We start from the raw sequence: 144,179 nt of genomic DNA, 5'->3' as shown, positions 1-144,179 counted from the left end.
TTATTTCATAATAATTATGTAACATATGATCATGAGATGGATGAATGCAGCACAGTAGACTATGAGTTGGGAGGTTGATTTTTTTTTCCTTTTCATTACTTTTATTATATATTTAAACTAGTAGGATGAAGCAAGTAAGCATTTAATGTATCAAGGAGCCAAGAGTTTTAGAGATTAACATTTAGAAATACAAAATTTAAAGAGTTAAGTAGAAACCCTATCATTTTTCTCTCATTAAAAAAATAAACTTTATATTGTAGAAAATTTCAAACTTAGAAAGTACAGAGCCTCAGGTATCCATTATCCTGCTCCAATGATGAACAGCTTATTGGCCAATCTTGTTTTACCTATATTCTAACTGCTCATCCCTTGCCTCATTTTGAGGCAAATTTCAGATATCAATAACACATGCATAAACATTTCAGTATTTATCTCCAAACAGTAAGGACTCTTTTTGGTAAAATAACTGTAATAGAACAATCACACATTAAAACATAATTTCTTGTTATCTGGTAACTGTCATATTGTTTAATAACTATTACTAAGAACTAAAAATCTGCAATTGTTACTTTAAACTGGAAATAATGATGTAAACTCAAAGTTTCTTTTTTTGTTTAGTTTTTATTAAAGCAAATTTTAATTTTAGAATATTTTTAGATTTGCATATAATTTGCAAAGAGATTTAGAGAGTTCCAGTATACCCCTCAGCCAAATTCCCTAGGGTTACACCTTAGGTTGCCATTGTCACAATAGGGTTAAACTCTGACTTGAAGTCCTCTCTTGGCTAAGGGGGTCCATGATTTTCTAGGCACCAACAATCATTGGTGTCTAACAATTCAATTCAACTTTCATTTTTTTTTAGTTTTTTTTATTTGTTCTTTTTAGATATACATGTGAGTAGAGTGTATTTTTACCTATTTTGCATACATGGACTATAACTCATTCTAATTAGCATCCCATTCTTGTGGCTGTACATGATGCAGACTTTTACTAGTTGTATATTCATATATGAACATAGAAAGTTATGTCCAATTCATTCTACTGTCTTTCCTATTCATAACCTCCTTCCCTTTCTTTTATTCCCCTTTGTCCAGTCCAATGAATTTCTATTCTTCCCTCCCTTCTTATTTTGTGTTAGCATCAACATATCAGAGAGAACATTTGGTCTTTGATGTTTGGGAATTGTTTTATTCCACTTAGCATGATAGTCTCCAGATCCATCCGTTTGCCAGCAAATTCAATAATTTCATTCTTTTTTGTGGCTAATATCCCATTATGTACATATACCACATTTTCTTTATCCATGCATTTGTTGAAGGGTATGTAGGTTTATTCTATAGCTTTGCTATTGTAAATTGAGCTTTTATGAACATTGGTATGGCTACTTCACTGTAGTATGCTGATTTTAAGTCCTTTGCATATATGCTGAGGAGTGGGATTACTGAGTCAAAGCGTGGTTACATTCTGAGGAATGAGGGCACCAACAATCATTGGTGTCTAACAATTTTTCTGAGGAATCTCCATACTGCTTAGTGGTTGTACCAATTTGCAGTCTCACCAACAATGTATGAGTGAACCTTTTTTCTCCACATGCCACCGACATTTCTTGTTCCTTGTATTCTTGATAAATTGCCATTCTGACTGGAGTAAGATGGGCTCTCAGTGTAGTTGTGAGGTTAATTCTTAAAGTGTTTGGGGTACAGTTGGTATGAACAGATCATGGCTACAATTTGGTGATTATCCATATGTATTAGACCTTTAGCAAAGATTTTTACATGCATTGTTTGATTTTATTTTCTAACATTCCTTCAAAGATAGGTGTCCTTATCTTCATTTGACCTATAATGACAATAAAATTAAAAGATTCTAATATGTCTAACATTAGTAGTTAGTAAATACATCGTGTTTGGGTTACACTGCAATTCATCTGACCTGAAATCTTGTTCTCTTGCTACTATGTAATTGTTTCTCTTTAAAACAGGTATAAATGGAGACATTTTTCTGTGGAGGGCCCCCTGCTTGCTGATACTGAGCTGTATCCCTAGCCTAAGACAGGTGTTCATAGATCAAGGGCCAACACTGTACTCTGAAATAAGGCTCCAGATCAAAATATCAACCTTTACTACCCGTGTGACTTCAAGATATTTACTTAGCCACTCCTCTATTCAGTTTTCTCATCTTTAAAATGCAGGGGATAAAAGTGCTTGCCTAGGAGGATGCTAGAGGGAAATAAATGACTTTCTTCTGAAGCCAAGCAAAGGCTAAGTAAATCTCACCAGTGTTAAGTACTATCATGTGTTTATTCACTTATTTTTAAATATGGCACATTAATTTTAGATACATAAGAATTATGTATATTTTACTAGAATAGTAAATGTTCATTAGGGCAGTCATTTTAAAATTGTGGTTTCCAGATCAACAGCAGCATCACCAACTAGAAATTTGTTAGAAACACAAATTATCAAGCCTTATCGCAGACCTAATGAATAAGAAACTCTAGAGATTGAGCCCCCACCCATCTGCATTTTTATAAAAACACCAGGTAATTCTCTTGCACACCAAAGTTTGAGAAACAGTCTTGAAGAAAAAAAAAAAGTCTCCTGGTTTTATCAAAGGCCAGCTTTGCCCAAAGGGTGCTTTTAGAACCAATCTTAGGATGCTGTGATTTTTTTTCTAAAATCAATTCTCATAGCTTCAAATGGATGTTGCAATCACTTTGTTCCTTTGAGCCCATCTAATCACTAAGATTCCTGATTAATAGTTAATCATTTTGTCTTTGCTGCATTTGAGATGATCAATTATTTTATAATGATTTCCTCTTGTGAGGAATGAGATGTAGCACTGTGATTATCACAGCTGTTATAAAACACCGTAGGAATTTCTTCAGAGTTGAAGCACACAGAGCATCTGAGCTGCTCCCCAAAGAAGGCCAGTCTCTACTTCTTTTTTAAAATAATATTGGATTGCATTTTTCTGTCTGTGGAATATTTGAATCCACTTTTAAAGAATTTCTTTACCCTAAGTTTCCATTGTTTATTAAGGTTTAGAAGCAGAAATTGACATAGTGGCAAACATTAGATTAAAGCTGTTTCCATTTGAGCTTCAGTAAATGAACACCATGCTCAAAAAGCAAAATTAAACTGAAATACCTATTACACAGTAGTATGAGAATAAGTTTTAAGGTGACATAGAATTGTGGTGAAACCCGAACTTTACAACGTATTGACTACCATGATCTACTAGTGTCAGACATGTCAGTATCCTCAAAAGAAATGAAGTAAAAATCATTTTGTCAATATTTAATAAATAAATGAGATTGCTTAAAAAACTTAAACATTTTAACTTGCTTTAATGTTTTACAGCCATGTTAACATCCCTGAGTCTCTTCCTTAAAGCCATAAAGCTTAGTAGTTGCTTCATTTGATTCCTTCTAACTTTAAAAATCAGAAAGATGCAGTGAATACATTGAAAATGACTGGAGGGCCTGGGGTTGTGGCTCAGTGGTAGAGCACTCACCTAGCACGTGCGAAGCCCTGGGTTCGATCCTCAGCACCATGTAAAAATAAATAAAATAAAGGTATTTTGTCCAACTACAACTAAAAAATAAATATTTTTTAAAAAGAAAAAAAAAGATTGTTTTCATTGGGGAATAGAATATATAAGGCTTTCAGGAGTCTTTCTGGAGTGGACTCACTTAACTAGGTAAAAATTTTAAGTAAGTTCTTTAATATTTCCACAAAAGCTATCATTTTGTAGGGGCTGAGAGGGGTAGGTCAGTAGTAGAGCACATGCTCCTTGAGTCCTAGCATACACACACATGCACACACATGCGCGCGCGCACACACACACGCACACACCACCACCAACACCACCAACACCAGCAGCTTGCAGACATCCTAATCATTCCTGGAACTGCTGTAGCCTAGTAGTTATGCAAAAAGCTCTTGATTGAAGCCACAGGAAAACCTCATTAGGTTGAAGGTGTTTATCTGTCTACCCATCTGACCCTAGTATCTTCATCTGGTTTATAGATATATTAATACTGCTTAACTTATAAAGTTTATGTAAGGATTGTGTAAGGTTATAAATGACAATAAATCTAATGCTTCACATGCATGCTATTAATATAGTGATTTACAAGTTTTGCCACATATTAGAACCACCTGGAAGGGGTACTTATGACAAATATAGATATTCTTAACTCTTATCCCAGAGATAAGGTACATTCTCAAATATGTTTTTAGCAAGCTCCCCATTTATTTAGAATACCACACATCCTATCTGTTATTTAGGGTTCTCCAAAAAGACAGCATCTAAAGGATCTCTCCCTTTCTCGTGTGTGTGTGTGTGTGTGTGTGTGTGTGTGTGTGTGTGTGTGTGTGTGTTGATGTGGAACACATAAGCACGTGTATGTGTAGATCTCCATTTTCTGGGTTACGGCTCTATTTCTGACTTTTCTCCCCTGTTTTCCCTCTATTGGTTACCTGCCTTCTGTAAAGGGAGGAAGAGTGGTCTTAGCTTTGAACATGCCAACTGAATTTCACCCTGGAACTGGCACAGTACTCCTTCAACATGTTATGTTACCTTAATTTTCAAGTGGAATATATGCATAGTTTGGGAATCTTCTTCCTCTTTATCTCCTATCAAAATATAGCACTTGATATAAATTCCTGTGACATTTTTCAGATGGTTATTTCCACTGTTCTTGTCAAACTGAAAAATATGAAATATTTTCTACATTCTCTGAGAATGAAGGTACTGCACAGAGACATAATTCATTTTATTCCCTCTACCTCCTCACTGCTATGTGCTATTTATTTGAGGTGGGAAAAATAATATTTGGCTATATGTTGTAAGAAGCTTAAGATCTTTTGGATGAAAAACGGAATTTCTTGTTATAAAATGAAATTGAAATTGCTCATATTCAGAGAATTTCTTTGTAATGTTGCATTCAACTTGTCCTCATTCATGGTAAAAAAAAAAGTGGGGGTGGGGTCAATGTTAGAGTTCCCATCTTTGGGGGACTATTAGAATCCATGAATAGCTATATTTCCCCACTTTGTACAGGACTAATCCACTGCTGACATAATTTCTTCACAGTGGAAAAACAAGAATTGTTTCCAGGAAACATGAAATTACTGACAGGAGGATTCAGTCTTTAGCATTTTGCACAAAAGGCAAATAGTCCATTCTGTTGATCAAGAAGATGCATTCTGGAAGATGCATGATGAGAAGCCTGGGACCCCCAAAGCCCAACAAGCTGTTTAAAAGCCCAGCAAACAGCCTGCCCCTGCAGTCAGTGCTGTGCTTTTCTTGCCTGGGAAAACTCCATACAAAGTCCCAATTACTAACAAATCCCAACGATCCTTTTTATTAGTCTGAATGTGAAGCAGAGATGTATATAGAGTATTGCCCCAACAAAAATAAATGTCTTCTTCACATTTATTTCCATTACCTATATTTTCACATCCTTGTAGAGCTTATTAAGAGAGATAAATTGGGCTTATCCCAGTGTTCAGTGGGGTTTTGGAATTGATTTAATCATCAGCAATGGAGGGGAAGGATGAGGTTGGAAAGGACATATCAGAAACTCCACTATAAAGATGACAGGGAGGTTTCTGTATTTAGAATAATAAGGGGGATGGAGACTTTTTTTTTTCATTTTAATTTGGATGACACTGATCAGGTCAAACCTCTTCATTTTACAAATGAGAAGATGAAGTTGCTTGCTCAAGTTCAGTGGTGATAAAGTTGAGATCATAACTTCTAAATGCTAAGTTCTCCTCTTCATTATGAAGGGAATTTTAAACAATTAGAAATTCTCTAACAATCTCCAAGCTCATAATATGATCTCTAACAAAGAACTCTTGACCCAGTTTGCTATGAATTTCTACAAGGGTACAAAATATATTCATTCTGTAAGTGAAATAAGTTCCAGGAACTCAGATGGCTCATTGTAATTTGGTATCTGAGGAAGCTACTCTTTGAAATTGTACACATTTCAATTTTCTGTCTATTCTCACACATGAAAGAACAAATTTCTTACATCTTTATGACTCTTAAGCACTTAGGTATAAAATTAAAGTAATATTTATTTAGAGAATGTGTTAAGATTCTTTAAGTAAATAGATAAATATGATTCTGATGCCTTTTCTTTTCCCCTGAAACTTAAAAATCAATGAAAATGATAAAATAAAGGCTTGACTAAGGCAGCCAAAACAAGAAAATGACTATACTTAAAAACAGAGAATAGAAAAAATCATTTTTCATACTGGCAGTGAAGCCAGAAACCCCTAAAAGATTCAATAGCAAAGTGGGAAATGAAGTAGGCATTCAAAAATGAGGGCTTCACATGGTAAAGAAATAATATGTATTTCTTGAAATGGCGTTCTTGAAAATAGAAAGGATGGAAGACATGTGAGAAGAGATAAAATGTTTAAGTATATCATGTTCATAAATTTGGTCTTTTTTCTCTAATCCATGCTATACTTTTGAAATTTTTAAGCAGGTAGATATATGACTCTATTTACATTTCTTTTCTCTCTCCTTCCCACCCCTCTAGGGGGGATTACACCCAGGGCCGGGCACATGCTAAGCATGTACTTTACTACTGAGCTATATCCCTTGTTCTTTTTTAAATTTTATTTTGAGACAGTGTCTGGCTAAACTGCCCAGGCTTGCCTGGAATTTACAATCCTACCTTGGCGTCCGGAGGCATTGGGATTACAGGTATGCACCACTGCACCCAGCTCCTATTTACATTTCTGAAAGAAAGATTAGTGAATAGACTTTACTTATCATCTCCATATGTGCTAATAGAACTTTGCCCTTACCACAGTGAATAGAATAGAATCTTTGGTTTTATAGAATTATTCACACACAAAAAAAATCATGACTGCTGAGACCATATTTTCTTCAGTTTTCTGATTGCTAACTACTTAAAATATAAAGTCTATTTTCTTTCTTTTTTTTTTTTTTTGGCTACAGGACACCATTTACATAACATTTTGAGTAATACAAAATAATAAGGATTATTGTTGTACACACATGAATAAATCTCAAAATAGCTATGATGAGTACAAAAAGTCAAAGATAAGTACATACTGTATGATTTCATAAATAAAAATTCTAGAAAATGAAAGCTAATTTATAGTAGCAGAAAAGACAGCAGTGAGTGCCTTGGAATATTTCAACTTATAATAGAAATAAAACAGAAAAGTCTATTTTCAACTTCTCCTCTATATCTATATGATAATGGAAAAATCTCAATTTTTCAGAAAGTTTGAAGTATTGATGAAAAAAATTATTTTTTATGTGTTTGAAAACTGATAGAAGTTGGGAGAGAATTGAAAGATAAAGTTTAAAAGAGTAGCTTATTCAGATGGCAATTTCAATTAACATCTGAGTTCACTTTATTATTTTCAAATACAAAAGAGATGTGGAAATTGGAGAAATCAAATATATTTCAGGGTTATAAAAGAAAAAAGAGCTTGAGAGAAAAAAAAACTATCAACAGTATAATCAAAGTCATTTTTCTTTCTAAACTTTAAGTCTTCGAAATTGTTAAGTGGAAAACAAGGAAATTGAAGATAAAAAAAGATACAAAAACAAAACTAGTTTTAGAAGTAAACTATTTACTATCTTGAAACTTTTGCTTTCCCCTAGAACTTTCACTGTAAGTTATTTTTTCTTCCTCAGATTATTCATTTTAAAACAAAAGTAGTGTCTTTGGACTTCTGAAAATGGAAGAGTTGCTCAGGATGACTTAAGGTTTTCTTTCCCATTTGAGTGGATGTCATGATTTAGCCTAAGTCCAGTTTTACCCCCAAAACTTCCTCAGTTTGCACAAAGTGGTGGTAAGCAGGAGTCAGAGACCATGACTTACCCTTGTGTTGCTGGAAGCACAACTTGGCACAACCCCAGATTGCAACCCTGGCCCAGGATCAAGAAAATGCTTAGTGTCTATCACATCTGAAACTCTTTTTTACACCCAGGGCTGAGTGTGTAGATTCTTTTGCATTCTGAACGAAATAGTAGTGGTGCCATATTTTCTCAGAATTTTTTGGCAAAGCTTTTACATCCTTACTTACTCTGCATCCTTATATGTGGCTTTGGTGAATAACATATGACTGAGTTCTTCTTTAAATTAGATCATTTAGTTCATTTATATTAAATGAACTTACTTTTATATTTGAGTTTAAACCTATTATCTTATGTGCTGTCATGCCAATTTTCTATTCCTTTCTTTCTCTTGTTTTGTATTGAATTGATTGCTTTAGATAATTCCAATTTTTCCCCTATACCAGTATTGAGGCAGTATGCTTTGTCTATTATTTTCATGATGATCCTTTAACTTATGAAAATATAATATAGATTGATATCTTTGTTTTCCTCCATATCAAGAACATAGAACACTATGATTTACCATTCCCTTTGATCATATTATACATGTATATTATATACAATATGTATACGATGAATTTTACTTTATGTTTTATATTTTAAGTTGATTGATAATATTGCATATATTTATCACTCACTGTATGACATTTTAAAATGTATACAAAACATAGAATGGTTAAACAAAGTTAATTCATATAAAAATTACATCTCATTACCTTTAGTGATGAGACCTGTTAAAATCTATGCTTATAGCATTTTCCAAGAATACAATGTATTGCTATTAAATATAATCACATGTTGTACAATAGGTCTCTTGAACTGATTGATTCTGTAGAAGTGAAATTTTATAAGCTTTGACCATCACCTCCCAATTCCTATCCCATCACATTCATGGCCCCTGGTAACTACAATTCTATGATACATCTATCAGCTCCACTTTTTTATATTCCATGTCTGAATAAAATTAAGTGGCATTTGCCTTTGTTCCTGACTTATTTCACATAATGCCCTTCACACATCCATGCTGTTGCAAATGGTGGGTTTCTTTCTTTTTCTAGCTGAATAATATTCCATTGTATCATGTATCACACTTATTTATCATTGTTCTGTTAATGGATGGTTAGGTTACATTTCTTGGTTATTGTGAATAATGTTTCAGTAAACATGAGTGTGCTTACCATACTCTCTCTAGTACCATACTCTCTCTATTTCTTTGGTTATATTCCCAGTAGTTAGATTGATGGATTATGTGGTGATTCTATTCTTAATTTTATGAGGAAACTCCATACTGTTCATCACAATGGTTGTACTAATCTACATTCCTACCACAGTGTATAATGGTTGTACATGTCTTTATTATTACTTATTTTAAAAAAATTTTTTTTTCTTTTTCTTTAGTTGTTGATGGACACAATATCTTTATTTATGTATTTTTATGTGGTGCTGAGGATCGATCCCAGTGCCTCACACATGCCAGGCAGGCACTCTACCACTGAGCTACAGCCCTAGCCCTACTATTACTTCTTAACTCTTATCTTTTTTGATAATAGCCATTCTAACAATTTCCTTTTTTTTTTTGGCCTGGGGTTATGAGGAGACTGATGAAGATAATGCAAAACTGTCCTTCCTGTCCTCTTCAATTTTTTTTCTTTCTTATTTCTATGTGATATCCATGTACTGTGATCTTTCTTCCACCTGGTTCCCTGAGCTCTTATTAAGATATTTTCATGCATGAATAGTTGTTCAAATTGATGTTTCTATTGATGAGACTATGAACAGAGACTCCTACTTAGCATCTTGTTCCATCCTTTTCCCTAATATCATGCATTTTAGTTATTTATGTGTAGGAGAAAGAATATATTAAGGATACATGTTTGGAGTATATAATATGTGTGCATATAGATATACATATTACATAAAATTATCATAACACTATACTCATTTTTATTTGTATGTATCTACCATTTCAATGTTTCTCTGATCTTTTTTATTGCTTATATTTCTGGGCTTCCTCCTATTACAGTTTTTCTACTGCTCAGCTATATATTAAGAAATTCTGTTAGATTAGTTCTACTGAAGATGAACTCCCTATGTTTTGTTAAGTTAAACTGTGTGTGTGTGTATATGTGTGTGTGTGTGTGTGTGCACATGCACCTTCATTATTAAAGGGTATGTGCATTAGGTATAAGTTTGTAGGTTAACATTTACTTCTTTTAAATATACTGAAGGCATTTTTACACTTCTTTTTCACGTTACATTTGAGAAGTCAGTGCTCAGTTTAAGTGATGCCCATTCAAAGGTGGTTTGTCTGATTGATGTAAAGAATTTTCTTTCTGTTCTTGGGTTTTCAAAATTTCACCAAGATATTCTCAATTATGTATTTCTTTTCTTTATTTTACTTTGGATCCTTTGGACTCTAGAACCTCTGAATTGAGATGGGGTTTGAGCTTGCTTGTTTGCTTATTAGTTTTAGAATATTCTCTGCCAATATCTGATCAAACATTGCCTCCATTTCATTGTTTCTCTTATGTTTTTCTGAGGCCTTACTAAAATGTATGTTGGATTTTATCACATATTTTCTATACATTTTTCTTCTTAACTGATACTTAATCATTCTGTTAACTATTTTTTAATTCATTAAATTTCTCTACATCTGATTCAATCTACTGAAAACTCATTCATTTATTAAATCCTAATTTAGCTTACTTTATATATACAAGTATATACACAAAACACATATTTATGTTCTACAATTCTACTTTATTCTTTTTAAAGAAAAACTCAAAGTTGCATTACTTTACTTTAAATAGTTTTGAAAGTTTTGCTAGTTTTAAAAATTACATTACTTGAGTAGTTTTTAAATCCCTGATAAAATTTCACAATTGGTTTTATCTTCTTGACCATGATGTTTTGCACACTAAGAGTGGCAATTATAATACTAGAAGTCCCTGTGGGCCTATTTCTATTGTCTATTGTTTCTGCTGACAGTTATGAAATTTTGTCTCCTTTTATATGTATCTCTTCAAATATGTACTGTATATTTATTTAGAAAAAATATAGGAATAATTTAACAGGTAGGATGTGTTTATCTTTCTCCATAGAAAGTTCAGATTTTCCTCTGCCATCTGCATTAGAAGCTAGAAGTCTAGAACCACCTTGAACAAAGCTGAAGATTTGAAATTTCCCAAACCATATATGTGACCATTACAAAGAGTAATTTATTTATTCTACACTCTTAGAGTCCCAGCTCTGAGGGTTTATTTTACCAGTATTCCAAACTTTAAAAGAACTATGACTTTAGATCTGCATGGCTACAAAAACACATCTATCTAGCTATCTCCACTGAATCTGCAAATAAATATGCAAAGAACAAATGTAGTTCTGTATCAGTCAGGAGGCAGTCAAGTTATAAACCTTACAAATTATTTTCACAGAGAAAATTTATTATAAAGAATTATTAACCAGGTGGAAATAACTAAAAAGGAAGAAACAGCATAAGTACACTGCTGTAGGTAATAAATAAATAGATTTTTGGTAAAGCAAATTACCCTTTACTATGTGGGTGGACCTCATCCCATCATATGAAAATTTTAAGAGAAAAAGACTGAGGTTCTCAAGGAAAAGAGATTCTGTCTGCAGACTGAGTGTGGACTTAAGCTGCAAAATTAATTCTTTCCTAGGTCTCCAGACTGCCTGCCTACTTTTCTGGTTTCAGATTAGCCTATTACTTGTGTAAACTAATCTCTTAAAGTGTGTGTATATCTTTCTTTTCCAATAACTGATACAATTCTAGAATGTAGAGAGAGTTCAATAAATATTTGTCAAATTAATGAATGATAGCTATCAAGATATCTGAGTATTTTATCACTTACACAAGGTGAAATAGATATTATCTTCCAACATGAAAATGATAAAGAGGACAAAGAAATTTTGAAAATGCCATTTCATGGATATTTATGTATGTTTCTAGGATTATATGTGTATTAATGTGTGTTTTGTATTCAAAAAAATAGTGTAAGAGAGATGGTGAAAAATAAGGATGAGAGGAAAGGAGGGGGAAAATGAAGAATTTTGAATGTTATTACGCAGGTTTTTCTACACTCCAGGTACATTGTTTTCCTGCACTACTGTTTGCCACCACCTAAGTTGAAAGTACTCAGAAAGTGAAAAGGGGGTTAATTACTACCCTCTAAATAAGAAAATATACTGCTTAGAAAATGAAGTCAAAATATTGGCATTAAATTTGAACATAGGCTTTTAAAATTCACCAAGGAAGCAGCAACATTAAAAGTAAAGGTTTTAATTGAAGACTGAGATGTTTGAGAGAAAAAGAACTTTTGTGAGTTCAAACTCAAAGCAGAAAGTTGAAATGAAAAGCATTAAAGTTGAGAAAAATCATGACAATTATAAGATTGGTTTTCTTTATGTGGGGTAAGAAGATAAAATCAAACCCAACATGTGCACAAGTGGATATGTGTTCTTCAAGTCGGTATGCAAAGTAACTGTCAGGATGGACAAAGGGCAAAGCTCCAGAAGGCAGAGCTTCCCCAGAGCAACAGTAGGACATGGCATAGAGCCCAAGAAGGCTACTGTCAGTTCTTAACCCTAGGTGAATTTTCTTTGCAGAATTTTGAACTTGCTTGGAACAAATGACTTTACTTCTATCTTCTCCCTTTCAGATGGTATTGTCTGTTAGAGGTCTGCGTCACCATTGTAATTTAGAAGCAGTATTTGTCCTCTAGTGTTTTAGTCAACTTTTTCACTGTTGTGACTAAAAGACCTGAGAAGAACAATTTTATGGAAGAAAAATTATTCAGAGGGCTCATGGTTTCAGAGGACTCAGTGCATTGCCTGCTCCATTCCTTGGGGCTCAAGGTGAGGCAGAACAATAGACTTGCAGAAGGAAGTGGTTCACATGATGATCAGAGAGGAGAGACTCCACTTGCCAGATACAAAATATGCACTCCACAGGCAAGACCCCAGTGACCCACCTCTTCCAGCCACACCCTACCAGCCTTCATTTAACTCTCAGTTAATCCCATCAGGAAATCACTACACTGATTGGTTTAAGGCTTTCATGACCCAATCATCTCTCCTCTAAACCTGCTTGCACTGTTTCACAGATGAGTTTTTAGGGGACACATCACATCCAAACCATAACATCTAGCTTCACAGGTATGGGGAACAGTAATTTTGTCTCATAGTGGACCATACCCAGAGTCTGATTTTGATGATTAGATGATTAAATCTGAAAACAAATTTAAATGATATTTAAATGAAATATAAGATTAATCCTGGAATGGGTCAATATTTTGGGAAATGTTGGAATGGTGGCAAATGTATCTTACATTTAGGATGGATATGAACTTGGGAAGCCAAGAGTGGGATGTACAGCTTCAAATTGTGCCCCATAATTTCAAATTTGCCTAGAACCTCAAAATGTGACTTTAGTTGGAAATGAAGTCTTTGCAGGTGTGACTAGTTAAAATTACATTATTTTTGGTTAAGATGAGCATAACTCTGATATGACTATTGTCCTTACAAAGGGAGAAGAGACAGAAACACAAACACAGGAAGTTGGCCACATAAAGAGGGAGGCAGAAACTGGAGTGATGCAGGTGAAAGTCAAGGAAGCCTGAACCTTGCTCACAACCGCCAGAAGTAAGAAAAGGGAGTGAAGGATTCTTCCCTGTAGCCTTCATTGGCCCTGGCAAAACCTCGATTTCAAACTCAGGACATCATTGTTTTAAATCACCAAACTTATGACGATTTATCACATAGTCCTAGGAATCTTATATAACTACTAAGTGCCTATAAGTTTTTATATGAATACGGTTTTCATTTTTCTTGGGTAAAAACTTAAGCCCAGGATTACTGCGTTGCATGTTTCACTTCATTAAACACTGACACTCTTTATCAAAACGATTATATTCTTTTACATTCCCACCAGCTTTTGAGTCTGTTTCTCTACTTCCTTTCCAACACTTATTATTTTAATTTTAGCCATTTAAAAGGATGTGTAGTGATATCCCATTGTGATTTTAATTTGCACTCTGTGATGACGAATGATGTTGAGAATCTTTCCATATGCTTATCTGATACTTGCATATCTTCCTTGAGGAAGTATTTAATCAAATATTTTCTTCATTAAAAAATTAGGTTGTCTTCTTAATGTAGATTTTCAAGTACTCTCTATGCTTTCAAAATACAAGTTCTTTGTCAGATAATTTTTTTTTTTTTGTCTGTGGCTTGTCTTAATTTTCTCACTATGTCTTTCAAAGAAACAGTTGTCAGTTTTGGTGAATTCCATTTATCTTTTCTCTTTTATTTCATGGGTCATGCTTTATTTGTCCTAAAATCTTGCTTACTCCAAAGTCACTGAGATTTTCTATTACATTTTCATCTAAAGTGTTATAAATTTAGACTTGAATATTAGATCAATAATTCTTTTTAAAATATTTTTGTTGTTGTTGATGGACACAATACCTTTATTTTGTTCATTTATTTTTATGTGGTGCTGATGATCGAACCCAGCACCTCACATGTGTGAGGCAAGCGCTCTACCACTGAGCCACAACCCCAGCCCAAGATCAATAATTCTTTTCTGAGTTAATTTTTGCATGGTGTAAGATGATTGACTTTCTTTTTTTTTTTCATTATTTATTGGTTAATTTGCTTAACCAAATGTTAATTTTTTTCCCTTCCACAGACCCCCAAACTTTGGCTCATTTCTAGCTTAAGCAGAGCACGAAGGCACTAAGAATCTTCCTCAAAGGCTCTTTCTGAGCATCAGATGATGACAGAGAAAAAGAAAACAGTATTGCTTATTATTTATCACAAATATGCCACACAGGTACCCACACACATGCTCCATTTTACACAAGGTTCCTGCTAGTGCTACTTCTCCCTCTCTGTTAGAAAAGACTGCTTCTGTCTTTTGTTGTTGTTACTGTGCATTGAGATAGTTATAACCATGCTTCAGAAGCTACAAGTGGGTGCTCCAGTTGACAGCTGAGCCGCGGTTACCAGTCATTCCAGCAGACAGATGCCAGACATAAGGAGAAGGCTATCATGGGGCCTCCAGACCTGAACATTTACTAGCAAAATACCAGTGAGTCATCGCCATTGATGCCATTGATGCCCCCACACACCATGAAAACACCCAGGCAAGCTTTGCCCAAATTCCTAGGCCAGAAAATGTTCAAATGCAATAAAATATATTTGTTTTAGGCCACTAAATTTTTAGGTAGTATGTTATACATAAACAGGTAGATATATGTACTATGTATATGGGACATTAAAGGGTTTTAAGAAGGGGAATAGCATCATGAAATTAGCGTCGTAGAAGCATTGCTAGAACTGTGGAATGAACAATGTATTGGAGTCACAGAAGCCAGGAAGAAAGAATTTTATTAAAAAGAGATCATGGTCTTTTGGGCAAGAGGGGTGGCATGAAATTTGTTATGTTCATCTTTCCTTTATACAATATTCATGAAAAGAATATCTGGTTAAAAAATGCAAACCTTTTAAAGCTTTTGTTAAGTATTGCCAAACTGTTTATCAAATAATATTAATTTGTTTTTTTTTTACTCTTCCTGGACAATCTTAATATTTTTTCATTAAGAGAACCTGAATTTCATCCAATTTCATAAGAAAAACCAAATTAAATTTGAATTAGCATTGCATTGATTACTGTTTTTACTCATTTGGGATCATTTGTTTAATATTTCTTATGCTGCTGTTTGTTCATATATTTTCCTTTCTGTTGGAGTGGCATGTTCTGGGCTACATTCCAGTTGATTTTATGTGTTCATAGTAAGCTTTTATCTTTCATTTTTTCAGCAAATATTTTATTAGTCTCTTACCTTTTATTTTTATTTCAAATTTTTAAATAACAGCTTTTATTGTTAACTAGTGAACTTTATTTCAGTTTTCTTTAAAGAAATCTTTCACTATTTTACTCTTCAAATTCTCTCCTATCCATCATCAAATTTTCACCCATATTCCTTCCATTTTTATAGTTTTATACTTTTATATCTGGTTGTTTGGTTTTGGTTTAGGAATTTTTTTTCTTTCTGTATTCAATTCTTCATTCCAATAGAATTGGAATTAGCTTTGTTCAGTAAACATCTAAATTTATTGTTTGCCTAGTGAACAACCAGTGCTCCCTCTTTCTCTCCCACTCTCCTTCCTTCATTCATTTTTCCTCTTTCCTTCCTTCCTCATTTCCATTGGGAAAGGGCTTATTAGATGGAATACAGAGCATGATGTTGACAGAAGTGTTGAGAGCAGATATCTAACAGTCTCTCTGACTATAGTAAGAAGGCACCTATTTCTTTATTAAATATATAGCAGTAGGTTTCTCATAAATGTCTTTTATTAGTTTGACATTCTTTCTGATTTGGTCCAATTAAGATTACAAAATAGGTGTTGGATTTTCCAAATGCTTTCCACATCTATTGAAAAAAATGCTGTGTTGAGGTTTATTTTATCTTAGTATCATGAATTATGTTAAATAATTTAAAAGAAACCAATCATGTATTCCTAAGGATTGATGTATAATAATCTTTATATGTTGCTGGATATTCACTTTTTTAAAAATATCTTTGTATAGTTTTGGTATTGAAGTACACTGGCATCCTAGATTGATTTGGGAAACATTCCTCCCACCTTTATTTTCTCACAGAGCTTCTAAATTATTTAAATTTTTTAATCTTTAAATATATAACAGATTTTACAAGAAAAGTCATCTAAGCCTGGGATTTTCTTTGTAAGAAAATTTTTAACTATTAATTCAGTTTCTTATTGATAATATCCTCAAATTTTCTATTCCTTCTTGAGTCAGTTTTGGTAATATATATCTTTCTAAGAATATTTCCACTTTATTTAGATTATCCATTTTGTTGGCTTAAAGTTAGTCATATTATTTCCTTATAGTCCTTTTAATTTCTGTAGGTTTAATAGTGATTTTCAACTTGTCTTATCTATTTTTTTGTTATTCTAACTTAAAGTTTTGTCAATTTTGATTTTATTAATTTTCTCTATTTTAAAAAATCCTCTAATTTATTTTTTACAAAACAAGTTTTTATTATTTACTCACTTTTGCCTTTTTTTGTTTAATTTGATATTTTTTTAAACTTCTTTAGGCATAAGACTATACATTATTGCTTAAGATATTTCTTTTTTTCTAATATTGATATTTAAAGCTATAAAGTTTCCTGTAACTGCTGCTTCAGCACAATCTATGAATTTTGACATTTGTGTTTTTGTTGTTTCAGTTCAAAATGTTTTCTAATTTCCCTTGTCATTTTCTTTTCTTTGACTCATGGGGATTTAGACATTGATTAATTTCTCAGATTTCTTATGTGTTAAGTATAATTTTAATCTGTTCCAACATTATATGTTTTCAGTCTTCTAAAATTTATCAAGGCTTATTTATGGCCTAGGATATAAGCTACTCTAAAGAATGTTCTCCTTGTACTTAAAAAGAATGCATATTCTGCTATTTTTTTAAATGAAGTGTTCATTGAATATCAATTATATGCAGTCAGTTGATAGTGTTTTCCAGTTCTTCTATGCCCTTGCTGATTTTATGCCTGGCTATTTTATTAATTATACAGATTAGGGTACTGATTACTACGACTATTGTTGCATTATCTATTTCTCCTCTCAATTCTGTCATTCCCATTTTTGGAATTTGGGGCTCCACAGTTAAGTCTCTTCCAATCATTTTGCATTCAACCTTTTGTCAGTCTTCTTCATATAATAATCCTTTCTCTTTATGATTAAACATTTGAATTTTCTGCTAGTCTAAGACCCTCTCCTCTCACATTATGTGTACTCTCTTCATAAGCAATTTAGTTCAAAATTTCAATTGCTGTTTTTGTAAAGAAGATTTTGAAATTTGTATCTTTATCACAGATCTCCCCTCTGATCTTGAGTACCAAATATTCACCCCAAACAGTATTTTTTTTCTTTTCTTTTTTTTTTTTTGCGAGAGAGAGAGAGAGAATTTTAATATTTATTTTTTAGTTCTCGGTGGACACAACATCTTTGTTTGTATGTGGTGCTGAGGATCGAACCCGGGCTGCACACATGCCAGGCGAGCACACTACTGCTTGAGCCACATTCCCAGCCCCCCAAAGAGTATTTTCAAAGCCACATTAATGACCTTCCCTGCAAAACATGGTCTTCTTGAAGAGTTCCCTGCTTTGGTGAATGGCATGAACTTCTTATGCAAGTCAGAGTTCTGCTTACCTTATTCCTTTAAGTCCTCTAAGTCCTCTAAGTTCATCCCCACTACCAGCCTCATTCTCCTCATCTATCACTGAACTACCCAAATCTGCTCTTATCTGATCCATTCAAAACTGTAGCCAAATTAATGTGATTAAAACAAAAATTCAGTCAATTCACTCCCTACCCTTCTTAAAAATCTTCATTTACCAGCCATTGCCCTAAGATAAAAACAAAACTCATTTACATGATGTATGATGAGACCTGGTAAGGTATGACCAATACCACCTGTGGCATCCTCTTCAAATTTTGATTCTGTTACACTCTCATCTTGAATAAATATCTATCTTATCTTTTCATTCTTACAATGTGGCATATATATACATGGAATTTTACTCAGCAATAAAAGAGAATAAAATCATGGCATTTGCAGGTAAATGGATGATGTTGGAGAAGATAATGCTAAGTGAAGTTAGCCAATCCTCAAAAAACAAATGCTGAATGTTTTCTCAGGAGGCTGACTCATAGTCGGGTAGGGAGGGGGGGAGCATGGGAGGAATACTCTAGATAAGGCAGAGGAGTGGGAGGGAAAGGGAGGGGGCAGGCAATTATCAAGAATAGCAGAATGGACATCATTATCCAAAGTACATGTATGAAGACTCGAATTGGAGTCAACATACTTTATATACAACCAGAGATATGAAAAATTGTGTGGAAATGTGTAATAAGAATTATAATGCATTCCACTGTTATTTTTTTAAAAAATCAATTAAAAAATAAAATAAAAATTTAAAAATGCTGAATTCTGCAAAAGGAGAACTGCAATGGCCCTCTGTTGGCCTTAGAGGCTGTTCCTTCTTCATTAGGTTAAGCCCTACATGTAAAGTCTTCTGTAATTTGATTTTTTTAATGCTCTATTTGACTCAATGATTACATAAATGTTTTGTTTTAAACCATCATATCACTATATACATATTTTATCATATCACCATGTATATATTTTTATACCATTTCTGTAGTTGTAAATTTATATTTGCATTATGATGATTAGTCCAATGTCTCTATTATTGAACAGTTAGACTCAGAAAGCTTTTATGTAAACTTTTTCTTCACTATAATGTCAGGTACTTAAACAATATTCAACAAGAATTTATGGAATTAGTTTGAGAGATTTGTATTTCATAATGTCAGCCAAATATAAATTTCAAGTTGGAAATTTCTGACATTATAGAAAAATGAAACCATTTATATATTCATTTCATAAATATTTCTAAATGCTAAAACAGGTATAATATGATATCTGTATGGTGTCTTGACTATTTCATAGTGTCAAGTACTTAGAATTACAAACTATAGATACCATTAATATTAATTAAAACAGTCCACCCTCACCTTCACAGCTACCTTCACTTGACCATTTTAATAGTACTTCGATAGAAAGATTAAAAACCCAAACATTTTCTCAATTGTTTTTCACAGAAACTCAATGCAATTAAAGTGACTTTCCTGACTCTTGATGTTATTTTCATTTGTTACACTAATGTATCTCCACTATAAGAATTCAACAAAGATGTATGGGAAGGCATAAGTACAATCAGAGGTGGAGAAAGAAGATATAAATTTATGTCACATGGCCTTGAATGACTTTGTGAACAGAGGAGAGGTACCAACTTTGAATATTACTTGCAAACAATCTTCATAGCAGTTTTATAGAGAAGATCAAATGTGGTAATGCATATGTCTTTATTAGCTATAATTTGCTATGTAAATGACAATAATTATGGTGCCTATACAGGGAAAGTTGAAGAAATGCTTAGAATGGGGTGATTTTCCCAAGGCCAGAAATCTCTTGATTATCCAAGATCTATACTGAACAACTACAGCTGGCTTGAAGTGTGATGGGTTTCAGGACACACTGCTCCAAAATATGACACTTTGGCACTTTAGAAAGCAGCAGAAGCAGGAAGATCACACTTACCTTCCCCTTGCTCCTTTCCCCAGATATCCAGGGGTTTTCTGACCTTCCCCATTAGTAGGTGATGACTCTCAGATATCTGAGATATTCCCTGCTTTTACCCGGGGAAAGAGGCAAAGACATAGAAAAGCCAGGAATAATATGAGCAAACAGTTCTTGCTAATGAACTCAGTTTATTACCACTATATCAAATCCCCTTTGTCCAATCATAACTTCTCCACTATTGTTTATTCTTCTGAAAGACCCTAGCCCAGTCAGCGTAGTTACCTAAGGCCAAGATATGAAACCAAGATACCAGACAGGCCATAAACAGGTTCAGGCGCCAGGCATGCTTTCCGGACAACCGGTTGAAGAACAGAGCACCCGCATCCTGAGGCATGAATGAATAAACCGGAACAGATAAGCAGGAACAGAAAGAATAGAATGCAGACCTGTGGTTTTTGGAATGCAGACCTGTACCCCCTAGGTGGCCCATATGCTAGATTTAAACAAACCAATAAGAAACCTGTTGCTTCCCGCGCCCGCGAAACCTGTCCCAAACCCTATAAAAATCTCTGTATCCCCAAGCCCGGTGTGCCAGTTCACCAAAGCTCCGGCTGAGGTTCTGCTGGGCACCCGCAGGCGCCTGTGTCCCAATAAACCAACCTCTTGCTTTTGCAGCCAGTGTTTCGTGTGACTCTCCTTGGACAGGGATACGGGGGTCTTTCATTGGACGGGGGTCTTTCATTGGAGGTCCCACCGAGATAGCCCCCCCCACCCCTTCCGGATCCCTGCCCTAGGACCACCGGCATCACTGGGAGGTAAGCTGGGCAGCCCATGTCATGTTTGTTGTGTTGTCTGGTGTCACTTCTATGTCTGTAATGTTTGTAACTCTTGGCTGATACTTTGTTTCTATGTGCTGCATCTGTACGATTACGCGTAGTTGCTCTGTATTCTGGGCAGCTTGAGAAGGAGTTGACGAACTCCAACTTCTCCCCTGCCACCCTGGGAGATGTCCCAGGGATTTTTGTAGGCAACGGTGGAGCTTGTGCTCCATCTAAGCCATCTGTATCTGTAGGCCACGGTGGAGCTTGTGCTCCATCTAAGCCATCTGTATCTGTAGGCGACGGTGGAGCTTCTGCTCCATCTAAGCCATCTGTATCTGTAGGCGACGGTGGAGCTTCTGCCCCATCTAAGCCATCTGTATCTGTAGGCGACGGTGGAGCTTCTGCCCCATCTAAGCCATCTGTATCTGTAGGCGGTGGTGGAGCTTCTGCCCCATCTAAGCCATCTGTATCTGTAGGCGGTGGTGGAGCTTCTGCCCCATCTAAGCCATCTGTATCTGTAGGCGGCGGTGGAGCTTTGGCTCCATCTAAGCCATCTGTATTTGTAGGCAATGGTGGGGCTTCTGCTCCACCTAAGCCATCTGATCTGAAGTTGGGCAGCGCTCTTTCTATTCGGTCTGATTGTAGTGTTATTGTGATTATTGTGTTATTGTTTCCATCTCTGTATTCTATCTCCTCATCTGTGCTCCACGATCTCCTTCCGAAGCCCCACCCCCACCCTATCAGCCCCAACCCCTACCGGCTCCTGATTCCATCCAGGTTTCCTCGGAGGAAGAAGAAGAACAAGTAGATCCAGCCACCAATAACCCTCCGGGTCCATCCCCCATGGTCGGGAGACGTCCCCAGCCCCTTTCTATGTTCTGAGTGTATTGCCTGTAGTATTCTGTGAAGTATTTGGTAAAGTATTTTGTAGCTGATGGATCCGCGATACGCCTGAGCCTTTAGTTTCTGGGTAGCAATCCACGACGCGCTGCGAATTCTGTGGCCGCGCTGCGAATTCTGTGTTTTATGTTTTTGTTTCTGTTGTCCTGTCTGTCTCCATCCCAACACCCTGGCAAGAGAACTAATCTCCCAATCTGGGGTTGTCAGACCCAATCGGAGGGGGATGCTCTCCCAATCTGTTTGTCTGAAGGGAAGGCCCCAGTCAGCTTGGGGCCAGCACCCATTTTCATTTTTTTGACAATCTGAAAAGGGAATCTATGTCTTTGTGTGTGTCTCTGTGTGTCTTTTTGTCTGTGTCTCTGTTAAGTGTAATGGTCAGCACTCTGGACTCTGAATCCAGCTGGGCACCCGCAGGCGCCTGTGTCCCAATAAACCAACCTCTTGCTTTTGCAGCCAGTGTTTCGTGTGATTCTCCTTGGACAGGGATACGGGGGTCTTTCATTGGACGGGGGTCTTTCACTTCATCAAATGTAAGCACAAAATAAACATGTTTATCTGTGCCTTCATTTCCTAAGGATCCTGTGTCATAAGAATTTATGTAAAGTAAATCTGCATGTTTTTTCTCTTGTTACTCTGTCTTTTGTTATATGTGTGTTAGTCATGAGTCTAGCAATGAGTGAGAGAAATAAATTTTTCCTCTCAACATGTGATTATGATTTTTAGTTTAAAAGACCATTTGTTTGTATCATCTCCAGCACAAACTATGGTAGTTGTCAAAAAGCTCTAGATCATCAAGTTTCTCCTTCCAATATCCTCTTTAGGACAGATATTGAGGAGGAAAAATATTAAATTAAAAGTTTATTATATTAATGTAATTACTTAAGTGAGAAACATATATGTTCATGGTTAGTGTAAAAATGTGAGCAAATAATATTACTTTCGCTGGGTGGGCATCTAAGTGCCACAGTCTGGCTGGCAACAAAATCACGAGCCACTGAAGCAGGAACAAACTTTATTTTTTGAAACTGCCGCCAATGCCCTGTATGCCCCCGCGGCATTGTCCTGGAACCCCAGAGCAAGTTCTTCCCCTGGAATTCCCTCCTACTGTACTTCCCCAACCAATGGGAATTCTCCAGGAGTCCTGTAGCAGGCCAAGGTGAACAGCAGGAGTCCAATATCCATATGAATGCAAATCTTAACATAATCATATCATCTCAATGGCTAGCTGGCTTCACCTTTCAACCAAAAATGCCATGCATCATATTAATTGGCTGTGGCTCTTAGCATCTAAGAACAGAAAGTGTTCATTAATTCTCAAAGGCATTTTTAAGATAAAGACAGAAAATATAGGGAACAGATAGTATCATACATTTAGTTTCATACTATTTGATCTAAGAAGTTATCAGTTTCCCAGTTTTGGTAGTTGAGAGAGGCAGATATGTAGGAAGAGGAATATACAGAAATTCTGGGAATCCAGCAAGTTCTGTGACAGCAGTGGTTTGATCATCTGGAATTCTCACATAGTTCCAACTCACAATAAATCCAAGGATCCCAGGGATCTATCTTATAGTTATTTACCCAGTCCCTCAATTATAGTTGACAGAAAGGCTGACAGAATCTTCTCTTTTATTCACTTACCTGTGGAGTTAAAAAAAAAATATTGTAGGATATGTTATGTTAAAGTCTTTGAAATGGTTCATCTGCCACAAATTATGATACAAAGTTAGAAACAATACCTTACCCAAGAAGAAATGGCAGGAACAGTATAAAAAGCTTAGAGGTAGTAGTCCCCATTTAATTAAGACGCATGGTCCCTGACAATCCAGGGGAATTTTGATTGATAATAGAGGGCTACTATAAATTTAAATCAGGGCAGCCCTAATCTTAGCTATTGAGACAAATGTGGTCCATGTACTGGTACATATCAGCATAGCCTCTGACACTTGATACACAGCTGTTCATCTGGCAAATCTGTTCTTGAATCACTATCATTAGGGAGAAGATTTACTTAGCTACTGCCACGACTGACACTAGGAAATGACAGACTTGTCAAGTGGAGGCCAAGGCTAAGTCTTCATTATGGAGAAAGTATTGAGGAGCGCAAACAGTCAAATGGGAGATTGAGTACATCACTGAAACCTAGTAAGTGACTTAATCTTAAGAGCATGGAGATTTCTGTATTTTCTTTTCTTGCCCATAATAACTCAGAATTATGATGAGGATTTTACCTGTCATCATGGTCAGCAAAGAAGGTGAGACAATAGGCATATGACCACAGCATCCATTCATTTTATCATGTAGAATAACCCATAAGCAGGCAGCCTAACAGAACAGTGAAAAGACCTGGTCAATTCTATTCAATTGTTAAAAAAGGTTGGAGATCATACTCTAGGACATAGCACGTATAGTAAACCTAAGGCCATGGTGTTGTCTCTAATGGCTAAGATGCATGTTTCCAGAAACCAAGAGGTAAAAGCAGTACTGACTTTGCTGATATTTCGAGGGATCCCTTGCAGAATTTTGTTTTCTGTCACCCAAATCTTAGGTTTACTACATTGGAGTCATATTTCCCAGTGGGTGAATGTTTCTAGTAAGGATTCCTCTGAACTTTACACTATAACCTCAAGTTGGACATTAGTCTTCTAATATCCATGAACCAGAAGGCAAAGAAAGTACTCATATTAAGAATAACAGGCACTAATTACTATAATGAGCTGGAGCTGCTGTCACAAAATGGAATGGGGTAGGACTGAGTATATCTGAAGTCCAGGGAGGTTACAAGGTGCCTATTTATTTTGTTTATCCAGTGATAAATGAGCAATTTTTTTGCAAACAAGTCCTGACAAAGACAGAGCAATTAAGGGCTCAGATCATTTGAGAACACAGATCTAGGTCTTCACCCCCTGACAAATTACCAAAACTAAAGTGCTGACTAAAGGTGAACAATATTCAGAATGGTGATAAAAGGAGGAGCATTGAATACCAGTTCTAGTGATGTAAACTGTTGCAGTCATGAGGATGATAGCTTATTTTCCATGATCTTCTCAGATTGTTTTTGCAGAGATTGTGGCTGCCCATCACCTAAAAGGGCCCTCTATAACAGACTGGAATTTTATTAAAGTTAAAGTAAACAGAGTTCTCTGAGGGGTGAAATACAGCAAACATCTCATGTGCCTTATGAGAGATTTTCTCAGCTGCACTTCTTAGGGGAGCCATGGATGCCTCAACCCCTATAGAACAGGTTCCAACCTGCTTTGCGCAGGAACTGTCAGGCTTCCTCTGCTCAGCTCTCCTCTCTTCTCATGATTTCTCTTTTGAAGCCAGGAATTAGTCATACCTGGGAAACACTTGATGCCTACAAGGACCCAAAGTCAGAAACAGCAAACAGTTAAAAATCCTACAGTGCCTGTGGGAAACAGAAGCCAATGGACAAATGTTTTCTTCTTTGTCCCCCTGGCAGTACTGAGACATATTGCACTCTTCTAAGACAATCTTTTTGGATTATCCAACAAACCAATAATACATTTCTGACTGGTTCTCACTCTTTTCCTCTTTCATTCGCTGTTTTTCATAACCCCTGCTGGAATCACACTCCTCTTTTAAACTATCCTACTAAGCTTTTCAAGCTGTTTCCTGGGGAGCTCAGGCTGAGTGCTCAGTGAGAAAGCTGCCATTAGATCTGCAGTCAGATGCTCAGTAATCTGGTGATTTTCTAGGAGTCTCACAGGTGCTGATGGATTGAGCCATCATCTTAATCTCTTCTGACTCATAATCTGAATGCTGTTCACTGGATCACTTCTCAACAAAGCTGGTAAATTCATTGAATGGTAAACAAGGAGGTAACCTGCGCACTGCCTAGTAATCATGACTTTTTATTTAATGTTAAAATTTTCTATCTTGCAAAATCAGAGACAGAAAAACTTAAAAACGAACAGACAGCTTATTTTAAACAACAATGTTGGAGAGGAATGCCATATAATCTAGGACCCCTCCAATTCTTAGGAATCCTGAAGGGGCTCCATATATATCTATCCAGAGCTAAAGTTCGAAAAAGATGATGCATTCCTGCCCCTGGTTTTACCAATAAGAACACCAAAGCCAAGCGAGATTAAATTACTTGTCCAATTTCACAAGCTCATTTGTAGCAAATATTTAAGCTGTGACAAGGTAATCCAAACAGTGGAGAACTTATGTTTCAGGTGAGTTTAAGTACAAGTCCATGGAGGAGTCGGGGAATTTTCAACACAGCCTCATGAGAGCCCTTTCAATATTGAGTTTCTATAATTCAATGTAGTCATCATATCCAATGAATTAATTATGACACATGATATTTTCCCAGTGCAATACAGATGGTTTCATCATATAATTTTAGGCTCTACTTAGATGATTCACTGGCATTTTAAAGGCACTGTTTGCAACTGTTCCCAGAAGAAACACAAAGAAGATGCTTAAAACTGCTGCATATTAAAAACATATCACTTATCTGATGATGAGTCCCTTTGCACCTGAAAGATCCATGTGGAATGGAATTTTGGCAAGCTAGGTCAGCGACTTCAGAAACTGAGCTTCAATGGATATACGGTGCTCCAGATTCCAAGTACATATTTTGAACTCTTTGCCAGTGTGACTTAGAGCTGAGTAATAGAAACTATTGCTGAAAGTGTAGTGGTGCCCCCTCCTCCACTAATAAATCTTAATTAAGCTTCTCCAGAGACCCTCACCACGATTATTCCTGTTAACAATATATCAATCAAGATCTCTGCAGAAGAGTTTAATGTGGTTGGATGCCCTATTTTCTGTTGCTTTGCTCTGTCTTGCAAAAGCTAACTTTGGCCGCAGAACTCTGACTGTTCTAAGAAATGAACCAAAATGCACTTTCTGAAAACTCAAAGGAAAAAGATTGCTTTTACAGACTCTTCCTGCATATAAACCTCTAAGCCCCCACATCCCTAAACTAGACATAAAGTTCAAAGAATTTCTAGACTCATTGTCCAGAGGAGAATGTTTTAGACTATCTAATAGCCTCTCTGGACCCTGCAGTCAATAAATCTGCTTCCTGAAAATTCCTCAGGTGTCCAGCCTCTTCTGTCCTACATCAAAAGATCCTAGAAACTATGAATTAGAGGGGAGCAACAGAGCACATGGCACAGTACGACCCCCCATTCATACTAGATTCTTGAATCCCTTTCACAGTCTACCTGACAGACAGTGAGGCCTTCTCTGAACCCCTCTGCTAATGGAGTCTGCTGCTATCCAGAGTAAAATGAGCCTTCTTTACTTGTTGAGCATTTCTTTTGGTTATAGTATTACCTATGGCATTAAATCTATTCAGAAATATTTATTGAACACTATATATATTGGGCTCCTGTTAGTGGAGATATACAGATGACCATAGGCTCATATATACTTTGCCTCATTCCATAAAGTATTTGAACCTAATAGAACTAAAAAATGTCTCCTTCAAAGCACTCTCAGTATGAAATAGAGAACCAAATGTGAACCGGTTATTATAACAGACATTTTGATAGAGGTGCACAAAGGGAGAACCTATATAGGAAGACGGGATGCCTAAGATGAATACCAAAGGATTAAAAGAGACTACTTAGATTATGAAGGAGAAAATGGATTTCCAGTAAGTGGAGAATACAAGACACAGTCAAGAAATAGCAACCAAATCAGGAAGTCTGTGAGCAAGGAGTGCTTGATGTGTGTGGCAGACGGGCAAGACCAAGACATAGAATGTTATGTAAGAAACTCAAACTTTGTCTTTGAATCTATGGGAAGTGACACAGGGGGTTAAAGTAGGAGAATGATGTGTCAGAATTAGTTATTGAACAGGCTGTTGATTAAGGTTAATCACTGTACCATTTTACAAACTGGATTATAACTTCTGCAGATCTTCCAATACAATCCTGCTAGTCAGCAGAACAAATAGATCCTTTCCATATTACAGAATAAAAGAGAGAAATCTATGATAGCTATAGCTCCCCCTTAAGGCTTCCTTCTACATCAGAGTAAATTTCTTATTTCAGACAAGAAGGAGATGTGAATTAATAAGCAATTCAAGAAACAGCACTTTTCACAAATAGTCTATAACTTTCCTGCATCTATTTCCTTCCTAGTGTCTCTGACTGGCTTCTGTACATTTAAACTCCCCTTTTCAACCTGATTATTGGCTCCATATTCTTTGATCATTTAGCTGATATTTTCTTTCTCTGTCTCTTTTTCTGAACCTACTAGAAGAGATTTTAGAACCTTCCTAAGTTCGAGGGCTAGCTTTACAATTCTTAGCCTGATGGAAAAATGAACAGTTTGGTCTTAATCACTGCTTTAAAACATGGATCCACACATGCCTGGTGCTGTTCATAATGTAATTTAAAATGGGTTCTTGAGAAAATATAAAAAATACATTTAGAGAATTGTTTCCTTGTTTTGTTGTTTCTTGTTTGTATTTGGATCTTAAGTTTAAAAAAAGTGAATTAATAATAATTTTTGGATCATGGTATATTCCTATCCTTGGTCCAAGCATAACTCTTGTTTGTTGGAAATAATAGAATGCAAAAAATACAGGCACATAACCTACTGAACACAGAAACTAAGCATTGACCATGATTTAAATCATACCTTCTGTGTGTGTATGTATGTTTGTGAGTTTGTGTGTGCACATTTACCCCTTCATTTTATCCTAACATCTTCTACATTTGAGGTATTTCTTATCCTAAATTTTGTATTATTCTAATCTCGTAAAAGGTTATATACACATATATGCATACATACAGAGATATCTATACGTATTCCTAAATGGCATATCATAAAGATTTAACTAAGTGTACACTGTGTTTTGTTTTGCTTTGTGTTTTGCACTTAATAATTTCCAAAATTTTACCAATCTTTAATTAAGATTTATATTCATGTTCAATTATTGTTTACTCATACTAATTGTTAAATATTACTTCATTATGTAACATGCATGTATTGACATTTTTTCTTGTAAATGGCCATTTGGATTGTGTTCTAACAGGAACAGAGGTGTTATGAACACTTTTGTATACATCTCCTGATGTACATGAATCAAAGTCATTCTCAAATAAAAGCCTAGAGGTAGAATTGCTGGAAGGTAAAGTCCGTTTTTAGTAGAGCTTACAAGTTTTCCATGTAGATAAATAGACCCAACTTAAAGCACTCCATTTTATTCTTAGCTGGTATTTGTTTTGATAATAAGTGGCTTTTTAATGTAAATTATACTAATTATAGATCATAATTATTGAATTTTTAAAATCTATTTTCATTAAAATTAATATCATCAAATTTTGTTGCAAAATTTTACTGTTCTGTGAAGTTGCAGAGCCTGGGGAACTCAAGACCAGACCATGTGAGAGAAAGGCAAAATTCCATACACATGTGTGAAGCCATATGATGGTGCTTATCTCACTGGGTTGTCATAAGTATTAATGAGATAAAGAATTATAAACACTCATGTAGTAATTGCTTAATAAACCAAAGCCCTCTGGCTGTCTTGTTGTCCAATGATAAGCTCTAAATGTCTGGGATTATACAGAAGGTCTTGCTGTGCTTCCTGAAGCATTCAGAAGATTTTCTGAAGGTAATAGCCCAAAGGAGCAGCCTTCAGGAATATGCTTATTCCTTGCCTGTGTCTGTCCTAGCAAATGTCTACACTTGCTCGAGAGATGGAGTTAACCTTTGTTTGAAGTAGAGCCCTTCATTTGGATGTAATTCTGCTTGATTTCTTTGACCATATGGGGAAAGGAAGGCCACAGCAAGGAGGGTATCTTGGAAATGAGAAGCCTTTTTGGTGTTCTTCACAGCTCTCTTTCCTGACATTACCAACTTAGACCTAGTCAAACAGGGAACAGCCAGATTTGAGGAAGGCTCCAGAAAAAAGAGGAGAACTGTCAGTATATTATAAGAAAAATGAACTTTTCTCCAGCCCCCAAAAGCATCTCCTCAAAAGAAATCTGCACTGTTTTTCTCTAGCTAGGCATTGGAATCTCAGGGGCACCGAAATGAGTTTGGCTTCACATAGAAAATTATTTTGGATACTGAAGATCACAGGGCACCAGACTTTATTCTCATTCACACATTGAGCCCATCAATTACATGTCCTATTGTAATTTAAATAATATTTCAACAATATGCTATTTTATCAACTTCAGCAGTTCTTACCATTTGTTTACATGCAAAGGAAGGAATTTTGCAGCATAAAGAATTGTTGAAACTGAATGTGGTGGCACATGCCAGTAATTCCAGCAATTTGAAAGGCCCAGGCAGGAGGATCACAAGTTTGAAGTTGTTGTTAGCAAGTTAGCAAGACCCTAAGGACTTAGTGAAACCCTTTCTCAAAAGAAAAAATAAAAATGTCTGCGAATGCAGCTCAATAGTAAAGTGTCCCTGAACTCAATCCCCAGTGTGAAAAAAAAAATGTTGATTCTTTGCATTGGACTCAAGCAAGAGGTACAAGGAGAAACTGGTGTGCTTGTGCAAAAAGGGAAAATGGCACTGGCATAGCTGGCAGAAGTATCTAAGGAAAACTTGTCTACTTCAAAAATTATGTTATGTTTTGCACTTACTGTATGTCAAAAACTGTGCTGGATATGGGGATACAAAGGTAAATAAGACATTCTTCCCCCTCATGAACATATGGCTCAGGGGAAAGGTAAATAACTAAATGAACAATTTAATACAGGTGGGTAATTTCTATGAAGATGTCAAGAGCTGGTGTTGAGGAGCGCAAGGGATTGAGAACTCTCTCACTATTGGTGAGACTCAAGACATAGCTAAGGTGCCCTTGGTTTTAAAGCACTGGTGGGAGATTTCCAGACAGAAGAGGAGTTCCTGAGAGAAGAAGCTTTTTACTAAACCATGGAACTGAGAATACTCAAGGTATATTCTAAGAACAAGATCAAAGCCTTCTTCAATTTCCAGAGCTCAGTGCCATTTTTCAGCTTTTTTCTTTCATGCACAAGAGTGCAGATTAAAAGTAGCAGATTTAGTGCACAGTATCTGGCACATACACACTGGTTACTGAATGATGATGGTCATTATGTTGAGCCTGCTGATACATAAACTTGATCTGTGCCCCAGTTAACTCCCTTATTATACTAAGAAATACAGACCCTTAGAGATTTAGAGTCAACAATTTACCTTAATTTCTGTGAAAAAACTTTATCTATATGAGATGTCACTCAGGGATTATGGCATTGTTAGTTTTATATGGTGTTGGGCTTGGGAGAAAGAAAGGATAATTTTCTACACAAATGGCAGTACTAGGTAGGTCAATGACTTTTTGAAGGTCATTTTAACTAGATGACAATCTGAATAGATATGAACCTAAGATTTATTGATTATGATAATGGTTAAAATACAGGAACTGGAGTTGAAGATGGTGATGATGATAGTGGTGGTGGTAGTGATGATGGTGGGTGATGATGATGGTGATGATGGTGACAGTGATAATGGTGTTGATAATGATGGTGATAGCTCTCTTTTATTAAAGTTACTAAGTGGCAAGCATTATAATGAGATACTTAAGATAATCATCTCATTTGATCCTCACCAAAAAATCTGTAAGACTGGTATACTTGTAATTATTATTATACTGGTTTTCAAATTAAGAAACTGGGCCACAAAGAGATTAAGTAATTTCTCCAAGAATACTAATCTTTTAAATGATAAAGACCAATATTTGGGCCTGAACACATCTGTTTAGAGCTTTGTCTTAACCCAATTTTCTGGTATTAATAATACTAATCATAATTTATTAAGCTTATGATAATAGTATTCATATAAAAGCATGGCAGATTATTATTATATTCATCTTCTATATGAGAAAATTAAGCTTCAGGAAAGTTGAGTGACTTGTCCAAAGGTACATCATGGTATAATTAAAAACCAATCCACATCTTCAGACTCCAAAGTCAGTGCTTTTTCCACTGTTCTATCCAGCCTTTCATATTGAATCCATGTGAATCTTCTGGGGTTGACCAAGCCAACAAACTGTCAAAAGTCTGGATATTTGAAATCTCCTGATTAAAACACTCACATTTTCTGCCTGTGTTGCAAGCCAACATTTGGAAATCATATCTCTTGCTGTGCCATCACCAGACACAAATCTCCCTCCTGCCACCCAGGTTAGGGCACCTGGAAACTGGCTTCAATTAGGAAAAGTATCTCATACCAAGGCTTTGAGACTCTCAATGATGTTCTTCTTAGTGCCATTTATTTCTCCTTCTTTCCATAATGCATTTCACAGAATTAGAGAAAATTCATTCACTTACTTAAAAGTTCATCTTCTACAGCTGACTAAATCCCAAATATTGAGCTTTAGACTCAGGATGAGAAAAAACAGCCCTGCAAGGAGTCTCCTAATGGCTGGATTGTCAAGTGTTTCAACTTAATTGAGAAGGACAGAGAAGACTATACAGAATCACAGACTTCTCTTTTCTCTTTCTCACAGAACTCAGCCAGGGTTTTTTCAATTCCATAATAGAGTATGACTCAAAACAGTGAATTTAAGTCACTCTCTACCTAAATTAGGAAACCCCAATCCCCAATCTCCAATTCTAATTAGTATCACAATTAATTTCTACTTTCCTCAGCTCTGCTCTGTGAGCACAGTGTTGACCCTTGGCTCCCTTTTAACTCAGCCTAATGTATTGTAGTCATGGTTCCGTTCATTGTGATGTGTAGTTATGTGCACACATGCCTATTCAGTAGTAAGCAAAGGTTAAGAGCACGCCTCATAATCTTGTAAGCAACTTGAGGGGACGGACAATGTTTCATTAACTTTTGATCAAGACATCAAAAAATTTAGCTTTGGAAATATTCAAGAAATATTTACTAAATTAATGTAAGATAGATGTGAAGTAATTTTTTTTCCAGCAGAAGAAAGACATATGTTGGAATAGATGTGTTTAAAATGTCATTAGGTTTTTACACAGCAAATTACCCGAAACATAATACTTCCTGGTGTTACTTCTTCAGTGTTCACTAAGCATACCCCAAACACCGATTGAGCACTGTTATAAGTCAAGAGTGCTACAATGGTGACTGAGAGTGCCTGCCCTGGGGGCTGGCAGTCTTCCAAGGGAGACCACTCCTTACCACATAAATATTGAAAACCAAGGTAGGTGTTGTGATTAGAGGTATATGAGGATGCAGCACTGCCCCCAAAAGCTGAGTCAGAAAGTACTTTGGAGACACGGGAGGATAGAGGAAGAGTGGGGACATTCCAGGAAGAAGAAAGAAGAGGAGAAGAGCACCGTGTTCCAGGGATAGCAACATCAAATGGTTAGTGGGCAGAGTGATGGTGGAGAAGGAAGAGAAGGTCAGGGCTAGGTTCTAAAGATTTTGAATGTCATTAAAGGAGTATCTTCTTTTTATCAGTGATCATTAACCTTTATCTTCAACTGTAGTCATCACATTACACCCTCTTCTCATGAACATAGGGAGGAGGATTCAAAACCTCAATGATGTGCCATTCCGACCCCTTCCTTTACCATGAAGACAGCACGGTGATGCCACTGTGTGGTGTGGTCTTATTTTAGGTGTAACCTTGAATCAAATACAGTAGGAAAAAAGTAAATTCTCAAGCTTCTGTAATTTAATTATTTCTGACAACAATGTGACTTGTGACATCTCTTATTTCTCCCCCTTCCCAAAGTTATGTCTCAACATCAGAGCTGATTTCTGACTCTGGAGAGTTTATGTTCGAGAAGTGTCTCTAGTAATAAAGTCACATGGTCAGATACATACTTGTGGGCCATGGTAAAAGCCAGCAATTACCCCCCATTGCCGCTCCCGACCCACGGAGGCAGCTGGACTTAAAGATGCTCTTGTGAATTTCCAGGGACACCAAATAAAACACAGGACACACACTTTACCTTTAAACAAGTTTCAGGAGGGCTCCTCCACTCAGCCTCAAGCTCGCCAAATGGGAGAGCAAGGGATAGTCATGAGAGGCTGGTGAGAGAGAGAGCAGAGCATGTACGGAAGTGGGCTTTTCATTGGAAATGGACTTTTATTGGGAGGACCCTCATTCTTAGAAAGTTCCATCCAAAAAAGGTAAAAAGGGGCAGAGTTATAATTGGCATGTGAGTGTAATTTGGCCCAAGGGCTGTAGGATACATCCTCAAACTTCCAGGACTGGGGCAATGTCCAAGTCACAAGGAGATGTAGTATTGGTCAAAGCCTCTCTGCTCTGAAATGGAAGATGAGAATCATTCAGAGTGGCTCCTCACACCCCATCCCATAACAAAATTGGGAAATACTTTTTTTTTATTTATTTTTTTAATTGTTGGTAGTTCAAAACATTACACAGTTCTTAATATATCATATTTCACAGTTTGATTCAAGTGGGTTATGAACTCCCATTTTTACCCCGTATACAGATTGCTGTATCACATCAGTTACCCTTCCATTGATTTACATATTGCCATTCTAGTGTCTGATGTATTCTGCTGTCTATCCTATTCTCTACTATCCCCCTTCCCCTCCCCTCTCCTCCCCTCTTCTCTCTCTACCCCCTCTACTGTAAATCATTTCTTCCACTTGTATTATTCTTCTCTTACCCCTCCTTTCCTCTTATATGTAATTTTGTATAACCCTGAGGATCAACTTCCATTTTCATGCAATTTCCCTTCTCTCTCCCTTTCCCTCCCACCTCTCATCCCTGTTTAATGTTAATCTTCTTCTCTAGCTCTTCGTCCCTACCCTTAGTTACTCCCCTTATATCAATGAAGTCATTTGGCATTTGTTTTTTAAGGATTGGCTAGCTTCACTTAGCATAATCTGCTCTAATGCCATCCATTTCCCTCTAAATTCTATGATTTTGTCGTTTCTTAATGCAGAGTAATACTCCATTGTGTATACATGCCACATTTTTTAATCCATTCATCTATTGAAGGGCATCTAGGTTGGTTCCACAATCCTGCTATCGTGAATTGTGCTGCTATGAACATCGATGTAGCAGTGTCCCTGTAACATGCTCTTATTAGGTCTTTAGGGAATAGTCCGAGAAGGGGAATAACTGGGTCAAATGGTGGTTCCATTCCCAACTTTCCAAGAAATCTCCATACTGCTTTCGAAATTGGCTGCACCAATTTGCAGTCCCACCAACAATGAACAAGTGTACCTTTTTCCCCACATCCTCTCCAGCACTTGTTGTTGTTGGACTTCCTAATGGCTGCCAATCTTACTGGAGTGAGATGGTATCTTAGGGTGGTTTTGATTTGCATTTCTCTGACTGCTAGCGATGGTGAGCATTTTTTCATGTACTTAATGATTGATTGTATGTCCTCCTCTGAGAAGTGTCTGTTCAGGTCCTTGGCCCATTTGTTGATTGGGTTATTTGTTATCTTATTTTCTAATTTTTTGAGTTCTTTGTATACTCTGGATATTAGGGCTCTATCTGAAGTGTGAGGAGTAAAGATTTGTTCCCAGGATGTAGGCTCCCTGTTTACCTCTCTTATTGCTTCTTTTGCTGAGAAAAAACTTTTTAGTTTGAGTAAGTTCCATTTGTTGATTCTAGTTGTTAACTCTTGTGCTATGGGTGTCCTATTGAGGAATTTGGGGCCCGATCCCACAGTATGTAGATCATAGCCAACTTTTTCTTCTATCAGATGCCGCGTCTCTGATTTAATATCAAGCTCCGTGATCCATTTTGAGTTAACTTTTGTGCATGGTGAGAGAAAGAGATTCAATTTCATTTTGTTGCATATGGATTTCCAGTTTTCCCAGCACCATTTGTTGAAGATGCTATCCTTCCTCCAATGCATGCTTTTAGCCCCTTTATCAAATATAAGATAGTTGTAATTTTGTGGATTGGTTTCTGTGTCCTCTATTCTGTACCATTGGTCCACCTGCCTGTTTTGGTACCAGTACCATGCTGTTTTTGTTACTATTGCTCTATAGTATAGTTTGAAGTCTGGTATCACTATACCACCTGATTCACACTTCCTGCTTAGCATGTTTTTACTATTCTGGGTCTTTTATTTTTCCATATGAATTTCATTATTGTTTTGTCTATTTCTACAAGAAATGCTGTTGGGATTTTGATTGGCATTGCATTGAACCTATAGAGAACTTTTGGTAATATCGCCATTTTGATGATGTTAGTTCTGCCTATCCATGAACAGGGTACATTTTTTCATCTTCTAAGGTCTTCTTCTATATCTCTCTTTAGGGTTCTGTAGTTTTCATTGAATAAGTCTTTCACCTTTTTTGTTAGGTTGATTCCCAAGTATGTTATTCTTTTTGAGGATATTGTGAATGGGGTGGTTGTCCTCATTTCCATTTCAGAGGATTTGTCGCTGATATACAGGAATGCCTTTGATTTATGCGTGTTGATTTTATATCCTGCCACTTTGCTGAATTCATTTATTAGCTCTAATAGTTTCTTTGTAGACCCTTTTGGGTCTGCTAGGTATAGAATCATGTCAGCTGCAAATAGTGATAATTTAAGTTCTTCTTTTCCTATTTTTATGCCTTTAATTTCTTTCATCTCTCTAATTGCTCTGGCCAGTGTTTCGAGAACTATGTTGAACAGAAGTGGTGAGAGAGGGCATCCCTGTCTTGTACCAGATTTTAGAGGGAATGCCTTCAATTTTTCTCCATTCAGGATGATGCTAGCCTGAGGCTTAGCATGGATTGCTTTTACAATGTTGAGGTATGTTCCTGTTATCCCTAGTTTTTCGAGAATTTTGAATATAAAGGGATGCTGTACTTTGTCAAATGCTTTTTCTGCATCTATCGAGATGATCATATGGTTCTTATTTTTAAGTCTATTGATGTGGTGAATAACATTTATTGATTTCCGTATATTGAACCAGCCTTGCATACCAGGGATGAATCCTACTTGATCATGGTGCACAAGTTTTTTGATATGTTTTTGTATCCGATTCGCCAGAATATTATTGAGGATTTTTGCATCTAGGTTCATTAGAGTATTGGTCTGTAGTTTTCTTTCTTTGAAGTGTCTTTGTCTGGTTTTGGAATCAGGGTGATGTTGGCCTCGTAGAATGAATTTGGAAGTTCTCCCTCTTTTTCTATTTCCTGAAATAGCTTGAAAAGTATTGGTATTAGTTCCTCTTTAAAGGTTTTGTAGAACTCTGCTGTATACCCATCCGGTCCTGGGCTTTTCTTAGTTGGTAGTCTTTTGATGGTTTCTTCTATTTCCTCAATTGATATTGGTCTGTTTAGGTTGTCTATATCCTCCTGACTCAATCTGGGCAGATTATATGACTTAAGAAATTTATTGATGCCTTCACTATCTTCTATTTTATTGGAGTATAAGGCTTCAAAATAATTTCTGATTATCTTCTGTATTTCTGAAGTGTCTGTTGTGATATTGCCTTTTTCACCCCGTATGCTAGTAATTTGAGTTCTCTCTCTTCTTCTCTTCATTAGCATGGCTAAGGGTCTGTCAATTTTATTTATTTTTTCAAAGAACCAACTTTTAGTTTTGTCAATTTTTTCAATTGTTTCTTTTGTTTCGATTTCATTAATTTCAGCTCTGATTTTAATTATTTCTTGCCTTCTACTTCTTTTGCTGTTGTTTTGCTCTTCTTTTTCTAGGATCTTGAGATGAAGTATGAGATCATTTATTTGTTGGTTTTTTCTTTTTTTAAGGAATGAACTCCAAGCAATGAATTTTCCTCTTAGAAATGCTTTCAATGTGTCCCATAGATTCCGATATGTTGTGTCTGTGTTTTCATTTAACTCTAAGAATTTTTTAATTTCCTCCTTGATGTCTTCTAAAACCCATTGATCATTCAGTAACCTATTGTTCATTCTCCAAGTGATCCATGATTTTTCCTTTCTTCTTTTATCGTTTATTTTCAGTTTCATTCCATTATGATCAGATAAGATGCATGGTATTATCTCTACTCCTTTATATTGTCTAAGAGTTGCCCTGTGACATAATATATGATCTATTTTTGAGAAGGATCCATGTGATGCTGAGAAAAAAGTGTAACTGCTTGATGTTGGGTGGTAGATTCTATATATGTCAATTAAGTCTAGGTTGTTAATTGTGTTATTGAGTTCTATAGTTTCCTTATTTAACTTTTGTTTGGAAGATCTGTCCAGTGGTGAGAGAGGTGTGTTGAAGTCTCCCATGATTATTGTATGGTGGTCTATTAGACTCTTGAACTTGAGAAGAGTTTGCTTGATGAACATAGCAGCACCATTTTGGGGGGCATATATATTTATGATTGTTATGTCTTGTTGGTGTATGGTTCCCTTGAGCAGTATTAGTGTCCCTCTTTATCCCTTTTGATTAACTTTGGCTTGAAATCTATTTTATTTGATATGAGTATGGACATTCCTGCTTGTTTCCGAAGTCCATATGAGTGATATGATTTTTCCCAACCTTTCACCTTCAGTCTATGTATATCTTTTCCTATCAAATGCGTCTCCTGTAGGCAGCATATTGTTGGGTCTTGTTTTGTGATCCATTCAACTAGCCTGTGTCTCTTAATTGGTGAGTTTAAGCCTTTAACATTTAGGGTTATTATTGAGATATGGTTTGTTCTTCCAGCCATATTTGTTTATTAGTGCTACTAAACCTGATTTGTTTTCCTCTTTGATTATTTTCCCCCATTTACTGTCCTACCTCCCACTGTTGGTTTTCATTGTTATTTTCCATTTCCTCTTCCTGTAGTGTTTTGCCAAGGATTTTTTGAAGAGATGGTTTTCTAGCTGCAAATTCTTTTAACTTTTGTTTATCGTGGAAGGTTTTAATTTCATCTTCCATCCTGAAGCTTAATTTCGCTGGATACACGATTCTTGGTTGGAACCCATTTTCTTTTAGTGTTTGAAATATGTTATTCCAGGATCTTCTAGCTTTCAGAGTCTGTGTTGAGAGATCAGCTGTTATCCTGATTGGTTTACCCCTAAATGAAATCTGCTTCCTTTCTCTTATAGCTTTTAAAATTCTCTCCTTATTCTGTATGTTGGACATCTTCATTATAATGTGTCTAGGTGTGGATCTCTTATGATTTTGCACATTCGGCGTCCTGTAGGCTTCTAGGATTTGGGATTCTGTCTCATTCTTCAAGTCTGGGAAGTTTTCTCGTATTATTTCACTGAATAGATTGTTTATTCCTTTGGTTTGGAGCTCTGTGCCTTCCTGTATCCCAATGACTCTTAACCTTGGTCTTTTAATATTATCCCATATTTCTTGGACGTTCTGCTCATGGTTTCTTAGCAGACTTGCTGAGCTGTCTATGTTCTTTTCAAGGTGAAATACCTTGTCTTCATTGTCTGATGTTCTATCTTCTAAGTGATCTACTCTGCTGGTAGTATTCTCAATTGAGTTTTTAAGTTGGTTTATTGCTTCCTGCATTTCTAGGATTTCTATTTGTTTGTTTTTTATTACCTCTATCTCCCTGTGAAATTGATCTTTTACTTCCTGGATTTGTTTATGTAGTTCCTTGTCAATGTGATCTTTTATTGTCTGATTTTGCTGTCTCATGTCTTCCTTGAGACTCCAGATCATCTGAAGCATGTATATCCTGAACTCTTTATCTGACATTCCATCTGTTGCAGCTATTACCTCTTCTAAAGTTGAGTTGACCTGCATTGCTTGTGGTCCTTTCTTTCCTTGTCTTTTCATACTGCTGGCGTTTCTTTCTGCTAGGTGAAACTGTTAGGTTTTCGAAATTTTCCCTCTATTTATTTATATTGCTCTTGTATAGTTGAAAAATCTCCCTTGCAGGGCAAGTAGTGGCTGTGATCCTCCTCCAGTTGGGGTGATCTGTCTACCACGCTGGCGGGCCACTAGGTCTGCTCTGCTGATCAGTCAAAGGTCCGCCTACCCAGCAGGTGCGTGGGGCACCTCTGTCACTCCGCAGGTTGCTGGGCCTAACCTCCCAGTGGGTCACAGGTCCGCCTACCTTGCAGGTGTGGGGGGAGGGGGCGGCTCCACCCCTCAGCAGGCTGCTGGGCCTGATGTGCAGGTGGTCAGAGTTCCGCCTAACTTGCAGGCACAGAGGGTGGGGGCGGCTCCGCCACTCAGCAGGCCGCTGGGCCTGATGTGCCGGTGGTCAGAGTTCCACCTAACTTCGGGAAATACTTTTTTTATTTATTTTTTAGTTGTAGTTGGATACAATACCGTTATTTTATTTATTTAATTTTATGTGGTGCTGAGTATTGAACCTAGAGCCTTGCACATACTAGGTGAGCACTCTACTGCTGAGCCACAACTCCAGGCCCCCAAAATTGGGAAGTATTTTAAAAATTAGAAATGTAAAGTCATTTACATGATGAGTTCTTTTTCTGTTCCTAAAAACTTGGAAGTGTTTTGTTGTTGTTGTTTTGTTTTTAAGTTTTTTTAATGTAGCTAAAATTTGCAGACCTCCCCTTAGTCAGATTGCCTTTGGAGAGACTTCTGCCACAGAATGCATCCTGTTTTGTTGTTGTTATTTCAAATTGATCTCCCCACCTTGGTAAAAAGTCACCAGTCTTGCAATTAGGAACTGCTGTGCTCACTTGTTTTTACCTGAAGTCCCATACCGAGAAAATTGCGTTTTACTTGGCTTGAGTTCTGTTCTTGAGTGATGCTCAAGTTAAGAAGCAGGTGTGCCTAGTAGCATTTAATGCTTTCAGTGGATAAAATGCTACATATGAGTTAGTCCATGTAAATTAAGCTCCATTGAAATCTGAGTTGTTAATTTTCATTTTCTGTTTCTCACTTTCAGTGGGGCCATGATCCAAATCTTTATGATCTTCTACCCACACTATTGTAGTAGCCTCTAATCCTGTCACTTTTCTCTCATAAAACCTTTCATGGATTTTCTGGTTTTAAGAAATTAAAATAGAAATTTCATTAATCAGTCCCAAGAAACCTTTCATGTCTTATCAGCTATTACATACCTCCACATACTACAAGTTTCTGCTAACCTGAAATATTATTCAGTGTTTCTTCAACTAATTTTACTCCCTCCTTCCCTCTCACCCCCTTATTCTGTCCCTGTCTCTGTCTCTGTCTACCACCGCTCCCCATCCATGCTTCTTCTAAGTTGTTCTCTGAAATATGCAGCTGCCTGGCATGCCCTTCTACTCCTACCCACATTACTCTTAAATTCAAACCTATGTTTTAAGACACATTTTCATCATCTCTTTGTCTTGAAACCTCAATAATTTCTAGGTAAGATCCATTTTATTAAGTATCTTCTTGGTGCCAGGCAGGATTCTCACTGCTGGGAATACAAATGAGCCAAACAAAATCCTTGCCCTCATTTATGTTACAATTCAGTGTAAGTCATATAAAATATGATAATTAAATAGGCATAATATATAATTCCAAATGGTAGAGAATACATAAAGAATAATGTCAGGATATATAGGTATATATATTGTCCAGAGCAGAGATTTTTTTTTTCAACTACAGGCAGCATAGACCACTTTAGGAAATGAATGATTTCATGCATGTACCCTTCAGGATGGCCCTCTGAGGTAAAGGAAAAGGACCATTTATTTTTCTCATCTTTGACCCATCTTGAGAAACATTCAATAATTAAATATGTCCTAACTGAAGGAATGTATACATATATTAATGGGTGAACAAATGAATTATTCTTTGTCATGTTTTATTTTCAATTTATTTCTGTAAAGTAGTAAGTAAAATACTTCCAGGATAACAGATTGATAAGAAGTAATGGGACTCTAGTCGCAGGTAAAATTACCTTTATCACATGGATTAGAATCATAAGTTGATCCTTAGAACCAGACATATGTGTCATTTAATGCTCATGATGTCTTCAAAGAGAGATGAAGCCTGTCTAAGCCCAGTCCTCTATGTTCTGTAATTTCACAACTAAGGAAATCCATTTAATTCCTAAATCTACCAAACTGGTTTTATGAATTGCTTTTTAAATTAAGATTTTTTAAAATGTTGGTGCATTATAATTATACATAAAAATGAGTTTCATTATGCTAGATTAATATATGCATATAACATAACTCAACCAGTCTCATTTTATAAAAAAAGAGCAAGTTGCTGGGAGAAGAAAAGCAAACTTGGTTAAAAATTGGAAGTCTTTGTATTCTAAAGAGACATTTAAAGTGATGCAATTATATGGCCAAAGCATACATATGTATCAGAGTGGATGGTGAATGGTTCAATGTTGTCTATTAACTCACCATGAAAGACTGACAGGATCTTTTTTCTTTTTATTTCTCAGTTTCCCATCTGTACAGTGGGATTCTGTAAGTCAGCAATACGCTTTGGAGACCATATGATCCTTTGTTCTCTTTATATTATGGTAACCTACAAAAGCTCCCTAACTCTCACTAATGGTTTGTTCCAAGATAAGAAAAGATCAGAAGAAGAGTCCATCATGAAACAAAGTAAGTGTTCCCATAAGAATAAGGTAATACATTTTGTCTTGTTTTTATTTTCCAGTATTTTTGTTGGGAAAAATTATAATTGCACACAATAATAAAATTATTTGTATATGCACATAACAAATTGATAACATTCCCCAGTATATTCCATTTCCCTCATCTCTATCCTCCTGCTGATCTGCATGCTCTGCTTTACTGATCTCCCTTCTATTATTAATATTAATATTTATTTGGTGCCTTATAATTACATGTAAAAGCAAGATTTGTATAGTTGTACATGGATATAGAGTAATTTGATAGATTTCACTCCCCAGTTCTTTCCCATACCTCCTCCCTCCCCTTCAAGTTCCCTCCTCTATTCCATTGATCTATCCCCCTTCTATTTTTATGAGTCTCTCATCCTTTATTTTAAATTCCTTTATCCCCCTACTCTATCTTTTATGTATGAGAGAAAACATTTAATCCTTGACATTCTGAAACTGGTTTATTTCACTTAGCATGACTTTCTCTAGTCCACCCATTTACCAGCAAATGACATCATTTTATTCTTCTTTGTAACCGGTAAAACAACATTGTGTATATATAACCTATTTTCCTGTCTATACTTCTGTTTTTGAACACCTAGAGTAGTTCCAGAAAGTTGCTATTTTGAATTGAACTGCTGTAAACACTGGAAAGCATATACCACTATAATAAAATGATTTTATTTCTTTGAGACAAATAACAAGAAGCTTGGTCATATGGTGGTTTCATTCCTAGTCTTTTGATGAATCTCCATAGTGTTTTCCAAAGTGGTTGTGCTAATTTTAAGTCTTACCAACAATGTATAAGTGTACCATTTTTCTCACATCCTCAACAGTAATTATTGTTACTTGTATTCCACATCCTCAACAGTAATTATTGTTACTTGATTGCCATGCAAAATGAAATGAGATGAAATCTCCGTGTACTTTCAATATGCATTTCCCTGATTGCTAAAAATGTTGAACTTTTTATATTTTTATATATTTGTTGGTCATTTGTATTTCTTCTTTTGAGAAATGTCTGCTTAGATTTTTTGCCCGTTTATTGACTGGGTTGTTTGTGGTGTGTGTGTGTGTGTGTGTGTGTGTGTGTGTGTGTGTGTGTATGTGTGTGTGTGTGTCTGTGTGTGTATTATTTTTTTTGAGTTCTTTATAAATTCTGAATATTAATTCACTATCAGAAGAGCAGTTGGAAAATACTTTCTCCCATTCTGTGGTCTTTCACTTCTTTCTCTTGTTTCCTTTGCTGTGGAGAAGGTTTTTAACTTCAGGTTATCCCATTTTTTCATTCTTGGTTTTATTTCTTGAGCTTTGAGGGTCTTGTTAAGGAAATCGAATCCTCTGCCAATATGCTGGAGTGTTGACCCTACATTTTCCTCTTACAGTTACAAAGTTTTTGGTCTACTCCTAGGTCTTTGATTCATTTTGAGTTCATTTTTGTACAGGGTGAGAGATATGAATCTATCTTCATTCTTCTACAATGGATATCCACTTTCCCCAGTATCATTTTTTAAAAGGCTCTTCTTCACTGTATATTTTTTTGGCATCTTTTGTTTCTGTGACTACATCTATGGGGTTTGTCTCTGTGTCTTCTATTCTATTACAGTGGTCTTCACATTTGATTCAATGCCAATATCATATTGTTTTTGTTAATGTAGCTCTGTAGTATAAGTAGAGATTAGATATTGTGACATCTCTAACATCACTCTTCTTGCTCAATATTGCTTTGATTATCTGAGTCTTTTATTTTTTCCATATGAATTTTAGGACTGTTTTATCTATTTTTATGAATGTCATTGGTATTCTGAGGGAGATTACATGGAATCTGTAAGTTACTTTTGACTATATGGCCCCTTTGACAATTTTATTTCTCAGTTCCAAGAACATGAGAAGTCTTTCCATCTTTCAATTTCCATCTTTCTTTTTCTTTTTTTTATAGTTAAACTTTTTTTATTGGTTGTTCAAAACATTAAAAAGCTCTTGACATATCATATTTCATACATTAGATTCAAGTGGGTTATGAACTCCCATCTTTCAATTTTTTTTTTCAGTGTTCCATAGTCATTATAGAGATCATTCACCTCCTTGGTTAGATTCATTTCCAAATTTCTTTCTGTTTGTTTTTGGGGGGCATTGTAATGATTGTTTCCTAATTTTTATCCCAGCAGATTCATTTTCAAAGTATAGGAATGCTTTTAATTTTTGTATGTTGACCTTATATCCTGCTATTTCCCTGAATTTGTTCATTAGCTCTAAAAGTCTTCTGGTGGAGTTGTTTTTGGGGTCTTCTAAGTGCATAATCATGTCATCAGCAGAGATAATTTGATTTTTTTATTTTCCTATTTGCATGCCTTTAATTTGTCTATCTTGCCTGATTGCTTTGGCTAGACTTTCAAGAACTATATTGCATAAGAATGGTGAAAGTGGATGTTCTTGTCTTATTCCTGATTTTAGAGGAAATGCTTTCAGTTTTTCTCCGTTTAGTATGATGTTGGCTTTGGGTTTGTCATATATATCTTTTATAATGTTGAAATAAATTTATTTTGCTTTAAATAAACAAAACAGAGAACATGTTGGTTGCCATTTTGGTTTTTTTTTTGTTGTTGTTGTGGTGGTGGTGCTGGGAATTGACCCAAGGCCTCACAAATGCTATGCAAGAATTCTACCACTAAGTTACATTGTTCAGATGCTTTGGTTATAGTCAACAGATATCCAATAATTAACTCTGGTTAATTTATGCCCAAAATTAATTTAGTAGAAATCTTTGGTAAAGGTCACTGAGTTCAAGAAACCCCCGAATAACAAGGCTCAGGGAAGATCAGAACAAAGGCAACTCAAAGATTTAGATTGAAGAAACTAAAGAAGAGCCTCTTTAGGGCTTCATTACAGAGATTAATAAATTCCATCAATGACTAGATACTATGCCATTGTTCTCAAATTTGAAAAAAAAATCTAGATTCAGAGCTATTGATTGACATCATTTTGGCCACCTCTATATCAGAATGGTGACAGGGTGTGGGAGATAATACACTTTGATTGACAGGCTCCCTATAAGTGTATCTAATAGTAAAGATACAGTTATTCTATAGAAAAATCAGATGCTTTTAGCTGAATAAATGAGAATAGATGTTCAACAAGAATAATGCTCACTGCAAGCAAGATATCAGGATCAAGAAGAAGAGGCTTGGCAAGATGAAAAGAGCAAAGATATGGGCATTAAATGCCTAAAGTTCAAATACAAAGATTTGGGCAGTAAGTGCTCTGGCCCATTACTTAGTATCTATTATGTAGAAACTATTTTAATTTCCCAGAAGTTTTATTTTAGGATAAGTCAGATACTCTACACAAATTAATGTCTTTCTTGAAGTGAATGCTTAATAAATTGTATTGATTATTCTTATTACTTTGGAATAAATATCGTCAGGGTATTTGAGGACAAGAATTCAAATATATAATGACATGTTACTGGAGGGCCCTGAATGCCTCTAAGAGGACACAGCTGAGAGATAATCAGATGCTGCCCCAGGATGTGTGAATGTTTCCGGTTATCTGATTGCAAAAGTCACTATCCTAAATTAATCTTAGAAGTGCCTACTGCTGTGCCCTCTTTGCAGCATGAGCCTCCTATTTTCATTGTCTTTGGCCCAAAGATATAATGCTCAAATAGTGGAACAAAAGATGTAAATTGTGATGTTTGTTTAAAATATGAGACAATGTTGTTCACTCTCACTGTATTTTCTTGATACTTGCCAAATATGACACTCTATAAACAATAATATTTTGATGTATACGGAGCATGCTAAGGTATGTGATGGGTCAGAACCATCTGTACAGGTACACACAATTAGTATATGTATGATCTGCAGAAAATCAAAAGCTAACAAACTAAAGACTATCTACTATTTTATTATCACTATATAACAGTAATTTTGAACAATGACAGTGATAAAGTAGCCCTCCCCACCCAGGAGAAAATGCCCTTTTCTGTCCTATTTAATCATCATCTTATAGTTATACATTTTTCATCTGTCCTATTGATCACTTTTAGAGGACAACCTTCATATTTTGTTCAGTTTTATAGCTCCCATGAAAACTGGCATTGACCTTCTAATTATGTGAGGAAAGCAGATTTGGGGTCTTACTTGAAGTGATTCACCCAGTTTAGATAACTCTCCATGATTAAAAATGTTTATAACTTAGAGTCCAAATTAAACATCCGGTTTCTCATCTGAAAAGTGGGATACTAATGCTTATCTACAAGACTGAGGACTGTGATGCTTAATAGCAATGAAGTGGACAATATCCTTGGCACAAGGCTTGCCACTTAGGCTAATAAAAGATAACATTGTTTTATGTCACTACAGCCATTATTAAGTCAACAAATATATAATACAAGTCTATCATTTGTCAGGCTAATTATTGGGCGAGAAAATGAAAAAGATCTGGAGTTTTTCCGAAACAACCTCATCAACAGACCTGTGTGCTATTAGGAGGTATCTAGGGTCTCTAGGGTCTATGGAGAGAACCAGTGAAAATATAGAGAAGAGTGCAAGATTACAAATTTCAATCATACTGGGAAGGATGGGCTTTGGGGAAATTTCTCTAAGGAAAGTTGAAAAGATGAAATGCTGACATGGAGGGGCATCACTTAATGGAAAAATTAAGTTGATCATTCAGAAATGAGAAGATTGTATAATAGGACAACATTTCTGTAAAGAAAAAAGGAAAATACAAACTGTATGTATAATTTCAATCTTGAAACCAGAATTTTAGATGAAACTAGATTCTCTGCTTTTGCTGGTCGGTGAGGTCTGCATAGGTTGCAGGCCTCTGCAGCCCATAAATCCCCTTCATTTGTTGGCAGCTAATCACAGCATTGGATGCCTGCCAGTGTCAGCAACAAGGGTTGTAGCTGGTAAGCCAGATACTTCTCCACTACTAAGCAGTGACATGTTTCAGCTCTTAATGGTAGGCTATGCTCTCTAGTACCAAGATCCCAGCAGCTCACAGCAAATTTTTTTTCCAGGTTCTTACTTTTCAGATTCAAAGAATAAAATCCACACACAACAATGACAGGCAAGAGTGAGAGGAGATGATTTATTTGAAGTGATACAAAGAAACAGAGGTCTCAGCAGCTGAGAAGAGACCTGGTAGCAATTTGCCACAGTTCTAGTCTAGGGGCTTGTATAGCTTCTGAGTAGGGGCATTGATCAAATTTTATGCTACACAGGTATTGGAAAAGTGCCAAGACCTTTTGTCCAAGTCTATGATTAGCAGGTATTGAAACAGTAACCAAGCTATTGGTTAAAAATCTGTTAAACAAGTAGTGGAAAAGTACTAAGACTATTGGCTGGGCCTGTGACCTTCTAATTGGCTGTGTCTTTTTAGCCTTTGAGTTTGAACTTTCCTGTAATCTCCATTCAGGTCTGCCCTCACTTCCATTTTTTTCTCTGCTCTGAGACAAAAGCTTGGCTGGAATGTTTAGAATGTTTCTACAGATTACTTTCATGGAGTGATCTTTCCATTTGGAAAAGCCATAATTGGGACCCATTAACCATCCTTTTTTATTCAATATGAAGGAATATACCCATAAGATATATAATGGGAAAAAGTCTTCAAATTGTTAAATTGCTCATTTCTGGGATCTGGAACTGCAAGGTGTTTACATTTTTTTTCCCTGCACGTATGTCATATTGTCTTCCTTATATGTATGATAATAAAATCATATATGAAAGCAAAGGACATGACTACACACAAACATAAATAAAATGCTGTTACTTTTTTAAAGAAGGTGAGCAAGTAGCATTAAAAATGTAATTTGGGAAGGAGCACTATTTTCCAAGCTCAAAGTTTTAGTTCCTGGGCTGTAGAGAAATAAAGGCTACATTTGTTAGAAATAAAATTTTCTTTACCAGGCCCTAGAAAAAGCAGCAACTTCAGCCAATGAACTCTGAAGAATCCTTTACTCCTTGGCTCTCTCTGGATGAGGAGTGACTTGTGTGATTTGAGTTTAGAGAAAATGGCACTGGAGGTTATCCTGCAGTGAAGAGTGAACAGAAGCTACAGAGAGTTGTCTAGCTGCTGAAACTTTAGCGTGTGCTTTAAATACTCAATGCCATTCTTTCACAGGAAATAATAAGCCATTGATTTTGAATTAGGCCTTTTCCTACCTCTGATCCTTCCCTGAATGCTTCTTTTCTTTTCTCCTGGTAAAAGCCTATTCACCTCCCAAGGACTTTTTCATCTACTAGTTCATTCTAAGAAGACTAGATTGGTTCAGCAGTGCCCCCAATCCCCCATCTTAACCCAGTTTCCCCCTGGTATTGTATAAGCACTTTCATCCAAGTTCTTATCAGACTGCATAGAGAGTGTCTGTTTATTTGTATTTTTTCCTTAGCAGACTGCAGTTACTATGAAGTAGCACCTGGCATTATCCTGTCTTAATTATTCTTTACCTTGAAAAAAATAGATGATGAATAAATGGTTAATTTTATCAAATATAAGTAACTTTTCAGTCCTTATCTTACTTAACCACTAACACCATCGCCCACCATTCTGAAAATTTCTATTATTCTATAATTCTGAGGATTCCTCCTCAGTCCCTTTCATTAACTTCTCTTCTGCTTGTGTCCACAGCTGTCTTTTCTTCTCACTAAAGACTCTCCCTGAGTGAGCTCACCTCTTTCTCTTCATTTGTCTTCACACATAGGATGAGGGTGGCCATGTTTCCCTTTCCAGCTCAGACTTCTCTGCTGAGATCCAGACCTATCTGTGTGTGTTGGCCCTCTTCACGGGGACATCCTACAAGCATTCACTCCCAACATGGGCCATCTGGATTTCATTATTCATGAGGTCTCTATCTCAGGGAGCCTCACTCTTTTCTAATGTCTTTTCCCTACTGGATGTGTGATCAATCTCTCCCTACAGTTTCTCTTTCTTTTCCTTCTTCCCCATTCATTTTTTTTCTAACTTCAGGCACTTATCAACTCTTATGTAGACTATGGCAATAGCCTAAGAACTAATCTATTAAATATTATCTCCAAATTGTTACAAAATTGATCCTCCCAAATCACGGTTATCATCATGCTACTCTCCTGTTTTGTTTATCTTTATTTCCTACGGAAATCTTCCCCAGGTGGGAGTTGTCTTCTCAGGGGAGCAGACTCTGAGATGGAGTTGAGCATTCAAGATGTTTCTTAGGAAGAACCTTTGAGGCAACACTGATTCAAGAAAGGAGAAGAAGGCAGGAGAGGACTAAAGAAAGGTCAAGCTATGATGTGGACCAAGTAGCAAACTCAGCTTGTTTCCTTTCCCCAGTGTTCTAACCTCTAATTATATTGATTCACTTGCAGTTCCTCATTAGCTCAGCGGAAGCTTCCCTGCATTCCCATTAGGTAGTATTGATTATTCTCTCTTCTGATCTCCCAGCATGCTCTGTACAGACTTCCATCTTAACACCCAAATTGTAATACATTATTAGACTGACCAATTTACATGCCTATTTCTAGTACATGCTAAACTTATATTAATATCAGGTGTGCTTAGTTTATATATGATATTTGTATCCTTAGCACACAAATATAGATGGTGTATCTAGAATATAATATTCATTTAATATTATATTATATGGTGTGGAAAAGATGAAAAGTTGGTAAATAGATGGATAGATAGAAAGCATTTCTCACACTGGAGCCTTGGAGATACATTAAATCAGTAATCTGGTCTAGTACAGCATTTCATAGAATGATGGCACTTTCTGAATTTTATGGGAGAGGGACAGGATAAAACAGAAGTAATGTGACTTAAATCGGTGAAATCTAGACTCAGACAAGTCAGCAAAGCCAAGGGTAAACAGAAAGGTACAAAACAAAGATGATTTCCCACCCCAGTTAATTTAGGTAGTATAGATCAAGAATCCTGTCTTGGAAAGAAAAATTAAACTCCAGAATCTTGAGGCATGTTTGGGAGCATGAACTCTAACCAAGGAGACATAGAACCCCAGAACACCTTCTCTCCCCTCACCTCTCTGAAATGCTAAACTTTTGTGCAGTGAGAAGTCTGATATCCACCTTTCTTTCCATGGGTTCATCTGTCTATTCATCCACTCAGCCATTCATGCAATTATCTATGCATTTAATATCTATTTGGAAGTAACAAGAACCTACCTTGTTTACACGTTTAGATACTCTGTTAGTGACTAGGCAAAAAAATATGCATAAGGCACGTTCTTTTCCATCAAGTAGTCCATAATATCCTAGGAAAGAAAGCAATTTAATAAAAGAACACAACCCAGTGCTATGAGAGCTTTAATGTAAGATTATCTGTACTTAGAAATATCATAAATGAGCCCTCAGATTGGCCCTGTGGGTGAAATCATCAAATTTCTAGTAATGGGTAATGGGTGTGAGCCACAGGTAGAAGTCTGATGTGGAGTTGAATATTTGAAAACTTGAATTTCTCTACATTTTCTATATCCAGGTTCAAAAAGATATCAAATATGGGATGAGTTGAAAAGATGGCATATCTGGACTGAGGGAGGGAGTGAAAGAGGGGTCAGTTTCTGTTTGGCTTCTTCTTGTTGTTCTATTCCAGTAGTTCCCAGGAGCCATAAGATGAGCAGCAGTGAACTCATTCTATATTTTCTTATTCAGTGAGTGTCTACTTATCTGCATTTCTTTAAGAGGAAAGAAAGAAGATGTGAGTGAGGGAATGACATAGGGAGTCCTGCCACCAAGAAATAAAGAATGACAGCCACCAACTCTTCTTCATAATAACTTTAGAGCACACTGATTGCACAAGCCCTTCAGGAATTAGGCATGAAGCCAATACCCCCCAAAAATTGTTCCTGTGAGTTGCTTTAATGAATCAGGTCAGACTGACACCACATCTCCCAGATACAACTTTAGGAAATAAACTGAGAGGAGATATTAGCTATGCATTTGACCTAATAAAATTTTGCCTCATAAAGGGAGAATTAATAACTTTCTAAGCAGTCATCCTGATTTGAGACTCTTAAATTTGTATCAGCAGCTCTCCTAACAATGAAGTTGTCTCATAGGAAAAGGGAGCAGGACATAAAAAGACTTAAAAATAAATAAAGCTTAAAATTAAAAATTTTAAGAATGTAAAGGATGCTAATTTTTTTGTTTCTGGTATTTGTGTGGATGAAGAATGTGACCAAATTAAACTCAAGCTGCATTCAAATAGTTTCAGCATACAGGCATACCCTCAAGTATACTAGGAAGTATTTTTGTCCTTGTTTCTTAACATTTTGTTTTCACTTCAAAATAAAAAGACACAATAATAAAGAACTTGGTGATAAAACAACTCCTATTAGATGTCCTTGGGTTGATTGGTAGTAGGATCTTATTTCTGGAACTGGACACTAAAATTATTGTTATTCCCTTTTCCCTCATCATGAACATGAAATCACTGTTCCTTGATTTGAGCATTGTTCCTTCCCCTAAAAGTTTTCAATTAATGTAAAAAAAATCATGATCCCTTTGACAGCCAGGTCCTCATCTTTATTTTTACAGTCTTGCTACTCAATCTCACTTGTGACCTACTGCTAGTATGTCCCTAAGCCTCCTGGTGAATCCTCAGCAAACTAGAGTGAAAGCAAAGTACTTGCAGAATCTGGAACTGGTGGCAGTTTTACCATATTCACCTGTTTAAGTAGAGGCAATAAATTCAAAGAGATAATGAAAGGGTTATACTGAAGCAGAAATAAAATGGCTTTCCTTCTAATCACCTGTACCTCTAAGAATAAACCACTGAGTTTTTACTTCTTGACCAAAAAAAAAAAAAGAAAAGAAAAAAAGAAAAAAAAAACATCACTTTTTTTTAGCTTAAACTGCCTGCAAAGAAAGTTCAAGGGAAAAAAATCAGGAGTGTAAATGGCAAGGAATAGGCATTTTACCAGATTCTACAACCTCTGATATTTTTTTTCATGTAATCATTTCCTGAAAAGGGACTTGCTTTCCCAAATCTAACCCAAACTTATTTGTGTACTTGCAAATTTATTCCTTTTGGACATGAGATATAATGGATAAAAAGATTTTCCTTATTTATCTATAGGATTCTTCCTTTGCAATTTATGGAGATCACTCTTTACCTTTCCCTTCTATAGCTAAGGCTTTAGCAGCGAAAAATGTATGCTCCAGTGTAGACATCAGTGTTCAATAGCTCATTGATACAGACAGAACAGCTCATGTGTAAGAATAATATGACTGCTCTTCTCCTGTCCTTTTAACATTCTCAGATGCCCCTTCAGTCTGAGAACAACCTCTCAGTTGGATCAGGAAACAGGCCCTCTTCAACTACCAGATGAGAATTGTAGACTCCTTCAGGCAAAGCGGGTAATTCTATAACCCCTAAGGCAGCCCTATAATCAGACAATGACAAGCCCTGTGCAGCCCCTGCAGGGTCTCAGTTTGTGAGGCCACCAGTATCCTTTTCCCCCACCCCCTGCTCCAGAGACCAACGGATCCAAATCTTTTAATCCTTTGTGTTTTCCTAGGGCAGCTTTAATAAAAGAATTTTATTCTCAGAAGACCTGTTAATGGCAGCATTGTGGGAACTCTATTTCCTTTAATCTTTCTGAAATCACTAAATACTTTGTTTTTATTATAATTTTTTTTCAATAATAATATTCTAAGCAGTTGAAAGCAAGAACAGCTTTGGCTTGTGATAGCTGCAGCCAGATGGGCTCAATAATCATTCCTTTTAAATATATTTTAAGTTGGGTTCCTAACTTTAATCCACTTATCACAGTGTCTCTACCCAAATCTTAGGGCTATGAAACAAATACTTTGTTAAATTCCCTCCAGAAAGAAATTCAGGCAGAAATGATGTCAGGGCACTAAGAAAATTAGTTCTTTAGAATGGATGAAAAGAAGGAGAATGAAAGAGCGGTAAGGATAAATCTTGGCTTTTAGAGTAGAAAACCACAAAGCAGTCGGAAAGAAATGGAATATTTTAAAAATGTGACAAGTGGCTTTATGCTTTGTATGTTAGCTATTAACTGCTGAGACTCACTAGGCATAGTATGCAAAAGGAAATAATTGAATGTTCAAATACTCTTTTTGCCACAATAGGATTCCTATTTCTGGCGTCCACTGTAATTATGAATTGTCCTCAATATATGGGACTTATAGGAGAAATGCTGCCCTTGAATCTTGCTTGAATTGTTCAAGGTAGTTTATCCTTATTTTAACTGATGAAGGTAGACATTCCAATTTACCAGACACAGAAAAGCTCTTGCTGTAGGCTCTGTTTGGTGTTTCTGGGTACATTATAGGAAATATTCCCAAATGGGATTCAGGGAGATAGGATAGTTTGGTGACTCCAAGTTCCTCCAAAGTTCATTTCTTCCATTCATCACCAGCATTAATGCTATTTTTTATAGCAGCACATATTTTATCTAAGATCTTCCACTTCTCCTGCTGGGTGTTCCTTCAAGCAATCTCCCTTCCTCTGCCAAGTCGATCCTCTAGACCTAAAACTACTTACAAAACTCTTTGTCCAGTCTAGGAGGTACTCTGTACCAGACAAGAGCTTTCTATCTGCATTTAAGTTCAACCTCCTCTTTCATCAACTAAACAATTCTTAAAACTTAACCTTTTACAATAAACTATCTATCCTTGAATAACTCAAAACAACTAGTTGTCAAGTTCTGAGTTTTCATTCAAAAAAGTCAATTATGCATGTGCAGGATGTTGGAGTTTCACTCAAAACATTCTCAGGTTTCAGTTAAAAATAAGTTTCAAATTGACCTGGTAAATATGATGGCAATTGCCAAAACAAAAACAAAAACAAAACAAAACAAACAAACAAACAAACAAACAAAAACAGTCTCACATTGCATTAAGAAAAGTATAATGACCTAGCAGAATCCTTTTACATGCAGCACGATCATGTGTCAGTCAGCATGTTAATACCTGGAAAGTGTGTTCACATCTATGATGTTGACAAAACAGTGCACATGAAGGGTAACAAGCAAAAACATTTCATGACTTGGAAAATATACCAAAATAACAAGAGAAGCAGCTAAACATTAAGACCGGTGAACATTTTCCCATTCAGTTTGTTATTCTTTTAATTTCTTCCCCTCCACTGTCAACATCATTATAACAGCATATACTCAATCCTCATGATCTGCCAAACCTGGAGATAGATGCTGGAGAAATAAAGGTTGTCTGATTCCAGTACCTAGAGCACTCTATCATTTATTTTTTAAAATCCAAACACTGTGGATTTGGACAGTAAAAGTTCTGCCACAAATATGTCTTCCATTTTGCTTGTAATGTGTAACATTTAGGTGTTTTAGTTAATAGTGCTCCTTGACAGAGTATCATTGTGTAGTGGACAGAATATGAATATGGGCTTTCAAATCAGATATACCTTGGTTAAAATTCCATTTTGAGCATTATCACTGTGAAATCTCTAAGTAAATTTGTGTTACATTATGATTATAAGAAGCACTCATAACATGGGAACTGAACATTGGACACATCTAAAAAGTGAAGGAATGGAGATTTAACCCATAGTTTTACTCCAGAATCCAATGTAGGTTTTAAAAGTACCATGTAAGATCAAACCAAATTAAGTGCCAAAGCCTTGATCAAGAGTCTCTGCATGCACAGGGCTTGGTGGTACACACTCGTAATCCCAGTGGCTCAGGAGGCTGAGGCAGGAAGATCGCAAATTCAAAACCTGACTCAGCCATGGTGAGGTGCTAAGCAACTCAGTGAAACCCTGTCTCTAAATAAAATACAAAATAGGACCAAGGATGTGACTCAGTGGTCAAGTGCCCTTGAGTTCAATCCTTGGTACCAAAAAAAAAAAAAAAAAAAAAGAGTCTCTGCATGCTCACTCCACATACAGGGAAACAGAATGCATTGTTTCTGACAGTGTTTTCCCAGCTCATTCTACACATATTTTGCCATGTGGAAACAGGCTGTACCCTGAGAATAATGACTGGACTTGGCAGAGATTACCATGATGAAAGTGTTCTGCCTGACTGTGATTCCATTAAGATTCTCTCATTTATTCTTACAAAACCACTCATTCAGTGCACTTGAAAATGGCTGTGATTTTCCCCAGGCAAATCTTCAAACAAAGACTGTTGCTCTTTTCTGTCACCTGGGCTTCATGGAAAATTGGAAGATATTTGTAGGTGTTGGCATTTCTACAGCAGCTGTTGACTTGCTCTCAGTCAAAGCAGAATATCCCCTTAATTTCTAAAGAAACAAATATTCACCAAAAGTTCAGTGAAATAGATATAGATGGTGGCAGTCTATCCTACAATAACCAACTTGGTCAGAAACCTTCCTACAGCCATATGGGTCCAAATGATCCTGAAATTAGACCTAAGACCCAGGCCGATAGGCTCAAAGCAAAAATGACTGCAGCACAGCAATAGAGCAAGAAGATAAAGTAGAATTTCCAAAGGTTTTCATAAAAATGGCATTCAGTTAATGGCATTTACAATAGTACAATGGTAATGCAAATTACCATTTGCATGCTTGTTGGGCTAAGCATTTTACTTCATTTGTTCATCCACCAATTTATTCATTCATTCAGTTTGGAAAAATGACAAAGTACCTACTTTGTGCTGCAGGTGGTGGGTAGAGGTTGGAACAAAACAAAGTACATATGGTTTCTAATATCACAGAGCCCATAATCTAGTGGTGGAGAAAAACATTAAGCAAAATTTTAAAAACCAATTTTTAAAATTATAATCATGAGGTCCTAAACAGAGAACTACTGTGACTTCTCTATAAATTCCTCTGAAAGAGACACTTGAACAAAGAAGTTGAGTGTAGGAAGTTAGTATAAAACAACAACAACAACAAAAAAAACCAAGAAGACAAGGAACATAAGAAATTGCATGTGGGGAGGCTATTTAAACAATTAAAAAACATAACTGGTGTCATGCTATTGCACAGCTAAAAGCATTGAGGCCTAGAGAAGATGAGTGTGGTGCCCAAGATCACACATTAAAATATATTAAACAAGGACAACCCCACTGATCCAGCACAGAGCACAGGCAAGCCTAGGTCAACCCTACTGACAGCCATGGAGCCCACACTGGGCAGTAGCTGTGTCTTTGAACACATCACCCAACACCACTGCCCATCCCCAACCAGACCTGACACTCCATCACTGAAAGCTGCTGCCTCCATCTTGGGATGTTCATCACCATCTTTAGTTGTGGCAACTCCCAGCTTGGAACATTGGCTGGGCAGGTATCCATAGTCCCCAGCTCCTCCCTCTTTCTGACTGTCACTAACCCTGCACAGTGACTGCCCAATACAAAACAGCTCTCCAAGACAGGTTTGCAGCCCCTAGAGCACAAACCACAAGACCTCTAGAGAGAAAGGTCCCTGATTAGGAAGTAGAGAGGGAGAGGATGAGATATAGTTTAGAGACTAATTTAGATACCAGGAATTGTGAGGTCTATAGGCGATATAAGGACATAAGACCAGGCACCCACATCACACAAGTGGGAGGCCCCAAAGGACATCCTTAAGGTCCTCACTTCCAGGTGCCCTGCACTCAAGACTAACACTCCTACCCTGGTAACCTTCAATATCCTGAGGGTGGAGATACCAGCAAATAACAGAAAACACCACCTATTGGATGAGAAGGGAAGCAGGAAAGATACTAAACTCCAACCAAAACAATCCTCATTTCTTCCTTCAAGACATTTTTTTCCTCCCTCTCTGTTCTCCTACTCTCATATCCCCAAAACTTGTGAAACCAAGTACTTTGCATGAATTAGGATACTGAGAACTGGGATGTCTGAATAGTATATTACTCCTGTGTTGTATATTCATTTATCTCCTATGTTTACACTTTTTATTTTTCTTAATATTTATTTGTGTTTGGTTCATATACTTTTGTCTTTCCATTTACTTGTCTCCTCAAAATCACTTCCTAATCTTCCCCTGCTACTGACCATCTTATTTAGATTCCTTTTTCACACTTCCTAAGATCTAATAATTCTATATGCTCACCTCCAACACCCTCAAGATCTCACCCCTAATTCTTTGTCCCACCGTCAGAAACTGTAAACCCATTTGCAAACCTACTGTTTATATTATAGAAACTAGTTGAATTCACTAGTTCTGTATATTGTGACAAAACTGTAAATGCCTTAGTAGCAACTATTTGTTCTAAGGTGGTATATTGGTTGTTCTAGGATCTGTTAACATTGTTCTTCCCCTCAAAGGAGAAGTATTGGAATCCTACAGGGGCAATATGAGCCTAAAGGTAATCTTTTGGATCCACACTGCTAGAAGGAATGACAGAGGAATAACATGAAAATATGAGGGAAAAATTGCCCCAAACAAATCAGGATACTACATGTTCAGAATCCATAGCTGGCACAACAGAAGACATGACAGAGAAGGAGTTCAGGATGTACATAATTAAAATGTTCTGTGAATTAAAGGATGATATAATAGAGTAAATACAGGCAGCAAAAGATCATTTCAATTAAGAGCTACAAAATCAAATATAGGAAGCAAAATATTACTTCAGTAAGGAGACAGAGGTTCTGAAAGAAAAAATAAACATAAATTCTTGAAATTAAATAAACAATACACTAAATTAAAAGCTCAATGGAAAGCAACACCAACAGATTAGACTACTTGGAAGACAGGACCTCAGAAAATGAAGAGAAAATATATAATCTCAAAAATAAATGTAGGTAAAACAGTGAAGATGAAAAGAAATCATGAGCAGAACATTCAAAAAATATGGGATAACATCAAAAAGACCAAATTTAAGAGTTATTGATTGGGATAGAAGAAGACTTAGAGCTCCATATCAAAGGAATGAGCAATCTATTCAAAGAAATAATATCAGAAATTTTTCAAAACATGAATAATGAGTATGAAAACCAAATACAAGAGGCTTACAGGATGATAAATGTAAAAAATCACAAAAGATCCATACCAAGTCACATTATAATGAAACTTCTTAGCATACAGAATAAGGAGAGAATCTTAAAAGCCATGAGAGTAAGGAATCAGATTACATATAGAGGGAAACCAGTTAGGATATCTGCAGATTTTTCAACCCAGACCCTGAAAACTAGAAGATCCTGGAACAACATATACCAAGTTCTGAAAGAAAATGGATGTCAACCAAGGAATCTTATATTTAGCAAAATTAAGCTTTAGATTTGATGATGAAATAAAATCTTCCATGATAAACAAAAGCTAAAAGAATTTACAGCTAGAAAGCATGCACAACAGAACATCTTCAGCAAAGTATTCCATGAGGAGGAAATGAAAAACAACAATGAAAATCAGCAGAGGGAGGGATTACACTAAAGGAAAAACTAATCAGAGGAGAAAACTAGACAGTTAAATAACAAATATAAACAAGAATGGCTGGAAATACAAATCATGTCTCAATAACGACACTCAATGTTAATGGCCTAAACTCACCAAACAAAAGACATAGACTGGCAGATTGGATTAAAGAGAAAAGACCCAATAATATGCTGCCTCCAAGATACTCATCCATAGACTGAAGGTGAAAGGTTGGGAAAAAAAAAACATATCATTCACATGGACTGCAGAAACAAGCAGAGGACTCCATCCTGATATCAAACAAGTGCACTTAAAGCCAAAGTTAATCAAAAGAGATAAAGAAGGACATTTCATACTGCTCAAGGGAAACATACATCAACAAGACATAACAATTATAAATATATATGCCCCAAACAATGGAGCATCTATGTTCATCAAACAAACTCTTCTTAAGATCAAGAGTCAAATAGACCACAACAAAAACAATTCTGTGTGACTTTAACACACCCCTTTTACCACTGGATAGATTTCCAAACCAAAGCTGAAAAAGAAACTATAGAGCTCAATAAAAAATAATAACTTAGAATTAACCAAAATATATAGAATATTTCATCCATCAACAAGTGAATACACTTTCTTCTCAGCAGCACATGAATCCTTCTCTAAAATAGACCATATATTATGCTGCAAAGCAACATGTAGCAAATACAAAAAAGTAGAGATATCACCCTGCATTCTATCAGATCATAATGGAATGAAAGTAGAAATCAATGATAAAATAAAAAATAAAAGCTACTCAAATACCTAAAGACTAAATAATATGCTATTAAATGAACAATGGGTTGCAAAAGCCACCAAAGAAGAGATTAAAAAATTCTCAGAGGTAAATAAGAACACTGATACAACATATCAAAAATCTCTGAGACACTATGAAGGCAGTACTAAGAGGAAAGTTAATTGCATGGAGTTTGTTCCTTAAAAGAAGAAAAAGTCAACAAACAAATGACCTAATATTACACAAAGTCTTAGAAAAAGAAAAAAATCAACATTAAAAGCAGTTGACAGGAAATAATTAAAATTACAGCTGAAATCAATGAAATTGAAACAAAAGAAACAATTGAAAGAAATTGACAAAACAAAATGTTGATTCTTTAAAAAAATAAATAAAATTGATATACCTTTAGCCATGCTAATGAAGAGAAAGAGAGAGAAAGCTTAAGTTATTAACATACATGATAAAAAGGAAACATCAAGACAGACACTACAGAAATACAGATGAGAATTAGAAATTATTTTTGAAAATTTGTACTCCAATAAAATAGAAAATATCAAAGGCATTAACAAATTACTAGAGTCACACGATTTTCCCAAACTGAACCAGGATGATATACACGATTTAAACAGATCAATTTCAAGCAATGAAATAGAAGATGCCATCAGACACCTACCAATCAAAAAAATCCCAGGACCAGATGGATACACAGGTGAGTTCTACAAGACCTTTAAAGAAGAACTAATACCAATAATTCCCAAATTATATTATGAAATAGCAAAAGACAAAATACTTCCAAACTCATTCTATGAGCCCAATATCACTCTGATTCCAAAACCAGACAAAACACATCAAAGAAAGAAAACTTCAGACCAATATCTCTAATTAACATAGATACAAATATTTTCCAAAAATTCTGACAAATTGAATACAAAAAACATATTGAAAAGATAGTCACCACAATCAAGTGGGGTTCATCCCAGGGATGCAAGGTTGGTTCAACATATGGAATCAATAAATGTAATTCCTCACATCAATAGACTTAAAGATAAGAATCATATGATCATCTCAATAGACACAGAAAAAACATTTGACAAGATACAGCACCCCTTTATATTCAAAACCCTAGAAAAATTGGGATAACAGGGACAAACCTCAACATCATAAAGGCTATCCATCCTAAATCCCAAGCCAACATCATTCTAAATGGAGAATAATTGAAAATATTCCCTCTAAAACTGGAATAAGACAGGGATGCCCACTTTCACCACTTCTATTTAACATAGTTCTTGAAACACTACCCAGAGAAATTAGACAGGTTAAAGAAATTAAAGGAATATGGATAGGAAAAGAAGAACTTAAATTAGTACTATTTGAAAATGATATGATCCTATACATAGAAGACCCCAAAAATTCCACCAGAAAACTTTTAGAACTAATAAATGAATTTAGCAAAGTAGCAGGATATAAAATCAACACTCATAAATCAAAGGGATTTCTGTATATAAGTGAAAAACCTCTGAAAGAGAAACAAAAAAACTACCCCAATACAATAGCCTCAAAAAAATACTTGGGGATCAACTTAATGATAGAATTGAAAGTCTTGTACAATTAAAACAACATAATGTTAAAGAAAAAAATTAAAGAAAACCTTAGAAGAAATAAAGATCTCTCTTAATCTTGGATAGGCAGAATTAATATTGTCAAAATGACCACACTACCAAAAACACTATACAGATTTAATACAATTTCAATCAAAATCCCAATGACATTCCTCTTAGAATTAGAAAAGGCAGTCATAAAATTCATCTTCAAAAATAAAAGACCCAGTATAGCTAAAGCAATCCTTAGCAAGAAGAGTGAAGCAGGTCACATTGCTATGCCAGACTTTAAACTATACACAGAGCTATAGTAACAAAAATGGCATGGCATTGGTACCAAAATATACTGATAGACCAATGGTACAACAGAGGACACAGAGACAAACCTACATAAATACAGTTATCTTATATTAGACAATGTGCCAAAAACATACATTGGAGAAAAGATAGCCTCCTCAAGGAATGTTTCTGAGAAAACCGGAAATCCATATACAACACAATGAAATTAAGCCCTATCTCTCATCATGCACAAAACTCAATTCAAAGTGGATCAAGGACCTAAGAATTAAACCAGAGACCTGCATATAATAGATGAAAAAGAAGGCCTAAATCTCCATCATGTTAGATTAGGCCTCAACTTCCTTAATAAGACACCTATAGCATAGCACAAGACTTAAATCAAGAATCAATTAATGGGATTGATACAAACTCAAAAGCTTCTTCTCAGCAAAAGAAATAATAACTGAAGTGAATAGAGAGGCTATTTGTTCCATGTATTTTTGCTCCAAATCCATGTATGATAATGGAGGAATGTAACAACTTCAAACATGACATTCATATGTTTCAATGGTAGCAAATTTTGACCACAGGCACATCAGATAGAGCACTAATGTCTATGATATATAAAGAACTCAAAAATCTTAATACACATACACACACACACACACACACACACACACACACACACACACAAATAACCAAATCAATAAATGAGTCAAGGAACTAAACAGACACTTCTCAGAAGATGATATACAATCAATCAACATATATATGAAAAAACATTCAACATCTCTAGTAATTAGAGAAATGCAAATCAAAACTACTCTAAGATTTCATCTCACTGCAGTCAGAATGGCAGCTATTAAGAACAGAAACAACACCAAGTGTTGACGAGGATATGAGGAAAAGGGCATACTCTTACATTGCCAGTGGCACTGCAAATTGGTTCAACTAATATGGAGAGCAGTATGGTTTCCTTGGAAAACTTGGAATGGAACCACCATTTGACTCAGCTATCCCTCTCCTCAGTCTATACCCAAAGGACTTAAAAACAGCATACTATAAGGACACAGCCATATCAATGTTTACAGCAGCACAATTCAAATAGCTAAACTGTGGAACCAACCTAGATGCCCTTCAGTAGATGAATGGATAAAGAAAATGTGGCATATATACCCAATGGAATATTACTCAGCATTAAAAGAAAATAAAATCATGGCATTTGCAGGTAGATGGATGGATTTGGAGAATATAATGCTAAGTGAAGTAAGCCAATCCCAAAAGACCAAGTGCTGAATGTCTTCTCTGATATAAGGATGCTGATTCATAATGGAGATGGTGGGAGAGCATGGGAGGAATAGATGAACTTTAGATAGGGCAAAGGGAAGGGAAGAAAAGGGAGGGGCCATTGGGGTTGGAAAGATGGTGGAATGAGGCAGACATCATTACTCTCAGTACATGTATAAAAACACGAATGTTGTGACAGAGCATTATTTACAATTTGTGTAATATGAACTGAATTGCATTATGCTGTTGTATATAACAAATTAGAATAAATAAAATAAATTTAAAAAATATTAAATCTCCAAATTTGAACACAAGTAAGCTTATATAAAAGTTCTCTCTAGCCATCATCAATATTCGACTTTTGAAGAGAATTTTTTGTTCCATGTATTTTTGCTCCAAATCCATGTATGATAATGGAGGAATGTAACAACTTCAAACATGACATTCATATGTTTCAAGATATGTAACTGAAATGTGCTCAGTTTTCTTTCTATCATTGGTAGATGTCCTCTCCTGTCCTTTTCAGAATTCCCTCTGGAAAACTCTTTTATCAATCATGGTTTAATGCTTGCATAGCTAACAATAAAATAAAACAAGTATGAAAGTTGGCAGATGTGTGAGTCTCTGGTATTGTAGTGATGGATCTAACAATTAATAGAATACCAAAAAGCATCAGGAAATCATTTTCTTACCATATTTTTAGGCATTTTATTCCAGGAACATTTCTTTCTGCTACCTTTATGAGTTTTCATGGTGTTGAAAATAGTAATAATAGCAATCCTAATGGAAGATATTATTTAGAGGGAGTTTATGTAGTGCTCAGAATTTTATTGATGTTTAAGATACATTTTCCACATTTAACAATTCTGAAATTCTGGTGTGTTTTATAATCAATTACAACTTACAATTAATTGATTATATTAATATTTTCTCAATTGAGAATAAAATAATCTATACAACTTATAATCAATGATTTCTTAGAATCAATTAAATAGGGCAACATAAAGTAGGTTTAATGTTTATATCAGCCTATGAGGAAGATACAGTATCATTTTTTAAAATTTGACAAATAAAAATTATATACACTTGTCATGTAATAATATGTTGTTTTGATATGAATACATTGTGGAATGCCTCCATTGAGCAAATTAATGAATGAATTTTCTAATTCATATGAGGATGATTGTTGTTGAACTTTGTGTGTGTGTGTGTGTGTGTGTGTGTGTGTGAGAGAGAGAGAGAGAGAGAGAGAGAGAGAGAGAGAGAGAGAGAGAGAACTCTTAAAAATTATTTCTTTGGTAATTTTTAAGAATATAATACACTGCTATTAACTACAGTTACTATGTTGTACAACAGATCACTTGAATTTATTCTGACCCAGTATCTTTATTTTACTCATAAAGAAACTGAGTCTTCAAAGGTAATGTAACGTGTCTCAGGTTACATGGCCAGCAAGTGGGAAAACGGTGATTCTGACTCAGATTTGTGTTCTCTCTAGTATTTGAGAAAAATTGTGCTCTAGAGATTCTCTTTATAAATGACTTAGATACCTAAGGGTCATTATTGGACTCGTGTCATTTTCTGCTGCATGCCACTGCAGGGCCAGATTGATTGTTTGATTACTTCATTGGCCTCCTCAGTCACATAGCATGAAAAAGGCTCTGGATTGTACACTAAAAAGAAACATGGTTGGGTTTGAAACTAAATGATAAATAAAACTCAATTAAGAGTACATCTATTGCAGCATTTAAGAATAAAGACTTTATTTCACATTTCTTGGATCTGAATATTGTTTTTCAGCTTGCTAACTTTACAACCTTGAGCAAATCAAGTACCTTTTTCTGAGTCAGATTCATCATTTATTACATGGTGCATTCAATGTTTTTAAACAAATGCTTAGGATGTTCCTTATAATAGGCTAGAATTTGTAGTCAGAAGAGTGAGCAGATGCACAAGCCCTAAATTCCCTTAGAATACTGTGGAGAGCATACTTGGTATGAGCCATAGCTCACATCATGGAGATGTGCGCTAGGAAAGAGTCCCTTCTCCATAAGGTTCCAAGGAAATGGAGTATCTATACATGCTGATATTCTATTCATGGTTTTTAGTCTGCACTAAGTGATGCTTCTCCAATTGCCCATGCTTTTGGTACAACAGTAGCTCCACAATCCAATAGAGAGCACGGAGCAGCAAGAATCATTTGGTACAAGATAGAACATGAATCTAAACGTCAGTGGTTGCATGAAAAATTTAAATAGTAGTGCTGAAGTTGAGGCTTATTTTGAGAATTTAATTAGAATATAAAAGTTATTACTGATTCCTAGAGTGTAGCATGATTTCAATTAAAGTTTATTGATGATGACGATAATGATTGTGGTGATGATGATGATGGGGATCACTATTATATAAATGGCTACCTAATCTTAGATTCTATCAATACATACTATGCCTTTACTCTGTTGGACACCAGCTAGAGTTAAGTATATTACCTTATTTAGATCTCACAAAGATCCTTAACAAGACTATTGCTATCTCCTCTTTTTAGATGAAAAAATTGGGGACAGAGTCAAGAACCAAGTTTCTCAATTACAAGCATTCCATTATACCAGAAAGTCTTGCAGAGCCATTTTTATTAAAAATTTTGTCAGAGGATCATTTTTTCATATAAGTTTTTACATATTTCAAAATACATCAATACTTATTTCTGTATTTATGCCCTGTAAAAGGAGGTTGTTAAAAACATAATACGAGAGCTAAAGATCAAATTTGATTTTGTCTTTTCAAAACCCAACTGGCCCATTAGAACAGTTTCCATTTAAAAATTTGCCAATAGCATATATTGGTGAGAATTTAGAGCAACTGGAACTCTCAAATTGCTGGTAGAAGCACTTGAAATTCGTTGTGAACATACATCAATCCTATGACCCATTAATTCCACTCCTGGGTGTTTATCACTACCCTCCCCAACTTTTCTCAAGAAGTAAAAAAAAAAAAAGTCCAGAAAATAAGTACATCTGTACATTCATAATCACTTTATTCATAGCAGATAAAACTTAAAAGCAACCCAAAATATTTATCAGTAGGAAAGTGGGCAAATAGTTGTTATATATTTACATAATGCAATAATACAATAACAGATATGAATCTCAAAAGTCATTTTTTTAGTAGAAGAAGTAAGGTAGTACATGCTCTCTAATTTTATTCCCTAAACCTCTGCAATAGGCCAACTATTCTATGGTGAGAGTACTCAGATTGAGAGTTTTCTGTGGTTGGGAGATTAACTGAGAAAGGACATAAAGAAATGTTCTGGGGTAAGGAAAATGTTCACTCATTTTGTAGGGTGCAGATTGAATTGGTATACTTATTTGTCAAAATTCATTATTTGTAACAGTTGAGATTTGTGCATTACACTGTATATAAATTATACTTTGCTAAATAATGCACAGCAGGAGCTATAATTAGATTTTTCATCAGACTAGTATTTCACTTTATCCCTTTATATTGAAAATTAGTTTTAAAGATGTCCATAAAAATGAATTTGAACATTATTTTTATTGCTAAAATCCAAGTCCCAACTACTTTCATCACTACAGCACAAAACAAAAATTATCTTCCAATACCTACTCCTTTATTTTGCTTCTGTAGCATGTAAGTTTAGATGGGCACATGGATCAGTACTCTCCCAAACTTTTCTCAGAGTAAATGGAATTTATGATAAAGTTCTGCCTAATTAAAGTAAGCAATATATGCAACTTTTAAATTTTATCCTTAAAGAGCAAAGCTATGCCTTCTCCTCTCTGTTTTCGTACCCTGCTGACCAAAATGGGATTTCCAGAAGTTATAGCCTTTAGCCAATTTCAAACATGCAAAATGATGAACCCTAAAGACAATGGAGTTCTTGAGTTCTCAGCCCTTTAAGCCACCAACACAGCCCTGCATCACCTACTGAAACTTCTAGAAGAAAAAACATTACAAATTCTATCTTATTAATGTTACAGTATTTGAGAAGTCTTTTTGTTATAGCTATCTAATCTGTATCCTAATTAATATAACTACCCATTTTTTAGTAACCTCTGAAGGACCCTGATTTGGGAATCTACTAGCATCTGCTTCAGAAGAGGATTGCAGAAGGATCTAATGTAAGGTCCACTGTCACATTAGACTCTCAGCACACACAAATCAACTTCCAATCCCAAATGAGGCAGCAGCTCTGAGAATTACCTAGGGCAGGTCATAGGTACCAAGTTTTGTTCATAAGCTTCCTCATTAACAGCACATCCTGGATATGGAGGAATCATGAACCCCACAACTGGCCCTGCAGCATAAACCTTCAGCCTGTGTGCCCACAGGCAGGGCTGTGATGCCAGTTGGCATTCTTCCTCAGAGACATCCTCCCTGACTTCCCAGAGATTATTTCCCTGTCAGTCTGTCCTGACTTTCAGAGTTTCATTCCATGTCACCAGTTTACATTTTGCTTATTTTGTTTCATTTGCTCTTGGTTTTGCTGCAGCAGTCTTATTATATCTCTCATTGCTTTTAAATCTGCCCTTATAATGTCCTCTGGGTAAATGCTGACTTTCCTGACTCGAATGTACCAAGAGGCTTAATTAACCACTTAGATGTTCCCTTACACTTTGAACTTCTCAAAAGTGCATTTGCTTTTTTCATCATATATTTATCTTCAAACAAGATATGTGTTAAGCAGAAACATTTTGTTATCTTCATTTTATAAGTGAGATGCTTGAGATACAGTGAAAATACTATGTCCAATTTGATCATCTAATTACAAATCTAATACTATTTGCCATACCATCATCTATCTCCTTAACAGCCTTTTGAAAAATATGGGAACATAGCCATAAGCAGAACACTCTTCTCTATCTCTAGATCAGGGAATGATGGGTGAGGACAAATGAGAAGTTTCAAATTCCTACCAATTTATCTTCCTTTCCTGTTTCAGTAATCGGTACCAACATGAATCTAGTCATCAAACTCTCTCTCTCTCTCTCTCTCTCTCTCTTTATATATATATATATATATATATATACATATTTTTATATATTAACATATACTTAAATGTATATATGAATATATACATGAAGCCAGGCATAAAAGACATTATAATCACATATATATGTGATATATATATACATATATGCATATATACACTTCAAGTGTATATATGTAAATCCAGTCATCAAAGACAGAATATATATATGTATGTGTATATACATATATACAAAATATACAATATATATATGTGTATATATTATATATATTGTCTTTGATGACTGGATTTATATATATTTCACCCTCTGCATTTCACTTTAAGCCATCCCCCACTCAATCATTTGCCAAGTTTTATTTTTCATACTCTTTAAATCTCAAAGAGAGATATATTCTCTTTATTTTGATTGTTGCTTATGGGCCTTTATAATATTCAGCCTGGCTTAATCAATTTCTTTATAAAATTTATCTTTGTCACTATTTTTTATCTCTTCCAATCTACCTTGTACACTCCTGCCTCATGATCTTTCTATAAGACAAATCTTCCCTGGTGTTTTCTGCTTGAGCTGCTTTAATTGTTTCCTTTAATTTTCTGGATAAAATTCATATTCTTTGTCACTGCATGCAAGCCTCTTTAGGTGCAGATTCCCATGCACTTCTGCAGATTCCTTTCTTCCCCTTCTCTGCATTCACACTTGTTCTGCCCATACTGAGCTACTTGAAGCTTCTCTAATGCCTCATTCTGTTTGCTGTCTCTGTGCCAAGGTTCAAAAGTTCCAATACATTTAGAGGTCAAGCATAAGTAAACCTAACACTGTATGTGTAAGGTAGTAGGGAGTAGTAGAAGAATTATGCATGTCATCTAAGTTCATTTAATTTCAATTTTAAAGCACTATACTGAAACTAAACAGAACTGTTTTGAAGAACTATTCCAACTACAGGCAGATCCTAACCTTTGAATGTGTTCCTGTACATGCTGTTTCATTCATTAGTAGTATCTCTATTCCCTTCCACTTTATCTCATATACCATGGCTAATTCTTCAGTAATCAACCTGATCATCACTTCCTCTGATCACAGGCCTCCTCACTTTGGATATCCTCTCCTAAAGTTCCCTCTCTGCATTTTCCTGCTACTTCTATTACAATGTAAGATCCTTGAGGGTGGAAGTTGGCCATGTTTTATTTAACCTGAACTTCCAGGGCCTGGCATGGGATTGATGCTCAGTACATATTTAAATGGGAAAACTATAAAAGTAAGTCAGTTCATGTTTGAATGGAATGAATTGAAATCAATAAATGGCCTGAATATATTTTTGTAAGCCACATATCTAGAATGCCTGTGCTGGTGAAGAATGAGTTTCCCCATCAATTTCCCCAAATTCTCCAAATAGGACTGTTTTCTGAGGTAGTGATTCTCTTTAAGGAGCCCATGTTCTACTTCTAATTTTAAACAGCTGAATATCAGTAATCTGGGTTTAGACAAAAATACCTTTTCTTCCTAAAAATCACAGCTATGATTTGCTTTGCTTTGTTTTGTAGTTAATTGGCTTTCATTGAATGGTATATAAGAGAGAAATGCTACAATATCAGAGTTCTATTTCCAAACAAATACCATATTATAAAAAGCAATTAAATATCAAAATCATAATCTCTTCACCATCAACAATCTACATTTGTATAATGTAGCAAGTTATCAGAGATAATGGGATCATAATTGCCTTGAAAAATGAAGTTGGAGGAATAATAAGACAAGATGGGATTCAGAAAGAATGAAGGTGGCAGGTTTTAAAGGTCATTGGTACAAGGAGAAAAGAAAGTGGCCTTACAAGAGGAGCTAGACCCTAGAGAACTTGGTAACAAGTTGATACAGAAGCAAGAACAACTACCTTACTAATTTTTCCTAGAAGAAAGAAATAGACTCACTTTCTCCATTGAAGGGTTAAGAGTTTCACAAATAATGGATGCCAAATAACTAGGGAACGTTAGTTTTCTTGAATAGCAAGAAAGCAGAAATAGAAGGAGAGACATCTAGTCAGGGAGGTAGAACTGAACTTCCAAGGCAAATCTGTGAAGGGAATAAGGGCATCAAGCTGCTGCCTAGTTGGAATGAGATCATTAGAAGAACGTGATTATAATCAAGCTACTTCTCTGCGTGACACCAGGATCCCACATCTGCCTGAGACTGCAAGCTCTGAAGAGACTTTGATTGAAATTGGAAAAATGGTTAAGAGTAATTTGGAGCCAGATAAACAATTTTGCCTTGAACTAAGTAATGAGTGTCCTCAGCATAAAGAAAGACCTGTTGTAGAAATAGGACTAAAAGGTAATGTCATAAGCCTTTTATTTGGTCCCTTAACTTCAAAGGGAACAACACCTAGGCCAGCTGAGTAGAAGTGAGGCCATCCCTAATTTGCAACAGAGGAATACCACCAATATTTCTAGGGCTGTATTTTTGTATAACAAGTAAACGACTGAACATCAAGCTTTTATTCCTATTTATTTGGGGAAATTTGGAAGGTAGGTGATTTTTTTAAAATGTGTAGATTTTCTGCTTCCCATCACATTATGTCACCTAGGGAACTAGCTGGTTTGTCATCAGCCTCTAGGAGATGGACCATAACCATTAGTTGTTGGGCCCTAAGCTGCATGACTACAGAAGCACCAAACTCTACAGTGGTACAATCAAGGACTAAGGACTAGAGGCCAAGTATTGTAGCTACAGCACTGTTACCTGAAAGGAACGATGGCTCTAGCTCTGTCTCATGACCCCAGCATTTATGGATAGAAGAAATGTCCACATTAAATGTGATATGGGGACTGGCGTCCATATCACTCACCACCCTAAAACCCTTTAGTGGCCTTCCACTGCCAACAGGATGAAATCAAATAGAGCATAGCATGCATGGGCTTTCTGGAGCTGAGACCTGCCTATCTATTCAAATGGACCTATCCCACATCCTCTGAACTACTTAGGCAAATTTGAATGTCCAAGCTTTTCCACACATATTTGCCTTTTCACATGTTATTCACTTTGCTTCCAATATTCTTACCCAAATCTAACTTCAGGGGATCCTTACCCATCCTTTGACATCTGCTCCACTGTATCCTCTTCTTATAATGAAGACATGGATCTCTCCAATATGACTACTTCCTCCCTTTCCATGGCCACCATGCCCACCATGCCCCTCATGAGTTCCTATATCATTAAACCTAAGAACCAGCACAAGTACTCATAACTGTTTGCTCTGCAAACACAAGATACTAAGTAAATATCACATGATATTCTTGTTTTGTCACAGAATTTTACAATAATCAGACTACATCTGCCTCTGTCTCCACTATTAGATGATAAATGCCTTAAGGGAAAAGAATGTTAATTATTTATCTTTGAACTCCCAGCACTTTCTGTCCAGCTCTTTCTCCATTTAGAATATATATGATTATTAGTTTTATTCCCAGGTAAAGGGAACATATTACAGTATAAAGAGATTTAAAGGAAGAAATACCTTGGTTTGAATTCTAACTCTCTCATTTGGTACTTGGATTTTCCATATAATTCTGAACTAGATCCATAAATGCCATCTATAAAATAAGGAAAATATCTACAACATAAATTTTTCTGAAGCTTGCATGAGGTTATATTTGTTAGACTTTGTGTCACATGGTACAATTCTTCTAAATGTACAGTCTGACCTGGGGAAGAAGATGAAAGTTATCTGGATGTTGGAAGTGGATTTTGTAACAGAACAAATTTATTAGTGGAGAAATTTTTTTCCAAACTTCAGTGTTAACAAAAAGAAAGAAAGAAAGAAATGAGTCATACAAAGTTTTTCAACTACATTACTTTTTTACTGTGAAATACAAAAGGATGTAATTGTGTGTAGTTGGCAAAGATTCTTACCCTTAATGTGAAACTTGAGAAAATCCAAAATACAATCTTAGTTTTTAAAATCAGATCCAGAAGTAGTGCTCATCTCCTTTAGAAAGTGACTCAGTGAAAAAGTACTTGAGCTCAAAGGAAAAGAATTTAGGACATTAAACTTTAAAAAATGATGCCTCTCTTTGAAGGTGGTATTGTGGGAATAAGGGAGATTTAAGATTTTCGATAAGACTAAGTGGTTTTTTTCTCTCTCTCTCTCTTTTCTCTTTTCTCTTTCTTCTTTCTTTTCTCTTTGAATAAGAGCAATTATTAAAAAGGATCAGAATTTTAAGCATTTAAAAAACCCAAACACTCTAAATTACTAAAAATTCTCTCAGATAAAATGATATTCTTTGTTACCTAGGTCTTTCTTTTTGACAGAGGAACAAGAGGAACTAGTTCTAGGAAGTAAGGGGGAAGCATGATATCTGTTTTTTTTTAAGTGTCATTACCCCTGGGATTTAACCTCCTCTGCCAGGAAGCATGGTACAAAGCATGGGGGTGTGTTTAATCTTTTTGTCAGGCTTCCCTATGTTCCTCAGGCACAGAATTTCTTTCTTCAGAACTCAGCCTCACACATAGCCCCTTTGCCACTTAGCTGGTTCTTTTCCTTCTTAAGATTAATAACTTGGAGTTTATGTTACTCTACCAACTAATAAATGTTATTTCCTTTCATTGTTTGTATTGATACCAACTTTGATCATGAAAAAGACATGGCCTGATTTTAAAAGGAAATGAAATTGAAAATTCAAGAATGCAAAAACTCTGTCCAAGATGACACAATACATAGCCTCAAACTAGGATCTCTAAGCAGGGATCTGGGCCAATTGTAATAGCAGGTGCTGAGCAGGTAAAGGAAAGAACCCCAAGCCCTGGTTTGTGTTGGGTGCTGAACCCAGTTCCTTCACACTTAGTACTTGGATTGCTTCCTTTACACACTGGCATCTGTGCTGTTTTCTTCTCAGCAACAAGATGTCCTTTGGAATAAAGTTTTCTCTTAGAAGGTTTCCAAACTCAAAACCCAAACCCTGATACCCCCAAACACCACCATCACTACCAGTTTTTCTGATTATAATTTGTTTTCTATCCTCAGCATTTCCTGCTTTGTCTCATGAGTGTCTCATGAGGATGTGATCATTCCACATTGTATACCTACATTTAATTACCACACTGAAGCCCAGCAATATGTACAATTTATACATGTTAATAACATTTAAAAAGTAATAAAAACAAAGGTAAATATAAGGCAACCAGATTTGTTAAACGATGAAAGAGACTAGGGAGACGTTAACAGGGGACAGGAAGCCCAATTCTCTGGATTTAAAATTAGTACAGCTCATGTCCAGGCTACTGAATTCTGCCTTTTGAAACTTGGCAGAAACCAGAAGTTCTTACTAAAAGCTTGCCTCCAAAGGTAAAAGTGTTAAATTCAGAGCCTTTCTCTTCTTTTCCCAACTCTGGACTCTAATATAATTGATTTCTTTAGTATCCCAAACTATGAGGGAATTATTTATGCTATAATTTTAGATGAGAAAGAAAGGAAAAAGGAGAGGAGAAAGAGGAGAAGGAACAGAAGTAGGTGTAAGAGTAAATCTTTTTGGGTCAGCTTGAATCAGTCTCCACTTTAGGCCCAATTATTTTCTAGTACAGGTAAAGATCACCTGATACAAATTGCAGCCCTTTTTAAGTTTATTCCTTTAACAATAACTGACTAAAATCCAGAGAGGAAAACAAGGTCTGGGATAACCAAAACTCAGGCAGTACCCAGGTAAAGGAGGGAGTCTAAAGCTTCTAGCACAGGACACGGGGGTCTGCCTGGGCTTATGGATGACAGTGAATCTGCTTGGTCTTTTTCAGAGGAAACATTTTCCCTCAGCACCTGGAGTCTGGGAAAGAGGGCTTCCAGGACCAAGGGGATTTTGTAGGATTGGAGATGGGAGTAGAAAAAGGGTAAACATAGCCACATCTTCTCTCTCATATGTGGAAGTCACTTTAAAAAAAAAATTGACGTAAATGTAGAATAGAGACTGGAAAAGGGGAGGAAGGGTATATAAAGAGCAGCTGGATGTGATCATTGCACATTGTATACATACATTTAACTACCACACTGAAGCCCAGCAATATGTACAATTTATGCATGTTAATAACATTTTTAAAAATAAGAAAAATAAAGATAAATATAAGGCAATCAGATTCGTTAAACTATACTCTGTAACTGGCCTGAATTCCTATACTGCAACCTTGAACCTATACATTTATACATATTTTGTGCCTGGATATCCAAAATTCCTCAAATATATATCAAACTTGCTTGTGGAATTCATTTTCTCATTTTATTAAAAGCAGAAGCTTTTGAGAACTTGGTATTTATCAAGTTCTTTTAGGCACAAATATGTATGCAATTGTTTTTATGAATCTCAACGACTGATAGAACAGTCAAAACAACAACTGTGTATGCCACAAAGAGGGTAGCTTCCACCTAGGTGCTTAGCAAGGACTTCAGAGAGAATTTAAGGAAGTCTTGGAAAGAAATTGTAGATAGGCTGTTCAACAAATATTTGCCACTGATAGAATCTAAAGAGTAAAATAATTTCAGTAACATAATTTGATGCCTTCAGAAAGATATCAAAGAAGATTTTGAGATAGAAAATAAGATGATTGATATTCTGAAATCTGAAGGATGAGAAGTATCAGCCAGGTAAAAGAAGGAGAATAGAGAGCATTCCAGGTAAACAAGACAGCATTTATAAAATCCTTGCAGGAAAAAAAGAGCTTGGCCAAAAACAAAAAAAAAAAAAAAAAGAATATTTCTAAAATGGCGGACAAGGCAGGAAGCAGCAAGAGAGGAGCCTGGAGAAGCTGGTAGGAGCCTAATCATGCAGGATGTGGTACACAGACAGGATAAGCAGCTCAGGTTTTTCTTATATGACATGGGAAGCTGATAAAAGGTTTTCAGTAGGACTAAGGCATGTGTTAGGGAACTTCATGTCAGGGCTTTTTAAATAGAACACAGAAGCAAATGGAGAAAAGAAGTAGTGTTGGAGAAGGATATGAAGGCCACACCATCAAATCTAGTGTTTTCTCATTTCACTATAAGGACAAAGGAGATCCAGCAAAGTTCTTTTTTAAAAAAGTGAAGGGGGGGTGTTGTCTACATGTTAAGATTTAAATTTGTTCTTTGCTACAGATTGGCCAGAGAGAGACAAGATCCCAAGAGTCTTTTATGCCTTGCTTCTAAAGTCACCAGATAATCTGCCAATAGTAACACCATGGGGTCATGGGCTTTATCCAGCACTACCTTGGCCTCCTGCAAGGTCAAGGACAGAGAGGTGCATTTGGCAGTGTAGGAAATCCCTTTTGAAATATTTCCCTCAGTTCAAATTTAGGTACTTGGTTCATCAACTCAATAGATCAAAATGATCTGAGATATGAGAAATTCCAAACATGGAAGATTTTCTCTTTTTCTTTCCTGATGATTTGTGTCTATTGTTTTCTTGTATTCCACACTAAATCTTACTAAAGATCTATCTCGGTAATAATAGTTTGTGCCTAAATTGTCCCCAAGATTCTGAAAGTAATGTGATTTCTTAAATTAGCTGCATATAGGCCTCTCTGTGAGAAATTTGTACATGCTATTGGTCCTCTGGAAATTTGGGAGAATGCATAGAAGTACTTTAGAATCTTAGATCTTTAGAAGAAACAATTCTAGCATAAGAAATCCATTCCATATGTGCAGAAACAAAACAGTTTCAACCCAAGGTTAAAATAGAGTAGAATAAGGGGAAATAGGTAGGGAGAGACAGGTAATGTTTCATACATATTTGAAAATTGAATTTTTCTTGAAAATTGAGAAAGTGTTTGGAGAATTGTAAATCACTTTTAAAACCTAAATGACCTTATATGATTGATTAAAGTCAGGTTGCATGGAGGGAAGATAATTTCTACCAGTCTTGCCTAAAATATATTCATGAATCAACTCATGTTAAAACTGAAGGAACCATTTGTTCAAGCTCATTTCATCAAATAACAATGATGATGATGATGATGATGATGATGATGACGATGATAATGAAGATGATAAAAACAGAATGCAGCAGCATCACCTGATATCCAATTTAGTCTCAGCCTTGGTCCCCAAAGAGGACTCTCCCATAGTTCATGTATTTTCCTTTTAGAAGCATGTGACTGTCAACTTCACTTAGAATATGGTTTTCTTACTTCTAGAAATAAATATAAAATATACATGAAATGGAATAACATAAAGAGAAAAAATAAGGCTGAAAATAAAAATGCATGCTTACATTAAATGACAATTAAATGAGGAATAGAATTGAAAATATTTTATAGAATGCTATTTATAAGAATATTTCTTCCAAAACTTCTAGAGAATGTGGATGGTTGGATATAATGCCAAGAGTCAGTAAGACGAGGGACATCACACTATATCTGAAAAACTCCCAAATCAGCTTTAGGGATCTGCATTTTTCCAATTTGGCTGCCTCGTCATCTCCAAACCAATGCCAAGGCTTCAGTTATCATTCAACTATATGAAACTAGCTTCGAAATTTCTTAAGCATAACACAATGTTGTAATCAGACATATTCAAATTTGGTATTTCAAAAGTCATTGTCTTCTCATAGAATAAATGGAATCTGATACCGTCTTGAATATCATGACAGATGGGCTCATCATTTCATAGCAGATGGCATGATGATTAGGCTAAACTCTGAAATCTTAAATACTAAAATATGAACATCTATCCAACAGCTAAGGACACTGAAAGTACCCTTTTAGAAACCATGTATTTCAAGGAGATATTTATTTAAAACTTAAATATTGTTTAGCTCTGGGGGAACTTAGAATTTTCTTGTAAAAAAACAACATTCTGTTGTGGAAAGAGCAGAGAGCTGGTGTCAGGCTAACCTTGACTTGAGTCTAGATTCACTGTTTACCATTTGTGTTGTAAGAAAATTCAACTCAAGTTTCTTGGTCTACAGTTGGGTTAATAGTACATTCCTCATGGGATTTGGAGGATTATTTAACAACCTAGCACATATAAAAAATCTCACGGTTATCTACTCCCTGCAAATACATTTCTTAACATTTTTTTAAAAATGACAAATCATAAAACTGCTCTGCATTTACAGCTGAAAGGAAAATTATGATGCTTTTTCACAAATACTATTTTTTTGTTTTATTTCCTAGATAGGAGCTTTAATACAACAAACTCTAAGAAACAGAAAACAGATAATTCAATAAAAACATTTATAAATATGCTGTCCCATGCAAAGCCTCTATATGCAAGATATAGAAAGTCATCTTTATTCAATTCTAAATACAGATTTTAAAGCATTTCTTATATCATTATTTTACTTGATCCTTACTATCATTGACTAACATAGAATTAACTCCATCTAAATAAAATTTAAAAGCTGAAACAGAAAATTAATTGGTTTCACCAATACAACAAAAGATAAAGTCAGATCTGAAAGTTACATCTGCAAATTCTTGGCCCTGCTCCAGAGGAAAAGGATTTTTCAGTGTTTCAAAGTTGTAGTTTCTGAGTTGCATGAATACTTTAGCAGTGGATATTATTGATTACATTCTTCAGATTTCTGTCCATCAACAGTGTCCAAAGTTTGCACTGGAGGAATTATTTCCACATGTTTTCAGCCATTTAATTTGGGTGCTATTGATCCCCATCATCAGATCTAAGAGTTTGTCAAGATTTGTTAAAAAACTGATTTATGTATTTAGTCTTCCTGACTTAAGTAATTGATTTTCATAATAAACAAAGGAACCAGTCAGAGTCAAAGAAAGGCAAAGTAACTTTTGCTGGGTAACCTGAGAAAGAAAATATTCTTCTTTTTTCTTTGAAAATGTTCTTCCTTCAGAATCTGTGTTGTACAAGTCTCGATTGGAGCAGATATTTTTCAATAATTACGGGAAAGCCCAGAGCAATCAGGGCATCATGTGAAACTGGTGGCAGAACCCAACATTGCAGAGATCAGAAAGTTTGATCCTTGTTGGTATCATTGGTCCCTGGATCAAGCTATGACTGAATTACCCATAAACTTTTTGTTACATGTGCCAATAAGAATTCTCTTTGTTGTTCAATCCAATTACATTTTTTTTAAAAAGGAAAAATTTATTTGGGTGGGGGTTGGGAGTTCATAGTTTTAGAGGTTTCAGTACATAAATAGCCAGCTGTATTTCTAGGGCCCTGAGGTGAGGTAGAACATCATGATGGAAGACTGTGGTGCAAGAAAGCAGCTCAGGAGATCACACCAGCAAAGAGAAAGATTACCCTTACCACAGACAAAATAAAAACCCGAAAGTCATTCCCCTAAGTACCCCTCTCCTCCAGCCACATCTTACCTATCTACATTTACCACCAGTTAATTCCAATCAATGTTCAATCCAATTAGATTTGAATTTTTTTTCTTGAAATATAAAATCTGTGTTGAAATCAGAGCCTTACATTTTCACAGAAGAAAATAGATATTGCTTGAAGCCAACATCTGTATATCTTGGACAATGTATCTCTGAAATGCCATTTTAAGTCAATTTTGAAAAGGATTTACTTTTCAGAATTTTGTAAATGACTTTCTAATGAATGCACTTGAGCATCATTCCATCAACTTACAAAGAAGGGATTTAGCAAAATCTCAGGGTCAAATGTATAGCTAGAAAAAACACAACATTTATGCCTGACCTTAAGGAGCTTATAACCTGATTAGGTAAATAAGGCTAGCCAATATGATACAACGAAAAGCACTGGACTGTATATGATCATGTTAAGTGGCACAGGGGAAATGTGACTGCCATTACTGTGCATGTGAAACCTGTAGACTCAGGAAAACATTCACAGAAAAATTGAAACAAGAAGAGCTCTGGTGTTGTAACTATAGATATAACAAGTAAAAGAGTGTTGACAAAATTATCAGATAATTAAAAATATATTTATGACATATATGGCTGCCCACATATGCTCAATATTTTACTTTTGGCTATTTCCACAGTCATATAACACTGAAAAAAAAGAGTTGGGCTAAGACTCAGGAGCCACATATTTCTATTTGTCTTCTAATATTTACTATTTACATTTTTAAATTTTAAAATATTATATTTATTTGAAATACATATTAAATATCCCACATTGGTGTACAGTTCTGCACCATTTTTACATGTGGAGATGTGTGTAACTATCATTTCAGTAAATGTTCAGAACTACTTCATTTCCAAGACTTCCCTCATGCTACTCCCTCCCACAACCGGAAACCCTGGCAACCACTAATTTGTTCTCAATGCTTGTCATTCTAAGAATGTTATATAATTGAAATCCATTTGACTTGTCTTGTTCATTTTCTATTTATTTATTCCTGCTTTATTTGCCCCTTCTTTCTATAGGTTATTTTAACATCTTTAAGGATTCCTTATACTTATTTATCGTGTTTTTGAGTGTCTCACTTTACACAGTTTTTAGTAGTTACTTTAGGCATTAGACTCACATAATTTATCACATTGTACCATGTTGACATTTTACCACCCTAAGTGAAGTACAGAGAACTTGCCTTTTGTTGTTGTTGTTGTTGCTAGGAAGTGAATCCAGAGGTACTTTACCACTGAGACACATACCCAGCCCTTTGTAGTTTTTATTTTGAGACCAGGTCTTGATAAGTTGCTTAGGGCCTTAATAAATTGCTGAAGCTGACCTTGAACTTTCAATCTTCCTGCCTCAGCCCCTGGAGTCACTGGGATTATAGGTCTGCACCACAGCACCTAGAAAATTTCCCTCCATTTATGCCGCATTACACCCTCAACTTCTTAGCTTAATTGTCTCTACATACATTGATAACCATATCAGTGTTACAATTTTTGACTTTCAAATATACTTTAGAAAACACAAGTAAAGTCTGTTTCATATACAGTTTTCATATATTTTCACTCTTGCCATTGTATTTTCTACCTTCCTAATGTTCTAGACTTACTTTTCTTATTTCTTTTCTGTGTGGAGAACTTCCCTTCATGCCCTCTTATGATAGGACTACATGTGACAAATTATTTTCCTTCATCTGAGAATCTCTTAATTTTTTTCTTTATTTCCAAGGGATATTTTTGCTGAACATAAAATTCTAGGTTTAGAGTTGATTTTTTTCAACACTGGATAATCATTGTGCCATTTCATTTGAGTCTCTCTGTTATTTCTGATGAGAAATCTGCTATAGTTTGAATTATTTTTCAGTACAAGTGTCATTCCTCTCGTTGCTGTCAATAATTTTTGTTTTTAGCTTTCCGAGTTTGATTAAGATGTACCTTGGCATAGATTTCTGAGAATTTATCTTGTTAAGAAATCACTCAGCTTCGTAAATCTTTAAATTTGAATCTTTAACCAAATTTGCAGATTCTTCAGTGATTATTGTTTGTAATACTATTTAGCCTTATCATCTTTATATTTTTTTGATCCTAAAGATTTAAATATTAAAATATTTTGCCCTAAACCCACAGATTGCTGAAATTCTGTATTTTTAAATTATATTGTCTATATTTTTAAGTGAATAATTTCTATTGTTCTATATTCAAGTTCTCTGATATTTTCTTCTGCCTTCTCTATTTTGCTGTGGGGCCTACATACTAAGTTTTTTATGTACATTGTTTTCTATGTAGATATTTTTCAGTTCCAAAATTTCCATTTAGCTAGGCTTTATGTATTCTATTTTCTTTCTGAAAATTCATACTTTTTATTTTTTAGCTTTGATTTATAATTGTCAAAAATTTGCATATATTTAAGCTATATACACAATGCTTTGACATGTGTATACATTGTGAAATGTTTATCACACTCAAGCTCGTTAATGTGTTAACATTCCTGTCACTTCACATGGTTACCTTTATCTGCGTGTGTAAAGAACAGCTAAGATTTACTCTTAGAAAATTTCAAATTTAATTTGTTTCAGATGTGTACTTAATTGCTCATTGAAGAATTTTTGTGATGCCACTTTAAAATCATTACCAGATAATATCTTATCATGTTCTTTCTTATCAAACTACTGATATAGGTAAGTATCATCAGATAATATCTTGCTAAATCTAATATGTGGGAGTCCAGGAGAAGCTCCATGGCCTTTTATGACCTGACCTCAGGCATCACTTAGCATAATTTCCTCTGTATTCTAGAGCCCATTCAGGTTCAATTTAAAGAGGTAAGGATTCTATGTCTCAATGGGAGTATGTCAAAGAATACACAGACACATTTTAAAACCACATCATATTATTATATTGCATTTTCACAACAACTCCGTGATCTGGGTTAAAGAATTTTGGCAGATATCAAAAGTAATACAAAATAACATTAAGGAACTTGCTTGGGATCACCTAGTAGGTAACAGAACCAGGATTGGAACCCATTTTTTTTTAAGTTCAAAGTCTATGCACTTAATAATTAAGTGCTAACTTAATGTTCTGTTTGCAATTTAAAAGAGCTTTTTCATCTGATCATAGAAACACTGAGATAGGAAATAGCATAATTTCCATTTGATGGATGAACTGGTAGTGCTAGAACTCAAACACAGGTAATGGAGTTTTAGTTAAAGCTTGTTGTGCTGTACTATCCTAATAAACCTAATGGTAAGCTCCAATGGTGGCAATGGCTAACTCCAATTAAATATGCCCAGTTTTATAGAACTGCATATTCTTGGGATGAGTCAATCCCACAATATTTTCATAATGTAATGATGTCAACATATTGATATGACCCAATAATTATAGTGGTTTGACAATGTGAGACACAGCAAGCAAACCTATGGGAAAATTAAACTTATAAGTTGTGATTATGATTTTTCCTAAAATTATTTAGGAAATCAGGGGAGCATAGTAGCTTTCTTAAAACTCAGAATTTCCAGCAAGTTCTTAAAGAAAACTGTGAGCTAATATGTTGATAAATTTAAAGACTCACAGATTCCCTTTTTGGCAGATATTATTGAGATGAATAGGGTTTCAAACCCAGCCCTTAATATTGATAACCAGGCCTTATTTTCTTTTATAATTATCTGCAAGATAAATTAAGGCAATGAAAGAATAGTTTAGATGATGATCTCTCAATACATCTGAGATGAATACTTCCCTGCAACTTAGCTTCCCTAGGGCTATCCCTGCCTCCTTCCAAGAAAATGTAAAGAAAAATTAATGTTAAAGGATTTAACCAAAAGCCAAGTGCTCTTTCAAAAATACTTATCTTACTTGTCAATATACTTCCTAGAAACCTTCAATAGCCCTCATTGACCATACAACATGGTTCAAACTCTAATCCTATAAATAGCCTCATTAAAAAAAAATCTATATGGTTACAGGTCTTCAATGTACATATACAGTATCCATTTCTTTCTGTTTGAGTTCAATTTTCCTTTAATCCTGATTCTCAGATCATCACTAGCATATTCATAACTATTCAAAACTCCATGGTTATCTTTACTAATTGTGCTAGTCAGCTTTCTGTTACTGTAAGAAATACCTAAAATAACCAACTTATAAAGAGAAAGATTGATATTGGTACACAGTTTGGGAGGTTCAGTCATGGTCGTTTAGCCCTATTGCTTTGGGGCCTATGAAGAATATCATGATGGGAAGCAAATCATTTACCTCATGGCTGAGAAGAGGAAAGGGGAGGATGAGATATGGGGCACAATCCCTCTATCCCCCTTGAAAGTATACCAAATGTCCTGAAGACCTTCCAGGAGGCCCCACCTCTTTAGTTTCTACCAATTCCCAATAACACTAGGCTGGGACTAGGTCTTTAATACATGCAACTTTGAGGGACATTTGAGCTTTAACCTGCAGCCTTCATGCTATGCACCTTGAGCACATGTTCTTGATCCTTTTTGGCAACCTCAAGTTTCTTTCCCTTATAGAACCTGTTGATTATGCTTTTCCATTCCTCTGATAATTTTCTCCAGATCTTTAATAAAATCTTAATCCAATGAATTCCCATTAAAGTTGGCACACTGTTCTCTTGTAGTATTATACTACCTGATTCCCCAAGTATCCTTTGTCACAAATATTAGCGTGCATGGGTAAAGTGTGAAATGCATAAATATAACAGAAAGTCCCTGCCTGTAAGTAGCACACCTTCTATTTTGTGAATTAAAAAAATAATGGAGGGCTCAAAGATGGCAGATTAGTGTGAGGCAGTATTTCTCTTAGCTCAGCTATGGCTACCTAGAACTCAAACAGTGGTAATACCACATCTCCCTGAGGTTCAGAGTGAAAAATCCTGAGATTGAAGAGGCAGTCTGCCCTAGCCAAACCAGAGACTATTTGACACATTAATTGGATATTTAAAGAAAACACTCTCCACTGGAGTTTATCAAACCTCCCATGAAAGTGGATCCAGGAGCTATCTTGGGGACTTCAGTGTGGCAGAACATACAAGGAACTGGAAACCCAGATCTCTGAGTTTGCAACTAGGTCTGCATAGGTTTGTCTGAGTCTAGCAAAACTGTGGAAAGTCAGAAATCAAGAGCATTTTTCCCACAGGGGAAACACAGTCCTAAGGCTCCCAAGGACTGATGCAACTGGCTACAATGGGTAGGAGTCAGAAGGTTGGAAGAGGCTATGAGGGAAATTTGCTCTTAGCTCACCCAAACAGCTGATCTGGCATCCACCAGGTTCCTAGAGCCCACCAGGGCCTATATCAGTCCTACACCCAACATGGTCCTTCTGCTCCGCAGTCCCCTGTCTCCCAACCCCTCCCTGGCCAATCACTCACAGCTTTGTGCCTGGCCGGTGGGTCATGGCACCCAGAATTGCTGGGAGAGAAGTGCCTGGCTGGGAATTTGAAATGGTGGGGGCAAGATATTGATTTTGGAGACTGAATCAGAGACCAGGAATTTGTGGAGTCTGCTGGTGACATAGTGGGCTAAGAACATGCTCATACATCACATAAATGAAACCCAAAGGAGATTCCTGGGGTGCAGTCTTCCAACATGGGAAGACTGGGAATTTCTGGGCCCTGAAGGTGTGCTGCTTTTAAATCTCCAGATCAATTGGCATTCATCGAAGAGACTGGAGCCTATACACTACCTCCAGGAATTCCATCTCCAGGATTAACTTTCTCACCCTAGCAACTCCATCCCACCCTGAGGGTGGAGCAAGCATTAAACTCAAGACAACCCCACCTAACTACTGAGAAGGGAATCTGAGAAATTTTTAAACTCCCACAGAAACAATTGTTTAATTTTTCATTGGGATCATTTTTTTCTTTTCTTTTTTCTTCTTTTCTCTCACATTTTTACCATTATTGAAACCAATTATTTTCATCCACCATTTTACTGAGGACTGGGATGTCTGAAAAGTATATTACAGTTTTGTTTTGCATTCCTTTATTTATACTTTTTATACTAGTTTTTACTTTTTAAACATATATATATATATATGTGTGTGTGTGTGTGTGTGTGTGTGTGTGTGTGTATACACACTCACTTATCTGTTTCCCTTCTCTTTCTCTCTTTTATCCTGCTAACAATAAACCACTATTATTCCTTCTTTCAGTGTTCTTATAATTTTTTACTTTCATCTGCTCTCCTCATTCCTCATGAACGTCACATTCTATATTACTTCTGTTCTGTATTTGTCTATCATTTGAAATTGTAAATCCTTTTGCAAAATTACTATTTTTGTTGCAGGCAATAACTGAGGGGAAAGTAAGGAAAGAGAGGCTGGCAAGTGAGAAATGAAAGATGGAGACCAGGCAGAGATACACATGAAAGTTTATTTGTCAGAGCTGACAAATAAAGGACATCCACCTATAGGAGGGAGAGGAACAACAGACTTGAGTTCTGAGACTTTTATAGGGGAGACTCAGGGATGAAATAATATTAGAACATTTTCCAAAACTAAAGAATAAAATGGAAAATCAAATAAAGGAAGCTGATAGATCCTAAATGTACAAAGTTACAACAGATCAAGTCACATTGGTATAGAAATCCCTAATATAAAGAATAAAGGTAGAATATTAAAGGATGACAGAGACAAATGTATGACTACATTTAGAGAAAAATGTAAGGAGTGAAATCAGTGTGGATCTCAGCTGATTTCTCAACCCAGACCCTCACAGGTAAGAGGTCTTATAATGATGTGTTTCCAACTCTGAAAGAAAATGGATGTTAACCAAGAATTCTATACCCAGTTTCAGGTTTGAAGATGAAGTGAAAGATTTCCATGATAAACAAAATTTAAAAGAATCCACAATTAGAAAGCCTGTGCAGTAGAACATCCTTAGCAAAATATTTCATGAACATGAAATGAAAAAAAAATGTGAAACCAAGCAAAGGGAGAAACTACACCAAAGCAAGAGTCAATCAAAGGAGAAACAAAGTAAAAAAGAAAAACCCAAAAAACAGAAATAAACCAAAATGACTAGATATACAAATCATATCTCAATAATAACATTGAACATAAGTGGCCTAAACTCATCATCCAAGACATAGACTGGCAGATTGGGTTAAAAAACAAGAACCAACACTATACTCTCTTCAAGAGACTCATCTCATAGGCAAAGACATCCACAGATTGAAGGTAAAAGGATGGGAAAAAAACATATCATGCACATGGGCCACATAAACAAGCAGGAGTTTCCATCCTCATATCACTTCAAGCCAAAGTTAATCAGAAGAGACAAAGAAGAACATTTCATACTGCTTAAGGGAATTATACATCAACAAGACATAACAGTCATAAATATTTATGCCCCAAACAATGGAGCATCTACATATATCAAACAAACCCTTCTGAATTTCAAGAATCAAATAGACCACAACACAATAATACTGGATGACTTTAAAACACCTCACTACTGGATAGATCCTCAAAACAAAACCTAAACAAAGAAACTATAGAACTAAACAATACAATCAATAAATTTAGACTTAACAGATATATAGAGAATAGTTCATCCATCAATGATTGAATACAGTTTTTTTCTCAGCAGCAGATTCTTCTCCAAAAAAAAAACAAATTATATGCCACAAACAATTCTTAGAAAATAAAAAATAGAGATAATACCCTATATTCTACCAGATTATAATAGAATGAAATTAGAAATCAAGGATAAAATTAAAAATAGAAGCTATGTTAACACCTAGAGACTAAATAACATGCTATTGAATGAGAAATGAATAGCAGAAGAAATTAGGGATGAAATTAAAAATGCTTAGAAGTAAATAAGAATAGTGATTGTGATGGTTAATTTAAATTGTTGATTTGATTGGATTAAGAGATGCCAAGGATTAAGAGAGTCAGTGAGGGTGTGACTAGGAATGATTGGTATGTGGTATAGCCAACTAAAATGGAGACCCTCCCTAAGCAATAGGATGATGGCTTCGATGGAATAAAAATTGGAAAAACACAGAAGAAGCAGCAGATGCAACTTTGTTCTTGAACAGTTTCTTAATCGCTGCTTCAATCACCTGATGTTATTAGATTCTCACTTCTTCACTCTTACAAAGCAGACTCTGACAGTGATTCTCCAGAAGACTTAGGTTTCCTACTACTGTTGATTCCTCCTTGTTCTTGGGCTTCAGCCTCTTGGACTGTGCAGTTGCTGGTTCTCCCAGCTCTCTAGCATGCAGTCAGCCATTGTGAACGATCCAGCTTCTAGTCACATAACCCAACCTTATAATTATTCTTTTATAATTTTATAATTATACTTCCTATTGAATCTGTTCCCCTAGAGAACCATAATATAGTGATACAAAATATAAAAATCTTTGGGTCACTATGAAGGCAGTTTTAAGAAGTAACTTCATTGCATTGATCTCATTTATTAAAAGAATGGAAAACAGCCAAATAAATAACCCAATATTACAAAGCCGAGAAGAATAAGAAGAAGAAGAAGAAGAAGAAGAAGAAGAAGAAGAGGAGGAGGAGGAGGAGGAGGAGGAGGAGGAGGAGGAGGAGGAGGAGGAGGAAGAAATCAACACCAAAACATTACAAGATAGGAAATAATTAAAATCAGAGCTGAAATCATTGAAATGGAAACAAAATAAACAATTGAAAAAAATGACAAAACAAAAAGTTGGTTTTTTGAAAAAATAAATAAAATTGATAAACCCTTAGCCACCCTAATGAAAAGGAGAGAGAAAACTCAAATTACTAAAACTCATGATGAAAAAGGAAGTATCATGACAGACATTATGGAAATATAAAAAAAAATCAGAAACTACTTTGAAAATTTATACCCCAACAAAGTAGAAATTCTTGAAGGCGTTGTCAACTTTTTAGACATTTGACTTACCCAAACTGAATCAGGAGGATAGACATGATATAAAATAGAAAATACAATTTCAACCAATTAAATAGAAAATATAATCAAAAGCCTACCAACTAAGAAAAGCCCATGACCAGATGGATTCTTAGCTGAGTTCTACAAGACCTTCAAAGAAGAATTAAGATCAATACTCCTCAAATTATTCCATGAAATAGGAAAGGAGAGAACCCTTCCAAACTCATTCTATGAGGCTAATATTATGTTGATATCAAAACCAGACACAAACACACATCAAAGAAAGAAAACTTCAGACCAATATGTTTGACTAAACATTGATGCAAGAATTCTCAATAAAATTCTGGCAAATCATAAACAGAAACATACTCAAAGATAGTGCACCACAATCAAAGGGATTTATTCCAGGGATGCAAGATTGGTTCAACATACAAAAATTAATAAATGTAATTAATCACATCATCAGACTTAAAGACAAGAATCATATAATTAACTCAATAGATGCAAAAAAAGCATTTAACAAAATATAGCACCCCTTCATGTTCAAAACACTGGAAAAACTAGGGATAGTAGGAACATACCTTAATATTGTAAACCCAAGGCCAACATCATTCCAAATGTGGAAAAATTGAAAGCATTCCCTCTAAAAATGGCAACAAGACAAAGATACCCTCTTTCACCATTTTTATTCAACATCATCCTTGAAACCTAGCTAGAGCAATTAAAAGAAAGAAATTAAAGAAGTACAACTAGGAAAAGAAGAACTTCAACTATCCCTATTTGCCAATGACATCATTCTATACTTAGGAGATCCAAACAATTCCACCAGGAAATTTCTGTAACTCATAAATGAATTCAGTAAAGTAGCAGGATATAAAATTAACACCCAGCTGGCCACAGTGGTACATGACCATAATACCAGTGACTTGGGAGACTGAGGTAGAAGGATCCACAAAAACAAGTCTCAGCAACAGTGAGGAGCTAAGCAACTCAGTGAGACCCTGTTTCTAAATATTTAAATAAAATACAAAATAGGGCTGAGAATATGTCTCAGTGGTCAAGTGCCCCTGAGTTCAATCCCTTGTATTAAAAAAACCCCACAAAATTAATATTAATCAAATGCATTCCTATACATCTGTGATTAATCTACTGAAAGAATAATTAGGAAAACTACCCCATTCACAATAGCCTGAAAAAAATATATATATTCCTCAAAAGAGGTAAAAGACCTCTACAATGAAAACTATAGAACACTGAAGAAAGAAATTGAAGAAGACCTTAGAAGATGGAAAGGGCTCTCATATTCTTGGATAGAGAAAATTAACATGGTCAAAATGACCATACTATAAAAAGCACTATACAAATTTAATTTGATTCCTATTAAAATCCCAGTGACATTCTTCATATAAATAGAAAAAGCAATCAAGAAATTCATTTGGAAAAATAAGAGACCCTGAATAGCCAAAGCAATCCTTAGTAAGAACAATAAAGCAGGAGGCATCACAATACCAGACCTTAAATTATACTACAGAGCTGTAGTAATAAAAACAGCATTTTACTGGCACCAAAACAGACACATAGGCCAATGGTAAAAATGGAAGACACAGAGACAAACCCACATCAATACAGTTATCTCATAATAGATAAAGGTGCCAAAAATATACATAGGAGAGAAGATAGCTTCTTCAACAAATGGTGCTGGGAAAACTGGAAATCCATATGTAGAAAAATGAAGTTAAAATTTTAAAACATACTAATGCAACATTGTATAGGTAAATGTTAACAAAACAATATGCATATTGTGTCATGGTAATGAAAAAGATGAGTAACTGGCAAAATTGTGGAGGAATTCTATAAATGACAACAATTTTGCAGAGTTTTAAAGGATGAGTATCATAATTGCATGTTTACATAATATATTATTCACTTGAACAAAATCTTTTATTGTAGTTTCATTTCTTACTTTTCATAATTCTGAATTATGCTAACTCAAATAATTATTGATACCTCAATAAATATTTTTGTGTAGAATGAATGATTAACTAATCAGTGAATAGATTTCTTATTTGAGTACATTGCCTTGTAGAAGCTAAATTTAAATTAAAATTTAATTAGAGTCTTTCACCCTCACAAAGCTTAATTCAAAGCAGATCAAGGACTTAGGCATTAGAAAAGAGACCCTGCACTAATGGAAGAAAAAGTAGGACCATATCTACAATGTGTTGTCTTAGGAACTGACTTCCTTAACAAGACTCCTAAAGTAGAAAAAGTGAAACCAAGAATTAATATATGGATGGAATCAACCTAAAAAAACTTCCTCATAGCAATCAATCAATAATGTGAAGAGAGAGACTATAGAATGGGAGAACATTTTTCCCACCCCCACCGCCGATAAAATATTAATCTCCAGGATATATAAAGAACCCAAAAAAACTTAACACCAAACAAACAAATAACCCAATCAGTAAATGGGCTGAGGAACTGAACAGACACTTCTCAGAAGATGATATATAATCAATAAATAAATATATGAAAAAATCTTGAACATCTCTAGCAACTAGAGAAATGCAATCAAAACTGCACTGAGAAAAATCCACTTAAAATGGCAATTATCAGGAATACAAGCAACAATAAATGTCGGTGAGGATGTTGGGAAAAGGTATACTCCTGCATGACTGATGAAACTGCAAATTGGTACAACCAATCTAGAAAGCAGTATAGAGATTCCTCAGAAAACTTGGAATGGAAACACCATTTGACCCAGCTATCCCACTCCTCAGTCTATATCCAAAAGACTTAAAATCAGAATACTACACTGACACAGCCACATCAATGTTTATAGCAGCTCAATTCACAATAGCTAAACTATGGAACAAATATTTTGTACCCTTCAATAGATGAATGGATAAAGAAAATGTGGAACATTACTCAGCTTTAAAGAAGAACACAATTATGGCATTTGCTGATAAATGGATGGATCTGGAGACTCTTATGGTAAGTTAAAAAGCCAGTCCCAAAAAAAACAAAGGCTGAAAGTTTTCTCTGATATGCAAATGCTAATTCAAAATAAGGTGGAGGCTGGGTAAGGAAAAATAGAAGTATTTGGATTAGATAAAGGGGAATGAAGGGAAGGGAGGAGGAAGAGAACAGGAAAGATAGAATGAATTGGATATAAGTGTGCTTTGTGCATATATGATTACATGACGAATGTACTTCTACATCATGTACAACCAGAAGAATGAGAAATTATACTTCAGTATGTATATGTCAAAATACATCCTACTATAATATGTAACTAATTAGAACAAATTAAAAAATTAAAAACATAATAATGCAACACTGTATAGGTAAGTGTTAACAAAGCAATATGCATGTTGTGTCATGGTAACAGAAAAGATGAGCACCTGGCAAAATTGTGGAGGAATTCTAGAAATGACAACAATTTTGCAGAGTTTTAAAGGATGAGTATCATAATTACATGTTTACATGATTATATTATCCACTTGAGCAAAATCTTTTATTATAGTTCCATTTCTTACTTTTCATAATTCTGAATGATACGAACTCAAATAATTATTGGTACTCCAATAAATATTTTTGTATAGAATGAATGATTAACTAATAAGTGAAAAGCTTTCTTACTTGAGTACATTGCCTTGTAGAAGCTGGTACGCCAAATGGATCAATATTTATAATCTCTGACCAGCTTACTTTACTGACAACGAGCATATAATCAACCAAGAAATTATTTCAAAAGATATACAAATTAAAATCACTTTATAGAGTTTAGTATTAGCTTGATATCCTATGTATTTGCCCTAGAGTAATATTCTACCTATTGCAACATGGGAGAATCCTTAAAATAAAGTGAATTTGACAGTACAAAATTAGGATATTTTAAGGCAGCATAACACTATAAAGAGAGGACAAAACTGGGGATTCAGAATACTTCAATTTGAAATATGTCTCTGATATTTGTTTCCTGGGTGTTTCTGTTTCACCTCTAAGCCACAGTTTTGTCACTATAAAGTAAGTGCAATAATAACTTCCTGGATCCAGTTCTACTAGAGATCAAATGAAATAATTTTTGAAAGAATTCGCCTCAATGGGTTTCACACTGTAGGACTGAATAATTTTTTATTAATACTTTAATTAGTGTTTTTCCTTCATAATTGTAGAAGTCCTTGACCCATACATACCTGATCTTAGAGGAAAACATGTATAGATTTGCATTCAACCTCTTTGGATGCCATCAGACAAAAGTTTTACAGAGGGAAGAGTTATTGTAGTCTGATTAATCTGAGGCCCCAAGAACAGTTGTTAGGATTCAGGGTCACTGAAAACAGTGGTCCAGGTTTCACACAAAAACATTGGCCTAAGTAAGAGTTAATATAAAGCCCATGTTCTGCTCATTAAGCTCCTTCAACCAGAGTGAGTACTTTGTATACAGATGCCTTTTGGTCTTGATTATTATTATTTTTTTTGTCATCTAAGACACAAATCATTGACAATACTAAAATAAGATAGAAAATCTCATGGCTGATTTGAGATAAGTTCTATAAGAAAGTCCTTTGCTTTATTCAAACATAAGGCCAACAGTTCTCACAATATCTTTGCATAGCCTCATCTCTTAATGATGTATAAATCAGTTAGTAGTTTGTGACAATATTTTAATTCTTAAACTACATAAAATAAGTATAATAGATAACAGAGTTACAAAAGACAGAGGAAAAAATATTAATTATTTGGGCGATTCCAGGAGGTCTTATGATATATAAAGGACAGTTTGACTAACCATACTCTAGAAGGGCAAGGAATGCCAAAATTTTCCTTAGGACTAAGAAAAAAATCTGGGGATAATTTTCACTTTTATAATTAGGGCTCTTAATACATAATTGTTTGATATAGGGTCTAAGATCTAATAAATTGTTTCTATCAGTTGCAAAGATCAGTCTATTAAGATCAGCTTGGGTGGGAGTGAGGGTAGAAGAATTCTTCATCTTAGGCATTGAGACAAAAAAAAACATGTAATCACTTTCATGTTTTAGACTCTTTCACAAGTAAAATGGGACTTACTCCTTAAGACCCTTTTGCAGGTACTTTTTCTCCATTTTCAGATAGTAAGCCAAATCTCTAACAGGTTCATAAAGGTGGTAAGAAAGGTTCACAAAGGTTCACAAGCTGCAGTCAGAACTTGAACTTTCTGGAGTCAGATTTTGTATTCTCTCTACTTTCTTTTAGCTCCTCCTTCTGAGCAGCTCTAACCTGTTATGACTCTTACTTCAGCCATGGCAGTATAATCAGAGGATTTAAGAAACTCTAAGGGCTTCAAAATGTCCCAGAGCTCCTGATAACTCTCACCTTATCACAGTGGCCAACACAGGGCAGCTACCAAATCCTGCCAAATCCAGTGCAAGTCCTTTTCACTCTGCACAAGCAAGCTTTCTTCTTTTAAAATTCCATCCTTTAATGAGTTATACCTGCAGAAAAATGAAGTCATCTCTCATCTTGGCAGAAGACAGAGCAAGGCAACTTGGTTGACTTGGGAAGAAAGAAAGGGAATTTGTTAGTCCCCTTCGGAAAATAGCCATCTCCTTTCTCTGTGATTGTCACCTCTGGTCTCAGAATTTAGGGGTTACAAAAAGCAGAACACATAATATGATTCTGTCTTGATAACTCTGTGGGTTCCATTGCCAGCCCTTTCAGCAGTCACATACAGGACTCATCATATGTACCTGTCCTGATTCCCTGCATGTCCCTGGAACTTACAGCTTCTCTGGAATGACTAACTTTACTTTTATCATTTCATCTTGAACAACTTTCACATTAGAGGAAAATAAAATAATTTTTTAATGTGTCTGATTTCTTTCAAGACTTTATAAAATCCTAGGGGTAGAGAAAGCGCCCATATGGAAAGAGAAAATTTTAATTTATTCATTACTAAATCATTTATATGGTAATATTTAGGTAGGATTAAGAGTTTGAGCATCACACTGAGCAAGGTTCTAATCCTAGATACTGCATTTAATAGTTGTTGGTCAAGTTATTTTATATCACTATGTAAAATAGAGATATTACCAATCATTAATAATGCCCATAGATATTGTGGAAATCAACTGGGAAAATCTCTATAATCCCTTTGATGGCACCTCTCCTTAAGCAAGCAACCAGTAATTGCTCTCTGCTGAATGTGTTCATAGGGTTGATCTGACACTGACGTAGGTTTTTAGGAGTGAGAAATGAATGAGACTCCATCTCTGACTTCAGGGATAATGACTACTTACAATAAAAGGCAGATGAAAAATTATAACATATGAAGTACTGAGCTAAAGAAAGGATCCAAAGAAGGAGGCACTCAATTTAGGCTGGTGGTTGTCCCTCTGTTGAGCCCCACCAGTGTCTTTATCCTATTAAAACACATTTACTCTCTGATAAAATAGCTTGCCTACATAGCCCTGGAAACACTTCCCTGAACACAGAAGTGCATATTTTCATATTTCATTCTTTTTCCTTATATACATGATCTAGCATACAGCCTATATAAAAAGATTTCAGTAAATATTGTACAAAAGAATAAATGATATGAGGTGGTGTGTAAAACAGGTACTGGGTAAAATGAAGCTACCTTTCAGGTTCAAGTAGGTTTATGCACATATAAATATGAAGGGCCTCATTATGGGAGGTCTTATAGGCTAGAATAAGAAATTTGGGCTCTATCATGTAGAGCTATTGAAAGTTTTGGGAGGCAGAAGAAACACCAGAATAAGTTTTTGAATTTTAATTTAAATATGTGCTCAAGATATAATGGAAAATCATGAAGATAATAGATCAGTTGAGACACCAATATAGTATAAGAACTCAAAATAGAGGTGATGGGAGTCTGAGCAAAAGTGATAAACATATAAATAAAATCAAGGGACATTTTCTCTCATTCCTAAAATCACCCAGCCTTCCATCCAGCTCCAATCCTTCCATTAACTTTTCCACCCATCTATCTAACATACGAACATTTTTTTTTATTACCTACCTCAGGCCAACATGGTTCTACACTCTAAATACTACATAATGTACCCTTGAGTGAGGTGAGATTGGACTTAGCAATTAACAGTTCTTATAGAAAAGAAAGGGGGGTCAAGTTGGGGGTCTGATAATTAAAGCATTTGTGACAGTGAGTACTGAGTGCCTCTCCCTTAGTAAGGAGATTTCAAAACTGAAAGGCTTATTTCAACAGTTTTCACCTGCTCTTATATTTCTTTTGGACAAGTACTGGAATTAGAATCCCTGTTGAAACCAGTAACAGAGAACTTGTTCTTAGCAGAAAACAAAGGAAGACAAAGGTGTTGGAAAATAATCAAAATAATGGTGATCCATCTCTCATTCCTAGGAGCACCCATCCTTCCATCCACCTTTTATCCTTCCATTAACTCTTCCACCCATATATCTAACACATATTTCTTGACTACCTACCTCAGACCAAGCATGGTTTTGCTTTCTAAATATTTCATAATGACAGGCAGTTTGCAGCTCCCTGTGAGTCACATGACTGCAATAGCAACTGTACAAAGTACAGAATGATCCTAAAATTTTTTATTGCATTGATTGGTTTTGTTTCTTCATGGGGACAGCAGTAAATTACTCTTTTAAATTTAGCTTGGAGACACTATAATTTCAACTCTAAGTGCAGAAATTGAACTGCTTTCAAGGATAGCAAAATGATGGCAGCATCCTGGTGGTAAAATACATTGACAAGCTAAAATACAATGCACCATTACATTGCCCTATGGGAACTGTATATCCATGCTGAGAAGGCAGGCATGGCTTTGTAAGTGCTATATTTAAACACACTCTGTGAGACTAACTCTACCTCTAAGAAGCAGAAAGGATAATGCATGCTCTAACTCACAGGGTTGATGGAAAGATCACATGAGAGAATGTCAGTGAATATGACCTGTGAAACATACTAATATCAGGGAGTGTTATTTTTAAAAAATATTTATTTTTTAGTTGTACACAATATCCTTATTTATTTATTTATATGTTGTGCTGAAGATCAAACCCAGGGCCTCGCATGTGCTAGGCGAGCACTCTACTGCTGAGCCACTATCCCAGCCACAGAGAGTGTTATTTTTTTTTTAATCATTGTAAGGTCTTTCTTTCCTTCTTTCCTTCCTTCCTTCCTTCCTTCCTTCCTTCCTTCCTTCCTTCCTTCCTTCCTTCCTTCCTTCCTTCTTTCTTTCTTTCTTTCTTTCTTTCTTCCTCTCCTTCCTTTTTTCTTTCTTGTCTAGGGTATTCCAAGTATCTCTAATTCCACTGAATTTAATTGGAAAAGCAAACAACAATAAACCAGGGAGTAAATTGATTGGTTAATTTTGTTACCATCTAGCTAAGTGACCTTAAGCTAAATGTTTAACTTTTCAGTTTTCTCATGCTTGAAACAGATATGATCATAATGCGCATCCCAGAATATTTGTGCAAGTCTTTAAGCTTCTCAGTCATTCCTTGAATCTATCAGCCTGAAAAATACTTGTCCTGCTGGCTCACATGATTCTTACCCACCAATCAGACTAGCCCTGCTGGCTCACCTGATCCTTACCCACCAATCAGACTAGCCCTGCTGGCTCACCTGATCCTTACCCACCAATCAGACTAGCCCTGCTGGCTCACCTGATCCTTACCCACCAATCAAAAAGCACCCCATGCTAACTGTCAAACCACTCCCAGCTCTATAAATATGCAGAGCTGTTCCTCAATAAATGGGCATTTTCTCCCACAGCAAGCCTTGATCGTTCTTTCAGTTCAGGTTTCTGCAGAGCTTCATGTCTCCTTCTTTTATTTTCCTAGAAGCTCCATTCCTCACCTGAAATTCTGACTATTCTTCTTGCCTCTCAACTTCTCCTGAGACATGCTCACTTTTTTTTTTCTTTTTTAATCTTTCCTTGAGGTCTAGGACATATGCAGTGTGTTCTCATTTGATTATAGCTCTAGAAAGTGTTTAATATAGCAAGTATTAAATAAGTGATGAATAAATGGATGAAAGATATACAACTGCCTTTGCACATGATAGGAGAGCTAGCAGTTATTAATAATTTTAAATCTCATTTGTTAAATATTACCTATGATAGTGAATTCATAAAAAGTGAAGTAAAACTGAGTATAATAGTATTAATTAGTGGGAAAAAGCAGTGTCTCTCCATTTGGTTGTCACAACTAGGCTTGACATTATTAGTATCTAAGAGATAAAGCCCAGGGCAGCTGCTGCTAAACATCCTACAATGCACAGGATAGCCCTCCACAATAAAGAGTTATTTGGCCCAAAGTGTTCACAGTGCCAAAGTTAAGAAACTAATACTCTGGCTTCAATTAGAAGACGTATTCTGAAGTGATTTGACATTCCTTAAGGCATTTTGGCATTTATCATCCTTGAATTTAATTGAGGGAATGGTGTGATTTTTTTTCATGGGAAGTTACTTTTTTAAGAGGATCTGTGATTTGCTCTCAACAGTACTGACAAAAGAAAAGCAAACAGAACTTTTAGCCATAACCAGCAGACCCCTGGCTAACAATGGTTTGGCTTGCAACATTTTAACAGTGCAATGGCATAAAAGCAATATCCATTCAGTAAAAAAAAAACACACTTTGACTTTTGATCTTTTCCCCAAGTTGCTCATATGTGGCATGATAATCTTTTGCTATGCTGGGAAGCAGCCACAAGCCATGGCTCCCAGTCAATCACACCACCACAAGAGTAAGCAACTACTTCTACAGTACACTATGTTGCCAGTGATTTTTGACTTCATATGTTCAATAAAGCACATGACATATTCAATACTTCATTATCAAAAAGTCTTAGGCTTAGAGGTTTTTGTCAAAAGTAGGCTAATGTAAGTGTTCTCAGTAGTCTGAGGTAGGTGAGACTAAGCTACAGTGTTCAGTAACATTAGGTTAGGTATTAAATGCATTTTCAATCTACAATGGGTTAATTATGATGTAGCCTCATTGCTAAGTCAAAGAACATCTACAATGCTTCCAGTACTTTCCCATCTTGAGGCAGATACTGGCCTGATTAGACTTTGATTAGAGTGAAAAATTCTGTCAAGAAGTCTGTAGGGCAAGCTAACCCTCTCACAGTGAGTTTAAGAAGATTAACTATCATAAGACTGTTCAATCATGGACTATGGCAGATAACCATGGGAACTACGCTAATTTTCAAGGGAAAATATGTGTATGGTATTAGTTATGTTGATAGCTTTTCTATTTTTAACTTTTCTCCCTCTCCCCACACACCTCTTTTCCATTACTGGGCATTGAACCCAGGGTCATTCTATCACTGAGCTATACATCCAAAGCTTTTTATTACTTTATTTTAAAATTGGAGTCTCACAAAGTTATCCAGGCTGACCCTCAACTTGGTATCCTCCCACCTCAGCCTCCCAAGTCGCTGGGACTATAGGCATACATCAGCATTCCTCGCTTGTTTTTAACTTTTTTCAAGGTATATTTTGTTTTCCCTTTAAGGATAAAAACCTTTATATAATCATTACACACTGTAAACCATGTATCAGATTATAACACTGTACCCTGTAGACATGTAATTGTTGCGGGTCAACTAAACACTTTTAAACTAACAAATTTAAAAATGAGTTTTAAGATTAAAATAAAAAATAAATAAAAATTAAAAACTTATTTTGACCCTATCCCCAATGACTTACTTCACCTCATGCCATATCTCTCCTCACCCCATTTCTACATTACAACTACATAGGCTCTATCTTAACTCTGAGAATTCTGTGTCCTGGCCCACTCCAGCCTTGGAAACATCCATAGGTTGCTTGTTAATTCCTACTGATTCCTCACAGCTCAGCACAAATGCCACTTTCTAGAGGTTGTCTGCCCTGGCACTGCATAAGTTTGGCCCTTAAATTATGCCATCATCTCGTACCCGAGTCGAGTCATTTTACAGCTGCCATCAAGTCGATTTTAGCCCTCGGCCAGCACAGTCTTAATAGGTGAAGCTTCAGCTATTTGAGAAATCCAAAGGGAGTTTGAATTAAAGAGACAGGCTCTAATTACCTTTAAATCCAAGAAGAGTGGGGCGGGGTGGGGGGGGGGAGAACACGCCAGGGAGTGCACTTTTATTGGGGAACAAAAAATTCTGGGGAAAATCCCATCCAATTAAGATTAAGGGGGGCAGTGACCCTAGGTCAGGTGAGATGATTGGGTCTTCAAGAGTTGTGGCCAGGCACACCTCCACATGGACAAGCCCTGGGACTGGGAAGAGTGAGGAAAGCTCTGAACACAAAGATGTGTCTAAGCGCCTCTTGCCCAGCCAGGGAGGTGATCATGTGCAAGGATGGCCTCCCACAGTCAATCTCTACCATAAACTCTGTAGCAGGTACAATTTCTATCTCTGCAAGCCACATTTGCGTGTAGATGGGACACAAAAATGTTGTTTAATTAGAAAAAGGAAATTTTTTAGAAACAGAGTACCCCATTTCAAGTTTAAATTATGTTTAGTAAGGAATCCCTGATTTAGAATCTAATCATCTTCTTGCAAGAAGGGCATATACAGACATGTAAGTGAAGAAAGTTTGAGTTAAGAACTTGGATGGTCACTTGCTCCTTCTTGCATCTAGTTAAATACATGAGAGGCAAAAATCTGTTTTACAATTAGCAGATATATATATATATCTGCCAATAATATCAAGAAATATGTAACAAGCTTTATGAAAACACTAAAAGAATCTATAGGAGATTTTTTATAAATAGTTTTAAAATAAATAGTTTTAAAAATCACTTCTCCCTAATTCAGTTTAAAGATCAATATAATCCTATTCAAAATCCTGATGGTATTTTTAATATATTAAAATGATCTACTTAATTACTTAGAGTACTTTACAGTTAAAAATTGTTAAGAAAATTTTGAAAATGATGACATCACAATTTGCCTACTAAATATTAAAGCTTATCATGTTTATTTTCAATATGGTATTAGGATAAAAGACAAAATAATAGGATAGAATAGAAAATTCAGAAACAGATACAAGTATATATAAAATTTTTAAATGATGAAGGAATTACAAAAATGAATGAGATGGGCAGGTTAATTGACAAAACATTTTGCAATTGGGAAGAAAATTATGTTAACTCACTTCTTACCATATACCAAAATAAATTCTGGTACATTAAGAAATTTAACCATTAAATAAAATATGAAGAAAATAAAACAATCAATAAATAAGTACTTTATTGTTTTTCCATGGAGTAGACTTTCTGCACCTAAAATCTGGGGAGGGGAAATCACAAAAGAATGGTATCACAGAATATGTTTGCTATATAATATCAGCTACTTGGACTTATTGAGAGCTTGGCATGTGCCAGGCATCACTCCATATACTTTCTATATGTTTAATCTGATGAAATGTCATTACCCAGAAGCTAGAAGTAATTTGAATGTTCATTGTGTAGGAAGAGGAGTAAGGTAGAGAGAGTTTAAATAATTTTAACAAAATCATATGCTAGAGATGTCAGGGACAAGAGTCAAATACAGACAATCAGATTTGAGACCCTCTGTTTATCACTTTGCTCTCTGGGCTGCTATTAAAACAAAATAATAAATTGTAAATTAAAAATCAAATATAATAAACCTCATAAAGTGAAAGGCAAATGATAAATTGGGAAAAGCTTTTCAACAAATATAATCATGAATATATACTATTTATATTAGTCATTCCTTTTGTGTCTCCATGTTTCTTACTTCATTTGTCATTAAAGAATGTTATGTGTGTATGTAAGTGCATGTGTGTGCATGTAAAGAGCCCTTATAAATCAACAAAAAAGACAGCACTCAATTGGCAATAGCATGACAGGAACTTTAGAAAGAAAAAACTTAGAAATGAACTACAATAACAACAACAACAACAACAACAACAATAACCTTACGAGTAACCAATTAAAACCTAAATAAACTATCAGCATGTATTACTCGGAAAATCAGAAAAAATATTTTTGTTAGTGCAAGTTTGCTGGAAGCAATTATTCTATAATACCAATAATATTTTAAAATTTCAAAATAAAAATGTAACATATTTTCAGCTGTTAATTCTTTTAGTTATCTGTCCTATGAGCAATTTCTAAGATATAAAAATTTTTATAAGAATAAATTCATAGAAGTAACATTAATATAAGCATACTGCTCATAATAAACTAAATAAATGCATGATATGAGATGGAAAAGTCAATCAAATGATACTTATATCATAAACTTCTAAACAACCATATTTTCTAAAATATTTAATAATTTGAAAAAATGGTTAATATTTAACCCTGTTTTTTTTAAAGAAGAACTATTGATATATAGCGTTAGTTCAGATAAATATTTTAAGAGTCCTAGTAACAGCCAACAGCTACCATTTCCAGTTTGTCACTACAGCCCTCAAAGCAAAAAAGCTTTGAAAAACTAATACAAGTGGTTAGTTTTCCTCTGTGTCTTTAGCTCTCAGCTAATTGATGGGAATCCCATATTAAGTTTTGAAACCAGAGAAAACAGCAGGAAAATGCAAATATGAAGCTCTCTGTCCCACTGAGGTCAAATCTCTCCAATCCCTGCTCTCCATTCTCATTGCATTGAGAATGTCACTTATATGGTGACAACTCCTTAATTAATTTCATCTAACTCCTCCTCTTGTTACTCCTCTTTCTCTTCCTTCTCCATTCTTTCTTCCTATTCCTTTTTCTCCTGTTTCCTCCTCTGTCTTAGGCAAACTTTTTGAAAAAAAATTTTTTTCTCCTAGTCCTGGATCTCTTTGCAAACACCTTCCTGAATACTGCCCTAAAAATGGAAAGTAAAAGTAAAAGAATGTTTGAATTTTTAACCAGGACCTTGTTGCTAAGCAACCATTTCCTTTGTCTCAAAGTATATGGAATATGAGATTATTTAGAATGTGTTTTCTATCCTCACCTTAATACAAAAGAACGAGGTAGGGGAGCAGGAAGGGAGTGAGAGAGGAGGTGGTAGTACAGAAACCTTTAGATTGAAAAATGTAAAGATATAATATGAGGGGAAAAACACCAAAGGAACCCACTATGGAAGTTTCAACCCACCACCTCCACATGGTGCCCAAAACTTCAAAATGGAACAATTCTTATATTGGCACATTTTTATGTGAACAAACATATGGTTATAAGCATATTCTTACCTTCACTGTAAACTGTATATTTCCTCCCTACAGGAAAATTTAAGTGCACTGTTGACAGCTTTTTATAGTCACATAATAGGAAAGCAGACAAAGAAACATTATGATTGGACTTGCTCACAAGATGCCACAGGCTCTAACTCCTCCATTTTTTAAAAAATATTCTCCAGTAAAATACTTTCTATGGGGTCTCATTGCTGGCCCGCAGGACAGCCTATAAATAAAAAATAAACAATAATGTCTTTTTGACCAGTACAAGCCCACAAGGACCCTGATTTTTTTAAGTCAAAACTTAACAGGATATTAACAAGCCTATTTTTAAAAAGATGTTTTTTGTTCTCTTGTTAGATTCTCAGATGAAAACTTTTGTCATCATCAGGGATAGCTACAATTCAAGACTTAGGCATATTTAGGAAGAAAATACAGGGAAAAGCATTCAGCTTCCTCAGACATGGCCATTTGTACCTGGAAAAATTTCCCTTCTAGTTCAGCCAACTCCTTAGAGATCACAAAGGATTTAAGAATCCAGGACTTAGTCAATAATGAAATTTTTTTGTTAGTTATTTATTTCCCTTTAGGTCCATGTAGAGAGATGGATAGATGAGGATTACGAGTTATCTAGCCAGCAATATATTAACTTCCTCATCATCCCTGATTTTGTCACCTGGCAGAGAAATGGACTTGATGGAAATCCATACATTGTGGTGATATCCCTGGCACCTCAAGAATAAGTGGCATCATCTTGGACACTAATCTATCCTCTCAGCATCTCTAATATTTATATTTTGAAATGAGTCATACCTACAGAAGCAGTTCTAAATGCATACCATGTATTTAACAGAAAACTCAAGTGCCTTAAGTGTTTCAGTATGCCTCTATGTGCCCTCTCTCATGATATCTTCCTATCTTATCTTTTGTTCAATATGAAACTATTTTACTAATTTTAATTTTAAACATCCTTGCACGCCTGGGATGAATCCCACTTAATTGTGGTGCACGATCTTTTTGATATGTTTTTGTATTTGATTTGCCAGAATTTTATTGAGAATTTTTGCCTCTATATTTATTAGAGATATTGATCTGAAGTTTTCTTTTTTTTTTTTTTTTTTTGATGTGTCTTTGCCTGGTTTGGGAATCAGAGTGATATTGGCCTAATAGAATGAGTTTGGAAGTGCTGCCTCTTTTTCTATTTCCTGAAATAAATTGGAGAGTATTGGTATTAGTTCTTCTTTAAAGGTCTTGTAGAACTCAGCTGTGTATTCATCAGATCCTGGGCATTTCTTGGTTGGTGGATTTTGATGGTGTCTGCTATTTTGTCACTTGAAATTGATCTGTTTAAATTGTGTATATCATCCTGATTCAATTTGGGCAAAATATATGACTCTTGAAATTTGTCAATCCCTTCAATATTTTCTATTTTATTGGAGTACAAGTTTTCAAAATAATTTCTAATTATCTTATGTATTACTGTAGTGTCTGTTGTGATATTTCCTTTTTCATCACGTATGTTAGTGTATAAATTTTCTCTCTCCTTCTCTTTGTTAGCATGGCTAAGAGTCTGTCAATTTTATTTATTTTTTCAAAGAACCAACTTTTTGTTCTGTCAATTTTTTTCAATTGTTTCTTTTGTTTCAATTTCATTGATTTCAGCTCTGATTTTAATTATTTCCTGTCTTCTTCTGCTTTTGGTGTTGATTTGTTCTTTTTCTAGGGCTTTGAGATATAGTGTTAAGTAATTTATTTGTTGATTTTTGTTCTTTTAAAAAATGAACTCCATCCATGCAATGAATTTTCCTCTTTGAACTGCTTTCATGATGTTCCAGAGATTTCAATATGTTGTATCTGCGTTCTTATTCACCTCTAATTTTTTTTAAATTTCTCCTTGATGTCTTCTGTAACCCATTGTTCATTCAGTAGCATATAATTTAGTTTCCAGGTGTTGGAGTGGATTTTATTTCTTATTTTATCATTGATGTCTAATTTCATTCCACTATGATCTGATAGAATGAATGCAGGGTAGTATCTCTACTTTTTAATATTTGCTAACAGTTACTCTGTGGCATAATATATGGTCTATTTTAGAGAAGGATCCATATGCTGCTGAGAAGAAAGTAGATGGAATATTCTATATATGTCAGTTAACTCTAAGTTATTAATTGTATTATTGAGTTCTACAGTTTCTTTGTTCAACTTTTGTTTGGAAGATCTATCTAGTGATGAAAGAGGTATGTTAAAGTCACCCCAAATTATTGTGTTGTGGTCTATTTGACTCTTGAACTTGATAAGAGTTTATTTGATGAACATAACTGCTTCATTATTTGGGGCATATATATAATTGTTAAGTCTTGTTGGTGTATGGTTTGCTTGAGCAGTATGTAATTTTTTTATCCTTTTTGATTGACTCTAGTTTGAAGTCTACTTTATTTGATATGATGATGGAAACCCCTGATTGCTTCCACAGTCCATGAGAGTGGTATGATTTTCTTCATCCCTTCACCTTCAGTCTGTGAATGTCTTTTTCTATGAGATGAGTCAGTTGAGGGCAGCATAAATATTGTTGGATCTTTTTTTAAAATCCAATCTGCTAGTATATGTCTTTTGATTTGTGAGTTCAGGCCATTAACATTCAGAGTTATTATTGAGACATTATTTGTATTCCTAGCCATTTTTTAAAATTTTTTTTGGTATTTAACGTGACTTGGTTTCTCCTCTGATTAGATTTTCCTTTAGTGTAATCCCTCCCTCTACTGACTTTCATTATTGTTTTTCATTTCCTCTTCTTGAAATACTTTGCTGAGGATGTTCTGTAGTGCAGGCTTTCTAGTTGTAAATTCTTTTAACTTTTATTTATCATGGAAGGTTTTTATTTCATCATCAAATCTAAGCTTAGCTTTGCTGTATATGAGATTCTTTGGCCTGGGGTTGTAGCTCAGTGGTAGAGTGCTTGCCTTGAATGCATAAGGCCCTGGGTTCCATCCTCAGCACCACATAAAAATAACTAACTAAATAAATAAATAAAATAAAGATATTGTATCCATGTATAACTAAAAAAAATTATAAAAAAAGATTCTTGGTTGGCATCCATTTTCTTTCAGAGCTTCATATATGTTGTTCCACGATCTCCTGGCTTTGAGGGTCTGGGTTGAAAAATCTGCTGAGATATGAATTGGTTTCCCCCTATATGTGATCTGATTTTTCTCTCTTGTGGCTTTTAAGATTCTATTCTTATTCTGTATGCTAGGCATTTTCATTATAATAAGCCTTGGTGTAGATTTATTGTAATTTTGTACATTTGGTGTCCTGTAAGCCTCTTCTATTTGGTTTTCCAATTCCTTCTTCATGCTTGGGAAATTTTGTGATACTATCTCATTAAAGAGATTGTGCATTCCTTTGGTATGAAACTCTGTGCCTTCCTCTATCCCAATAACTCTTAGATTTAGTCTTTTGATGCTGTCCCATAATTCTTGGATATTCTGTTCACAGTTTCTTACTATCTTCACTGTGTGATCAACTTTATTTTCCAGATTGTATACTTTGTCTTCATTATCTGACATTCTTTCTTCCACGTGATCTAGTCTGCAGGTTATGCTTTGTATTGAATTTTTTATTTGAGTTTTTATCTTTCATTTTTTGAGTTTTTATCCTTCATTTCAAGGATTTCTGACTTTCCCCCCCCCCCAGAGTCTCTATTTCTCTCTTGAAGTATTATCTTTTGCTACCTGTATTTGCTCTCTTATCTCATTGTTGGAGTGATCAATTTTTGCTTGTATTTGATCACTTAGGTCATTCTTTAATTCACAGATCATTTTAATTATGAACTTTCTGAACTCCTCTGACATTTCATCAGCTTTGCTGTCCATGGTTTCTGTTATTATAGTGTCCTGGTTTGTTTGGGGAAACTTTGCTCCTTTGTTTTTTCATGTTGTCTATGTGTCTTCCTTTCTTGCAGTGTGGATCTGATATTACGGTTTCTTCCCTGTGTTCTTGTAGTACCTATGAAGATTGTCTGTATCTCACCTTGTTGTGGGTTTCCAGACCCTGCTGGTGTCCCTCAATGAGTGCTACTGCATGCTGGATCTGGGTCCTGAGTAAGTTGGAATGGGTGGATCTGGGCCGCTGGGCTTGACATCTTGTGGTAGTCTGCTGTTCTGAAGGGGTGGTCCTGCACCAGAGGCTAGGCCCTGGTGAAAGTCTGCCCCACTGGAAAAGGGTGGACCAGGCCTGCTGTGTGTCTGGGCCCTACAAAGGCCTGTGTGCATGGGTCTCTTAATCTTGAGAGCTCTAAAGAGAACCGAAAAATTATTTGATCAATTATTCCTAAATTTGATTTTACCTCCTGTTTGATGATGGACTGTTATGGTGCTTTGTAAGGTGTACCAGAAAAGTGATGTTATATCCATGACAGGAGGCACATAATATCAGTTTGTACTAATACTTGTTATATTAACTTTATCACTGGATTTAGGTAATATATATCAATTTATTTATTTATTTATTTATTTATTTATTTATTTATTTATTTATTTATTTATTTATTTATTTATTTTGTAGTTCTGGGGATTGAATCCAGGGCCTTGTGAATGTGAGGCAAGCACTCTACAAATTGAGCTATGTCCCCCGCCACAATATATATCAATTTTTTCCAACATAAATGTGCTATTTTCCCCTGGTAACTAACAGGCTAAGAGATAATGTGTGGGGAGATAATTTGAGACTATGTGAATATCTTATTACACATCCAATGTTGACCTTCTACTTTTAGACCTGTTGTTTTCTATCACTAACATCCTCTATCTAGACATTACCTGTAATCCCACTGAAAATTTTACCTCTTCTCCTGTGTTTTTATTAATCATTTTTATTGAAATAAATTTGTACAGTTTTATTATTTTGGGGCATAAAATGCTTATTTATTTAATACACTTAAATTAGTCCAGATCTGACCAGTAGAAGGTGTTTGGATCTATCTGGTGTCCCTCAATAATATTCTCATCATTTTTTTAATAATTCCTTAATTTGACACACAGTAAGATATTTGGGGATCAACTCATAGTTTCTCTGCCTCATTCTGAAGGCATCTATTTCTTCAAGGAGCTTGGTTCTTTTTAATAGAAAATGATACTTATAAATCAAGGTATGGATTCAAGGTGTGCTCAATGATACTTATGTGTGATGGCTTTTAGATCCTCTCTATGATTATATCTAGAATATGTATTTGAAATGCACTCAGATAGGTAGATAGAAAGATAGCTCAGAAAAGTGAGAAACATGTTCCTCACATCCTTACCACATTCACTCATTTGCTCTAGCTTAATATTATGCACACAAAAAAGTAGTTTCAGAATTGCTGTGCCATGCCAGAGTAAAAATCAAAACTACTAACTAGAGTTCAGTATGGTTTATATTCCTTAGATAAGATTTATATTCAATGCAACATAAAACTTTTAGATGTAAAATTTCATTAGTTTTGATGAATACACACATCTATATGATTAACTTTCCTAGTAATATATGGAATATTTCCATAATTTCAGGATATTTTCTTATACTGCTTCCTACTCAGTTTGCCACTCCTAGAATGCTATTGTTTCAAAAGTTTTATAATTTAAATATAATTGTCTATTAATTCTTTCAGTCTTTGAACATGATATGTCTTGCTTTTAGTTAGATCTTAAATTTTCTTGGCAATTTTTAGTAGTTTTTAGTTTATTGAGCATATTTGGTTAAATGTATACAGAAGGGTTCCATGTTCCTCTTTTGAGGACAGTATAAATATTTTTATTTAATTTTCAAAGTTTGATGCTAGTTTATAAAACTACTTAATTTTGCATATTAACCTTGTCTTCTGAAACTTTGATGAATTCATTTAATAGTTATATTAGTTAGTTGTTTTGTAGTCTTCTTACCAATTTCTATTCAGACAATTGTGTTTCCTACAGTGAAATAGATGTAATTTTTTCCCCAAACTAAAATATGTTTATTAAATTTCATGCCTCATTGCATTATCAGAACCTCCAGTAGAGTGTCAAATTAACATGTAAGGGTAGACAACCTTGAATTTAACCATTAAGCATAATACTGGCTAGGTTTTTCATAAGAGAATTTTGGCAAAGTAACAGTATTCTTTTGTCCTAGTTTACTGTGAGTTTTTGTGATCTGTGTAGACTTACATTTTTTTTTCTAAAAATTGAAATAGGAAAATTGTTTAAAAAAAGAGAGGAAAAAAGAAAATGTGAACTCATTCTATTGGATTCAGCTTGCAACTTTCCTCAGCAACCATCTCTCAAAGATTCCTCTCTTATCTGAATTCAGATTGCATTAAAAGTCAGTGCTTAAGTGTTCTCTATTATGCACACATGTTGATTTTGTCTGTAATGTCAAAGTAAAAAGAACCTTGAGGATGGAAATAGAAAGTTTTGCTTTCCTTTTTCCCCAGAGGTATTGGGCTGTATGCATAGTGATTACTAATAAAAATCAAATTGATTTTTATTAGTAATCAATTACTCTTAATGTTTATTATTTTAGAGTTCTACTTTCAAGATCTCATATTTTTCTCAAAAAAAAAAACTCAGTGAAAACTTGTCTTGTGAAAAAGTAGATCAGAGTCAGAGAGGTATATGACCTGCTGGTGAAGACAAAACTCCTTTGAGACAGAAAAGGAAACAGAACCCGGGCTCTCTGACCCTTTATCCAGACCTGTTTCAGTGCACTAAACTGCCTGACTTCCATAGTTCCTCTCAAGATCATACCTGAAGTCAGCACTTGCCTCAGTAAGGACTAGATTTTACTATGTTTCAAAGTAGACCAAATTATTACACATTTATAGTTTAATATAAACCTCCCTTATGTATTCACCACTACCATACACTTAGCCCAACAAAAAACCTGTATTGCAAAATTCTATAAGTCAAGCAGAGTCTTATCCAACACTCTGCAACATATATGTTAATAATATGTTTTTGGTTACATGATGTGCCCAATTCCCAAATCCAATTTGCATGAGAATCCCTCCGAGGTGGGTAACTGTCTTTCTGATAAGCTTCCTTAGAGGTTTATAATGGGCTGCAGTAAAGACCACATTTGTTTTTTTAATTCCATTCCTGGAAATATTGCTTCTCTGTGAATCACATGGTAGGCAAAATTGTTTGTACCATGTTCACATTGTTAAACAGTTAAGCAGATGTCGACTGCTATTGGCAGTCCTCAAAGATCTGCCAAAGAGAGACAAATCAATGCATCATTTACTGTGAAACTGAAGCAGGGTCTTTGTATAGTTCCCCAACTTTATCTCATGCTCCTCTCTCCCTTGCAATGTATATTCTAGCAACTCTAAAATATTGTCATTTCTTTCACCTAATACCTGTTTTTTGTCTTCCTATATTCATGCTCTTTTCTCTATTGAGAGTGCCAGTGACTTCCCTCCCACCCCAACCCTTCCCTCACACACATCAATAACTGCTTTTCACCTAACATTCAGTCATTTCCTAAGTATTTATTAAGGACTAGTTGTGTTCCAGCTTTATTCAACTTAGACTTGCAGCACCTGGTTCTAAGACTGTTACTGGAGGATGTTTAATTACTAGACATACAGAAGACAATATGACAAAATCCCTGCTGTAAAGGAACTTACATGTATGGGGTATAGGCAGGGCCTTGAGGGAATGAGTGAGCTTCACCTACTCCAGCTTTACAAGGTCATTGGAGCCTTTCTCATGGAGGTTAGTTTTGAAGGAGAACCTAGGTCTTATAAATTAGCCAGGCCAAAGGGAAGGAAAAAGGGAAACACAGCTGGTAAAGTTTGCCTCCCAGCTTCAAGTCAGTGCTGAGCTAATACCTTCCAGCAGACTCCCTGCTCCTGTCCCAGGCTGTCAGTTCCCCTATGAATATTCACCAGTGCTTATGCAGATCCCATGACAGCACTCACCACCCTCTGCTGTAATCAAGTACAGGGTTTTTCTTTCTCAAAAACTATAAACTCCTTGAGAGTAAGACCTGAGCTTTATTCAACTTAGACTTCCAGCACCTGCTAAATCTGTGCTGTAATTAAACTCTAGGATGTTTAATTACTTTTTGAAGTGGTGAATGAGTAAACATGCAAAGAAAGCATGAAGTTCCAATACTGTGGAGATCTTCTACAGATGTTCCAACTGCATAGACAATCACACTACCCTGGGCTTCAATCCCCTGCACAAAATCAGTGACCCAGAGCTTCCCCATCCAGGCCCTCAGAGGCAAAATCTCTGTCATGGGAAGGACATCCCACATTGTCATTATTTGTGACTTTTAGAACTAGACAGACTATTGTTCTTACCAGCTTGAAGAAAATTATCTGAAGAGATTTAGACTCAGAATTTTGTCTGTTCTACCTATAAAATAGCCTGTTTCTCCACTCTCACATAGTTTTAATTCCATTTTAAGGTACATAGAAAAACACATAATTGTGCATCATGAATCTCACATAAAATCAAATGACAACCCACCTTTGATTCTGCTGCTTTCCCTCATTCATAATGGGTATAATTTTATGCACTGAGTCAGTGGCAAAGACTGCCCAATTGATCCTCACAACCTTGTTATTGGTGTGGGGAAAATAATTACAAATAAAATTTCCTGCCAACCCAAAAGAATCATCTACACAAAATGTGAAAAAGAACAGAACAGTGTTTCATGCGTTAAATCTAACTGCAGTAAGAGTCACAGGCAATCCACCAAAGAGATTATCTAGGCAGATCCATTACACGCATGTTGATTGTCTGTATCCAAAGGAAAAACAAGTCTTTAATTTTGTAATGAACAGATAATTACAAGGTGGAGCTAGGCTCCTTAGCTAATCTCCAACAGAGTCAATGGTAGGGAACTGTCCTTCTTGATGTTAACATTTCAAAGACAGGGATCCCTGAATCCCCCATGACAGACTTTCCTGGTAGGCAAAACCGTTATTGAGCTTAATTCATTTTATATATATATATATACATACACACACACACACACACACACACACACACACACATACTTTTTGAGATATCACACACGTATCTCAAAAAGACAGGGAAAACATCAACAATGTCAAGTTTTCTAAAGGAATACTAAAAAGGAAAGGAAGAAAGTTCTCATTTCTTTTTGGCAGCAGAAAAAAAAATTTTTAAATTTTCACATATACATGTATATATTTGCCCTTACATTAGGCAGCTCTCATTTATTCTTTTCATGCATGTGTTTTGTCCCTCACACAACCTGTGATTATGATCATCGATTTCAACCTACAGTTGTTTTTGCTTGTTCATGCTGTATGTTCGTCTCTTAGGAAACCTGTGATTTTTTAACCGTTTGTCCTCATAGCCTGTAGATGATGACTGTTGAGCTCACATAAACCAATACTCTTGACATTTGCCAAACACCCTGGGTTCGAATCTATCATTTTTTACTGTCTGTAACTGGGTATGCCCTCAGAGCAGTGCTTCTCAGACTTTAAAGATCATGTGATCCTCTGGAGAGCTGATTAAAATGCTGACTCTAACTCAGTAGGTCAGGGTTAAGGGCCCACATTTTTGAGATTTAACAAGCTTCCAGGTGTTGCCATTGCTGCTGCTCAGTGATGTTCAGGCAAGCCTGCAAAGGCCTGGGAACATGTCTGCAATTCTTTCTATTATCTGGAAACATTGTTTATCTGCTCCTCATACTGTCAATTTTACTTGTGCAGTTTGTTGCTATTATTTATTCAGTTATTCAGTAATAAATATTTATTGGGTGCATAGTCTATGACAGGCATTCTTTATGCAGTCCTCTTCTCTCTCTTCTCTCTCTCTCTCTCTCTCTCTCTCTCTCTCTCTCTCTCTCTCTCTCTCTCTCTCTCTCTCTCTTTCTCTCTCTCCATCCCCCCAAACCCATTCTGCTATAGCTGGCAGTTTGGATCATTCAACATGGAACTGCAACTTGGAACAACTTTCTCTCAAACTGCTACAGCCTGTTTCCTGTCCTCCTACAGTTTGTCCCTAAATCCCTGCATCTTTTTCCATGTGAATTTTCTTTCTTTTTTTTTTTATTGTTGGTCGTTCAAAACATTACACAGTTCTTAATACACCATATTTCAGTTTGATCCAGGACGGTTCCTACTGCAAATGTTTTCTCCTTTGTCTTTTCATGAAAATGAGTCACAAGTTGGAATACATCTTTTGTCAGGGTGCATACCCTGGCTTTTTTATTTAGAAAATATAGTGACAGAGCAGAGAGCCCTTGGCTGCAATTCCCTGTCCCTTGCAGCTGGCAGCTGTCATCACTGGCACCTGGGCTCCATGACTAAGGCTTCTCTGCTTTGTAGTCTGTGGCAGTGATACCCTGTCTGCCAGAAGCAGGGACAGATGGGGCAAGAGGGTTCTGAGAGCTCTTTAGCAGTAGCCTTCTATGATCCTCTGACTTCCTGTAAAAGGCTTCAGACATTGGAATTCTCTGTGCCCTCAGATTGCTGAGAGGAATTGGCCTGCTGATTGAGTGTTCCCAATCGGAGATGACCTCAGTGACCAGAAAACCTCTACAGTAATAACGGAGAGTGATTGGCACTGAGTCCCCTGGCACACGCTTCTTTCCCCAACTTACAAGGGTCATGTGATCTGATCTTGAAAATTACTTTTAAAGTGCTTTCTTTTGATCTTTCAAATCACTGTAAATGTTCTCCAGTTGGCATCAATTAACTTCAAAATGATTACTTTGCAAGCCTCCAAGGGTGTCCACAGTTTTATAGAAGATGTCAGGGTTGTAGGCAGCCCTTTCTATAGCTTTGTTTATTTGAAACTACTAATGCAAATTGTGAAATTGTGCAAGTCTACCTGAATATTTGGTGTCTGTCTTAGAAATACAGTCCAGCCATGGAGAGGCAGCATGCTCTCAACACCAAGGACTCTGGAGTCCTGTTTCTGTCATCCTCCTTCACAAAGCCATCCATGTCTCCCCACTATGCACAGTAAAAATTCACTAGAGTTTTCCATCTACTACATCCCTTTCTGGCTCATCTTCTGCCATTTCTCCTTGCCTATTTTCATACAACCCCCAAACCTGCTGGATGTGGTATTCAGATTGCCTTGAATATCCAGTCTCCTTCTTCTTCACTCATACTACCATACTTTGGGTTCATCCGGCAGGTTTTCACTGTCCTTGGTGTTCCTTTACTTACAACATAAGTATTATGGACATCATCATCATATTAATATTCTGGTTGGTTCCACATTTACTTTCCTCTCCATGAGTGAATTTTTAAAAATTTTAATTTGTTATGACAGAAGAATGCATTACAATTCATATTACACATATAAAGCACAATTTTTCATATCTCTGGTTGTACACAAAGTAGAGTCACACCATTTGTGCCTTTATACATGTACTTAAGGTAATGATGTCCATCTCATTACACTGTCTTTCCTACCCTCATGCCCCTTCCCTTCCCCTTCCTCCCCTTTGCCCTATCTAGAGTTCATCTAATCCTTCCATGCCGCCCCCACCCCAACCACATTATGAATCAGCATTCTTCTTATAATGTAAACTTCTTTTTTTTATATACCTTTATGTCATTAATTTATTTTTATGTGGTACTGAGGATTGAACACCACAGGACCCTGTGCATGCTAGGCGAGCACTCTCCCCCTGAGCCACAATCCCAGCCTCAGCATTCTTAAATCAGAGAAAACATTTGGCATTTGGTTTTTAGGGGACTGGCTAACTTCACTTAGCATTATATTTTCCAACTCCATCCATTTACCAGCAAATGCCATGATTTTATTGTCTTTTAATGCTGAATAATATTCCACTGTGTATATATACCACATTTTCTTTATCCATTCATCTACTGAAGGCCATCTAGGTTTGTGCTACAGTTTAGTTATTGTGAATTATGCTGCTATAAACATTGATGTGATTGTGTTTCTGTAGTATGCTGTTTTTCAGTTCCCTGGGTATAGACCAAGGAGAGGGATAGGTAAGTCAAATGGTAGTTCCATTCCAAGTTTTCCAAGGAATCTCCATACTGCTTTCCATATTGGCTGCACCAATTTGCAGCCTCACCAGCAATAATGAGTATTTTTACCCAAATCCTCTCCAACACTTATTTTTGTTTATATTCTTAATAGCTGCCATTCTGACTGGAGTGAGATAAAATCTTAAAGTAGTTTTGATTTGCATTTCTCTAATTGTAGAGATGTTGAATATTTTTTCATATATTTATTGATCAATTGTATATCTTCTTCTGAGAAGTGTTTTAGCCTGTTTATTGATTGGATTATTTGATTTTTGGTGTTAAGATTTTTGAGCTCTTTATATATCCTGGAAATTAGTGATTAGAGATCTGATGTGTGTGTGTGTGGTAAAAATTTGCTCCCCAAGTGTAGGCTCTCTATTCACCTCACTGATTATTCTTTTACTGAAAAGAAACCTTTGAGTCTGAATCCATCCCATTTATTGATTCTTGATGTTAATTATTGTGCTATAGGAATCTTATTTAGGCAGTTGGGTTCTAATCCCACATGATGGAGTTTGGGCCTACTTTTTCTTCTAATAGATGCATTGTCTCTGGTTTAATTCCTAGGTCCTTGATCCAGTTTGAGTTGAGTTTTGTGCGTGGTGAGAGGTAAGAGTTTAATTTAATTTTGTTGCATATGGATTTCCAGTTTTCCCAGCACCATTTGTTGAAGAGGCTATCTTTTCTCCATTGTACATTTTTGGCACCTTTGTATGATATAACTGTATTTAGATGGGTTAGTCTCTGTGTCCTCTATTTTGTACCATTGCTGTAAAAGTCTGTTTTGGTGCAAATACCATGCTGTTTTGTTACTGCTGCTCTGTGGTGTAGTTTAAGGTCTGGTATAGTTATGCCACCTGCTTCACTCTACAATGAAAACTACAGAACTCTAAAGAAAGAAAATAAATAAGAACTTAGAAGATGGAAAAATCTACCTTGTTCTTAGTTAGGCAGAATTAATATTGTCAAAATGACCATACTACCAAAAGCACTATACAGATTTAATGCAATTCCAATCAAAATCCCAATGACATTTCTCATAGAAATAGAAAAAGCAGTCATGAAATTCATCTGGAAAAATAAAGAGACCTAGAAGTTATTTGCTTTTGAAGATACTTTCTAGAAGGTGTTAATCTTCATATTCCCAATGTCTAACTCTGTGCCTTTGCAAAATAAGTGCTTACTAATTATGAAACACACAAATGTTTAATTATTCACATTTTGTAGTGCTGAAAATTCAAATATCCATGTGTCTAGAGGAGTTTGAAATAAATAATGTTAGTGACATTAAGCCAAAGTTAATAAAAAGTAAAATAGGAAAGTAACTGCTGACCATCACAGATCATTGCTGCCTTTGAGCTCAAGAGGATCAAAATCATTTCAATCTCCATGCAAATCTAAAGTCTAGATAAGAAACTAGATGTTATCACATGTATGTGCGAGTATAAACCCCAGGCAGAAGAGTCCTAGCCACCCAGAGCTATGTTGCCCTGCCTGGACATTCATCCATAAGGCAGGGTTTCAAATGATTTCTTATTCACAGTTTCTGGGATTAAAGCTGGAACATCAAAACCCTCTGTGCAATTAACTCTCTACCAATGGGAAAGCCAGGCTCTGTGTTTTCCCTGGATCTAGAGCCCAGACAGCAGAGCTTAGGTGAAGGAGAAATGAAGTCATCCCTAAAAGACCTTGGCACAACCAAGGGATTTGATTTTTATAACATTCATAACTCATGCCTTTGAATACTCTGAGAAGATCTATGTTTGGGGCTTAGATATTTTATAAACCATGAAGAATGAATTTAATATGAATTGATTCACATCTAAAAAAAAGTCTCATTTGTTTTTTATTTGTTGTTATATATATATGACAATAGGGTGTGTTTTAACATAGTATATATACACGGGGTGCAACCCATTACAATTTTGATCCCATTCTTGTGGTTGAGCGTGATGTCAAGTTAAACTGGTCATATATTCATATATGAACATAGGAAAGTTATGTCCAATTTATTCTATTGTCTGTCCTATTCCCATAGCCCCTTTCCTTCATTTCCCTTTGTCTAATACAGGGAACTTCTATACTGTCCCTCCTTACCCTCCCTTGTTATGGACTAGCATCCACATATAAGAGAGAACATTCAGCCTTCAGTTTGGGAGGACTGGCTTATTTTACTTAGCATGATATTCTCTAGTTTTATATATTTACCAGCAAAATTCAATAATTTCATTTTTTTGGCTGAGTAATATTCCATTGTGTATATATACTACATTTTCTTTATTCATCTGTTGAAGGGCATCTAGGTTGTTTCCGTAGCTTAGCTACTATAAATTGAGCTGCTATAAATATTGATGTAGTTGTGTAAATGCGATATTTATGGTCCATAGGTAGGTTTTCCTGGAGATTTTTAATCTAATATTTGTAAGGAGAGAAGTACATCACATTTTTATATAAGACATTTTTAAAAATTTACTATATAAACCTTCTTTAATTTTTTTCTTTGGTTTTCTTGCAGGTATGCTATCTGTGCATAGGATATGAATGTTAAGAGGGATCTAGTGTCTTAAGTCATACAAAAGGCTTTTACCTATATACTTTTCCACTAAATTCTACATTTTAGCTACCTAGGCACACACACATATATACACACTTCAAAATGTGGCATATTGACTATAAAGTACTTACTATATATAATATTTTGAACATATTGTGACCTTACTTACAAAATATAGTATTAAATTTTACAGGATAAAGACTTTCTTTTTTTAATTTATTTCTTATTTATATATGATAGCAGAATGCATTACAATTCTTATTACACATATAGAGCACAGTTTTTCATATCTCTGCCTGTATACACAATATATTCACATTAATTTATGAATTCATACCTGTACTTTGGATAATAATGACCATCATTAATAACTCCATGCCCCTTCCCTTTCCCTCCAACCCCTCTGCCCTATCTAAAATTTGTCTAGTCCTCTCATGCTCCCTCTCCCTATCCCACTATGAATCCTTATATCAGAGAAAACATTCAGCATTTGTTTTTTGGGGATTGGCTAACTTCACTTAGCATTATCTTTCAAAGCACACAAAACTTGCTCTTTTCCTCAAATAAATGACTGGCAAGTTTCCTGAATTTGCTTTTGTTTGGTATGTTTTAGGCAAAAAATACTGTCTATAGCCTGAGTTAATATGTCTCTTCCTGAAGTTGACTTTTATGAGCTTTTATTTGACTAAATTATGCACATCATATTGCATATTTTGTAATAAATTATTCACCACTACTTGAACTTGCTCAAACTAAATTACTACTCTGTGGGAAAAAGGAATTGCTGTTTTGAACCTCTTCATTACTGTCTAAGCCAGAAATTTTCATCATTTTTCTGCAAACCTGCAATCAACTAGGAACCCATTCACTTTAGAGTTCTTGGCAACAATTCATCCTCCTCTCTGATTAAAGCTTGGTGCATATTTCTAAGCAGAATAATGAACCTGGAACAAGGCACACTTCATCTTCACAAGTACCCTGGGAATTAAGTATTTATCCCCATTTGACATATGAGTAAACTGAGATTGGTAGTATGTTAGCAGGACTGGGTTTAAAACCCAGGTGTTTTGGATACACATCATGTGTACTGCTTGAAGAGGAAGAGCACTCAGAAAGCTTTACTGAGGACTCTATAGTGATCCTGGATTGGAATGGAGTAGGAAGAAAATGTGGAGTATTTCCATTATATTTAAATATCCTTAAAGAATCTATATCTCCCAAATAACTTTGCATGTTCCCTTTTCTATATGTGTTAAGAGAATCTTCTCCTTTAACTCATTCATTGAAACCCCAGTATCATTGGGTCCTCCCCTCCCTCCCTTTACGTAGTTTGTCATAGAACACCTGATAGTCCCTTTAGGAAGATCTTTCACCTCTACCCTTAAAGCCCCATACCCATGGCTCCACAGTGGCCTCCTCAAATTTTTATAAGTGATACCTTAATTTGTTTTTCCATTTTTCTGTTAATAGTCACTTAGACTGCTTCTAATATTCTGTTTTTACAAATTATTCTGCAACTAATATCCTTATCCTTATACAAGTGCCCATGGGCATATACATAGATGGTTCTAATCTAAAAGTATTCTTAGAGGAACTACTTTGTTGAAGAGCATGCATTTCTGTTAACTTCTGGTTATTGCCAAATTACTCTCAAAATTGGTTATAAATATTTTCACTCCCAACAGACAAGTATGAAGACTTCCAATTCTCCATATACTTGTAAAACTTGGTATTTCAGCCTTTTAATATTGGCCTATATGCTTGATAACATGTGAAATCTTTGTTGTTTTTCTTTTCTTTTCTTTTCTTTTTTTTTGTAGTTGTAGATGGACAGAATGCCTTTATTTTATTTACTTTTATGTGGTGCTAAGGATCGAACCCAGTGCCTCACATACACTAGGCAAGCACTCTGGTGCTGAGCTACAGCCCCAGCCCATTGTTTTTCTTTTCATACTTACTGATAAGGCTAATTGTTTGTCATGTACTTATCAGACAACTGTGTTTCCTCTTCCCAATTCACTTTTTGGTTGTTCGTAATGTTGCATTCTTTCACTTATAAGAATTGTGCATACATTCTAAATATTAAGTCTAGATTACATATATTAAAAATATCTTCTGGGACTGGGGCTGTAGCTCAGTGGCAGAAAGCTTGCCTAGCACATGTGAGGCAGCAGAGTCAATCCTCAGCATCACATAAAAATAAATAAATAAAATAAAGGTATTGTGTCCATCTACAACTTAAAAAATATAAATAAATAACTTCTGAATTCTGTAATTTATCTTCTACTTTATTTATGGGTCTTGAGCACACAGATGATTTAAACTCCAGAGTAATCACGTTTATCAATATTTTAATGTTTTATTTCATTTATTTTTCAAATTACAAATACATACGCACACTTAGTTTTACTTGCTTATTAAAAAACTATTCCTTGTATTCATAGTTCCCTATATAAATAATTGTACTCAGGTTTGTCCTTCAACAGTTATGTCTTTTGAGTTCACTTGGAATTCATTTGCATACAAGGAGAGACATAGAAATCCAATTTTATTTCTCTCCAGTTTGTTAATTTCTTTCTGTATTTCCAGGGACATTTATTAAGCCATCTACTTTCTTTCCACTGTTGCTTTTAATACAAACTATGTTATACATCAAATTTTTAAATGTTTTAATTAGTGTACTGTAATTATATATGATAGTAGGATTCATTTTGACATAATCATACATGCATGGAATGCAATTTACTCCATTACAATCCCTAGTATTTCCACTTATCCTCCCTTCTGCACGCTCCATTCTCCAGCTATATTCTCCCCTTCTCTACTATATTGGTCTTCCTTCTATTTATTTATTTTTAATTGCTGCTTTATACATACACATAAAGATGAAGTTCACTGTGATATACCTATTTATGTACATAGCATAACTTGATCAGTTTTATTTCACAGTTCCTCTCTTTTTCTAATCCTCCCTCTCTCCCTCTCAATCCTCTTCCTCTACTGGAGGGATTGCCTTTCAATTTTCATGAAATCCTCCCCTTTTATCTTCTTATTTTTCTCTAGTTTCCACATATGAGAGAAAACATTCAACTTTTGACTTTCTGAGTCTGGCTTATTCCACTTAGCATGATGATCTCTTGTTCCATCCACTTACCAATGAAAGTCATTATTAATTCTTACTTATGGCTAAGTAAAACACCCATGATGTTTATATATATATATATATATATATATATATATATATATATATATCACATTTTCTTCATTCATACATCTCTTGTCAGACATCTGGATAGGTTCCATAATTTGGCTATTGTGAATGGTGCTGCTATAAACATTTAGATGTTTGTATCACAACAGTATAATGACTTCAGTTTTCTTTGGATAAATGAAAAGGAGTGGGATAGCTAGGTTGTATGGTTGTTCCATTCCTAATTTTTTGAGAAATCTTCAAACTGCTTTCCAGAGTGGTTATGCTAATTTACAGTATCACCAATAATGTGTGAGTACACATTTTCTGCCACATTCTTGCCAGCATTTATTACAATTTGCATTCTTGATCATTGCCATTCTAACTACAATGAGATGAAATCATAGTGTAGTTCTGATTTGCATTTCTCTGATTGCTAGAAATGTTGAGCACTTATATTTATATATATAAATGCCATTTTTATTTCTTTTGAGAACTGTTTAGTTCCTTTGCCAATTATTGATTGGATTATTTGTGGGGTGTGTGTGCATATAAGATTTTTTTAGTTCTTTTTATATTCTGATACTAATCGCCTGTTGGAAGAATACCTGTCAAACATCTTTTCCCATCCTGTAGGTTCTCTCTTCATGCTCATTTCCTTTGCTCTGGAGAAGTTTTTCAACTCCATGTGATCCCCTTTTTTATTTTTGGTTTTATTTTTTGAACTTTAGGAATCTTGTTAAGGAAGTGGTACCTGTGCCAACACGGTGGAGTATTGACATATGTATTCCAGTAGCAGTTGCAAAGTTTCTTATTTAAGTCTTAAGAATTAGGTCTTTGGTTCACTTGAGTTGATTTGTGCAAAGTAAAAGACAGGGACTGGGTCTGGTTCCAGCATCACTCTTGCTAAGTATTGCTTTGGCTATTCTGGGTCTTTTATTATTCATCCAGATAAATGTTAGGAGTGTTTTTCTCTAGTTCTGTGAAGAATGTCATTGATATTTTGATGGGAATAGCATTCAATAAGTAGATTGCTTATGGTAGTATGAACATTTTTATAATATTATTTATACAAAAACATAGGAGGTGTTTTCATCTTCTAAGGTCTTCTTCAATTTCCTTCTTCAGTGTTCCATAGTTTTCATTGTAGGTCTTTTACCTCCTTTGTTAAATTTATTTCCAAGTGTTTGTTTGCCTGCTTTTTATTTCATTTTCTTTTTGAAGGGAATGGAATGGTTTTCCTGATTTCTTTCTTACCAGAATCATTATTGGAGTGTGGCTATTGGTTTTTATAAGTTGATATTTTATCTTGCTACTTTGTTGAATTTATCTACTCTAGAATTCTTCTGGTAGAGTTTTTTTTTTTGGGGGGGGTCTTCTAGCTACAGGATTATGACATCAGCAAAAATAGATTATTTGATTTCTTCTTTTCCTTTTGTAATCCCTTTAATTTTCTTCTCTCGCTTGATTGTTCTAGCTAGAATTTCAAGAACCATATTACATAGGAGAGATGAGAGTGGATTATCATCATCCTATTCCTGACTTTAAAGGATGCTTTCAGTTTTTCTCTGTTCAGTATGATGCTGGATTTAGGTTTGTCATGCATGACTTTATAATGTTGAGGTCAGTCATAAAAGATATTTTTATTTAGGGTGAATCTGTTTCTGTGTTCCTTATCTCAGTAAAGTCATCTATTTTTCTTTCATCAAATCTCACTGTCTTACTTTCTAAATTATTTTATTTTATTTTATTTTGTGGTACTGGGCAATTAACCCTTGAGTACTCTACCACTGATCTATATCCTCAGCTGTTTTTTATTTTCATTTTGAGACATAGTCTCACTAAATTGCCTGGACTGGCCTTGAACTTGCCATCCTTCAGCCTCTGCTTCCCGGTTTGCTGGGATTACAGGCATGTTCCACCATGCTCAAATTGCTATCTAAATCATTTCAGCAAGGCTTGTCACATTTTCTCAGACTGTTATGTTTGTTCTTCTATATTTACTGATTCAGTTTCAGGTTAATTAATTTCTTTGTGTATTTTATTAAAATTACATTTTAACATTCCAATTTAATGTTAGGAATAATCACTTGGTTTTAAAGTTCTCTCACTGTTCATGAATATTTTCTCCTAAAAGCTTCTGTCCAAATGAAGGCCCTGTTATTTCAGTCTCTTTCCACTTATCAAAATAAATCTCATGCTCAAGCCTACTTTGAAGAAAATGGGAAAGTACAATCCTACCACATTCCCAGAAGGACAATCAAACTATTAGTGGCTGCATTACTTTTAAAATAAATTAAGATTGCTTCTTTTTTCTTTTAAAATAAGTTAGAATTGCTTCTTTTTTTCTTCTGAGAGAAATATATATATATATATATAATTTATATTTTATATTTATATAATTTATATATTTATATTTGTATTAAATTTATTTATTTATTTATTCTTTTGAGATTTGGAGAAAATCAACCAAATCCCATCCAGATCTTAGAGTTTTAAAAGAAGAAGGTTGAGAATTTGAATAATTTATTTATTTTATTTAATTATCAGCTATCTATTTAAATTTTTATTTCTATTTAAATATTAATGTTTTCTACAACATTATTCATCACATCTAAATTTCCAAGTCATTTTCATAAACATTCATATCACTTCTAGTGAATTTTGAAAATCTCTGAAGTTTTTGCATTTTTTTTCTTTTTAGCAATCTTGACAAAATTTTAACTACTTTATTCATCCTTAAACTACTTTATTCGTCCTTTAAAAGAACTAATCATGGTTGAGGTCCTTGTTTGATGAAGGTATAGTCTGAGAAAGGAGAATGTATGTGAAGAAGAAGGCAGAGACTGGCATTATTCTGCCATAGCCAAGGTATACCAAGAGCTGGAAGAAGGAGGGAAGAATTCTTTTCTAGAGCCTTCAGAGTGAGCATGGCCCTGCCAACACCTTGGTTTCTCATTACTTACCTCTAGAACTGTGGGAGATTACATTTGTTATTTTAAGCCACTAAGTTTATGATAATTTTTGGAAACAGCCCTAGGAAACAAATACAAATGGATTTTCTAAATGTCTCATTAAATCAAGGGGCGAGGTTTCCTAGTAATTCTCCAGAACTTTTCAGAAGATATCTGATTCTTTAAGTTTTATAATCTCTCTTCTTTCATTTCTCACTAGTTACTGACCATTGTTCTTGGGTTACATTTGAAAGTCCATTTGGTGTCTTGGGATATAAATTATCAGAGTGCCTCAAACAAGGGAACTCTCATCCTTCAAGCTATTCAGATCATATATCTGAGTGCTGTCCTTGTTGCTTTTTACTCCCTCATTCCCTTATTTAAGCAAAATTTAAGTCCTGTATATTTTCCTATCCTTTAAATCTATCCACTTTTGTAGAGACCCAATTTTAATCCTATTAGTCCGAGCCACCACCATTTATGCAACTGAGAAATTTCTACCTCCAATTTCAATTTCTTTTGTTCATCCTTGCATCCATTCAACAAATAGTTATTATTTACTGTGCAACAAGCACTGTATAAGCCACTCTTGATGCAAAAGTGAATTAAAAAGAGACTTGGTCCCTGTCTTAAGCATTTATGACACAGTGTAGGGAACTGACACTAATCACAGCATCTTAAAGACCAATGTAAAATTTTCTCAGTAACAATAGCTGTAAAGGAGAGTTTCCATAATTTTTTGGGTGAGCCCCTTTGAAAAAGTTTGTTTTTTTCCCCCTCATCCTAGACTGGAAATTAAACAAAATATCTGAGGACTAAAAAGAGTGTTCAAAATGGACAGTTGAATTTATATGTTATTTAAATTTATGGTATAGCTCAAAGGTGTTTCTCACATTTATATTGTATTTCATAATAAACATAATTTTTATAATTATAGAAGGTCCAATTAACGAGGTATTTGTAATTACCCTGGATACATAATTTTTCACCATTTGGAATGTACTGAGATGACCACAGCTCTCTGTCTTACCTGTTACCCGAGGGATAACACTATCTTATTTGCTTGTTTTTATGTCCATCTCTCCAACTAAAATGAAAACTTTGGGGAGATAGGCACATACCAGGTTAACCACTGTGCCACAAATACTGAAACTGAACTAAACTTCTGGTGGTACTATACAAATATTTTTTTTCATTAATAAAAACACTAAAAATAACTCGGACTGTCAGATTGCATTTTAAATAGTTGCTTGTTGCATAAGAATGTCTGGTATATAATAGAGGTTAAAAAAAACCAGAAAGATCTTAAATCTCTACAAAACTTGTATTTTCAAGAAGATGGTGTGTTTAGATCTTCAGCTTTGCTTAATTTCATCCATGGTTGAGCAAGACAACTAGGGAATTCAGCCCTCACTTATTCCTATTCTAAAGTGTACCTGGTTATCCATTTGTCCAAATGATTCTTTAATGTGAAACCTTCTATGTGACTTCCAAAGAGCACCAATTATTTTCAGAACAATGACAAGTCAATGACCCAAATTAAGTGCCTTTTCTCATAATACTTTAATTACAATTCTTCCTAGTAGGTAAAGTTCCTTAGCACAACATTAAAATATTACTCTATAATTCAAGGTCATGTTCGCACTGAATAAATTAGCTTAATTCAAGTGTCACATTGATTAGGGATATTGAGCATATGCACATATGATCTTAGTGCTTGGAGAACCCATAGGAATCCCTGAATAACTTCTGATTATTAGCATAAAATCTTCTTCAAAGGAAGGAAGATGTTGTTTGCTTTTCCTGAGTTACAGAATAAACTCATCAATAGGAATCTATAGAGAAAGCCATTTTTTTCATAACCATAAGTGATAATTTGAAACATGAAGAATGGAGTATTTCTTATTGTAAATATGGTAAAATAAAAAGAAACTGCAAATATTCTAGAGACTGAGAAGCTGCTTAACATTTAAAGAGATTCTAAAATATTCCTATAAGTTGATTGTGCAGGCATCAATTTTAATCTGAAAATAAATAGATAATCTTATTTAGAGATATTTTTGGATGTTTCTCGATTACTTTTAAGTTTGTACTAAACAGTATTCAACTCCTTTAGATCATAAGAAACTATAAGATTATCCAATAATATTAATGAAAACTATAATTTTGAAGACAACTAATCTCTGAAAAGAGAAAAGTCAGAAAATAAATGAGGTATATTGGTTTCATATTTCATTTGAATTGTAGGATGTTATTCATTCTATTTCTATGACTAGGACTATCACATCCTTTAGGTTTCTTTAAACATTTATTTTTAAACATAATCATTTTTTTAACCTCAGTAATAAAAGCAGGGCAGGCCAGGCTTCTTGCTGAGCAAAGTAGCTCTGCTACTTGTGGCCACCTGACTTTATGATAGTCAAAGGTTTCTTCTCATACACCATCCTGACCCTGTAGGTAGAGTCTAATGGAAATGCTATCTCGAGAAGTGCTAGATCACATATCTGATGTCGGTTGTAAGGAAAATATGGGTTCCAATTTTTTTGCATAACTGTGATGCCTCTAAACAAACATTTATAGCTTAGTGAGTACATCCTTTTAGCCTTGTTGCTCAAGTTTTTAGTTCACTTCTTCACATTGCCAACCAAGTACAGGGAGAGGTCCAGAAAACCACAAGCACACTCACTCTTTGCCGGCATTCTACAATGCCATCACCATGTCCTAAAGTCAGATTGGTTCCTGAAACTCAAAAGGAGTTTTCAGTGTCCTACTGTTCAGGATGAGTGTAAGCAAGGAACTCATGGGGAGGATCCAGCTCCTCTCTCAGAAAAACCGAAGTTGTTTTATTAGACCAAAATGGACTTGGTTCCATCAAAGACTCTCACAACAAAGGCTCCAAATATAAAACTTCAAGGCTTATTTCCTTCATCCCCAAAAAAGTACTCCATAAGTAGAAGACAGGAGGTTATATCTAGGCTAAAGGTTTCTAGGACATCATAGCCTTCCATTACCTGCATACTGTTTGCTCAGGCAAATTTAATCTCAGAAACAGAGTTCTCCTGTGCAAAAGGGCATACATAGTTTAGTGAGACTTGCAAATGCTCATGAGGAAAGGGTTAGATTGGGTTGTTTTAATAAATTGCAGAATTTAGCCTTATGAATCTTATTTAATTCTCTCCCAAACATAAGCCTCTGCAGCATCAGCTGAACTGCCCTGAACTTAACTTGTCATGAAAAGTAGTCAAGACAAGAGGATTATTTCTGAAAGCATTTTAAAGTAGCTTTCAAATAGAGTTCCACAGAAAAATGAGATGGGGAGCAGAGGTTTGCAAACTTGTCCAAATGTTTTGAAATTCACTATAATTTATTTCTTGGGTTACATTTTGCATATGTTAGAAAGAGGAAGCAGAAGGCATATAATGCATGCTGATAGAGATTAGTTGAGGATCTTCTCCGGATTTCACTCTGGAGACCCTCACGTGCATCAGCACACAGTCTTTGGTACCTTTCCATTATGGCAACTTGAGATTACAAAGCCTATATTCACAGATTGTCTGATCTTATATCACAGAGTTTCTAGTGGGAATCTTCAAAGTAAGATCTGTCTTGACCCTGAGTTGCATCAATTGACCTGTCCTCATTTTTAGGTACATATCTCCAAGATTCGCTCTGCAGAACACTCGTAACAAAGTAATATTTCTCTTGGGCACTGATCTGGGTTTTAAATAAATGAAGGAATCATGATAATTCTTCAAATCAGGAAAGCTTAAAAGTAAATATTTTACCATTGTCACAGGCTTGAACTTGCTAAGGAGATTAAATATAAGTCAGGAAATTCAACATTATGATGAGAAACCAGCACTGAAACAAATCTATCCAAAGAAATGATGAAATGTAAAGAACTACAGCTTATACAATGTAACATTTTATTGACTGAATTAGTTTGATATTCATAGAATGGAAATAAAGTGTTCTCTAAAATACTTTAATTTTGGAGGAGCATCACTAATATTTTGGTCAAAAAATTCTATTTTTTATTTTTATTGATTGATATCTAAGGCAAGATTTGTAGTCTGTTTCTCAGAAATTTCCCAAAGCAAATTCATTTTGGTTCAATTCTAAATACTTTTGGAAACAGCTAGCATGTATGTCCTCCTGAGCAGACCTTTGGGGTGTACAAAGGGGCTTGGGAACTAATTGAGAAGGAAAATAAGACCACAGATTCAAAATCAGCAAACATTTATTGAGAACCTGCTCTGTGCCCTATATTGTTGTAGCATCTTGGGCAATGCTCCAATTCAAGGTATGCTATCTTATTTGGGGTTTTGGGGTTTTGATTTTTTGAATAAATAGGCATATGGAGCCAAGTAGGAAATTTTTGGCATGTTGAATAATCATTCCAATAAATAATAGTGGTAGATACTGAGAACCTTCCAGGTGTCAATATTGTTCTAAGCACTGCCATTTAATTCTCACACTTCCATATGGCAGATAACATTATAATTCCTGCCAAAAACTTGAAGAACCTGAGAAGAAATAAAAGGTTGTCCTGCCCTTGCATCTCTCATTAAATAGTGAATTTCTCTCCATTCCCTCCAGAAGCCACACTGAAATGAAAATTAAAGGAAAAACGAAGTATAAACCACTGAATACAAAGAAGAGAAGAGAAAACAACTGATGGAAGATGTGAAGTTTCTGTTTCAGGAGACACCAGGTATTGGTAGGGGCCCATGGTAAGGCAAAGAACCTAAGAATAAGACATCAAGGACTCCTCTCTGATCGCCTAAGCTGGCGAACAAGTACCTAAAGAAGGAGAACGTGTTTCATGGTCTGGAGAAACTGCCACAGTGACATTCACTCAATATGAAAAAATTAGTAACAAGCAAAGCTGAGGTACTAGACTAAAACAGACTAACCAGGAGTCAGTACACATACTTTCTCCAGCGTCTTCATACTGAGCATCTGCAGCCAGATTATATCCTCTAGTTAGGAGCTTGGAGAACCTAAGTCATTCCAAGGAAAATTTGGAGACCGCTGACAGAGAAAGTTGACTTCCAATTTAGGTCCTGAATTTGTGAAGCTTACTCACAAAACCTACCTACATAGAGAAATTTTCTAATCACCCTTCAAGTGTTTCATTCTTAAGTAGGAACATTAACACTAAGATCACCAGATATTTAAATGGAAAATAAATTAGAAAGAAACAATATACTGAAGTCAGAGTAAATGTAGATAATTTATGTAGAATAAAAAAAATTGCTTTCATAATAGAAAATAAGACACAATATACATAAAACAAGTAAAAGATACCCTCCAAATTGTCAATGAACAAAAGGTAGCTCTTGGAAATAAAAATAATGTTAACTCTCCCTACATTTTGAGGTATGGGGAAAATATCCATTGTCACTATAAGTCCACAAGGTAGAAACTACTGCCTGAGATCCTTACTGCTAGATGGGTAAATATATAAACAACATGTAAGAAAATACATGAAATGAAAGATGGCTTCATTAAAGAGATGGAGATTCTGAAAAAGAAATCAAGTATAAATCCTCTAAATGAAGGAATCAATAAACCAAATTAAAAGTTCAATGGAAAGCATCACCAGTAAATTACACCATCTGGAGGATAGAGTTTCAGGCAACCAAGATAAAATACATAATATTGAAAATAAACTTGACCATGGAGAAAATATGTTATGAGACCAAGAATAGAACTTCTAAGAAATATGGAATAACATGGAAAGATCAAATGTAAGATTTATGAAGCTAGATGAAGGCTTAGAGATACAAACCAAAAGCATGCACAATATTTTCAATAAAATAATATCAGGAAATTTTCCAAAACTTTTAAGAATGATATGGAAAATCAAACACAGGATGCTTATAGGACCCCAAATCTACCTAATTACAATAGACCCACAAAAGGCACATTATTATGAAAATGCCTTACATACAAAATAAGGATAGAATTTTAAAGCCTACCAGAGGACGAAAAACAGGTGACATTTAGAGGTAAACCAAAGTGGATCTCAGCTGATTTCTCAATCCAGTCCCTCAAAACTAGGAGGTCTTGGAATAATATATACCAGACTCTGAAAGAAAATGGATGCCAAACAAGAACACTATACCCAGTAAAATTAAACTTCAGAATTGACAGTGAAATATAACCTTCCATGATAAAGTAATGTTAAAAGAATTAACAACTAGAAAGACTGTACCTCAAAACATACTTAATAAAATATTTCATGAAGAAGAAAGTAAAAATAAAATTGAAAACAATCAAAGGGAGAAACTACACTAGAATAGTCAAAGGAAAAACAATTCAAATTAAAAACCAGAAATAAATCAAAATGACATAGAATAAAAATCATATCTCAACAATAACATTGAATGTAAATGACCTAAACTCATCAATTAAAAATCAAGACCCAACAAAATGTTGTCTCTAAGAGACTCACCTCATAAGCAAAGACATCCATAGACTAAAGGTAAAAGGATGGGGAAAAACAAATTATTCACATGGATCTCATAAGCAAATAGGGGTTTCTATTCTGATATAGTGGACTTCAAGCTAAAGTTAATCAGCAGAGACGAAGCAGGACATTTCAAACTGCTTAAAGAATTTTTACATCAATAAGACATAACAATGATAAATATTTAAGCCCCAAACAATGATGCATGTAAGTACATAAAATAAACCTTTCTCAATTTCAAGACTCAAATAGCTCCCCAGTCAAGTCTCGTAGGTGCTGCTGGACTCATCCCTGGCTAGGCAGCAGTGACTGTTCACTGACATAGGTGCGGTTCTGCACCCACCACCTCTGCCTGCCAGCAGCTAGCATGGCCAACACACCACCTGCACCCACTGCACCAAATACTAGCTCTTTGAGGAGGTTGATAAAGGTGCTTTCTCTGTGGTCTGCAGATGTTTGAAGAAAACCTCCACACAGAAGTATGCAGCAAAACCCATCAATCTCAAGAAGTTGTCTGCCTGAGATCATCAGAAACTAGAACATGATGCTGAGATATGACTTCTTAAACATCCAAATATGGTGGGCCTCCATGACAGTATTTCTTAAGAAGGGCTTCACCACCTTGTGTTTGACCAGGTTACTAGTGGGGAGCTGTTTGAAGACATAGTGCCTAGAGAGTACTACAGTGAAGCAGATGCCACCCACATCTGAATCTGGAGAATGTTAACCATATCCACTAGCATGATATTGTCCACAGGGACCTGAAGCCTGAGAACTTGCTGCCAACGAGTAAATGCAAGGGTGGGGCCATCCAGATGGCTAATTTTAGCCTCACCATCGAAGTCCAGAGCAGCAAGCTTGGCTTGGTTTTCCTGGCACCCCAGGTTATTTGTCCCCCAGGGTCTTTAAGAAATATCCCTATAGAAAACCTGTGGATATCTGGGCCTGCAGTAAGCCCACTCCACGCCCTCAGCTTTTCTGTGTTAAGGGCCCTTGGCTTCCAGTAATGGTGATAAAGAAGGATCACTATTCCTTCTGGGTCCCACAAGTGCCTGCTTTCCCATCAATGGGACACAGTGACCCCTGAAGTAAAGAACTTGATGCTAACCATAAACCCAGCAAAACACATCACAGCTGACCAGGCTCTGAAGCACCCTTGGGTCTGCCAACAATCCACAACAGCCTCTATGATGCACTTCCAAGAGACTGTGGAGTGTTTGTGCAAATTCAACCCCTGGAGAAAATGGAAGAGTTCCATCCTCATGACTATGATTGTCTCCAGGAAAAAAACAGTTACCAAAAGCCTATTGAACAAGAAGTTGGACTGATGTGTCAAGCCACAGAGCAACAATAAAAACAGTCTCATAAGCCCAACCCAAGAGACTATGCCCTTGCAGACAGCCATGGAGCCACAAACCACTGTGGTGCACAGTGCTACAGATGGGATCAAGGGCTCCACAGAGAGTTGCACCACTACAGAAGATGAGGATCTCAAAGTGCAAAAAAAAAAAGAAGAGCACTAAGATCACAGAACAGTTGATTGAAGCCATCAATAATGGGGACTCGGAGGTCTACAAGGAAATTTGTGACACAGGCCTCACTTCATTTGAGCCAAGGCCTTTGGAGGGGATGGATTTCTATAAGTTTCACTTTCAAAATCTCTTGTCTAAGAACAGCAAGCCAATCCATACCACCATCCTAAACCCTCATGTCCATGCCATTAGGGAGGACACAGCTTGCATTGCTTACGACCGTCTCACTCAGCACATTGATGGGCAGGGTCAGCCTTGCACCAGCCAGTCAGAGGAGACCCAAGGTATGGCACTGCCAGGATGGCAAGTGGCTCAGTGTCCAATATCACTGCTCAGGGGTCCCTGCTACACTGATATAGTGAGCTTCAGCCACAGGGACATTAGGAGATTCTGGATGGAGGCTGAACCTTCACAGCCAGCGGCTCTAGAAGATCTGAGTGACAGCAGCAGTCCTGTTTGTTTGAGGTTTAAAACAATTAAATTATAAAGTGGCAGAAGCCAATCCATGTTCCTGCCTGAAGCCATCCCACCCACCCTTCGGGTCTGTCTCTGCTTAACGGAGGTGTTTTTTTACTCTAAGAAAGAGACAGGGAAGACATTTCATGCAGATTTTTGCATGATGACATCGAAATAATTTAAAGATAGTGTATGTTCTGAATGTTGGTAGTCTTTGTTACAATGAAATCTTTTATTGAATACATTTAATAAAATAACCTTGAAACAGTAAAAAAAAAAGGGGGGGAATCAAATAGACAACAACCATAATACTGGGTGACTTTAACATACCTCTCTCATCACTGGATAGATCTTTCAAACAAAAACTAAATAAAAAAGCTATAGAGTTTCAAGGACTCTACTGTCACGAATATCTAAAAAGAAAAAATTTTAAAAATCAAATAAAAAAAGAGAACTAAAAAACATAATTAATAATTTAGACTTTACAGACATACATAGAATATTTTATCCATAAATGACTGAATTCACTTTCTTCTCAGGAGTACATTGATCATTTTCTAAAATACAGCACATTTTAGACCACAGAGCAACTCTTAGCAAACAGAAAAAAAGAGCTAATACCTTGCATTCTATCTGATCATAATGGAATGAAATTATAAATAAACAATAAAATAAAAAATATAAGCTACTCAAACACCTGAAGATTAAATAACACTCTATTGATGACTAAAGGATAGAAGAAGAAATCTGGGATGAAATAAAAGAATACTTAGAGGTAAATGAGAACAGTGACACAGCATATCAAAACCTCTGGGACACTATGAAGGTAGTTCTAAAAGGAAAGTTTATTGCATTGTGCTTATTAAAAGACTATAAAGTCACCAAATAAGTAACCAAACATTAATTACATCCAGTAAGAATGGCAATTATCAAGAATTCATACCAATAAATGTTGGAGACAATGTGGGAGAAAAAGTAAACTCAAACATTGCTGGTATAATTGCAAATTATGCAACCACTCTGGAAATCAGTGTGCAGATTTCTCAGAAAACATGGATGGAAGGATCACTTTACCCAGTAATCCCACTCCTCAGTATATACTTAAAGGACTTAAAATCAGCATACCTCAGTGACACAGCCATGTCAATGTTTATAGTAGCTCAATTCACAATAGATAACCTATGGAGCCAACCTAGGTTCCCTTCTACAGATGCATGGATAAAGAAAATGTAGTTTATGTACACAATGGAATATGACTCAGCCATAAAAAAGAATGACTTTATGACACTTGGCAGTAAATGGATGGGTCTGAAGGCTAACATGCTAAATGAAATAAGAAAGGAAAAACAAAGGTTGTATGTTCTCTTGGATATGTGGATGCAAACATACAATGGGGACAGTGGGACAATAGAAGTGCAGTGGATTAGACAAAGAATAAAGGGAAAGGAGGGAAGACAGGAATAGGAAAGACAATGGAATGAATCAGACATAACTTTCCTATGTTCATATATGAATACTGAAAGAAAAGTGGCACAGGACTAATCCCACACATACCTGGGATAAGAAGCGGATTTATTTGTCAGAAGTCTGACGGGCTGCTCTGTGCAGAGAAAGAAAGAGAAGCAACTCTCCCTTGCATGGTACTTTTTATAGGCTAGAATCATGGCTACGGGTTTGAGGCAGGATTAATCCTGAATGACATTGCAAGTATCCCTGATCTTGTGGAAACAATTTGTTTCTTGGGAACAAAGACAAGCAATTTTCCTATCTCTCAGAGGGTGAACAAGAAAACCAGCATGTCCCTTTATCTTCTCAAGGAGAGAACAGGGAAACCAGTACCCCCCCCCCATCTCAGGGTCTGGTAAGCTGTCTCCTATCTCTCAATGAGAAAACAGGGAGAGACCAGGGCATCTCTGGACCAGTAGGTTTTATCTCAGGCTAGTTTCTATTTCTTGGGAATAAGAAGACTATTCATAAAGCGGGAGTGGGGAAAAGAAAGATGGCTGCAATTATGCTAGCAAATACCTCACAGTGAATCTCAACATCATGTGCATCCTCCAGTATGGGATCTTACTTACAATAAGCTATACTTCATGTATGTATAATATGTCAAAATATAGTCTACTATGTATCTACTATATACCAAGGAAGAACAAATTAAGTGTTAATATTAAAAATAAAAGTTCCTCAAGTGTTAAAAGATAAAAATTTAGAAAATATTCATAAATAGGAATAAAATACACAACTGAAGAAAAAAATGTTTAGAAAATCTGAGTGCTGATCCAAGATGCTTGTTGTCTAATTAACAGAAGTTGAAGAAAAGACAAGATACAGGAGAAGAAATTATCAAAAAATATTTTTTGCTTTTTTAAAATGATTTTTAGTTGTAAGTGGACACAAACCCTTTATTTAATTTATTTATATGTGGTGCTGAGGAGGGAACCCTCATGTACCAGGTGAGTGCCCTATCACTGAGCCACAACCCCAGCCCTATTATTTTTTTACTTTTTAAAATCTTTTATTAACACATTATAGTTATATATAATAGTGTGTCTTTCTGACTTAATCATATATACATGGAATATAATTTCCCACATTTCAGTCCTTGGTGCCTCCTCTATCCCTCACTTCCTCCCTTCTGCTATTCCCTTCTTCTACTCTACTGGTATTTGTTTTGTTTGTTTAATCTATTTTTAATTGGTGCTTTATATAAATACATAAATATAGAATTCACTGGGATATATGTTTATACATGGACACGGTATGATTTTGTAAAATTCATTGAGTATGTCTTCCCCTTTCCCATGGCTCCTTCTTCCCCCTCAATCTCCTTCTTCTCCTCCACTGATCTTCCTTCTATCTTTTGATATCTACTCCTGCCCTCATTTTGTCCTCTACTTTGCTCTAGTTTCTATATGCGAGAGAGAAAACATTCAAGTGTTGAGGGCCACAACCGAGTCGGGATGACGCATGGCATTTTTGCCAGAAGTAGTGGTTGAGAGGTGACGCTAGCCAAACTTAGAGTTCCCTTTGGTTGGGGAAGTGCCTGAGGAGGGATATTTCCAGTTGCTGGTTCCTGGAGGAGCCGCATGGCATTTGGGAAAGTTCCCAGGAGCGTGAGTGGAGTGTGCTGGTGGAGTTCAGAAATAAAGTTTGTTCCTGCTTCAGTGGCTCGTGATTTGTGTGCCCAGCCAGACTGCAACATTCAAGCCTTGATTTTCTGAGTCTGACATTTATTTCATTTAGCATAATGTTCAACATTTCCACCCATTTATAGCAAATGGCATAATTTCATTCTACTTTATGGTTGAATAAAGTTCATTTATGTATACCTGCCACATTTTCTTAACACATTTATCTGTTTTGGGGTACCTAGACTGGTTTTGCAACTTGGCTATTGTGAGTTGCACTGCTATAAACATTGATGTGGCTGTATCACTAGAGTATGCTGATTTTAGTTCTGTGGAATAAATACAAATGAGAGGAATAGCTGGACTATATCTTGATTCCATTTCTAGTTTTATGATGAATACATTCTTTATAAATTCTGGATATTAATCTCCTGTCAGAAGAATAGCTGGCAGAATTTTTCCTGTTCTGTAGGCTCTCTCTTCACTCTCTTCATCTTTTCATTTGCTGTTCAGAAACTTTTTAAATTGATAGCATCCAACTTTGACTCTTGGTTTCATTTCTTGAGCTCTAAGGGTCTTACTAAGGAAGTCAACGCCTTCACCAATATCATGGAGTGTTGTTGACCCTATGTTTTCTTCTAGCATTTGCAAAGTTTGTGATTTAATTCCTAACTCTTTTATCCAAACTGATTTGATTTTTTTGCAGGGTGAGAGATAGGGTTCTACTTTTACTTTTCTATATATTGATATCCAGTTTTCCAAGTACTACTTGGTAAAAAGTTATATCATATATGCAAATTTTATCTACAATTTATGCAAATTTTATCTACTATAAAATGACTTGAACTATGTGGGTTTGTCTCTATGTCTTCTGTTTGTTCCACCACACAGGAGTTTCAATCTAGAGGAAGGAAAGCTGACGAGTTCAAGAATAAGAGTTCTATGAAAGATTGGGGCAGAGGAATTTTCCTATAAGAGGCAAAAACCAGGCTTACAGAGGCACTGATTTGTATTAGAGCAGAAAAATACAGATTGACAATAGGAGAGTCTTTAGGGAAATAGAGAATGTGATTATTTTGTCTATGAAAGCATTTGGAAATTTTATAAATGGGCACTCTATAAATCTTTTGAGAAAACTGCAGGAAATTACCAGTAGTTATATAGAAAAATCATTGAATAAACACATAATTCATTAAGTTACTACAGGTAGAATAAAAGACATGCAAAGATTGTATTTCATAAAGGAGTATTACTGGGCTCATCCATTAAAATATTTATATGATCATAATAAATGCTGAATATGAATTAATTTTAAACTGTGAAATCTATTTTAAAAGGATGGGAGGAATAGATATGGGGTGGGGAAAGCTAAACATTAACCACAGGAGGAAAATAGATAAAGTCTGAATTTATATTATAAAAATAATGAAACCACAGTATTTAAAAATATGGCCATAAATACCAAAAATATGTCTACTAATTTGTCTCTGGGGAACAGAAATAAGAAATGTAAAGCAAAGAACAAAGGACTCATATTTAAAAAAATTATTTACTAAATTTCTTCCCAAATTTATTTTGTAAACTATCCCAACACAAATAATATACAAAGAATCCATATATTAACCTGCATACCTGCACAAGATTTTTTCATTGGTTTATATTATTTAGACCAAATGATGGGTTTCATTGTGGCTTATTTGTACACAAAACATAATTTGATCAATTTTTTTCTCAATACCTCCCTCACGTTTCCCTCCTCCCTCCCCCGACCCACTTTTTGTAAGTTAATGGTCTCTCTTAGTAGATTATTTTAAAGAATTAAATTTAGACTTTCGGACACTTCTTCCTGGTCTGTTCTCACTCTCTCCCTGGAAAAGTTGCCACATTCAAACATGTTTTTAGACATTACCATATAGGTTACCTCTACAAACAATATGGTACACTGGTCTCTCACTTTCAAACTTTACAAAAATACCATCTTATTGGACAAATCAGTTTGAATTTGCTTTTCTCATTGAATATCATGTTCTGAGATTTAATTAGCTATGCTAATATATAGTTCTAATTAATTTTAATTGTTGTATACATTTCATAGAAGAAAAGATCACACAATTCACATATTTATCCTCCGTGACAGATATTTAAATTGTTTTCAATTTTCTCAGTATTTCCATCAATACAACAACAAATATTATTACATGGAAGAGTAAGGTGGAATTAAACATGTTAAACTTTACTAGATATAGCCAAATAACAATCTCACATTGACACTCCCACCCACAAAGTGAGCGAGTTTCTATTTCTCCAATTCTCTCCAATACTCTATGCTTTGTTTTATGTTGTTGTTTGTTTGTTTGTTTTGCTTATTTGCTTGTTTTCAGTTCTGGGGATCAAACCCAGAGGGCTTTGTACATGATGGCTGCAACTTTTCAGAAGTGGATAACTGATTGGTCTCATCCTAGCCATCATTTCTTCTGAGGATGTTGTATCTTTGTTCAGATGTAAGTAGTTCAAATGCAAAACATGATGTTCCCTCTGCTTTTTGGCTTTGCTCATTCCTTTCTTCCTAGACTGCCCTACTCCATCCACCACATCAGTAAATAGCAAACTCTACTCTCATCTCTTTGAAGGTCTGCCCTGCCCATTTCTGATAAAAGACTCTCCTTTCTCAAGGATTTTCTCCCTAAAATGAAAGAGGCAATTGCTTAAGTGTGAGTCCTTTTACTTGAATTTGCTCTAAGCAAATCTCACAATATCAAGATTAATAATAATTTGCATAAGACTTTGCAGATCTAGACTTTTTTGTTGTCATTAACATAGAGGCTTAACTTTTTTGAATATAAGCACTCTTTTAAATATAAAGAAAAATAATTGAGTATCTCTTACTATAGAAATACATTATATATATCAATGTAGAAAATACATAATAATATAAAACTATTATGATTTTAATATTATGTTAAAATTGACTTTTTTAAAAAAATTTTTAGTTGTAAAGGGACACACAATACCTTAGTTTTTTAATTTATTTTTATGTGGTACTGAGGATCGAACCAGTGCCTCACACATGCTAGGCAAATGCTCTGCTACTGAGCTACAGCCCCAGTCCAATAAATTGACTTTATTTTATTAATCACAAAAGTAGCATACTTTTGAAGGATAGTTGGGTGTTTCATGACCTGTAGATTTAGTGAACCATTCAAGATCAATGCCAGATTCAAAACACAAATATTATATCTAGCAAATCATAAAGATCTATTAAAATTATTTAAATCCTGTTTAGAGTTTCCATGAAAAGAGGTCAAGGACAGTCATTGATACCTTGAAGTCCTCACTTTCTCAGTTCTTTTCCTCACACTCTTCATATCCTTCTACAATTCTAAATCTCTAGTCTTATTGTCTAAACTCCCTGCACTTGCTACAAATTCAGCCTAAGCTGCTGTTTTGGTCTCTCTTCTTTTTCCTGGATCTCATTTTCTTTATCCCTTTTTCTGACCCATCCTCTAAACGATGCCTTTCCAGACAGTAGCTCAACTCACTTTCCAAAGTCCCCAGGGTTGGCCACTGCCTGAAACACAAGAACACTTACCTCCAAAAGCTGGGGTTGGGCAAAGCTTCAGGCATATATTGTGAGCCCGTCATACAGATTTGTGGCTTGTATTTTTCTAGTCTGTTGAAATAACTGAGCACCCTAAGCATCCACAACCTAAGGTAGAAACCACTACCCCATATTATACCTCCTTGAAATACTATTTTGTAACAGTTCAGGGCAGCAGCACTGTCTAAAATGCAAACTGGTGTTGATACCAATAAATCAATGTTGTCACCTTGACTAATTTATTGACTCACTTAGCTGGAAAAGAAGGTCTAGAACAGCACTGCAGTGAATTCAAGCTGACATACCCACCAAAACCCACATATACATATAGATATAATACATATGTATACGCATATACACAAATATGTAATTTTTCTCACAATATCCACTGACCACATTGACATTCAGCACAATTAATACTAAAGTATTAGAAACCCAGTAGAATAAAAATTAAAAAGTTGAGATTGGAGGAACACAAGGACAGGAAAAAGTATATAATTTACTGAGAAACCTGAAACCTCATTTCTTCAAATAAACTGGGAAAATGATGCCTGTCTCAACATAAAACTTAAGTTTGTAGATTCTTAAATAGGCAAGGTGCCTCTTCTTCTCTTGGAAATGTCCTGTTTATTCCCTAAAGATAACTGAGTGAGAAGTAAGACATGTAAGAATAAAATAAATAATAAGTACAAATATACACACTGTATATTGCCACACCCATGAATTGGAGCACGAGAAACAATGCCAAAGGAAGAACAGGGACCCAGATATTAGGAAGCTTTGCTTGAAGACTGGTAGCAATTTTTATCATCTTTATCACTCTCAGGGAGTTTTGATAGGTGAACCTTAAGTTTCTTTTTAACTCTGTAATTAAAGGTTTAGAAAGTCTCCCCATTGTAAACAGCCTCACTCATTTCTCCTCAACTCTTTAATATCAAGCACAATGAAAAGAACATTGTAGGGCTGGGGTTATGGCTCAGCAGAAGAGCGCTAGTCTTGCTCGTTCGAGACCCTAGATTCATCCTCAGCACCACATAAAAATAGATAAGTGAAATACAGGTATTGTGTCCAACTACAACTAAAAAATATATGTTTTTTTTTAAAAAAGAACATTATAAAGGGGCTTAAATCTCAGCTCTGCTCTCAGGTGTGTGACTGTAGGCAAGTCCTAACTTCTCACTGTGTCAGCAGCAGCTTACTTTTGTCTCATTTTGTAATAATGTTTTTCTTACAGTGTTGTTGAAAAGGTTAGATACAATAAAAATATAAATATATGTTCTAAATTTTTTCAATTACTAAGTAATGCTTATAATAATTGTGTATGACCCTGTTGACAGGTCTTATTTCTTGGTAGTAGATGATAGGAGATTGAAATTTCCTAAAGTAAATAAAGACTGGGATAGCCTTTGAAATGCATCTCCCCCAACCCACCCTCCTTCCTCTAGTAACTACTGTTTTATTCTCCATTTCTGTATGGGTGAATAAGTCTAGAGATCTAACACATAACATACAGTTATGTGTTAATAAAATTAACAGTTAATAAAATTTTACAGTGTGAGAGATTTTTATTAAATAAATATATTTTAGTTCCTTCTGCCACAAAAATAACATAGCAAGAAGATGAATACGTTAATTTGTTTTACTATTTATCCCACATCATCATGTTATAAACTGCAAATGCACAAAAAGATTTGTTTCAAAAGTGAATCTAGGATAGAATATTTCTGTCTCCTCCAGAAAAAACTCATTTGCAGAGACCTTAGAAGATACAATTTTGGAATTGTCTAATGATTAATTATTCTATTTTTAAAATCTGAAATCATTTCCATAAGTAGAGATAGTAAAGGTCACCAGCAATGTGTCTTCAAGTAATTAAAAATCTTTTGTTACGGTTTTTAATTAATTGGGCCCTGCAATGGCGCTACTCCAAAGGAAGAGGGACAGTTCAGCTCATTCACATTTCCTAATACAGTCAGTGTGCTCCATGATGCAAACCTACTATTTCTGCACCATTCTTCCACCTGTGGAGGGATAGAAAATTCCTTTCTCTAATGTTTATTTTGATTTCACCCTCAGAACATTTGGGTTTTATTTTCCAGACTTGTAAATGATTCTACTAAATCCTCGGTGTCTGCCTGACCAAGAGTTACTAAGAGGTATTTACTCCTGGGGGAAATAAATTAAAAATTAACACTGGCTGCTGTCTTCCACATAGAAGGTTATGCAAATGTTCATCTGTTTCTCTGAAGCCTTAAACATCCTGTGGGATCATCAGCGGCCTTGCCAGAATTCATATTCCTACTAAAGTCTAAAGTAAGTATGCACTTACTTACCTGAAGCTCTGAAAGAAACAGGAAAACAGTTTTTGCAATATCAGACTGATAAGTAACACTGTTGCCAACAGAATAAATTTCATGATGGAAATGTAGGTCTCTTGGGGCATGGCAGGTGTCAGAATCACCTTACCTCAACTTCCTCCCTACTGCCAAGGTGTTTTGTAACAATCTCATCCCAGGGAGACCTTGATATCTGAGGAAAGAACTTACCTAAACTCTCTGTGTTCTTCTTTCTCCCTTTACAAACTATAAAAACATTTTGATTAAATAAAATGTTCTGGAATAAAAAGTTAATTGCTTGGTTAACAAACTTTTATAACATTGATTCAAATCCTCTATGTATCCAGGTCGTTTAGCTCTCCTCTTCAGGAGAAATTTTCACCCAGGAGTTTGAAGAAAAGTTATGCTAGGAGAAACCTGTTCATTTATTCACCATCATTTCTCAATGGTGATAACTGAAAACAATACTCTGAACAGAGAAAGTACTCGATGGCTATTTATTTAATTAATTAATTGATGACATGTGCTTAAATGACCTAAGAATATCTTTGAGTTAGAGTGGAGAGAACATGCAAGGACACTGGTATTTGTGGACGATAAAAACCAGGGAAAGGGAAAAGATTTGAAAAATATTTTAAAAAGTTTTCTCATCTCACCATTTTGCCCTAGGATACAGTTGGCCCTAGTGGACATTATAATCAGCTGTCTGTAAATGCAAGACGATCATACTCTGACATACTCCTTCCAGGGGAAAACTTTTTTCCTTTATCTCCCCTGGGGCATCTATACCTCGAAATGTCACCAGTCGTCACTTTGCGTTGGAGCCATCTTCCTGCAGGTTTGTGATTGTTGCTACAACTATCAATAAGTCTGAATGAACTCCTTACCTTTCCATTCTCCCTAGACCCCATTCTATGTCCTGAACAATAGCTGGTACAGCTGTGCCCTGAATGAACTACCATGAGCAGATCCTACAACTACTATTGCAAAATAAATGCTTGTAGCTGGGCATAGTGGTGCACGCCTGTAATCCCAACTATGAAAGAGGCTGGGTCACAATGGTCACAATTTGAGGCCAGCCTGGGCGATAAAATGAGACCCTGTCTAAAACTAAAAACTTATAAGAGCTGGGGATGTAAAGCCCACCTGGGTTCAGTCCCAAGCACAATGCATACATAGGTACATACATACTTGCAAAAATGAAAATATGGTTATTTGATATAATCTTGTCATCTTGTCATTTATCTTTCTCATAAAATATAATGGGAAAGAAAAATATATCATTTTGTTTAATTGGAGTCATGAGCAAATAGGATTTGGTTAATTGAGGTTTTATGATAAACTCTCTTAGGCAAAGAACCTCTCATACAGGCTTCTCAGCATTCTCCCTCAGTGTCCCAGACCAAGTGCTGCTTTTGAGAACAAGAGTGGGTCTGTCTCAGGGAATTCTTTCAAATTCCCACTAATAATATCTATTGTGACTCAATTTCCTTCTAAAAATACTGTAAGTGGTAGAACAACATCAAATATGTTGTAGCATTTTACAGTTTACAGAGCATGTTGGCATTCAGATCTCACCTTTACTATTAGCTGTGCACTTCTTGAATAAGAGAGGTGCATATGGAGTCCATGTGTGCCCCTTGTGGAAAGAGAGTACAAGGTGTGAGCAGTGCACACATCTGAGCGCAGCTACTCATGACCCTGTAAGTGGAACCTATCTGGGTTCTCTAAAACCTGGAAGCTTCTGAGGAAGTTGTGGTATAGTATTGCTAATAAATGTAGCTACTATTTGTCAAATTCCTGCCCTGAGTAGACACACGACTGATCCAGATTTTCCAGGAGAAAAGCATTGGAGGGTAGAAGACTTTATTCAAACAAAACCACCTTATAATATTGGTGAGGATGTGGGGAAGGGGTATACTCATAAATTGTTGGTGAGACTGCAAATTGGTGCAACCACTCTGGAAAGCAGTATGGAAATTCCTCAAAAAACTAGGAATGAAACCACTCCTTGACCTGGTAATCCCACTGTTCAGTATAAACCATAACCCAAAGGACTTAAAATCAACATACTATGGTGACATAGCCACATTGATGTTTATAGCAGCTTTATTCACAATAGTTAAGCTATGGAACCAACCTAATTGCCCTTCAACAGATGAATGGATAAAGAAAATGTGATATATATATATATATATATATATATATATATATATACACACACACACACACACACACACATACACACACAATGGAATATTACTCAGCCATAAATAAGAATGGCTTATGACATTTGCTGGTAAATGAAAGTATCTGGAGACTATCATGCTAGGTGAAATAAGCCAGTTCCAAAAATTCAAATATTCTTTCTGGTATCTGGATGTTAACATACAACCGGGGTAGGGAGTAAAGGTTCATTAGATTGGACAAAAGGGAATGAAAAGAAGGGAGTGGGGACCGAAATAGGAAACACAGTGGAATGAGTCAGAAATAAATTTCCTATGTACATATATGAATACACCACTGTGAATATCATGTACATCCAAAAGACTGGGATCCCAACCAGAGAGCAATATACTCCATGTTTGTGTAAATATGTCAAAAAGACTTTGCTGTCATGCATAATTAAAGAGAACAAATTATACAACCACCTTAGCCCAAAGACCACAAAGAAGGGATGGGGATTTCTCTGTTGAGTAGTGGGTGGTAACAGTTCTGTCCTCTTGTCTGTTCCTTAAGTTCTTTCTGTTCATAGCCATGAACACATTGCTGGGCAATGGCCAGGGCTATGCAGGGTACATTTGAAAGACTGTGTTAAGGAAGCCTTGACTGGGACAAGTACTGGGAGAGGAGAGAGAGTGAAAGGAGGTGGGGAGACAGCAAAGAAATCCTTTTTCTCGTAGCACTCAGCTCTCCAAAAGGTGAAGGGCTAACCTGACATATATCCCTATAATAAAGTCTCCTCACTTTGCCTGAGAATCCCTGTGACTCTGAGAAACATCCTTATGCAGACATGAGTCTCTAATGTCTGATCCAGTGTCCATTCTAGAACTAGATGCTGGGAGTTGTGATTGTCCTGTGTACTCTCCCCTTCTCTCTCCACTTAAATCCCACTGTAAAAGCAGAAAGGCAGTCATAATTCTGCCTACTGCCATTTCTCATCATTCAGGGGTCCTTGTAAAATGTACCTCTGCCAGTTGAGAGCTATGCCTGCAGGCTTCAAGGAACTTTGAGAAATCCATCCCTCTTAAAGCATTTCTCTCCCTATGGCTGAGCCTTGACAGATATTGATTTAGCAGAGACATGGATGTCTTAGGGAATTCAGCCTCCCTTGACTTCTGCAGCAACCTCTCAATGGTATTTGGTGAAGTCCATACTCACCTTTCCCATTCTGGACAGGCTCCCTGGATATTTTCCTATCCTGTCAGTGTTAATTCAGCCCTTGCCTGTTAGTGATCCCTTCCACTTTCTTACCTCCTCCAACATAACCCTAGCATAATAACAGCTACAATAATTAATACACATGTCCAAGTCTTATATTTGAACATCATATTATTATAGAAAATCATTTTGGCCTTAGAATTGGACATTGATTAAAATATAACCACTATAATTTTTGTAGCTATAAAATTGAGTGAATCATAGTTGCTACCTTGTAGAATTGCAATTAATAATAAGTTGATATGGGAAATGTTCAGTGCAGGGCCTGGGTCATAATAAACACTCAATGCATATTAATGAATAAGTGTATAACTTGACATGTAAATTAATACTGAGATAAAAGATACATGAATAATAGACAGCATAGCATAGTTAGCTATGATTCTCTTTCCTGTGGAAGAAATAATAAAATATTGATAATTATACCATAAACAACTTGCCTGTGGTCACGTGGGAACTCAGATCTTCCTGAACTCAAGACTCATGCTTCTATGCACTAATCCAGAGGAACAGGAGAGGTGAATGGGTAAGAGCATAAACAGTGGGGCCAGGCCACTTGGGCTGAACCCCAGTAGTGCCACTTCATAGCTCTAAAATCTCATGTACCTCAGTTTCCTCATATATTCAAACAGAGAATATAATAGTATCTAGATTCTAGAGATTATTATCAGGGCAAGTGACAAAATGCAGAAAGAAGCTTAACCTACTGCCTGCTCCAGAACAGATAAATATACTGTTGTTGCAATCTCATTAGATTCCAACATTAGGTAGGAGGAATTTTCAGGATTGCTATCCCTGGGCATTCTTCCTATCCTTCCTCACCCTTGAATTAATCAATTTGGATGGCAAATTGTCCACTAACCAATGCCCTTTGGGACAGATGTCCCCCAGGTGCCACTCCAGAAGGATTCTGTTCCATTTACCCATTGTTCATTTTTTTTCTCCAACCCACAGCCTAGACCACTGAAGTCCCAAGATGTCTTGAGCTCCAGATTCTGCTGGTCATTTCTTATTGTTACAGCTGTTCTATTCACCTCAGACTTGGCTGCTAAAAGGCATGCCTGAGATTCAGGTCAGCCATCAAAAGTCACTTGGGGTTAGCCAGACTTAGCTTTCTATGCAAGGTAGATAACACTTAATTTGACTTTAGGAACAATTTTGCTTTTTAAACTTAAAATATAATTTTTATGTGCAAAGCCAGTCCACTAATCTAGTCCTGGATCCAGTATATAAGCAATAAAATAAAATAAAATAAAATAAAATGGTAAAGGAATTTGTATATATCTTGGAATAGAAGGTTGAAAGCTGCGATAGTCCATATATCCCAGACTGAACTCTAAGGTGATCTATACAGACATTAGGTGCTTGCAGAAGAGAGAACTGGTCTCCCAATCCCCACTTGGATGGCTGCTATAGCACAGGATCAGTAGATTCTCCCTGGGCCTGTCACTAGAGCAGACAGGATCACAGTGAGGAAGACCATAAGAGCCTGGCAGAGCATCATAATATAAGGTATATTGCAACATAGAGATGGTGCCTGCTCAAGTTCTGAAGAATTGTAACATAGAGAGATAGCTGGAGCAGTTTCACATGACAGGAAGACAACAGAAAGGGCAGCAGTATGACAGCCTAGACTGGTTGTGGC

General features: G+C 35.6%; 1 pseudogene; it reads left to right on the top strand.

The window, feature by feature from the left end:
• The first annotated feature begins 69,581 nt into the window (after positions 1 to 69,581).
• LOC101965789 (calcium/calmodulin-dependent protein kinase type II subunit gamma-like) lies at positions 69,582 to 129,931 on the top strand (annotated as a pseudogene).
• Positions 129,932 to 144,179: the final 14,248 nt, after the last annotated feature.

This window comes from Ictidomys tridecemlineatus, chromosome 4 (genome assembly GCF_052094955.1).
Source record: "Ictidomys tridecemlineatus isolate mIctTri1 chromosome 4, mIctTri1.hap1, whole genome shotgun sequence".
Classification (NCBI taxonomy): domain Eukaryota; kingdom Metazoa; phylum Chordata; class Mammalia; order Rodentia; family Sciuridae; genus Ictidomys; species Ictidomys tridecemlineatus.
This window is presented reverse-complemented; position numbering and strand designations above follow the sequence as displayed.